We start from the raw sequence: 136,893 nt of genomic DNA on the forward strand, positions 1-136,893 counted from the left end.
CAAACGTCCATCAAACTTTATTGCTTTGAATAATTGCCGTAATCCGCACAAGCCCTTTTCAGCACAAGTGGGGGACGGCCGTAGTCTTTACACGACGCCATACTTCTTTCTCCTGCTAAATCCTGATTTAGCGTTGCCAAATCTCTCTTTAGTTTTTACTTTTTACACAACTCAAAATGGATTTCACAGCTTTGACTTTCACACGGCCAAGGCCAAAATCCAACGCCGACCCCTCCCCGGGGGGGTGTGTGGTTGGCGCTCGGTCAAATGGACAACCGCGATTTGCGCCTGCCCGTGTGGGCAAAAAGAATGCCACAATAATGTCTCTACCATACCAAATAAGATCAGATCTCAGTTGAATTAACACGTTAATTAGTAATTAGAGATTCTGTCCATGAAATTAAACAACGAAAAATGAGAAATAATTCACTATCAGATAGATTTTATTTAGCCGCAATATATAGTTTTTTACACTCCTGGAAAGACCTATTATTACTCATAAATAATACTACAAAATCTCAACCAGCTTCCTAGATAGTAAATCTCCACTCTGTTTCTAATGGCGATCCCCCCCCCCCCCCACACTATACTTTGAAATTATTTTGGAAACTAATAAATAGAATTAAGATTTTTTTTTGTTAAAAAAAAAAAAACACGGTCCGATGATCGCCTATGACAAAATTTGCCTCGAAAGATGGCAAGCCGGCGAAAACAGGAAAACCCAAAAAAAACTTGATACTGGAGTGGGCAAGCATCTGGTGATCATACTGCCAGAAGAGCATCTGCGCTAGCAAAATCGTTCATGTCTTGGAAATAATCATCCACATTCAGCTCCACTGAACCGAAATCCTGAAACGAATCATTAAACTCTCCGAATCCAGCGCTCGCTGCTGCCGTGTCAGCAAAGAGACCCGGCAGCACGTCATCATCGAATGACACGTCCAATCCCAGGTCAAACGTATCATTCGAAAAACTTGGGGGAACGGTGTCGTCAAAGGTTATCCGCTCCGGAGATTGGAAATTGAAGAAATTGTCTAAGAAAGGAACGTCCATGGGCATATATTCGTTCGAGTAATCCGGTATCATATGCCTCGTTTCACCCTGGCACTCCTCAGCTACTTCCGGGACCGGTTCTTGCCACGGCTCACCGTCCGTCTCCTCCTGAACCGTTTGCTCGTCCGTACAATCAGCAGGAACCGGGCCTTCCACACCTTCGGATCGGCATTCCGGTTCAGCTTCCTCGCTAGACTGACTGCTTCTGAACCTGAGAACAGAAGTAGGAGAAGACAGATTGTGGGACTCCTCGCCGGACTCGTAGCAGGAGGTGGACGCCACGTTGACTTGGGGCTTTTCCTTGGCCGGAGGAGTGATGAAGTTGGTTAAAGCGTCCGGACCACGGAGCTTAATGGCGGCGTTGTCGTAAACCATGGCAGCCTCCTCGGCAGTGTCGTAAGTGCCCAGCCAGAGCCTGGCACGTCTGGAGGGGTCTCTGATTTCCGCAGCCCATTTACCCCAAGGCCTCTGCCTTACGCCACGGAACTTCCGTACAGCACCTCGTGCGGCGGCGACTGGCGGCTCCTTGGCCTTCATCGGCCTCTGCTTAGCCTGGAGTGCCTCAGCAGTCTTCTTCTTGGGATGATGATGAGGAGCGAGGTCGTTGCTGCTGGCGCTGATAACATTATTGCTGTTTTGTTGGCAAACTGCAGCAGTTTCGATTTTGATTTCACTAATGTACCGCTTCACACGTTGCCTTCCGAAAAGCTCGTCTTCATCGCTGGAGGAGTCTGTAGCGTCCGGGTCGGTAACGGATATCCGAACCGTCCTGGGAACAATGGAGCTACGCCCAGAGGATTTTTTAGGCTTAAGGGCGAATTTTTTGGTAAGGCTTCGGTGCTCGGTGTATTTTACCGGACATAAAAAACCGCGATCCACCATTTTCTTTCTTTTTCTTTCTCTTTTCTCCCCTACCCCCCACACTTTCGAGTGTTGGATTCTTACCAGAGTAGTTGCAGTCGCTCTACTATTCGAATTGAAGACGACATAAAAGAGTAAGGGAAAGTCTATTGGGAGTGTAAAAAAGAAAAAGGCAGAGGAATAGAGAGCGTGAAGATAAAGGAAGATTGCTTTGAAGTGGCCAACACACATATATATCACTCTACAACTACAAGGAAGGATAAAGAGGAGAGGAACCGTCAAAGAGAAGAACCAAAAACAGATGAGAGAATCGAAGACATGTTGATGATGCCACCCCACCCCACCAAAAAAAAAAAAAAAAAAATCTGACAAAAAGAATGCCTACGTTAAAAGATGGGTTTTGAACACACCCAGAAAGCAGCAGCACACGAGAGCTAGCGAGATACTCCAGAGCTTTTGAGAAAGCGAATGAACCTAAGAAAGAAGGCTAAAAAGCCAAAGAGAGAAAGAAGAAGAGCAATTTCTGAGGCTTAAAAACTTGAACAGGGTACTTGAATATTTTTAGGCACCCAAACCAGTGCTATTCTTTCTATCTATTTCTGTCGTTGAGGGAAAAAGCAAACGTATACTCTCTCTCTCTCAATCTTTAGATTCTCCCGTCCTAAGAATCTCAGTTACTTTCTTCCTTGAAACTCTTTCCAAGAAAACAAACTCAGAAACTTTCAGCTGAGCAAAGCAAAGCAAAACAGCCAAACTCGAGTAGAAGGACGAGAAGCAGAGGAAGAAGAAGAAGAAGAAGAACAGTCCGGAGCGTTCACAAGAGATATAGGACAGAGAAATATGGAAGAGAGGCAGAGGTATGTTTCGGTTGGCTGCGATGGAGGCCAGAACACTGAAATCGCTGTTTTATAGGATCCCTCCAGCCGAAATTGGAAACCCCGAAATACGCAGGGCACACCCCTCTCCAAATCTTTTTCAATTACTACTACTATAGTAGTATTCTTCTCTTCCTTTCTGCCTTTTCCCACATTATTTTATGTGTTCTCATTAGGCAATAAAAAGTGACGCAATCTTTTTTTTTTCTTTTCTCTCTCTCTCTAAATAAAAATTTCTGGCTGTCAATTTAGGAAACTCTATATTAATCTTTAATGATTTAATCGGGCTAGTCGCCGGCCGTCGGCGATTGGTGGCCCAAAGATTCCGGCCACTGGCCACGGCTCGCGGCGTCATTTGGCGGTCTGCGATTTGGACACGTAATTCAAGTGGCCCCGTTGATCGACGTTGGCCCAATGAGTGAACATCAAGTGGTGCTGAATCAGCACATGATTTTTTTTTTTCCCTTCTCGAATTACGTGTGGCCGGTCACGTGAGGCCCAGGATGCTCGGCACACTTAAAATATGTCGGTCAAATTATAAAGCCAATTACAGCAACTCACTGCTTTGACCAATTGTACAGAGACTCGCTCAGCACTACTACGACTACTACCATACCAGTACTAGTAGTGCTGCCTTACTTCTTGATGATCAATCGGCTAATAATTTCGGTCCCTCCCTTTGATGCCCTAATTACCCCGATTCGACGCTTAATGGGCGTTCGGACCAAAGAGGTTGGTCAGGGTATTGTGGTAATTGCACATATCCGGCATTCCTTTTGGAAATCTCTTCTGTTTTCTTTCTATATATATATATTTTTTTTTTACCTTCTAAATTTTGCTGTACCAAAATATTATTAGCAGTACAGTATTTGTTTGTGAGATTTTAAAATTTACTTTTTTTACAGCTGCAAATAACGTGGCGGGCAACCTAGGATGTGCCGCCATTTATAATTCGGTAATGTACGGTTCTCTGGGGCTTACCTTTCTCTCGAATTCCTACTCTCGAGACAGGCAACACCACGCGACCTTATGCAATGTGTCTGGGACTCTCTCCAGGCCACTGACATGGTGAAACACACGCGAGAGGGACGGGAGTAATTAAAATTATCTTGTGGTGTTACGGCCAGACCCAGCTCTCATTTATCACAACTTGGCCACCCCTGCTCTGGTGAAATTGTTGCCCAACAACGATCTTTTTACCGCACGTATCGCACATGATTACTGTCGAGACACTTTGTGGTTGGTCCGATTCAGTGCGGTGATCCTCCTCTGATGTACCGGTGGACACTCATTTGTGAAGCGGAATCATTCAAGCTTCGTAAAATGGGGGAATTCACCAAGTCACACAGCTATGTTCGGAATTCTTCAAATTGGATAGAAGATTATTTGGGAAATTTTTTTTTTTTTACACCCTTTCTAATGTGATATATGTAACACAAAAAAAAAAAATTGATGTAATATACGTAAAATAAAAAAGTAAGTAAACAGATAAAAAATAATTAAAAAAACATGTTTATATATTGTTTTAGCACTTCTCAAAAAATTTCAGGCACTCATTCCCTTCTTTTGCATTAAATGAGTGACTGAGATTTTTGGATTAAAAGAGTGTACCTGTAATAATTATTGAAAATATGAAAACAAAGTTTGGATCTAAGTTCGAGTATTTGGAATCCTCAAATGCTACTTGCATAATTGCGGAAAAACAGTTGAAAAGGGTGAATATTTGAAATCCTAAAGTTTTGCCGGCCTTGATGAAATAGAGTTTTGTTTCTGAGCTTTTGCTTCCGGTCTTTTTGTCTCTGCTCTGCGTGCTCTCTCATTTTTCAAGAAAAAAAACGTTTTGCATCTCACTTTTAGGTTACGTTGTTGAAACTTCGGATGATTTTTTTTGTTCGCATCATTACGCAGTCAATAACTTGATCTACTAGTTCTTTAGCCATCATTGGCTTTGTCAAATTCCCCAATTAAAAGGATTAAACTGTTTAGAACTTACTTGCATTATGTTCATTTTATTGAATTAATAAAATGCATGTTGAAAATTTGTTGACGCGGGACTAAATCTCAGGGAAGATAGGAACATGTAGTCCATTGTCATTGATGATTCAGTATCCGAGTACTTCTTTTTTCTCCAAGATGGACAAAAATTCCTCAAGTCCATGAATCAATTCTTTCCTGTGGCTGGCAAAGATTGTTGTAATGCTCGCACAAAGAATGACGACATGGCGATTTTGTAGGTAGATATAATACTAGTTCCATTGGAAACTTGAACGTTAAGTTTCTTAGAAACATCAGAAATGATGGGTGTTTAACTCAGAATTCGTTCAAGTACGTGCAGTCGATGAGGTATATATAAATATATATATTTGATAAACCAAAAAAATTGTCCAGCAGCCCCCAGCCAGTTTGTAATCAACTATTTTGACCTTAATCAGAAGCACTTGGCCCTCTCACCCCACCCACCATTCCTCCCCTTTTTTCCGGAAGTGTATGTGTGCTTCATGTTGCTTTTCAGTTTTTTCACAGAAAGATCGATGCTAAGAAAAAAGGTTCAGCATCCACAAATATGAAGCGGAGCAAAGGAAAGAATTGTGGTTGGCCAGTCATGAGTACTTAGCACGTAATATCATTCTGATATATGAAAGCCCTCACATGCAAAAGAAAGAAAGAAAGAAAAGTTTCACAATTTTCGGAGTAAGGAATGCTCAGTGGTAGATATTTGTGTTATTGCAAGAGAAGAAAAAACAGACACGAATATGTTCACGTACCATTCGAGAAATGACAGACCTTATACATGCAGCATCTATCTATCTTCTTCGGATAAACGTAAAATGCTAATTACTAAACATCGATCGAATGGGAGGCTTAATTAGGAAGTCAATGTGTAGATCCCATGTCATGTTTTGAGAGAATTGTGTACGTACGTATTTGGATTTGCAAAGACAATCAATCAAAAAGGGGTGGACTGTGGAGGTCTCTTGGGGTTTGAAATTTGGCCCCCAAAGGAGCCAGGTGAACCACATCACATGACAATCGATAAACAAGGAAACGATACATCGAGTTCGACAATATGCGCGCCTTGGGTCTAAGTTGGAGTGACATGCGCAAGTAGCAGTAAAAACAAATAATTTTTTTTTTATCTTTCTACTGACGATCGACGTCCTTCTTGGCTTCTTTCTCGAACTTGGATTGGATGTTGTCTTTTGGTTGTAAGCATCCGCAAAAACTAGTTTTATGGAGCGGGAGGTCAATTAATGAACCAAATGCGCGCAGCATCAAGTCCAAGAAACTATTGCTAACGATATTAATTCTTTAATCTCCATCGTCATTCTGGCTCTTAATCATCATTTAGCTTAATGCTAGACGTTCTTGATTCAAGTGATAACCAGCGTAAATGTCTCCTACGGTCTTCAACACTGTGCAGTACAGTACTTACAGACAGGAGACATGAAGCACCTTCATTTGTATGTATGTTCTTCCTCTCCAGTACTGCAGGTTTATAGTCCTCCTGCATTTACTCAATCTCTGCTGTTGTTGGTCGACTATGGGTTTGATTAGATCGATAGATGTCCAACTCGTATAGGTCCACAAAAGAAGTTAAATCCAAAAGTTGTCAGGAAAGTAATCAATAAATTTGAGCGTAAATATACATCTACAGCACTAAGTATCTATAGAAGGGGCCATGATCGAGCCACTGGATTAAAAATGATCGGCGGGAAGAAGTCAGTCGGTGCATGGGACAGTGAACTCAACCATGCTAAAATAACGGAATGGCTCACCAATGAAGGAAGCCTCAATTCCTCCTGGTCATGGATCAATTGATCCCGAGACATAAATTCTCGAGAGAGAAATGCAGTGTAAAGAATTTTAAAAAGGAGGGCTTCCAGTAGTCACCAACCAAACCAAACCAAACCATACCCAGTCTGATGCTTTACCACTACCGTGGACGGTGGTGGCTTTGATTTCAGCAAAGGGACGACGACACAACAACAGACAATGATACTTTATTTAGCACGGATTTCCATGTTAAGTAAGTGATCCTTCAATGAGGATGGTAATGAATAAATGACCCCAATTAGTAGTAACAGTGTAAAAGAAAAAATTCTTTTAAAAAAAACGATAATATCCAATCAATTAAAAAAATATTAATGTAAGTTATTTGAGATATTTTTATTATAGCACTTTTTGTGATGTGATGTGATGTATGTGAGATAAAAAAGGTAATTGGGAAGATAAAAAGGTGTATTGGAAATTGTAATGATGATGTAAGCAAATATATTTGGCCAAATAACTCACTATCCAAACACCATGATTGCTTTCTCAAACAAACAAATGGTGCACATTTCACAAGCGTCTTTCAGAAGCAACAGATGTTGGTTTGCTTCCTCTCTTCCATGCTGTTTCAACATAAAAGCAACTCTCATTTGTGCTTCACGCCAAAAATAAAAAAAAAAAACATTGGTATTAATATAACATCCAAGTCAAGAGGAGGAAAAAAATAGAAAAAAGAAAGGAAACAATTATGACTCCAAACCAAAAAGAACCAAATAGTAATAATAATAATGTAGCGTTGGGTCAATTCTTTTAAAACTTTTAGTACTGCAATGTGGCTATTTTGAGAACCGGATGCAGTATCTTGTACGTACTAGTAATTATGGGGTTTCTATTTTCTTCTTCCGCTGATTTATTCATCTTCACTTGCAGATTTATTTCTGCAGTTTGAATAAACTAGCTTCTTTCATAAATATATATATATATATGATCGTATTAAATTTATCTCCTCACTCTTATAATTTTTACTTCCACATTAGTTAGGTAAATCTTTTTCTACATAGTCAAATAAATACTAATTTGCATCCAAATATTTATTTATTTTTTTCCTTTTTTTTTTTTTTTGCTTATTTGGGCTAAGAATGCCTTTTACTTAATTAAGGTACCTAAAATATATTTAGACACTAATTATATACGGTTATTCTGTTAATTAAATCAAACTGGGATTCACACTTATGTAAGAACTTTAATGGCATCACACGAGCTATGATTTTGAGAGTCACACACAAGTAGAAAATTTTGAAATGTAACATTCCAACTATTGACATTATAGTAAACCGTGTGAATATCTATAAAATAGGGAAGCGTTGGGTTGGATGGTAAGATCGAAGGTATTATAGGTAGGAGATCCTGAATTCAACATCTTCCCCTAAAAAAAAAGAAGAAAACAAAATCAAACTAGGGTTCACACTTATGTGTAAGGACTTTAATGGCATCCCACAGGTTATAATCTTGAGAGTCACACAGATGTAGCAAAGTTTGAATTTTTAACATTGATATTTTAGTAAACCGTGTGAATATCTATGAAATAGGGGAGAATTGCCTAAAATTTAGAAAGAAAAATAAAGATATCAAGTAAGTATTCTTTTTCTTTTTTTTCTTTTTTTTTTCTGAAGGAGCTATTGAGTGAGTAATTTTATCACATACAATTCTCAGTGCATGTGAGTCTCCTTTACGCAACAAACCAAAACGTTAACTCGAAGCAGGCTTGCTTAGTGCGAACATTCTCCAACTCGAACGAAATTTGATTACCAAATAGTTCCTTTTTTGGTTCTGTAACGTTTGCCAAGACATGTTTCTTTGGAACTACGTACGGTCAACTGCTATATATATATATATATATATATATATATATATATATATGACTGTAATTCCATATAGTTTTTAATTGTTCGGAAAATCTGAAGAATTTTAAAGTTTTTTTTTTCCCTTTTTGCATTGAGGGTTGCTAGAGAACAGGCAGAATCTGCACCTCTCCCGTTGGGAATTTTTTTTCTTTTCTTTTATGTTTCAGATCGAAATATATATATATGCTGACCCACTATATAATATATATCCTCAAAATCCAAGCTATAAAAAGCACAAAAAAAAAAAGAGAGTGGAGATTTGAGAATATTTACCACACAAAGAAAATTCATTGCAGAAGAGGAATAACCGGCAGCTTCATTTTTTTCTACACTCTCCAAGTTACAAATAACCAGCTTATCTAATTAACAACAAACGAGCTTAATTTGTTGGGTGTGAAACATTATAATGGGCGACTAAACAATAAAACCAGAGACTAATTTAAAAAATCACCAAAAAAAAAAAAAAAACTTGTCTCAAATAACATTATTGTTGGAAACATTTTATTTTAATGGAGCTTGGTTTGATATATGTAAGCAAGGGAAAAATGTTAGTAATTCTCATTTCGATATATTGTAACATTTACTTATTTAAAGAAATCTAAAACTGCTTAACGAATCTACTATAAACTTAAAGCAAATAAAAGAGGGAGTAGGATTAAAGCTGAGGAGCATATCATCGTCCGTGGACGTGAAGTGCTTTTGTCTGGGCACTAGACGACAGACCGGGCCGGCTTGATAGTTGATAGAGGCCGGTGAGTGGTGAGCCCCCCAGGCCCCAACTTGACCAATTACTTTTCCGAGTTACGCCTCACCGGCGTCGTTCACGCCTTCCGGCTATTTTCTACAATGCACGTGTTCTTTACGACGTGGAGGTGACGTGTTTCCTGGTGGCTTTATATACAAAGATTCTTTTGGTTTCCTTTTCTTTTTGCTGCTTCTTTTTATTTTTTTTTCCCTTTTGGAAAAGAAATGCATAAAATATTTGTATGATCTTTTTTTTTTTTTTTTGGCATGCTTCTTCCAAATGGATTAAATTAGTTGCCCATTATTAGCTCTGCCAAGATAGTGCAACTTTTCTCAAGTATTCTACATTATAAATTTTTTTATTTCAAAAAATATATTGTAAGTCCCAAAAAAAAGAAAAGAACATAAAAGAGACAATATATACAATTTGAAGAAAGTGTATACAATTTCTAAAAATTTCATATATATATATATATAAAGATCAAAAAATTTCTTCCCTTCCCGGCTGGCCGGCTATCAGCCAGAAAACACGCAAATTGGATTCGTAAAAGAAGATGCATGACTTTTGAGGGTTAGGCGGTGAGACGGAGGTTTTGATTTTCTTTGTATTGCTATTTCTTTTCTTTTCTTTTTTTTTCTCTGGAAAGCCTCGTGGATTCGGATTAACATTCTGAGGTGGCATGATTTCTGGGCAACTGACCACCCTTTTTCCTGTCTTTAGCTACAAAATGCACGTGGTGCGTAGCAGACAACGTTTAATGTCGAAGCAACTAAAAATGTTTGGTAACTATAAATAAAAAAAAAAAATTTTGTTTTTGGTTGGATGATTGGAAGGCAAAGTAGTTAGCTAATCTAATTTGTTCACCATTATCATTTCCCAACAATTTATTTTATTGTCGAATAGCTACTCAACTTTGTCATTTGTCGGTGGAGCACGTCATCCCACCTCTGACCTCACCGCGACCACCCCTTTTTAATTTCTTTATAGTAAAACCTCAGGGAGGGCTTTTCCATATTTTGAGACCAAAACTTTTGTTTGGCACTTGAGTTTTTTTGCTAAGTTTGTTTGTTACAAATTTTTTAAAAACTTTAACTACAGTAATCTCAAAAAATTTATCAAAGTTTTTAAATTATACACTTCAAAATATTCGAAAAAAAACACGCTTCAAATTTTTTTTAAAAAACTTCTACAGTAAGTTACGGTAAAGTTTTAAACAAACACTCAAAAAACTCACTTGTCAAACGGGGCGTTGAAGTTCGCCGCGTAATTTTGGATTGTGATTTTTTTGATAGAATGAATTCAACACTTTTTTAAAAAAAATTTATTTCCAAACACTTAGAAAGCTTCACGAAAGAAAGTACAACTAGACAAAAAAAAAAAAAGAAGGTACAACAGCGACACTTGCAAAAAAATATTTGTAATGATTAATGAACCTGAATTTCAGGGCCCCTGCAGGAGTTAGTTGCATGCTCAAATCTCATTTATATTTCTTTTTGGCATGTCCGCCCACTCATGGCCACGACCCTTTCCTGGGATTTTTCACAGTATCTTTTCCTATGCCTTTTTAATATCTTAATTAATTAACTTGGCGAAGCATTTTGTGTGGGTCAAATAAAATAATTTAAAAAAATAATTTTTTTTTTTTGAATTGTGGGTGGGTCACTTGGTCCCGCCCATGCCCTATCGACAGTCACTGCAGATAAGTGTGGGACATCGATGATCTACCCACTTCAATTAATTTAACAAATTGAATTGAATCCTTTCTTCTTCTTCTTCCTTTTTTTTTAAAAAAAAAAAAGAAAAAAATTGGGAACAAGAAGACCAGTGATCAATTGGTTTCGGGATTCCTAGGCGTTGTTCTTCTCTTCTTAATTTCTGAGCTTCTCCATAGATAGTTGCAATCATAAAGATACTAATAATTACGGGGAATTTCGAACCCAGGGGCACAGGATTTAGCAAAATTAAGGGCTCGAGGGACGTCTAGATTTTTTAAACCAGTATCACTAATCCAACTCAAATACGACACGCAGATTCTGTAGAGAACTAACTATTCCCACTCTTTTTTTTTTTGGGTTTGGTTTTTCCTGGAATGGTGGAAAGAAATGTTTCTATGTACCTAAATTAATGAGATGTACTAAATTTTAGTGGAACTCGGAAAGAATAGTATTGATACTAATAATTACGCCGGGGACAACCTAAGAAAAGAACAAAAAGGAGAAAGGGATCCATAGTTGTGGAACATATACTACTTATGTAAATTTTTTTTTTCTTTTTGTCAATCGTCACTCTTTATCTATATTCCATTGTATCATAATCTAACTAAGGGGAGGTCTAACTAGACTTACAGGGGATCGATTGAGACATAACCACCATCGGATCAGACGGGTGCACTACGCATCCATCTGAATTTTTTTAAGAATCACATAATGTGACAATTGGTGGGAGGCAAATTTTGACCCTTGTCGCTTGGTGGGGGCCATCAGCCTATAGTCTTCGTTAATTAGTAAATATTCATTATTATTCCTTTGATCATGTTTGCATTGGCTAAGTTGGTCAAGGAAACGAGCGAAAAGGCGCAGCAGCATGGGTCAACACAGGAATCTCAACTTCTGACGGAATTACCATGCAAGATGAATCAATCCTTTCTTTCTTCTTTTTTTTTTTTTTCAAATAATAGACGCAAATCGCTAATTAAGTTAACTGAACATTTGCATCAGAGGTAGCTTATTTCAATAACCCCACGGATTTAATGCACCAAATTGCGATGTTGTTGATCCTATGCAGGTACTTGGATAAAATGATTCTTTTTTTTTTTGTGGTAATTTTTGGGTCCGGTGAATTGGGCCAGTTTAAAATCCATCCTCTAGCTGGAGCTTTTGATTTCTGGACCCTCTTGGAATGGCGGTGGCGTAGGCTGATGGATTTTCGTAAGTTCATGGAACAGGCTTTCCTGAAAGCCTGGGGAAAAAAGGTTCAAGTTGGTCCTTGTTCTATGGTTCGAACAGATCTGTTCAAGAGGACTCTGGCCCGGAGTGGCTGGGGAATGCGGTTTGGATAGAAGGACTTTAGGCTCACAGGCCCACTTCTTTTACATATATCGCCCGTTAACATTATGGCAATGTCAAAAAATTTATTAAATTACGGCAATGCGCAAATGTCGAGTAATTATTCAACCAGAAAAAAAAAAGTCGAGTACTTAACTAAATTAGTAATCATTGACATTGTTGCCCATACACCATAAAAGGACCTCTACATATATTTGTAGTGCACTTAGCGATATGGCATCAAATTTGTGACTGAATTGGTTAGCACGAGTTATTTTCTTATAAAAGGTCGCGTGCTGTAAAGAAATTTTTATAAGCGATCTATGATTTTGAAAACATATGCCCTGATCCCATTGTAGTTACTGAAGCCGAGAACTCACTTATGCTTGATAGTTACCCCAAAAAAAAAAATCAAATTTGGACAACCTCATTGTTCACAAAAAGGTACAAATATTTTTCTGGTGTCAATTTTATTTGAGAAGTCGGATTTACAAAAAAAAAAAAAAATCTCGTTTCTATGCATCAGCAACGCTCTAATCAAAGAAGAATGAAGAAGATAGCAGAAATAAGTGATTCACAAATAAAGAAGGAACAACAAACAATACTGTAGAATTGATAATTCTAGAGCCAAGTGCTTCTGCTTGGAACTTGTCGCAAAAAATTAAATTGCAAGTGTTAGTTAACCTCGTGCATGTTTTTTGGGAACATTACACAATAGTCTAACTCTTGCCGTAATTTGTGGAAAATCTCGTATCAATAGTCTAATTTACGGCAAGTGAAACAGCTCGAATATACTGTTGGGCAGAGGGGAAGCCATAATTGTAGAGGGATTCTTTACATTTGGACATGCATATCAATAGTCTAACTTGAGCTCTTTCCATTCTTTTTCTTTTTTCTTGTGAAGGATTAAAATTAGAAAACAAAAAATGCAAACTTCTCGCTGGTTCTTCCTGTCAAAGTTTCAAACGGATGTTATTTTGGGAATGTATTACAAGACCATCCTATTTTTCGCTACCCTTAATTCCATTACCGGTGGAGCATTGCTATAGTGCCTCCTCTGCTGGCAAAACGATTCATGACCCAAGAATTGAACAGCCTGATTCTAAAGACTGTCGAGTTTTAATTGTTAGATTATTACTACTAGCTCATAGGCGCTCGTTTCGAAAGAATTCTTGCTGGCGGTGGCAATGAGCCACACGAGGAGGAATTCTTTCGTTTAATATTCTTTCATTTGATCTTCGCAACAAATATTCAAGTCATGGCGGAAGATCTCGAAATGCAGGGTAGCGATGCCGGCAACAACAAGGACTCTGAAGGGCCAAATGAAACGAGTACCAAGGGATCCTTCCATGGGGACCTGATTCTCGCAAAGAAATATCAGCCTTCGCTGCGTCGGCGAAAAGTAATTAATTTGTTTCAATTGTTGATCATCATAAAATCTGTTGGACTAGTGACAATCATCTTGTATTTTATGATCACAGAACGCAACGATGGGAGAGTCCTTCTAATTTCCATCGATCCCACAGTTGAATTTATGGTTACTAATTCAGACAAAATGCTGGTGTTTGACGTCTCAGGAATACACGTTGGTGCAAACATTGTTGTTAGCGTATCAATCTCTTGGAGTGGTCTACGGAGACATTGGCACTTCACCTCTCTACGTGTTGTCATCTGTTCGGCTCGACAAACCTACGGAAGAAGACATGATCGGAATCCTCAGTCTCGTCTTTTGGACCTTGACCATAATCCCGTTGATCAAATACGTCTTCATTGTCCTTCGGGCTGATGATCATGGCGAAGGTGGAACTTTTGCTCTGTATTCTTATCTGTGCAGGCATATAAACTTCCGAAGCAAACTGACCATCCAAAGCACAAGATTACAATCTGATGCAAACATGAGTTTTTACACCCAAGGGAGTGCAATACAGTCTAAGACCAAACAATTCATTGAAAACAGTCGCGCAGCACAGAATCTCCTCACGTTCGTTGTACTTTTGGGTACCTCGATGGTGATCGGTGATGGCGCCTTGACACCGGCCACCAGTGGTAAGCAATCGATCATAAACCCAACATTCGTAGTAATGAATGATAATACTCCAATCATTAACGGTTGAAATTCTCTTTCATTAACGGTATGTTTCTATGGCACTTAAAACATTCCTTCCACGATTAATAATCTTTCCGTACAGTTCTTTCGGCTCTTGCGGGAATTCAAACACTTTCCTCAAAGATAACAACAGGTACATTTTTGTTCATCTGCATATCATGGTATTTGATTAATAATGAAACTACCAAAATTATACAAATGAGTGATGTTTGGTCAGGGTATGTTGTGTTCATGGCGGTTGTGATACTGTTGGCTCTATTCCTTTTCCAGTCATGTGGGACGAGCAAAGTCGGGTTCTCATTCTCCCCGATCATGTTTTTGTGGTTTGCTGCGAATGTTTTCATTGGCATTTACAATATTGTCGCCTATAATCCTGCTGTCCTCCGTGGTTTATCACCTCACTACATTTTCAAGTTCTTTGGAAAACAAGGCAAATCTGGCTGGGAGGTTTTAGGCGCCGTTTTCTTGTGCACAACAGGAGGAGAAGCCATGTTTGCTGATTTGGGCCACTTTAATAAGAGAGCCATTCAGGTGTTTGCCATTACAAAGTTTAAATGCTCATTACTCTGCATCGAGCAGCCCATAACAAATGTTTGCAAGTTTAGTTAACCAATCACAATAATGCTTTTGCAGCTGGCTTTCTCCTTCTTTGTCTATCCATCTCTGGTGCTGTGTTATGCTGGTGAGGTAGCTTTCTTGTCTAAGCATCCCGATGCCTTGACCAACGCTTTCTACAGCTCCATTCCTAAGACAGTTTACTGGCCGATGTTCGTGTTAGCAACCTTGGCCGCAACAATTGCCAGCCAATCTATGATATCGGCCTCATTTTCTATTGTTAAGCAATCTTTGGCTTTAGGTTGCTTCCCCCGGGTTAACATAAAGCAGACATCCCCCAAACATGCGGGGCAAATTTACTCCCCAGAAATCAACTACATCCTGATGATCATTTGTATTGCTCTCGTCTTGAGATTCAAACAAGGGGTTGAGATAGGAAACGCATATGGTAATTAAACCGCCTTTTTCAACTATATGAAGTTCGACTCGAGTGAATAATTGTATATATGTTGGATATTAATCAATCTTGGCCTAATCAACTGCAGGTGTGGCTGTCATATGGGTGATGATAATAACTACATGTTTGGTGACGCTGGTGATGTTGGTCATTTGGGATACAAAGTTTCCTCTCATCCTTGCATTTTTCATTCCATTCATATTCATCGAGGGCGCATTCATGACTTCCTTGCTCAACAAAATCCCTCAAGGTGGATGGGTGCCATTTGCAATCTCCGGTTTCTTCCTGGTGATCATGCTGTCGTGGACTAGCGGGAGGAGCAAAAAGACCTCATTTGATGCAGAAAGGAAGCTGAGCCTAACGGAATTCACGAGCATGCTGTCGAGTAATGATCTCTATCGTCCCCCTGGTATTTGTCTCTTCTGCACCGACCTTGTCAATGGGATTCCGCCCATCGTTCGCCATTATATTCAGAGCACAAACTCTCTTCGTGAAATTACCGTGATCATCACAATAAGGACCCTACCAATCAAAACAGTCCTTGCAGAGGAGCGTCTTGACGTGGGAAGATTGGGAATAGATGGGGTATACAGGTGTTTGATTCAGTTCGGTTACAAGGATTTGCAGAGCTTGGAAGAAGATGACATTGTTGCTTCCATTGTGGCAAAACTCCGCGACACTGCTGAAACGGAGGAAGAGGCAGAAAAGCTTGGAAAAGCTTTGAAGAAAGGCGTGGTGTTCGTGGCTGGTCGGACTATTCTCAAATCGAAGGAGAGCAATGGATGGCTTTCTCATTTGGTGATAGATTACTTGTACAGATTCCTGCAGAAGAACTGCAGATCAGCACTCACTTCACTTAAAATCCCTCCTGGAAAGTTTTTACAAGTTGGGATGCACTATGAAATTTAAGGAAACCTGCGCCATCCTTCAGCTTCACTCTACGATTCTTTCTAATTAATCTTGTTCACTCAACGATTCTATCTAATTAATTTGATGATCGGCTTGGTTCGCTCTATGATTCTATCCAATTACTTTTGTTCGATGTCCTTCACGGCAGCACTAATAATTTAAGTTGCCAACTTTGTCTTCTGCAAAATTAAGCACAATCCTACGGTTCCAAGTCATTGAACTAGGGGTGGGCAAAATTACCTGCTAACCCGAAAATCTGTCATTTCCGATCCGATTCGATCCGAAAATTAGGATATTCGATTTTTATTATTTGATCGGGTCAAAAGAGGGTCGGGTACCCACTAAGATGCGGGACGGATTAGGGTCACATAATTAAAAACCCGTGAGTACTCGATCCGCCCCGCATATATATATTTTTTATTTTTATACACACACTATAAAATGATAAGTTAGAACTAAATAAGTAATTTTATTGAACAAATTGCATTACAAATATGAGAGACTATAGTTTATTTACAAGATTCATTTGTAGAGGCCATGATCGTATATTTTATAGAAAAAAGTTTAATTAATGTGGAACATATATATTAATAATTGTGCTACTTATTTCAAACTTTTATTGATTTTGAATTCTTTTAATTTTTTTCCTTTATCTTATATTCTCTTCACATGCTTGTTTCTTGGTGGAAACTTTTGTTTAGAAAAAAAAATTATTAAATCTTAGATGAATGTGTAAAATATAAAATTAAATTGGTATAAATCATTTTTTTAAAAAAAAAATTAAATGATAAATGGGACGGGACGGGTACCCGCTGATCCGACCCTATCTTAACGAGTATCCTATAATCGGATACCCGCTGATATGCGGGGCGGGTAAGGGTCAGAAAATAGCTGACTCGCAAGGTGCGGATCGGATCAGCCAAATGATGAATGGGAGGGGTACCCGACCCGTGCCTACCCGTACTTTGAACAATGAGTGAGAACGAGGAGAGATGGTAAAGCGTATTGAACGAGTATTAGATGGATACTCTCCTCTCCTGGCCTTATGTATCCATCACAAGCATAGTGCTTTTTTCTTTTTAAAAAGATTCATAGAGTACAGTAATGTAGGTTAGCGTAGCAAGTAGGACAGCAGGGTAGATCACTCTTTTTATGATCTCCTTCCTATTTCCATGTTTTTTAACATTTTGTAGCACCACAACTCCTGTGGACCGCCTCCTCACTTGGAGAATTTAATTATTTTTCTTGTCTCAGTCCGTAGGTGGAACCATGAATCTTAGCGTTAAAAATGACCCAAATAAATTATCTTTTTAGCACAAAGTAGTACTTACCGACAAAAGAGCGATTCTCAGCGGGCATGGTGGAGCATGCACTTCCATCTGTATCCGTCTAAACATCGATGCCCACCTCACTCACTTAATTGGTTTTGGATTACTAAAAAAATTGAGATGGACGTTAATGGGCATCCTCCAAGTAAAACCAATTGGTTTGACGTTTTTAAAGTGGATGATGACCCGCATAATCTGTCTAAATCCATTTAAAAAAGTAATAAGCAAACCCAGCACGTTTTGGTAGTACTGATGTTTCTTATATGCTGTGCTGCTATATTCCCAGAGTCCAAGACGTCGTTCAGCTCTTTCCACTCACCCGGCCGAAGGTTTCTTCTCAATCGGGCCGGGGTATTCCAATTGAGTCGTCAGAACTCATCCTAGGAGTGTCATTTTAAGCTGCCTGTTAGTTAAAGAAATTAACTTTGTGTTAGTTAAATAGATTTTAAATGAACAATTGAGTATACATCATTCATTCATTCATTTGGATCCAATCCACATATATATAACCGCTTATTATATGAATTTAAACGGATTGGATTATTTAATCTACGATCCATTTATATGAAACCAATAATTATTTTTTAATGTGGGATCTGTTGTGGAGGCAATGCTAGCTTTTAAATAGATTCCCGCACATCATTCTGTATTTTCATTCACAAGGTACCAAAGCCAACTTCGAAGTTCGATTGCAAATTCCGAAGCACTCACTATATATAGCCAATTAATTGTCAGGTTGGAGGCCGCTCTACAAAATAATACTACAAGCATGGAAGGCAAAGTCGCTAACAGCTCCGTGCTAGAAGACGATCTTGAAAATGGTGGCACTGGAGAGGACGCGGTCGGTTTTCGCCCACCTGGTGCTGGAAACATTATTGAACTATCATCTGCCGTGGACAGAACCCTGAGCTTTAGTCGAGTTTTCAAGTCTCCCCCGACGCCAAACGAGCCCAAGGTCTATATATACCATATATGCTTGGTCGATTGCCATTTCTCATCTTAGGTTGTTCAGTCACATGTATATGTTGCCTTTCTTCAGTCCATAGATTAAACACACGACCGGCATGGCGGCATGTACACTCAACTCTAAACTAAGTGTCAGGCTACGTACTTTTTAACATCTAAACACAATTTTTTTTAACTATCATATGATGTGATCAGGAATATCCAGCGGTGCAGACATTGTTGTTGGCTTACCAATCACTTGGAGTTGTGTATGGAGACCTTGCTACCTCTCCTGTCAACGTGTTTTCCGCTACAAACTTGACAAACGTTACTGCAGAAGATCTACTGGGGACCTTCAGCCTTATGTTTTGGAGTTTGACTATCATAGTTTGGATCAAATATGTTTTCATCGTCATTCATGCCGACGATCATGGTGAAGGTGGTACTTTCGCTTTATATTCCTATCTCCGTCGACATATAAATTTCCGGACCAAGCTTACAATTCGAAATACAAGGTGGAGCACTGATGAAAGCATGAGGTTTTCTAACCGCGCCAGTCCTCTACGTTCCAAGACCAAGGAATTCATAGAGAGAAGTATCAGAGCTCAGAATTTTATTACTGTAATTGTTTTGCTTGGAACTTGCATGGTCATTGGGGATGGAGCACTGACTCCAGCTACTTGTGGTAATTTCTGCCTCCGAACCATTCGAAGGAACAAATACATATCTTGGCAGTCAGCGTTTCAAAACAATCTCTTGCAAAACAAAATGTATTGTTGCTCCGTAAGAAATTCATAGCAGTATTTGAAATGCTCCTCGTGCGACTTTTGAACTAACAATAAACAGCATCTTGGGTCCAAAAAAATCAGGGTTTACAATTTGTTCGGGGTCTTTGCTTTTTGTTTCTTCTTTTTTTTTCAAGCTCTTTTTTCCCCTTTTTATGGGCAGTACTATCAGCGGTTCAAGGTGTCCAATCCCTCTCTCCAAAGATTACCCAAGGTACGTACTTCTTGATTGAAGTTTATCTTCTTGAGAGTAAAGCAGTCCCAGGATACTCATATTAACTGCAGAATTTTCCCTTTTTTAACTGCCGCAGACCATGTTGTGCTCACGTCCGTTGCTGTTTTGATACCACTCTTCCTCTTCCAACGCTGCGGAACAAGCAAAGTCAGCTTCACCTTCTCTCCAATCATGCTACTCTGGCTGGCTACCAATGCTTCCATCGGAATTTACAACATTTTCAAATATTATCCGTCCATTCTCAAGGCTGTGTCCCCTCACTCATGGTTCGAAGACTCGGCCGAGACCGAGACGACTCGGCCGAGTCGTCACCGTCTCGGCCTAGTCCGAGACGAGACCGCGACGAATCGAGACCGAGATACTCATCTCGCCGAGAAATCGGCCGAGACGTCACCGCGACGGATTGACTCGGCCGAGTCACTCCGAGTTATCCCGAGTCAAGACGAGAAATCAGCCGAGTTACACCGCAACGGATTGATTCGGCCATTTCTTTGGCTATTTTTTTATTATTTTTGTTTAGCATACTTTTTTTATATTATTAACAATTTTTAAAATATTAAATTCTTTAAAATTTGCGTCTCACCGAGACCGTGACCGATATGCCGAGACCGATGTGGAACGTTCCAAGCCGCGACCGCGACCGCAACCGCGACTTTGAACCATGCCCTCACTACATAGTGCTGTTCAGTTCAAGAAATGCCAAAACTTTATGGAATCTCCTTGGTGCTGTATTCTTGGGCATAACAGGTACTGTCCTAGAATTTTCTGGAAAAGTTTTAAGGATTTTCTACTTCCGAATTTAATGAATTTGAAAGCAAAAAACTCTGAAAAGGATCTGCCAGTAAAGCTTCACTTGAACTACAAAAGGTTCACTTGAATTTCATATATTGATTGGGACAGGAGCCGAGGCCATGTTTGCTGATCTGGGTCACTTCAACAAGCAAGCAATTCAGGTGAGGAATCACAGAACCATCCATGATTGCATTTCCATCGGAAGGAGAAAATACAAATAAGACGTGTTTACTCGTGAACCCAAAGAATATACATATGCATATTGCGTCACAGGCATATTTAGAGTTAATAAAAAGTTAGAACGCTGTACAAATTAATGCATGATCATACTATTATTTTTACTGTATACTTTTGTGATGAATGAATTTTTTGGTAAGTATTTATTCGTCTAATTTCTGGCAATCATAGTTATTTGGCTACTTGATGGCAAGGCAACTTAGCTCATTCGTTGTTTTGTGCAGTGGGCTTTCTCATTCGTTGTTTATCCAGCATTAATCATCACCTACGCTGGTGAAACGGCTTACCTAATCAAGTATCCAGAGAAAATCAATAACGCCTACTACAGTTGCCTTCCGCGCCCAGTATACTGGCCTATGTTTGTTATCTCCACACTAGCCGCCGTTGTTGCTAGCCAGTCCATGATATCTGCAAGCTTTTCTATCGTGAAGCAGTCACTGACCCTCGGCTGTTTTCCTCGAGTCAAAATGGTTCACACTTCTTCCAAGCATGAAGGGCAAGTTTACTCCCCAGAAGTTAACTACGCCCTAATGATTCTCTGTGTTGGTCTTGTCATTGGATTTAAAGGTGGCGTTGCACTAGCAAATGCCTACGGTAAGCCAACCTTCCCTTCCCTCAATTACTGTCGATGATGACCGTACTTACATATATATATATATATACACACACACAAATTAACTAGGGTAATTTAAAAAAAAAAATGAAGTTCTGTTGGCTTCTATCTATACACATTGCAGGTGTGGTTGTCATCTGGGTCATGCTCATAACAACTCTTTTGACCTCGTTAGTTATGCTCGTCATCTGGAACTCCAATATACTTCTAGTCCTAGGTTTTCTCGTACCATACGTAATAATTGAGGGCATCTTCATGACGTCCATGCTTAACAAAATTCCACAAGGAGGATGGGTGCCATTTGCTATCTCAGCTATCCTTGGGACTGTGATGCTGTCTTGGACGTATGGAAGGAGTAAGAAGAGCGTTTATGAAGAAGAAGGAAAGATGAGCATTGGTGAGTTAAACCAGAAGCTATCAAGCACTTGTATCTTTAGAACGCCAGGAATTTGCTTCTTTTTTACGGACCTTGTCGATGGTATTCCACCAATTATCCGGCATTATATTCAGCACACTAATTCAGTTCGTGAGATAATGGTGGTAGTTACCATTAGAACTCTTCCCATCAAAACTGTCCTACCAGAGGAACGTTTCGTTGTGGGAAAGTTGGGAGTTGAAGGAGTTTATAGGTGTTTGGTTCAGCTAGGATACAAGGACTCGCTAAATATGGAAGGTGGTGGTTGCACTCGAGAAATTGTGGCTAAGCTACGAGGAAATGAAGACACTACAGCCGAACAACGAAAACTTCATTCTGCCTCAGAAAATGAAACTGTTTTTGTCATGGGCAGGACAATTCTTGCTGCAAATGAGAACGATGGATGGCTTGCCCGTTTCACCATAGAGTATTTGTACAGTTTTCTTCAAAAGAACTGCAGGTCATCAGTTTCGGCACTTCAAGTGCCACCGGAAAAGACAATGCAGGTTGGAATGCTATATAGACTGTAAAGCAAATCTAGGAAGTCGCCTAGTTTCTTAGTATATGCATGCTAGTACAAAATGAAGCCCTTCAAGCTAATATGTACATGAGCAGAAGAATCTAGCCTACTTTCAAGCAAAGGAATCTAGCACACTTTTCTTGTAGCCCCTAAATTGAATATCGATTACACTTGCTAACTAGAGATTCCCAACTTCTATGTGACCATCTACAAACTTTTGCCATCGTCTAATTTCAAGCTCGCACCCCCACTGATTGAAGTAGATTGTAACACAAAATTTTCATAAATATAAATAAAAAAAAAATTAAGTTGACATACCATGTAAAAAGAAGGGCGATTGCTTGGTTACTTTCGCACATCAAGTTACAAGCATCTATAAGTATATACAAATGAGGTTACGAAAAAGAAGATTATAAGTGTGCTTGGATAGTAAATTATTTGAGATAATTTTTTGAAAAAATTATTATAGTACTTTTTGATATGATATATATAAGATTAAAAGGTGATTAAAATGTGTTTATATTATATTTTACACGCTCCATGAGGTGATGAGCCATCAAGTGATATATACCATTCTTGTTTTTAAAACCTTCTTGTGTTTCTTTTACAATAATCCGTCTCACCTCATGCGACCTTTCATGCAAGTGATACCATTCTCTAGGACAAAGTTAGAAAGAAAACAAAATCTATCCGAACAAATACGAATGGACAACTGGAAGATGAAGCCGAGAAAAATTTCTTGCCAATGACATCGTAAGAACATTCTTGACTAAGAAACCCTTGAGCAACATAGGAAGCATAAACTACGAAAGTTTCGTGTGATGTTTTCCTACTAATCTGGAATACAAGGTCTGATTTCTTTCAAATTACAAATAAGCTCACACCCTAAACTCAAAGCACAAAACGCACTAAACAATCACATATTAACACCATCCGAGATACTTGTATCAGCATTCACAAATATTACATCCATGTAAAAAATTAACTTCACAATGTCTCGTCTGGGAATGAACTGCCAAGGTCAGCTCGGCATGGTAAAAGAATCAGTCACCTTTACACTGAACAAACTGGTATAATTGCAAAGCAGATGCGCAGCAACCAAATCAACTAATTTGCACATATCTCGATGGAAAACAAAATTGCCATTCATTTCCTCCCAATTCTTGTTTTAACACCACCTGAAATTTGGAACCAAGTAAAAAAGGTTTTAGGATCACATCAATCTTATAAAAAAGAAACTACAGCTACAAACTACTGAAGTAACTCTGAATATTTAACCCACCTTCCACTTCTTCAAACTGAACTACCTTCACCAGGTCCGCAGCCGCATTGTACTCAAACCTGCCAGATCAAACTTCAGTTATCCAATGATATCAACAAAAAAGAGACTTTTATTATGCTGTCAGTTAGCTCAAACAAAGTAATGATAAATTATAACCAAGATAAAGAGAGGCTAAATTATTGTGCTAATGATTTATAGTATGTTATGCACCATGCTTAAACGTTAAAAGAAACACTTTTGACAGAATAAATCAAGAATCCCAGCTTACAAATAAAAAATATAAAATTTAAGCATATGAGTTACCTAGAATACCCAAAAGAAAATACCAGATCTTGTACCTCTTACTCGAAGCAGTAATTTCGACCACATATAAAACAGAGTATATACCGTCTCAGCAGTTCAAAAACATTACGAGGAGTTGTCAAAAGTGGAAGTTATTTCTCTAAGAGACAAGAAGCAGGATTGCAGCTTTACAGCATATGAAGATATGAAAGTTAGTAAGGATGTATAATTGTTCGCTAAAGGAGCTGAGTAAACCATTGCTGCAACCTTAAATGAATAGTAGTTGTGTGATCAACAACCACAAAGCAGAAAGAACATGAGAAACTGCGGCCAGAACATAGGCTGTCCATTACCTGTTAGAGTGAAGCACATCCAGTTCATAGTCAGATGCACTTTTGGTAGCTTCTACCAGGGCATTTACAATCTCTGCCTTTCGAGTACTAGCCATAAGTATATCATACTCTGTTGGGATAATTATAGCAAAAAAGTTATCACCCAGTTCACTCAAACTCAGCTTCTCAACAGCTGCTAGTGCAATCCGCCTTTTAAGTGCATCACAGTCTGGGTCTACTACATATATTGCAAAATCAGTAATCAAAAGTATACGATGCTTCATCTTCCCTGAACCAGTAAATTTCAAAACTTTATCTGCAAAGAGAACTTTACTGTCACCTGTGACATCAAAAGTCCGAGAAAACTTAGCGTTCTAGGAAGAACATTTCAGCTAACTGGTTAACACAAAACTGAGTACAAATAACCCCTGACGAGCAACAACAACTTTCAGCCTAACACACTACAAACCAGAGGTCCAAAGGAAACACTCAAAGAGCACATCAAGCAGGACCATCATATGTAGAGTACCAACATGAAAAAAAAAGATAGCTCAACACGGCTGTTAGAAAAACTCTAGAACACCATTTTCGAAGTAGGTTTGTTATAGTACTTGACAATTGTAACACAAATATCAAAAGAAGAAAGGCAAACAGTCACCACAATCAGAAAATCATACAAAAGACCACGAACATCTTGAATCAGAGCAACAAAATAGAATGGATTAAAAAGAAAAAAAAAACGCACTTGCACACTTGAGCGCACGAAAAAATAAATGCGCAAAACTCATGCGCCTGGTAAGAGTCACAAAAGGGAGTTCTCAATTCCTCCTTTTCAAAATTATATATTTCGCTTAGATCCATCTTAATATTACACAAATACACTCAACTAAATGATCAATGATGACATGTTGATATTTGCTACTAAAAAGAAAAAAGATAAGCAAAAAAACTGAGTACATTCAAAAAAAATCCAACTGAATTTGATTAGAGGGAGCAGAAGCAGTCCCTGGTTAATTGAAGAACAAATAGATACACAATAACACCATGGTTAACTAATGATGAATAACATCAAGATATCCAAGGCTTCAAATTTAAAGTTTTTTCGATACAATTTCCCTAAAGCACTATAAAACGACAATCGTCAAATTAGAATCGCGTCGAGATTAAAAGACTGCAAATTATTACCTTGTTTGCTGAGAATCTTCATGAGATATGATCGAGAACGCACGTTGACATAATCTTTACTGAAAAGGGTGTTATTTTGGATTCCTCCGTTTGAGTGGCCGTTGTCTCGGGTTTCAGGGGATGCGGTGTCTTCGTTGTCGTCATCGTAAATTGGCTGGTCTTTTTCCAGCCGCCGATTGGATTGGAACCGTGACATCCCGGGAAAGGTGGCAAGCCGGCGGCTTCGGACGGTGGGGGATGCCTCGCCGGTGGTTGTGGCTGCTGGATTTGTTTAGGCGTGGAAACGGGAGAGATTAGACATTTCGGAGCACGGGGCGGCCCCACTTCAGTTGGTGGGGTTCCAGCTGTTGTGATTGGGAAAATGTCTAAGTTTAATTACATAATGACTCCTTGAAATTTAATGATGATACCTTTCGACCCCTGTTATTTGGACAAGTTCACTTGGAGGAGTGTTTTTCTTAGATTCATTGAAAGTGCATCCTTTGCAAATGTTTCCCTCCAAACGTGAAGAAGGAAAAAAAATAGAAAGGAAAAAAATCCACAATTCCCCGTGACGGTATTTGACAATGAAACTCCTATTGGTAAGCATAATAGTGTAGTATTTGTCTTAAGTTCATCTTAGGCGTGGGGAGTAGACTTGGCAATTATGCCCAAAACCCAACAGTCCATCCACTAATTTGAGAGGTTGAGTTGGGTAAGTTAGGTATTTGGTTAATTTTGGGTTGGGTAATAAAAACCCACATATATTTTGGGTTGTTTGGATATTTGTGTTGGGCACTCATTACCCAACTTAAGTTAAAAAAACAAATAAACAAATTACAAGAGATGGGATATGGGATACAGAAACATTTCATTGTTCATGAAACAACATGAGACATGAACCAAAGCAGGGCCTCCATGTATGGATACTTAACAAAATTATATGAGCTACTTAGCTATAATACTTACTTGCATGCGTCGACGTTTTATTATTTTCCTATATTCAGAGCATTCCACTCCTTTTACTTCCATAATATTTTTCGCCACTTCTTCTTTTGTCATGCAATCAAATATAAGCCCATCTGGATTGTTATTTTTTGAAAATTTTATAAAAAAACATACTGTAATAATTTAATATATATATAATAACAAAATAATTAAAAAATGCATTCAATAAAACATTATAAATTTTTTGGGAAAAAATAACAATCCGAGAAAGTTTGCAGATACCATATCATATGTGTGCCTTTCCCACTTCTTGGATACCATATCATATGTGTGCCTTTCCCACTTCTTGTTATACTAGCACGCCAATATATCCCACTTCTTAAGTGTGCATTTGTATTTGTGAGTGTTTTAGTGTGTGAAAATATGTCTATTTATGTAAAAATGTGTTTATGTGTGTGAAAAAGTTGTTTTTATGTGAAAATATATTTAAGAAAGTTTATGTATCAAAATCTATTAATTAATATATTTGTTCATATTTGAGTCATGAGTTTGAGATGACCCAATATAACCCAACCCAAAATTAATCCAATCTAAAATTAGACGAGTTGGGGGTAACCCATTTAAATAAAAATCCAATCTAACCCTCCCAATTGCCAGGTACAGTCGGGAGCACAGATATGCCTTGACATTTTGAAGGAGCAGTGAACCATAGATGTGGCTTGTGGCTGCTTATAGATGGTTGTAACTTGATGTTCGAAAGTAACCAAGTAATTGCCTTCTTTTTTACATGGTATCTCAACTTATGATCTTCCTTTTCATATTCTATGTTTTGCTTGGGAGTGCTAGGAAAAATTAACCTCATTTGTACAATATTTGAGAGAGAGAGAGAGAGAGACGTGATCCAGCATCTTCATGCAAATAGCAGTCAAGAACAACGAAATACTAAGTAGTTGTCCAACCTCATTTTACATGGCAGGCATTCTTGGACGAGCAAAAGAAGATACAAGGACGTACTACCAAACAATGCGACTAAAACTCAATAGTTGAGCAATGGGAGAAAAATTAATTCCAGCATATTTACTCCTTTAATTGAAGTAAGAATGGTACACTATTGTTGACCAGAAGTCGAAGCTATATCCGCAGCAATCGGTGTGAGGGCGGCGGGAGTTGATTCTTCCGTCCTCGTTTCAGTAGATGGCGGATTTCCTGTATTGACTCTTCTCATATCCTCTACCATCTTCAGTACATCACTCATTTTTGGTCTCTGCTCCGGCATTCTTGCCACACATGTCATCCCTATTCGTAACATCTCCACCATCTCCTCCTCTATATTAGGAAACCTCAAAAGCTCTACATCAAAAACTTCAGCAGTCCACTCCTCGCGAACAACAGAATTAACCCATCTGACCAAGTGGATAACTTCATCGCCACCAGTAGCATGTATAGGGGATTTTCCTGTGAGAAGTTCAAGCAGCAACACCCCAAAGCTGAAGACGTCGGATGCTTGAGAGACTTTCCGGGAGTCTGTCACTTCCGGAGCACGGTACCCTGCAGTCCGCATGACTGGTGGGGCTATTGGAGTGATTAGTGTTGCCAAGCCAAGATCAGACACACAACCATATTGTTGGGAGTTGAGGAAAATGTTCGAAGCTTTTATGTTTCCGTGAACAAGTTTCCCACCGCATTCCGAGTGTATATGAGTAATACCTCTCGCTGCCCCAATTGCAATCCTAATACGGGATTCCCAATCCAAAGGAATCCGCTTCTCACCCATTTTTGCTGAAAAAATGCCAAAAACAACACAAATGTTATCAGACAAACAAGTAGTCTCCAGCATACCAATACGTCCTCCCATTGTTTCTGCAGACAAACACAACTCCAGAAAAAATAGATCTCAACTTTTTAGCATGAATCAGCAATAATTTATATATGAACCGGTGAGTAACTGAAATAAATCTATTCAGTCCTGACGGCAAAAGCAAATTTATATGAGATCATCATATACAGAAGCGTTCTTTACATTCTTAAAAGAAAAAGTAGCAGTTACTTATCTACTTCATTTCTGACAGAACGTAACCAATTTTCTAACCTTCAGTTATAATCGAAACTAGGTTACATTTGGATTCCTAAATCTGTAGCACATACAGGAGCATATTGACATCAACTACTATTAATGTCTGTAAGATAAACTCTTCAACTCTGGAACCGGTAAAGTAGTCAGCTCTATTATATCATACCCAATTCCAATACTCGTGATTAATTTCAATAGGGCATTCCTTTAAGATCAACTCAATGTTAAGGAAAAGCTGCTTAGAGTAAAATGCCTGACATGAAGTAATGTAGAGACCAACACAATTGTAATATTTAGGGGGAAAAGCATCTTAAAACAATTCGTTCTAATCAATATATACAAGCAGAAACACAAGAGTAGTGTTTGACATACCGTGCAGCAACGCAGACACGCTCCCTTGAGCGTAATAATCATACACCATGAGCTTCTCATCCTTGGAATAGTAATATGCCCTCAATTGAGCAACATTATCATGTCTTACGTTTCCAACAGCCTCCATCTGGAGCTCAAACTCTCGTTTCCCAACACTGACTTCCTTCAATCTCTTCACAGCAACTGTTGTTCCATCCTCCAATGCAGCTTTATAGGTGGTACCAAATGATCCCTTCCCAAGCACCTCAGCTGAAGCCCTCAACAAATCTTCAAGGTCAAAGGCAAGATTACAATTCTCGAAGAATACTAGCCTGCCATCTCCATCCTGACTTGCTGAGATGGTTTTCTTTTCTTTCTTAAGTGACACTTCTTTCTTTGGCTTCTTTGGTGTCTTAGGCTTCGCTTCCTTGTTAGAATAGCAAATAATCAGCAGAACAGCAATTAGCACAAACCCCAGAGAAGAACCTCCAATTATAATTCCCAGAACAGCAGGTTCGCTAATTCTAGAGGACTTCTTCTCTGGCTTCTCGTTGGGAGGAACAACTGGCGGTGATGAAACTTCAGGTGCAAGTTGATTACCAGAAAAAGCAGAATTAGGGAATCTAGTAAGGGAATGAGGCACATTTCCAGTGAGATTATTGTTGGAAAGATCCAGAAGCTGGAGACTCGGAACATTGAGATCAGGGATTTCACGCGAGAATGAATTGTTAGAAAGATTTAAAGCGGTCAGATGAGTCAAATTGGAAATGGAGGCCGGGATGCTACCGTTAAAAGCATTATCCGAGAGATTAATAACGGAAAGATTTTCCCAAACCGAAAAATTCTGGGGGAGTGGACCTTGAAACTTGTTGAACTGAAGATATAACGAGGTCAAGTTGCCAAGCTTGGAAAGATCGGAAGGAAAAGGCCCACTAAAACCATTTGATCTCAGACTCAAGATCTGAAGCGCCGATAAGCGGGCCAGAGTATTGGAAGGAACAGAGCCCCGAAAACCGAATCCGGGCAATCTAACGGCTATAATTCTCGACTTATCATGATTACATGTGACCCCAGTCCACAAATTGCAAGCAGAAGTCCTCACATCCCAATTCAAAGGCCGTGAATGGTACATGTTATTCGCGAAATCAAGGAGAGCTTGCTTATCTTCACTGGGCTCGCTTCTGGCCAGCGAAACCAGAGCCCCACTCAAGAAAATCGCCAAGAAAATGAACTTGATGCCCATCTTTCTTCCTTCCTCCCTCCTAAGCTCAAAATTGAAGGGCTCAAGCAAAGAATGTTTTACTCGTTCTCCATCACTGCATACAGGAATTCGAAAAGCAAAAGGTAGCAAAATCAGGGAATATTGCCCCGATTTTAAGTGTAGTACTTACTTTTTACAGACAATAAAAGAAAATCAGTTCTGCGAAAATAATTATCATAGCCGTTGCTTAATACCACTAATAAAACATGAAGAAAACACACTACTGACTACACACGCTATTAACATTAACGTATGGACACACGGGAGCATTTTGGTCAACTACTCAAAAATAACAGATAGTCGTACAATTACGTCTGATCAAGAAAAAAATTACAAAGAATATGTGAAACAGTCGGGTATAAAGAGGTTGTTGATTCTTCCTGTCCTTTTCTGACTTAACACGCAATCAACAAATTGACACTAATCAAACAAGACAAAAATGATAATCTCTAAGAAGAAAGGGATGAACTGACCAGAATTTTTGAGATTGCAGAGAGCAAAAATGAGGGAGAACCCCAGCTGCCCAGCAGCCCAGCGATGGGGACTGAAGAGAGAGGAAAAGATGGAACGTGAAGAGTAAATGCTCGCGGAAGCGAAAATGATTGGACGAGTGCAGAAACACACCCAAAAATGAGCAATGAATGACCCTGAAAGTGTGGTGACTTAGCTCAGTTGCTTAGGAAAGAAAGATGGGGGAAATTTTAAAAGTTAATTATTCGTGGGATGGGTTTTTAGTGGGAGGGGGCGAAAAGGGTGGAACTTGCATGTGCTGACAAAACCAAACAACGTGCGTTTCGAGAAGAAAGGAGCGCCCAAGTTACCGCTGCAACTGAGATCACGTACATATACAGCATCAAATTTAGATAGGTTTCTTTTTTTTTTTTTGAAAAAATCAAATTTAGATTTATCAAGTATTCTAAAGTAGCAGGAGTAATAAATACTATACACGGACAATTTCAATTTTGGTATTAAATGTTTAGAACACGAGCACGTTTAATTCTTAAAATTTGAACGAAAGTAAATATAATTTTAAATGTTTTAGTAATTTTTTAAAATATATAGTCTCATTGATTAATTTTTACCAATTATTGCTATCAGTTGGTCATGTGCTAGTAATTCATTTTTTTTAAAATATACTATAATTTTTAGTTTAAAAAAAAGACTAATTACTCACGTGATGATCACATTAGTATATATTCTTTAGCTCAGATTACAGAAATTCGCTTCACCAAAAAAAAAAATGAATTATAAATTGATTGCTCATGTGATCAAAATGTGAATAATTAGTTCTCTTTTATTACAGATTCTGGCTATTAATACTTTATCAATTTCTTTTAAAAAAATAGTTGACGGCCCGTACCTTGATTCGATATATAATTAGTAAAAATCAGTTATTAGGACTAAATATGCTTTAAAAAATTAAAACATTTAGAACTTGCTTTCGTTTAAACTTTAAAGATTAGAAGCAATTATACCCCCAAATATTTTAGATTCGAAATTGCAATTCTCTTTAGTGCATATGAGGAGAAGTTTACCAGCGTTGAAAATTGTGATAATATGGGATTGCGGCTGGATGGTGGTGGCTGGGTGCTGGGCGGTGGGGACGAAAGCTCGACCTTTTCAGCTGCGTTCTAAAAAGTAATCACATCACTAATTGATTGGGGGTTGGACTTTGGAGTGGTCAATGGAAGACAAACATGGGGAAGTAAACTTTATTAGGTAAACTATACATCTATGGTGGTTTTATATTATGATCTTCTGCCTAGTGCTGCTTCTCTGTAACTAATAAGGGTAAGGCAGAAAATGAAGAAGGATTTAGAGAGACGCAAGCGACGAGGGTCATTTGTTACACGCCAATTTCTGCGCGTGATGAAATGTCCTCTTTCTTTCTACTCTTTACCTAATTCCATAAAAGGGGTTTTGTTTTAGAATTAATCTTTTTTATGTTAACATTGTGTATTGAATGAATAATAATTATCTAAAATTTAAGTTTGAAATTTAATTTTTACACATATGTTACGAGCGATCAAATTATAATAGAGTATACACTATTAGTAAATAAGATTTACTTCTTTTTTATTAAAGAGTATTGTATATAGTAATCAATTAGGCCATAAAATATATTATTTCAACTTTTAGAGAGTAAGATAAGATGGTTATACTTGAATATAATGGATATAATTTTTTGAGCTCCTATTTTCCCTTACTTGTCCCAGCGTCGACTCCCTGTGTGGAGCAAATGATACAGTGTTACGTGCAACACATCATATGCGATTGAAGAAAGATTAAATTTTATATACATTATTAATGTATATTATTATGGTTGGATGGATGACACATGAATAAATTTTAAATTTTAATTTAAATTTTACACATGTATCATGTATATATAATGGTAATAATATATATAATGACAATGTATATAAAATTAATCCTTAAAGAAATGCGTCTCTTTAATTTATTTTATTTTTATTATCATTATTTTTTCGGTGGTGGAAGAATGGGGACAAAAAATGCTGATAAAGGAAACTCGGGAAGGGAAGCATCACTTGCACTAATCATCATAGAAGATCTTGGTACGACTAAGCCATGGTTAAAACTTAAAAGTAGCTAACCTTAGCCTTGATGGGGAATAGTGTCTTTTTTGGCCACACTCCATTATATGGACAATGCCAAACTGTAAAGTTCGACTTGGGACTCATTCTGCTGGCGTGGACAGTTTGACACTCACCGTCCGGCGTCCGGTGCATTAAATTAGAGCCTACCAAGGCGGAGCTGATCGGTACCCGACATAACGACCCTTTTCTCTCTCTCTCTCTCTCTCTAAATTTAACACAAGGACAATTATTGCTAGTTGCTGCCTAAAGTTTTAACTTTTAACACGCTGAATGAGAGTGCATACTTCTTGTTCAGGTTTGCTTTGTTTAGTGTATAAACTGGTTCAAATGGGCCTGTTTGGAACCTGAGTTTTTTAGGAGTTTGTCTAAAATTTTACTGTAGTATACTGTATAAGTTTTAAAAAAATTTGTATAGAATTTTTTGTAAGATGAAATTTTTTTTTGTAATATGAAAAATTTTGTAAAAGTTTTTAAGGAGAAAAACTTTTTTTTTTCTTTTTTTCTTTCTTTTTCTCTTTCTCTTTTCTTTTTTTTTTCTTTTTCTTTCTTTTCTTTTTCTTTTCTTTCCTTTCTTCTTCCTTCCCTCTCCCCCTTCCCCGTTACCAGCCCCCTCCCAGCAGCAACGCAACACCCCCTACCCCTCCCCCTCCCTCTACCGTCACCCTCCCTCTCCCCTTTCCCTTCCTTCCCCTGCCACTCCTCTTCACCCTCCCCCGCCACCCCCCTCTACCAGCCACCCCTTTTCCTCCCCTCTCCCCGCCACCCGCCACCCTTTTTCCTCTCCCGTCTCTTCTGCCCGTCACCCCTTCCCCTCCCCTCTCCCCCGCCGCCCCTCTTCTCCCTCTGCCCCGCCAACCCCCTCTGTCTGCCACCCCTTTTTCTCCTCCCCTCACCCATCCCCGTCACCCTCAGCAGCCCCATCGCCCTCCCTTAGCTGCGATCTGGTCGCGCGACCAGATCGCAGCCCCCCATCCCCTCCACTTTTGCGATCTGGTCACGGGACCAGATCTGGTCGCGGAAAGGGAGGGTTGCGGGGGAGGAAAAAAAAAAAAGAGGAAGGCAATCAAACTGGATAAAGGGGGAGGATGGCAGGGAGAGGGAGAAAGGCAACAAAAAAAGGAAATGGCGCCGGAGGTGGTGGTGGTCGGCGATGGAGGTGGTGGACGGGTTGGGATAGTGGAGGAAGAAGAAAGCCAAAGGGAAGGGAATTTTTTTTATGTGTGTTCTGTGTATTGGGTTGGGATGGTGGATGAATTTGTGTGTGTTTTGTGTATTTTGAAGTGTGTAGGTAAAAAACTTTGAGAAGTTTTTTGAGATTCCTGTAGCAAAAGTTGTTAAAAAACTTGTAGGTAAAAAACTTGCCCAAAAAACTAGCTTCCAAACAAGCCCAATGTTCGAATTCAACTCAATAATTTATATGAATATTTGAGTTTAAATTCGAGATCGACTCGTTAAAATAAATTAGCCGAATCCCAGTTCAAACTTTAGCTCGAACCTGAGTTTGAAAATGATTTAATAATATCTTTAAAAAATACATGATCTAGAATAAGTTTATTGTATTTTTTGCTTTAAAAAATAAATAATATTATTTTTATTTATAATTACTTTTTGAGAAATTTACAATATATGTTTAATAAAATTAAATGCATTTATCTATTCTTTATAATTATATATGTGTCTATGAACTATTCAAATAATTCGGGATCAAATTCGTGTTCGGTTCGATTATTAATCAAGTATAATATTGGTATTCGAGTTCGATTCGTTCATTATTTGATCAAGTTTTCTTCAAACTCGAACAACTTGGCACAAATATATTTGCAAACAATTCGATTTACTATTAAAAACTCTAAATGCTGCCAGTATATCATTCCCGGGAGAAGTTCGAATCCTCCCATTATTATGTAACTTGTACTGCACCAAAGTCCAGTCGCCGTTTTAAGTTTTCCTTGTTCTCCAACTTCCTCTTGTTAACTCAATTGTATTGTACCATGAAACTTACAACTTTAGTGTTGTACCATGAAACTTATATGACGTGTGGAAATCAAAATATTTTCGAACAATAATTATAGAGTAAATCATACGTGTACTGACAGTGTATATGCTATTACGGTTAGATACACGACATATGTATAAAATTTTACATTATGTGTCATCCATCCAATAGTAAAAGTGTATACACTGTTAGTGTATAGAAGATTAATTCATAATTATAAATTGGGTGGCATTGGTTCTTGTTTGCTTGAAGCGGGTTAGAAGTGGAGATTTGGGGGGAAAATATCTGTCTTTAATTTATTGACAAGCAAAAGCAAAGCTGCTTTAAAATCAAGCTTAACTTTAAAATTAACACATTTTAAATCAAAATAAACTAAATGCTACGGCTGTCAAATTTCATAACAGTCAAGATACAAATTAAATAATAAGCAGACCTGAAATCTATTTAATCTATTGCAAGATCCACAGCCATTTGGGCGGCTACTCCTAAAGTCTTGGTCCTTGGCTTAGCTTTGACTTTATGAGCGGCCAAAATTAGTTTGTATATTATCAATTCTTTGGATCATTACAATAGCAGTTTCCTTGGATTTTCTTTTGTTCCAAATTTTACAACTGGAGATTAAGAACATTGTCAATCACAAAAATTATACCATCGAAAGAAAATGCTTTTCACAGAAAAGGTAGCAGGTAGCAACGTACAAGTAACTGGTTTAATTCTCGTTTTGTTTTTCGAACGTCTCAATCACCGACAAATAGATAATTAATTTGTTAATATGATTCAGAAGTCAGATTGCACTGCTCAAAACAGCCGGAGGCTCGCTATCTCCCTTTTCCAGGTCTTCTATTATTAAAAATCAGGATAACTCGATTAATAATCAGAGTGGCGCAGCGGAAGCGTGGTGGGCCCATAACCCACAGGTCCCAGGATCGAAACCTGGCTCTGATATTAGAAGAGACAAGCTTCCCCTACCACCTTTTTTTATTCCATTCCGTATTACTGCGCCTTTTTCCCCATACTTTATTACTGCGTCTGGGCGAATAAAATAAGACCACCGCGAGATATCGTCTGCTATTTAAACCCATTCATAAAAAGAGAAGTTAAAATACCCAAAATACAAGAAGAAAAGCCCTAGTTACAGATTTCAAAATATCGCGATATACCAAAAAAGATCTCTAAACTCTGCAAAATCCGCTTTTCTCTCCACCGATAAGAGATTAGGACTCGATGAAATCTTCTCTCTCCACGTAAGTTCCATTCCCATATCTGCGTCTATCTCGCTATTTTCTCTTTCTTTATGTTTTCTTTTTCTTCTGGATCTTTATCTGAATAAAGCTCTACCTGGTTTAGAGAGAAAACGCAGAAAGCTTCCCATTTTGCAGAGAAATCTCGTGCTTTTATTATTCGAAGCTAAAAAGCGAACATGAGATGAGCATATTACTGGAAATTTTTGGCTTTTTTACGTTCTGTTAATGCGGAGGAGAAAGATGTGAAATAGAAAGCTGCTGTTTTTTGCGTTGCATCTTGATTGATAAGGAATCTTAATATGTAACAAAATAACTTGTTAGCTGAAATATTATGTGCTCAATTTGATTGGACGAAATTGCCGCAGATGAACAAGACGAATATCACTGTTCTAATTCGATACATTTTGTTGTCTTAAAATACTAATGATGTCTGTTCATGGACCAAAGCTGAGACTGCTGATGAAAAGTAAAATTCGTGGTACAACTGAAATTCGTAATACTATATGATGACGTGTGCAAAATCTAGCTCGATGTTGATAACCATGACACTTTTTTGTAAAATGCAATGCGTCCGTGAATTTTTTTCCTTGTGTAAAATGTAGTCTGTCAAAGTAGTAGGTGATGATCCATGACAGGCGTCTCTTGGCATTAGCTTATCCATGTCCAATGAGCTTCTCTACAAAGTTGAACTCATCTAATTTTTTTGATGATAACTTATGATTTGTGTCAATGTGACTTCGTATGTACACGCTACTCTGCTTTGCTTCAGTTAATACTGCATTTCTGTGCTGTTTGTGGCAATATTTTTGTCTCATGGTCGGAGATGCTTTGAATGCATTGTTGTCTCTCATAATACCTTCTTCAGCTGGATATGGTGGTTGTTATATGAATTTGTTTACCAACTTTGTCTGTATTTGTTTTTCCCGCTTGTCATATATCATTCAATTCATTGTTGCTTCTTTAGGTAAGGAGAGGTCAGAGCAAAGCATCTTCTGTATCAGTAAGCTGTCTCTTTTCCTAATTTAAAATTCTATCACATTTTTCATGAATATGATCTTCAAAGTTCATGCCTGCGTGTTAAGCATTTGATTGCCGAATCTTGATGGTGTCAGAATTTTTTTTTTTCTTTTTGCACGAATAGGGGATTGAAGATTGCTGCTTTACTTGCTAATTTTGTTGCCTGTCCACTCTGTAAGCTTTAATGGAGTTGTCACTCCATAATGGCCTAATATCTAAAATTCCTGATGATTTGTGTGTAGTACCGTGATTAATGCATGTGTGCACCTGCTTAGTAACATACATGGACCAAATTGTCAAATTTTCTTCTGTGGCAGTGGTTCGAGAAAAAGATGTTTGCTGGGAGTATGCCGAAAAGTTAGACGGAAACAAAGTGAGATGCAAGTTCTGCCTTAGAGTACTGAATGGTGGCATTAGTAGATTAAAGCATCATCTGTCTAGACTTCCCAGTAAAGGTGTAAATCCATGCGGCAAAGTGAGGGATGATGTTACTGACAGGGTCAGAGCTATTATAGCGGTAAAGGAAGAGGGAAAGGAAATTCCCCTTCCCAAGAAACAGAAGCTAGCAGAAGCGAAACCTCCTATCAGCACTTCCATGGGTAAAGGTTCAATCACTTTGGAAGCACCTCCTCCAGTGGTGAAAGTTTTTCCATCTGTGATGCCCATAGGTTCCTCCCCAGCTAGTGACGAAGAGAATGCAGAGAGAAGTATCGCCTTATTCTTTTTTGAAAATAAACTGGATTTTGGCGTGGCTCGTTCTTCATCTTATCAACAAATGATTGATGCAATAGGAAAGTGTGGCAGTGGGTTCATAGGGCCATCCTCTGATTCTCTTAAGACTATCTGGTTAGATGGGATCAAGTCTGAATTAAGCTTAGAATCTAAAGATATTGAGAAAGAATGGGCCATGACAGGTTGTACAGTAATCGCTGAAACATGGACAGATAACAAATCTAGAGCTTTGATTAATTTTTTAGTCTCTTCACCTTCTAAAACTTTTTTCCACAAATCAGTAGATGCATCGTCATATTACAAGAATATCAAGTGCCTTTCCGATTTATTTGACTCTGTAATTCAAGATTTTGGCCAAGACAATGTTGTGCAGATTATTGTGGATGATACTCTTAATTGCACTGGTTTGGTAAACCATATTCTTCAGAACTATGGGAGTATATTTGTTTCCCCTTGTGCTTGGCAATGTCTAAATTCAATCCTGGAGGAGTTCTCCAAAGTAGATTGGGTTAACAGATGTATCTTGCAGGCACAGGCTATCTCAAAGTTTATATATAACGCTTCGTCTGTTCTGGATCTTATGAAAAAGTACACCGGAGGACAGGGGATCATTAAGTCTGGCATCACAAAGCCTGTTTCTGACTTTCTCTCCTTGCAATCTATCCTGAAACAGAGGTCAAAACTGAAACATATGTTCAATAGCCCTGAATTTTCTGCAAATTCAGCTTTTGCAAATAAGTCTCAAAGCATAACCTGTGTTGGCATTCTTGATGATAATGATTTCTGGAGGGCAGTTGAGGAATGTGTTGCTGTTTCTGAACCCTTCTTGAAAGTCATGAGGGAAGTTTTTGGAGGGAAGCCTGCAGTGGGGTACATTTACGAATTGATGACTAAAGCAAAAGAGTCAATCAGAACTTACTACATTATGGATGAGATTAAATGCAGTACTTTTCTAGATATAGTTGACAAGAAGTGGCAGAACAACCTCCATTCACCTTTACATTCTGCTGCTGCTTTTTTGAATCCTAGCATCCAGTATAATCCAGAGGTCAAGTTTCTTGGCTCTATAAAAGAAGATTTTTTCAGAGTCTTGGAGAAATTACTCCCCACGCCAGAATTAAGACGAGATATTACCAATCAAATTCTTTTATTTACCAGGGCATCTGGGATGTTTGGTTGTAATCTCGCAAGGGAAGCAATTGATACTGTTACACCAGGTATCGTTGCTTTTATTTTCTTTGCAATTTTTTTCTCTTGCTTTTTTGGTACACTCGTATATCACAGCAGTTGAGTGGTTGTTTATCTCCCAGGGCATTCCATTGTTTTTATTGACAAAAACGTCTCAGCAGTGAAGCAAATGAATCTTTATTTATTAACATCCATAACATTGCAGATAATACAAAGTTAGAGATCTAATCTTTGAGTTCAACAGGGTAGATCATATCAGACATTTGAGATTCCCAAAACTACTTTGTGAAGAACTTATCTTGTTGGCATGTAGTACAAGTATAGGGTTTTATACTTGCAATCTCTATCAAAATAGGAGCAACTTGTGCTTAGGAATTTGGAGAGAGAGTTTCTAAGACTGGCCAAAGAAAAAAGTTGAAAAAATTAGAAAATAGTTGGCTTCTTACGGAATGATTTTACTGGTCAGGAGAAATTCATAAACATGTGCTAATTTCATAGGGCCTTTTGCATCCCAAGCATGTTGGTCACTTCAATTGATCATGAGAGCTCTTCAGGAGCTACTGAAAGCTCCTGTCTTGCTCAAAAGTAATGATGCGAAAAACACCATTTTTTCTTGAATGTTTTCACTTTACTGGCCAAATAGATACTTCTTGTACATTCCTGAACTGATATTTGTTGTTTTTATACTGATTTTGCCAAATAATAGAACTGTCTTGCAGGATGGAATATCTTTGCTCTCAAGGATCTCTTCCCCAAAAACTTTCTTCACTGCACCCCTTAACTATTGAACTACTTGAACAAGGCAGGCAGAGGAGGGGGGGGGGGGTTGTTGTTGGAGCCCATTTTGTAGGAGCCTTCTTCATATCTTTCTCCACTTAAATGATTAGTTCCAGCATTTAGATATATTCAAATTGAGCTTCGGTTATATGATGTAGAACCTGTCTTATCTTGAATCAATTATAAAACCAAAGTGGTAGCCCTGAAGCCAAATTTGAAACACAGAAGGCATTATACTAGTTTCAATTTCTGTTTCTATGTCACTTGTCAGTGCACTTCCAATTGGTGTATACTAAACTCATCTTTTCCCTTTCGGCAAATTACTGCACCTTTGTTTTTTTAACTGAAAGGTATTTTCAAACTTTAGACCTCTTCTGCAGACCATAACTATCTCTGAGTCTTAAAGAAACTGCAGGAAAAAGCTGAGGTCTAAATACTGAACCTGGGGAATAATGACGTGTTTGTGTGTACCACCATGTCACAAGTTTCTTCCAATTCAGCCATTGGAAGAAGCTTAGCTACTTTCCTCTTTTCACTTAAAAAGTGATCGCCTTGATATATATCTGATTAGAAATGTATGGCCAATGCACTGCAGGGATTTGGTGGGAACAGTATGGTGATGCTGCTCCCATGTTGCAACGGGTTGCCATACGAATACTTAGCCAGGTCTGTAGCATTTTTACTTTTGAGCGGAACTGGAGTACATTCAAGCAACTTCATTCGGAGAAGCGCAATAAAATTGATAAGGAAACATTGAATGACCTTGTATATATACATTACAATCTCAAGCTATCTAGATCTCTTGCATCAAGGCCTTTGGAAGCAGATCCCATTCAACTTGATGACATAGATATGACTTCTGAGTGGGTGGAGGAGTCTGAGAACCCTAGCCCCACTCAGTGGCTGGATAGGTTTGGTTCTGCATTGGATGGGAATGACTTGAACACGAGACAGTTTAGTGCTGCTATATTTGGTGGTGACCACATCTTTGGTTTGTGATCCTGCTTCTCAGGTGACTCTTGGTTAACAAAATCGTGTTGTTAAACCAGCAGTTGTTATTGTAGACTGATGTAGATGATCTATGCAATGTAGCTTCCCTATGCGCCATCTGGCGTCCTTGCATAGTGCACCGTTTTATTGGATATATTCTTAATTTTTATTGTCTTTTCGTGTTTGTTATGACTTATGATTCAATATTTGTACTATTGGCTTAACATAAATCAATTTAGTAAATATGCTATCAAAAAATAGAGATACATAATGAATATACGAGAATCTTCAGTATTCCTCCCATTTAGTTTCATCTTTGCTCGTGCAATGAAGCTATCACACATCTCGGATAATCAGATGCATACCAGCCTATCCTACCCTGTTGGAGTATGCATTCAACGTTTTGTCCTTTATTAGGTAACCATCGTTTGTTCAAGGTACTCTCCCACTCTTAAGAGAGAACGTACCCTTCTGTATTAAATTAAGGAGTTTAAAACCTTTCCCTCTAATCTTGAATCTTCTCTGATCATTTTGTTCAAAAGATTATGAGATATCTTCTTACGTATTTGACTTATCCAACGGCTTTGGCCTCCTTTAGATACTCTAATTTGAGCAAGTTTCGTACTTAAGCTGGGGAGTTGCTGCTAAGAATGCTGTGCTATATTTGTTCTTGATGACATGTGATGGCATGCAATATCCAAGCAACATCTGGATGGAGAACCTTTACACATCCAGGGTCTGGAGAATAGTGGAATTTGGCAATGAGGGGCCTATTACAAAATTTGTCTTCCGTGAGTGCAATTCAGAAACTTATAAATTATAATGCGAATTATACAGAGGCAAGTAATTCATTTTTTTGTTACTTTACAGTGAATTTTATAGTATATTCCAAACATCTCTCTTTTCACTTTCCTCAACAACCTAAATGTTTGACAACCCAACAAAGTATAGCACAACCACAACTAGGATGAACTGTTAAGAAAGTGTGCCAATGCCTTGTCTGTGTCATTGTCATACATGAGCAGAGCTTCTGCAACATTATTTGATGAGAATCCCATTTCTCGCAAGAGGGCATAGCCGTTGGCAAATTCCCTGACCTGAAACAAGTTGAATAACGTACTGTAAACTGCTCTGCAGATCACAAAAGCTGTTTCTTTATATTGAAGAAACAACAGAATCTTATTCAGCCATAGCTAATGTCGATGGGGTCACAGTTTATAAAAAAAAAAAATCATGCTAGCAGCAGATAAGGGAAATTAAACCTCAGGATCGGCCAGAAAATGTCGCCTCTCCAAAACACTAATAGTGACTCATTTCTCTAGAAAGTGAAGACTTAAGCGCTGGAAGGTAAAATTAGCATACATCCATCTATATGCAAGAAACCAAAGAATTAAAATGGTCGAGGAAAAGATACCTTGCTTGGATTGTCTCCATAATTTGCAACTGCTACATGCACAGCCTCCCTGCTTAGACCTGATGCAATATATTTGCTCACTACCGAGTCTGGTGTGGAGCCCTGCAATTGAAATTTTCCAAAAGAGCCTCATTCACCCAACAAAGAAGCAAAGGCCTTTGCATGGAAACATGGGAAGATAACCCACTGAGGGTTCAAGCGCATGTATAAACAGCTAGCAAATGCTAATATATACACTCAAGACGGGGAGGGAGTAAGGGAGGAGGGAGGGTGTAATAATAAGGGGCCGTGCCATGACTACCACAAAGAATGAAAGGTACAAGTACCAGCTCATCAAACAGTATTAACTCAAAAGAGAACATACCAGAGAAGATGTTGCCTCTGGCGTTTTAGATGGAAGATTTCCTAGCCCCAGCCTGCTCCAGTTTTGGCTTTCTTTCTCTGCTTCAGCCAAAACCTTCCTCTCAAATTCAAAATCAAAGAGGAAATTGCTTCGAGGAATGTCTCCAATTTGAGGGGATAAATGAGGCTAACAAAATACAAAATGATCAACAATACTACATATACACAGGGCAATTCAAGACGAAATGCAATAAGTGTCCTGAAAAGCCCAAAATAAATATGGGGTTCTAAAATTTAAAAGGATAAGGAAGATCATAAATTCCGAACCCATTGCAGACTTCTAAAAATTTAAGGACATATCTAAAGCTATAAATTGACAAAAAGGCTTTAACTGGTAGAACTAAGTTCATGGAAGCTCTGAGCCAGTAAAATACGCGAACACAAGGATTTTTTCAACCTTTTATTTTATTTTATTTTATTTTGACAGGGGGAAGTGCCAAACTAAAGGTTTTATCCATTTTCCAATCAGTAAAATCTTCCACAGCCAGTTAAAATAATGAAATTCTTCGAAGAGAAGATGCTGGATTCCATGGATATTATTATTATTATTATTATTATTATCATCAAAGGCACCATTAGAGGAAGCGAAGTCTATATCATCTCTAAACAAGAATTTCATGGATCACCCAGCAAGACCAATATCATTTTTCTTAACTTCGAAAATTATGCAGCAAAAGGAAGCTATCACGATCTAAGTCATTCCCACAATAAACACAAAGAAATTTAAAAAAAAAAAAAATAAGGAACCCTACAATATCAGCATATGAACATCATACCGGTGGTGAAATCCGATACTCAGGCTTCAAAGCAACCCTAATCCCAATTCCAGCTGCGGATTAACCGAATTCACAAGACAAAAGAAGGCAACAAATCAGAAATTCGGGAAACAAAAATCACGCAATGAGTCCGGAATGGGGTTGAGCGGCGAACTTACGAGCGGCAGATGGCGGAGACGGGGTGGGATGATGAAAAGAGGGGTTCCGACCAGGGACACCAGGAAGTTGGCCTACCTTAGGGTAGAGGGAGGGATTACCGTACGTCGGATGGGTGGAGGAGGGCCCGGTGGCGGGGCGGTGCATCGGAATTTGAGAATCGTAAGGCGGGGGGTTCTTTCTGTTCCTAAAATCGTAATCCATAACAATAATATTTTCCTATTTCTTCCACCAAACTTAACTACCGGCTAATTATTACTCCAGTATTCAGTATTTACCTCGTGCGATATTAGTACCTAGCAGTAGCAGCATCCTAGAACTACAACGTTGTTGTTTAAGAATCCGCCTGGAAAATTACAACATTTTTACGGGAGAAGTTCCTCTCTGTGATGAGACGACGCGCTGTCGGGTACAACGATGCGAATCCCGGCTCCTCTTCCTTTCCATTTAAGAAAGAAGGGAGTGGCAATTTGGTAAATCTACTCCCTCCGTGAACGAGTAGCGCATCGCTTGAATGGGTCGAAAGTCAAAGAACTTCGACAGCTATTTATTAAGAATAGAGAGGCTTTTAAGTAATTATTATATGATTCTGAATATTTCAGTCGCGAGATGCAAATTTAAAAGTTATTAACCTTCTTTCTTTGATTTAAATAATGTAACAGAAAAAGCCCTTTGTTTTTATTTATTTATTTTTTTTTTTTGGGTAAGAGGTGGCTGGTTTTGCTATGATGTCTTTGTGCTCAATCAGCAGCATTCCGGTTTTCCAAATGCTGGTACATACATGATAATTACGAAAAATGAATAAATAAACAATAATGTCATACTTATAATTTTACATAACTCTCAAACCAATTATATTCAGAGGGGGAAAAAAAAACTTTGAGACTCCCAAAGATTATGTCAACGTGAACCCCGAATGCAGGATGATCGGAAAAAAGGCATCATACTTCCCACCTTCATCTCACTGCTTAATCATTTTCCGATTAACCTTTTCTTTATCTGAATTCAGATACTGGCACTGCCCCAGCAGAATACCAACAGTCTTCAACTCGCACGATCCTAATATTCTATACCTAGCTACGGTAATGTTGCATGAAGACGTCGGTATCGAAGACAGTTTCCTTTCTTCTACAAGACCCTCTACCATGATGAACCACAAGAACTATATATTCCAGTTCCGACCTTCTATGCAGGTAGCTAACTGGCTGCCTCAAAATCCATCAAGTATGTCAGACCTTTTCATTATTATTCCTTTCTTTTTGTTTTTCCTTAAGATCCACATCATACTCCTGAGCATATGGCTCCTGCAAGAATCAAGCAGCATTCAAGTCTGGTCCCAGTAGCAAGAAAGACTAAAAATCACACTGTAGTTATCGATTTCAATATATTAGGGTACACACGCACAGACCTGTTGACCAAGATGAGCAGCAAAACTTCCTCTCATCTACATATTTGACATCAGAGCCAATAAACCAAGAACCAACAGTAACATCATCATGAGCATAGGCTCTAAGAATGGATCTACCAGCCAAAGAACTAGTATTTAGTATTTGGATATTGCTGTTCTGGATATCGACAACTTAGCGTAAGAGCTTACCTATTTATTGAGATAAACTTAGCCAAAGCCTTGGATACAACAAACATTTCACCTGATGCATGGCGAAAGTACCTGGTGGAAACAGAAGTAAAATGTTGTTTATATAGAAAATTAGCAAAAGTACATAAACTATTTCCACACCCATTACATGACTAGTAAGGCCACTTGTGCACATGTGCATAAACCAAGCACACTAACAACTCTCGAGTTTCACTGCTTGGTATAGAAAGTTGAAGAGGATTTGATTCTTCATATAAGCATTCCGTTTCAGCGAATATGAAGTCGGAGTTAACTAACAATCCTATTTGTCTGTGCATCGCTAACTCCCACACACCCAACTATTTTCTTCTGTATCCACATTCAAAACATTTCCGACCCAGAAAGGATGCATCATTCATGAAATTGAGCTCAAAGTTCAGTGAAAAACTTAAACAAATTTTATCGCTTCCTCAATACGAACAGACTAGTGAAGCTTTCATCTCCGTTACAGAAAGAAAAGGATATTGGCATCATAAATTTTGCAAAAGATCTCAGACTTCTATTTAATGTGCATATTCATTATGTCACTGTCAAAATTTATGGAGCAGAGAATTTCCCAAAATGAAAATGGACTTTCATCTCAATAGAGACAGGAAGTAGACAAGCTAGCAGAATATAATCACATTATAAAGGATGTTTAATAAATTCTCTAACCTAGCAAGTTCTGGAGAAGTGAAATGATATTATCAGCAGTAATTTAATTTTTTTGGCAATATTCAAGATAATAAATGATACAACTTACGTTTTTCCATCTCCAAATTTCCACCAATCTGGTTCATACCACCTGTGGCTCCTGCCAAAGTTCCAATCAAGACAAATCCATGACTACTGACTCATAGCACGGTTAAAAAAAAATAAATAAATAAATAAATCTGTAGCCACTCAGTTCCGAAACCATTTTTCACTAATCAAAATTTGTGGCCCACTCACTGTTCAGAAAATACTTCGCCTGACTTCATACACCCAACATATACACGAGGCTTGTCCACATATCCAGCGAGTGTATTTCCTAATGCATCTGCAGCACAAATGTAGGAAAAGCCTTTTATATTTGACAGCGACAATCCTGATCTGAAATTATTTCAGCCCCATTATAGAATTCAAAAGGTAAGGCATTCCTGAGTACGAACATAGCCTAATGGTTAGAATCACAGTATCTTGTCTCACAATGAGGGTGTGATCCACACTGTCCCATTCCCTTTTCAACTTCTGCCTTCCCACCACTACCTTTCTAAAAAAGTTGACAAAATGAAGAAAAGGGTGGAGAAAAGATGAATAAATAAAATTCAAAGGCCACATCAATGTTTAAGTAATGGAAGTTTAGCATCCCAACAAACTATGTATGCCGACATTTAAAGTAAGATCTACTGAACGTTAGAAAATTTTGCCTGCAGTTTTGTCTAATAATTACCTATATTCAAATAGACATCATCATTGATTTTTGCAAAGAAGTCAGCATCCCAATTTTCTGCAGCATAAGCAAAAAATGATTTTGTCTTGTTTGGCTGTTCTTCAAGTGCCTCAACATGGTTTTCCTGCCAAAAATAAAAGTAAAGATGTCATTATCCATTCACAATCTAACCAGTATCTAACATTTCCTCTCCCCCCCCCCCAAAAAAAAACAAAAAATAAATTTTTTTTTCATAAGTGATGCATGCGCAAGAAGCATCAACCAAATAGTATACTGACTGTTACGAAAAACCCAAAAAAAGGGACAACAAGATGTAAGCACAAGTAATTTCTGAAAAGAATCAATGAGTTGATGTAACATACAAGAATGAGAAAATCATTGGTCTCTTTATTTTCATTGTCAATGCTTCTGTCCAAGCTGTCTCCACGGTTAGAACTGCAAGATAATTCAAATCGCAGACTCACAGCCACCACTAGAATGACTTCCAAGAGAGAACAGTTGAAGAAAAAGAAATGAAAAATGGCAAAACAAAAGAAATGATACCTCCTCCCAATAACAAAACGTGCAATTATTCCCTTCTCATCCTCTATCTTTTTCAACACTTTGCCTGCAAAGAGGTATAACATGTAGGATTACACAAACAATTACAACTGAAAATCCACATAACAGAAAACTTATAAATGCGAACATTTAAGCAAATTATTATAAAAGCCTTACATGATAAAATGTCACATAAGCTATATCAGAAGAAAAAAAAATGGTAGTACTTTGTTTGGTTTAAATAATTACTGAAATTTTAGAACATTTATTATCTCAGACATGAGATTACAAAAGCATGCATGAAAATCCTTTTAGAAGGAATCCAGGATCAAGAGTATAAACACTGACATCTGACCATCAATGAAGTCAGCCCTTTGAGTCTATGAAGTTGACCTAAGAAATTATACAAAACTGACCACCAAAATAATTCCATGTTGGTAATATGATTTGTTAGTGGATTTTTCCAATAATGGATCCTGCAATGGAGTGACATGAAGATTAAGTGGATCCAGGAACACACATATATAATTAAGCTTTGGGTAATGAATCATGGCACTGATATCTTCCTTCTTGGACAGGTTGGAGCATCTTGACAAGACGACAGTCTTTTTCCTCTCCCAGAATGTGTGAGAGAAGGGGGAAAGGGGGAGGGGGGGCTGAATTCAGAGAGTGCATACTTAGCAGGTGCAAAATGAAGATGCTATAAACCAATAATCACGTCTATGCTTCTAATTTTCTGTATTCCAATCCTTTAACAGGGAGGCAACCTTCAGAGAATACAAAAGTAGAACCTCTTATCAGGGCTATAGCATTTTAGAGTCTGCCAAATAAATCATCTAGATCTTTTGTTCTTCCAAATCTTTTAACAGGTCCATCTGATACGTGAATTCATTTGGTCTACTCTAGAAATAGATGATTGACAAGACAAGACCATGAAGCCGCCGCACTGTTAATACCGACAGAACTAAACCCTACTTCCATCCACAAAAACCAAATGGGTACAAGAGCCTCAGAAACTAAAGCTACTAAAACTGCATAGATAAACGAAGATGGATCTGTAATAAATACCAGCTCCCATCCAAGCCTTGCGTATAGCATCTCTCTTGCTCTTGTGACTAAATCCTGTAAGTATTCCTATCACTACTAGAGGCCTTTTATTAGAAATACTATTTTTCTCTGGCAAGTGACTGGAAACGAATCCCTCCTGTCTAGCTGCCACCAGTTCCATCTCCAGTGCAGACAATTTCTTCTTTTGTTCCCTGAGCACAGGATATTTTCATTAGAATTGTAAGTAATAGTAGACATAGATGATGTCACAACAATCATCTTATTCACCTGCAAGCAATAATTTTTAGAGTATCGTCCACTGATATTGCTGAATGTCCCTAGACAGCAAAAGCAACTGTCAGTAGCAATTCACATTTGATCTCCACTTGCACATTTGAACCAACAAAAAATATTCTCATTTTGATTTTTACACCAGCGGATCGGCATTGTCATGACAGCTTACCGAAAAGGGTAGTTCCAACAATAAATGACAGGCCATACCATCCATTAAACAATTCGAGCAATTCATGGAGCAAATTTCATCATCAACAAAAGATTAAGTACCTGCCCAGTAATTCTATCAAGCTCCTTTGTCAAGAGAACCCTCTCTTCCGCATCCTGCCATAATCTGTATCCACGATTTAATGACAACAAATAAATAAATAAAAAGAAATCATGTACACTCTTTAAAGAAGGTGTTTTTGTGAACAAATATTTATACAACGTAACATCGAAATGCAGTTGCTCCGCGATCATCTCAGCTAAACAACAATTTCCTAGGATCCGCTACGATCCACTCATACTTGGTCATTTTTTGTTGCTCACAACTGACGCTAATATCCAAATTTGCCTCTGATTATTAACGACAAACACTAAAATACAGGGAAAAAAGACAAAAATTATATAATGTAACCGAAGAAAAATCACATTAATTCAGTGAAGAATTTGAATCGTGGTAAAATGAAACTCACCTGCCGGCAACGTAAAAGGAAGCTAAGGTGGCGAACATGGATAACATCATCGTTGAAGTCCGAGATCGAATCACTATTCCGGAATGCCGATTAGCATTTGAGACCTTAGTCTGCATTTTCTTCTTTTTTTTTTTTTTTACTTGTTTAACTATTTTTTTTTTCTTAGCGATTAATCAATCGAAGAGCGATCGGACTACAGCCAACTCAGCTCAATCTGAGTGAGTAGAATTACAGTTGACTCGTTGCTGATTTGCGGGAATCATCCAAAGAGGAAAGTAGACAGCTCGGTTTCGACGCTCCCAAGTAAAGATTTCCGTCGTGAGAGGGGATGGGAAAAATTTAAAATAGCAGGGACACCGATGGTGCAACATCTCAAGCACATGGTACCGCATTCACAGTCCATTGCGTTTTCACTCACATGGGAATAGTTGGGCTCACCTGGAGCCTGGACTGTTCTTGAATCCGCGGCCACTTAGCCCAATCCATGAATACCAGTGTCGGTGGATCCTCCTCTAATATTATGGGCTGTCTCGTTTTCTCTGACCAATAACCTATAACGTCGGGGACCGACTCCCTTTAAAAGTTGCCATTTAGAGAGAGAGAAAAATGTTCACTTTTTTTTTTTTTTTCTTTTTACTAGCAATTTTGTTTTGTTTTTTCCGATTGTTTTCATTCAAATTTTGCTCCTCCTCCAACTAAAAATTTACAATTGCCCGACTGAACTGATGCGGTTTGTTGACAGAAGGTGCTTGCTTGGCAGTTCACCTAATATGATGATATAATATAATAAACGCTCCACGAAACGTAATCACGTGATTCATCATCCAAGTATTGATCCCAAGTGCCTACGGTCGATCCATGGGTCACGTGTACGGTGTTTCCTGATTGAATATATATCATCATCATCATCATCATCATTCACCATCAAAGAGCAGGATTCCTTTGGCCATCTAATTGGGTAATTTGGTGGGAGGCCACATAAACTTGGAGCAAGAGAAAATGACAGAAACGATGATGGCGTTGATGAATGGACTGACAAGACATAAACCATATTCTCGTCGTTTTGCCTTTCCAAGGTGTCAACAAATATGCAGAATTAACTTTCTATATACTAATAATATAATTATATTTTTTTACACTGATAAAAAAAAAATTGCGTTTTGAGGTGGCTGGTTTTTGTGGCTGACATTTTGAGTCAATTTCCATTTTGCTTCTTTTGCTTTACTGAACCCCTCCAATCATTAGGATCTCCATCGTCTTTCTCATCACCCCATGGGTCATCTGCCGATGTTGATTATGATATCACATTATGTGTCTTCGTTTGACTTGTCTTATTTGATGTCTGGGATACCAACCAAACACAATCTGGCAACGCAAAGGCAAAAAATGAATCCAGCACTTGAGTCCTGACGTTTTAGAGTTTAAAATTATTGCATTTTAATTTTTTTTATTTTCTTTCTTGCTTCTTAACTCTCACTTTTCTTCTATTTAAAAAAGAGGAAAAAAAGATTCTGGCACCCATTAGAATATGTAGGACTCCCCACATTTGTATTACTCTGTCATCGGACGCAGAAAACTCCCTTGGCCTAAACCTTTTCAATTTCAATTCCATACGACCCCCCAAAAAAATAGAGCAGCCTGTGTTTCCCTAATAGAAATGTAATCGGATTATGCTATAATTTTGAACCTAATGTCCACTCGAAATTGTAGCAAGGCACAAACTCGGTTACATTCTTTAACATGGTGTATTTTAATATATTTTTTTGTTGCAAAATACATTATTTTAAAAAAAGTTTTTCTTAAAGAACTCTCTTATTTTTTAAAAAAAGAACTCTCTCTTTTTTCAAAAAAAAAAGCCTTAAAGAACTCCATTCACTGCATCTTGTCATGTGTATTATGCGCGTTAATACATAATACATGAGATGGTAATCTAATTAATATTTTTTAGCTGTCAAATGGTAATGTAATTTATAGGAATACCATAAATAAGAACTTTGGCGTTGTTTGTTTTACCATTTTTCTTCAAAAATTTTTACGTTTTCCGGGAACAATCGCTTTTTTATCTTACATATATCGAGTCGCTATCGTAATTTTTCTTTTACAAAACTCCTAAAAATAACAATACAAATAGGGTTTTTATTATCACTCGGTATCTCTAAGATATTTGAAAATAAAGAAAAATACCAACTAGTTGAATAAGTACTTTTCCAAAGAAAAAAAAAAGTACTCTCCAAGAGTATATGTGGACATCAAGATTTTCTTTTTCTTTTAATTTTTTGGGAAAATTACATCTAATCCACAAATAGTGAACAGAATATTACAATTGACAATTCAACAATAGCATAATTGTGGTGGTAGCATAATTGTGGTACCACCACAATTAAGTCTTTGGTAACACAATTGTGATGGGTTGTTGGGACCACCAAAACATTTTAAGTCTTCATGGGGTGGGAGGTCAAGTGTTCAACCCGTCGATTTTTTCTTCATTTACATTAAGTTAAAATATGTTATACAAATGTTATTGTTGCGATAAAAAGAAAAAAATTAAACCAACTCGCCAATTGTGGGAGGTAGTAACAATAGTCCTTGAGTAGTAACAACAGATAAACTCTCCGAGTCCTTAGATTTCAAACTTGACCCCTACTAGATTTGGCTGGCCCGAGAGTGATATTTCTTGTACCTTTGAAACTTTGAAAGTAGCTTTCACTTTTTAATGCATAAAGCAGTACAAATGATTTTTTTTTTTTCGAGACACGATAGACCTACACTTACTTTATATTAAGGAGAGGGGGACCTGAAAAGACTCAAAGAGAACTCGAAAGGGACTGAACTATCACCGTCTCAGATGCTGACAATATTTTCAGAAAAATCTAAATTTTATAACGTAGGTAAGAATATTTGATCGTTTAACTTACATCCAAATAAAACTTTAAAACTTTTTTTTATGGTGGCCAGAAGTTGGTTTAGTACAAATGATTGTGTGGTGGTGGTAATGTTTACTTTTCTTTTGGCTTTTAGAATCAAATTGATTTTATTGGCCACCAGTCAACAACGTTTGAGTCATAAGTTAAAAAAAAAAAAAAAAACGAGAGATCTTGGGCCTCCGCAACTCCATAATTCATATAAAAAAAAATTAAATCACTGTTCTAGGGTCAGATTCGTATAAGGATTTAAAAGATCGTTACTTTAATTTAACCGTCTCTATCCCAAAAAATATCCTTAATAGAAGATAAAACCTCTCTTAGCTTTTTAAATTTTAATCGCACAAGCCACCAAATCTTCTCAACGCTCTTCCTTTTTCCGTGGGACAATGGTTGGGGTCACTGACACCTGTAACTTTTGAAAAAGTTACCGACGACTGTTCTCCAAATTTCCTCAATATTCACTAATCACAGAACGCGCCAGTATAACAAAACAAACCACGTTACGCGAACCTTGCCTGGCCTCCCTTCGACTGCCCCCCACCTTGCATGGTCTCCCCACTTTTAATTCAACCTCTGCCTTCATCTTTTGTCCACTTTGATGCTTTGTCATCAATCTTGCAATCTCTCTCTCTCTCTCTCTCTCTCTCTCTTCACATATTCCCTTCATCCTCTAGCCCCTATTAGCCACTGATGGAATTAAACTAATCTGGACTACCGACTTTTCTTTTGAAGTGTTCAATTTTTTCATGTTTCTTTATTGGCTGCAAAATTTCCTGTTGTCTCCATCGAAGAAAGGAGAAAGAATGCCAAAAAGAAAACGCCAAACGTGAATAAGCTAGTCGTCGTCTCCACGGCAGGGATCCCATGGGATTTGGACAGACTATGGCGGAGATCAGATGATTTGTGTCGGCGACTTAAGGAATCAAAATTGCATTTTTTAATATTTTAAGAATTATTAGGAGAATTAACAGGACAAGCTGGTTGACTATCTTTCCTGAAAGGCATGCATGTGTGGTCTAGAATTGTCCGTAACTCCAAAATGAGTTATGGACTGTAATAATAGTTGTATTTTCCTTTTTCATATTTTGTATCATTACTGAACATAATTTTAAAAGATTAAATTTTATATATATTGTCAGTATCAGTACATATATTATCATAATTGAATAGATTTATAATTGAATAGATGATAAATGAGTAAATTTTAAATTTTAAATTATATATATGTTATATATCTAATAATGATAGTATATTTACCAACAATGCATATATAATTAATTTATTGTAAAACATTGTAGCGATGATAAATTTTACATAAAAATATATTTTTTTGAGAACAAACTCAAGTCTCAAACCCGCATGGTATTCTCAAGAGGTAGTGGCTGGCACTCACTCTGGCTAGTCCGTACGAGCGCCACCATCTCTGACTTATGACTGATCCAAGTCCGGTTGCTCCTCGCGTCCCTATCGTTTGTGTGGCTGCTGGTTAGTGCACCAAGACGTGACTACTCAGATTGACAAAAAAATTGGGTTAATCCGGTCTACGATCCCATCTGTGGACCGAGTGGCTCGGCAATTGCCGCATCAGCTGACCGGTAAAATTCCTAACAAACAACCAATTTCATCGTAACCAATCTTCTATTTCACCTTTGTATCACTTTTTGCTTCGCCTTTTATTATATCACTGTTTTTCCTTCGTAAATATTATATTATATATATTTTTTATTTTCTTAAGATCAAAAAATTATTAATTGAGTAATATATAAAATTTAACAAACTCAAAAAATAAAAATGCATAAAAATGAGATTTTTTAATGAATTTTTTGCAGTATTTTTAAATTTTTATTATATATTACTTTTTTGAGGTTATTTTATTTATTTTTTAATCAATTAATAGTTCTTAAATTTTAAAAAATAAAATAGAAATATAATATAATATTTATAAATAAAAAATAATAATATAATAAAAAGTGAAACAGATAACGGTATAGAAAGTGAAACGGAAGATTGTGAATTTCATCCGTCCCAAGCGTGCGAAACACTTGGAGAAATTCTTTCTAGGCAGAAAAACTCCCACCTTCAATCAAGAAACTCCCACTTAACAAAGCAGTGCAATTCTGATAGTGATATCATACATCAAAAGTGATGGATACCCGGACATGGGTTCGTGACTTGCTAATGGGGTGTCGATTTGCCCCGGGTATAAGGGAAGGAAAGGAATTGGTGAATTTTTTGGGGAGAATGTCAGGAAACGGTGTTGACATAAAGGTGGCGGAGGAGTTGAGTCAAAATTTCTGGAGCCGCGCTGGGGTAGTCAGAGGTTGTGGACTGTTTGAGGGTGAGGATGAAAAACGTTGACGTGACAAGTTTTGTACCATTCGGTCTACAGGTGGGCCAGTAGACCGAGTCTACACAAGTTTTTGCCATGTTGCTGTTGTCAAGTGCTAAAAAGGAGTACTCCGGATCCACTAGTTGCTAAACTAGAAGTCTGGAGCACGGGTCATCTGTTCCCAGTTCCAACCAATGTCGGCCATCAAGAACCCACGACGCCGGACTCGAGTTTGCAGTTTCCGTCGTCTTTTCTGGCGTGCGTTTGTTCATTTCAAACAGACGAGCATATTGATCTTACGTTTTGTTCCCTCAGTTTTTTAAAACGTCCTACAACCCTTTTAAACGAAGGAGAATGTGCCCTGATGCCTGATGTTCTTCTTGCCAGCCACTGTAGTACATGGACGTAACATTAAGGGTTTTAAATCCAAGAGAGCCGACAATTATACCGTGTCAACCACGTCACGGGCGTCTAAATTTGTGGGCTTCCTACTTACGATCGAGTTAAACAATTAATGGCCGGAGCATGTTATTCAGCTAATTATTCAGAATATCGTTGAAAAAAAAAAAAAATCGGACGTTTATGAATCTGACAAGGGTGTACTGTAAATTTATGGCCGTCGGTCAGGCGAATCTTTTTTTTTTTTTTACTCTGACATCGCTGTCAGTCCGGCAGCGGAAATTTTTTTTTTGTATAAAGTTGCCGGCTCTGCATCAAGCTGGCTGTCCGGCTGACAAGGCCCGGCAGCTCGCAGAATTCTGCAAAATAGGTTAAGACAAAAGCGACTTCACATAATTTGTCCGGACCATCGCCCAACCATTCATTTACAAAATACCAAAATTTTAATTGCTCCAAATGAGAAGAATGGAGAAAATGGAGGCGTCAGTCCCAGCACAGGTCTCCGTCTTAAATCGAATCGACATATACATATTTATGTTTCCATCACTTGATAATCAAACAAATTATTTTTTGTTTTTATTCTACATAAAATCGATTTTTTCTTAATTTTTTTTCTTTATGGAAGGTTAGGTCCATTTAGCTTCCCTTGGTGGACCTTTTCTTGTTTGTTTTATAATTCATTGACGCGCATTTGTTTATTTCTTTAATAACCAATTTTCAGCATGCATCTCCTGTGGATATTACTACTCGGAAGGATTTTTGCCAAATTTTGTCCAAAATCATATTTGGTTCCTTAAGTTTTATCACAATATCAATCGTACAAAAACTCAATGCACGTGAGAAAGGGTTTTCCATTGTAAATAAATTTTCCCCTCCCTTTGATTACCATTACTAAACACATTTATTCAATTTGCATCTAAATTTATTAAATAGGGAATAAAATCAAAAAAGGCTTTTTTTCACCTTAATCATTCTCCTTCATAAAGCTGCGCTTAAAGAAGGGTAATCTTCTACACGTAAATCATAACTCAATATTCAAATAAACTTTTCTTTTGTTGCCATCCTACATAAGATCATTTTTTTCTTAATTTTTTATTATAGAAAGTTATGTCCATTTTGGCTATATTGGTGGACCTTTTCTTGTTTGATTTATAAGTCATTAATGATATATTTATTTGTTTCCTTAATAATAACTAATTTTCAATATACATGTATATATTGTATTTTTGGTAGGATTTTTTTTTTGGTCTTTGTTAGTATTGGTACAATAATGCCTGAATAGTACTTGTTTCCTTTTTTTTCATATTTGCATTTCCAAATTTAATTGAATAAAAACAACCTAAGTTTGGAAATAATGAGACATAATAAATGGATGTCTTTTAAACCAAGCTGCCCGACATCATATCCATAGTAGTGTATATTCTGTTTGGAAATTTTTTTTTTTTTTTAAAATTGGACTGGCTGCCGGGCTGACAAGGCCCAGCAGCCGGCATTTTGCAGACTTTTGTCGGCTGCCAGGCCAGCGACTTTTAAAAAAAAAAAAAAAAATTTCCACTGACACAGCCCGGCAGCGGTGTCAAAGTTAAAAAAAAAAAAAAGGATTCGCCTTTTTTGTTGCCGGGTTGACACAGCCCGGCAGCCATAGATTTGCAGCGACCCCCTGTCAGACCTATAAACGTCCGACTTTTTTTTTTCTCAACGATATTCTGAGTAATTAGCCATGTTATTCAGGGTCAAATTGATAAGTATTTTTTTTTTTTATATAAATCTCAAAAAATAGTAATTTAAATGTAATCATCTTTTTATTTCACGTAAATGAAATTGCAACAGTATATTTTTGTATAAAAATTTCAAAAAATAGCAATTCAAACGCAACCTAATAAGATGTTCTCAATGGATCACTTATGAGTTATCATTCATCAAAATAGTCGCAGAATTTTTTTACAAAACTTTAAAAAATAGTAATCCAAACATAACCTAATAATACGTTCTCAATGGATCACTTACGAGCTATCAATATGAGCATGTTAAAGTCAAATAAATAAGGTTCGCTGGCATAGCATGAAGGTCCGTGTAATATTAGAAAGTATACTGAGCGGAGGGAGAGGTGTACAGTCTACGTAACTGATTATTCCATGAAATTACAGTTCTTTGATTTTATTTTTTATTTTTTGGTTACGGTCTCATAGTATTTGAAAAAGTGGAGGTTTTAAAAAAGTGAAATCATGAAAATCTTTTTTTTTTTTTTTTTAAAAATCATGAAAATCTTTAAATGCAGGAAGACAATAGATGTTAAGTATATACATTTCCGGGTATTGATCGAATTGCGCAGTTCTACATACAGGTGCTGTTGACATAGTTGAATCTATATATTATTGGGATAAGGTCAAAATATTTTTTGCCAAGTTGCCTAATGCACAGTCCAACATTCTTGCTAAAAAGGTTGAGTTCATGCAACCCAAAACATTGGGACTCCGTGTAAAAAAAAAAAAACTCCATTTTTGAATCAGCAATTAAATTAGGTAGTGGAAGTAAAGTTGTAAAAAATCTCCACGTTTGTTGGAAAAAATAAGGCAGTGGAAGTAAAGTTGTAATACGGCTCTGTTGTCCGTCTAACTTGCTATAAAACGGAAGATACGTGGAACTGAAAGGAGATGGCGAAAGATGGGCTGTATGGGAAAAAGGAAACGACAAATGTTGTGAGACGTGAGCCATGACGCCCTTCTGCCTCCCTCTCTTCCATAATATTAATAGGAGGGCTCTCGTAAGTAACACACGGTTACTAGAATTAAGGAAAGCTGCAGCGGCCGGCATTACCCCTTTCCGGCAAGAAAACGAGCCCACAACCATTATTACTGCACCCATATAAACATACCACGTTAATTAACCGCCAGCATCTCAAACTCTACTGTTCGTCACCAGAGTCTTCGTGCTGACAGACAACAGTCTAAACCTTAAAGAAACACAAAAAGATTCCTAAAATAATTTGGTCGGCGATATCTTCGGGTCTTGCAGGTTGTTTTGGTAGACTGTTCTTCTTTATAAAATCAATACTAACAGCATCTCTGCCGTACTAAGTGTAATTTCTACTTATGTCCTTTGAAGTGTGTCTTCTCCTTGCTAAATATAGCCTTTCTAAAGTGCATTGGGATCTCAGTGTCGTTTTTTTTTTTGGTCAAAAATAATCTGCACCTGCATTGCATGTGCCCATGTTGAGACGGCGGGGCGATAATGTGAGAAACGGGAAGAAGCGGAGAAATACGAGTAGGATTTGGATTCTATTTTCGACACATGCTTAAATAAATAAACACAAAGAAAACCGACGCACACCCCTCTGCCTCTCTTGGGAACCTGTTTCCTTTTTCATGGTTTTTTTTTTTAATTTCGAGTTGATCCAACAAATTGTACTATGCCCGAGCTATTTTATTTGTGTTAGTATTGGTTTATGATCCCCATCGTCATTTCTTTGTGTATAGGAAAGACGAAGCCCTGGAGGGTTGGTAATAGTACTCTGTTATTTGCAATCTGGAGGATTTGAGAGTTTTGAGGGCGAACGCCTTTGCCAATCCAAGGTATGTTGTCGTTGTCATGCTTGCATTTTTGCTTGTTAGTACCAATTATTTAGCAAGATTGAGATGGGTACGAGTACAATGAGATGGATGCCAACCAATAGACCATGCAGTTTTTGATCAAACGAACTCTGCCTGCAGTGACTAATTTGTCCCATTTTCTTGTCTTCAAGCAGTCCAAAGAATTTTTTGCTGATCATGTTTTTTGATGTGTTGCATAATTTATCTTGCAAGTGCATGGTCTATTGGTTGGCTCTATCTCCACATTCTTTAAGCAATAAGCTGTGCTTCTCTTGATCCTTCCACTTCCTTGATGAATTCAGAAGGATCAGAACCTCTTCTTTTTTTTTTTTCCGGTGCGTCGCCTGTTTGAATGGTGTGGTAATCATTTTCTCCTGTTTATCAAACTTCAGAATCAACAGGGCAAAGACGGTTTAAGGACGAGATGGTGGATCTTTGGAGTATGTTTTGCGGGGCATCTGATTGTACTGACAGCAGTAGGAAGTTTTGCGGTGCTAATTTAGTCTCTGCAGCACTCTCCTCCTCGTGTATTAATCATGCCTTGATCACTTCCTTCGATGTTTTGCTCCTAATTGTGTTCCTAGCCATTTTTTTCTCCAGACCCTCGTCAAAATTCCCATGGACGCATGCGCAAACTCGTCGTATTTCAGGATTGCAGTTGATATCTGCCACTTTCAATGGTCTTCTTGGACTTTCATATTTGTGTGCGGGGATTTGGGTGTTGGTAAGAGAGTTACGGAAAACCCACAGTGCATTGCCTCTCCATTGGTGGTTGCTGCTAACTTTCCATGGGTTGACGTGCTTATTAGTGGGTTTAACTGTGAGCCTTAGGGGAAAGGTTTTTTCACAAGCACCTTTGAGGCTGTTGTCCATTCTTGTATTCTTGTTTTCGGGAATTGCATGTGGATTCTCTCTTGTGACTGCCATTCTCGATAAAGAGGTGTCAGTTAGGATGGGGTTATACATATTGTCTTTGATAGGAGCATGTTTACTGTTGTTGTGCACCTACAAAGGTTACAAATATGAGGATAGCACTGAAAATGATCTTAGTGCCCCCTTAAATGGCGTGGCCAGTGGAAAAGGCAAACTTGATTCTGTTGGCAGTGTCACTCCATTTGAGAAAGCTGGATTTATCAGTAAAATGTCATTTTGGTGGTTGAATCCATTGATGAAAAGGGGAAAGGAGAAGACTCTGGAGGATGAAGACATACCCAACTTGCGTGAGGAAGATCGAGCACAGTCCTGTTACTTGCTGTTTGTGGATATATATAACAAACGGAAACAAGTTGAGCCACTAGCCCAACCATCAGTGTTGAAGACAATCTTGATATGCCACTGGAGGGAGATCTTCATATCAGGGTTTTTCGCATTTCTGAAAATAGTGACCGTCTCTGCTGGTCCTCTTCTACTAAAAGCCTTCATTCAGGTTGCAGAAGGAAAAGAGAGTTTTGAATATGAAGGTTATGTCTTGGCTGTTTTGCTTTTTATCTCAAAGAACTTGGAATCTTTGTCCCAAAGACAGTGGTATTTCAGGAGCAGAGTAGTAGGTGTGAAAGTAAGGTCCTTGTTAACGGCAGCCACTTATAAGAAGCAACTAAGACTATCCAATACTGCCAAGTTGATGCACTCAAGCGGTGAGATAATGAACTATGTTACAGTGGATGCCTACCGGATTGGAGAATTTCCTTTCTGGTTTCATCAGACCTGGACAACGAGTCTCCAGCTCATCTTTGCACTTTTAATTCTCTACAGTGCTGTCGGGCTTGCTACAATTGCATCGTTGGTGGTAATAGTTCTTACCGTTCTTTGTAATACTCCCCTTGCAAAATTACAGCACAAATTCCAATCTAAGCTTATGGTGGCACAAGATGACAGGCTAAAGGCTATTTCAGAGGCACTTGTCAGTATGAAGGTTTTGAAATTATATGCCTGGGAAAGCCATTTCAAGAAGGTTATTGAGAATCTAAGGCAGGTTGAAGAAAAATGGTTGTCAGCTGTTCAGCTGCGTAAAGCATATAATAGCTTTCTTTTTTGGTCATCCCCTGTACTTGTCTCTGCTACAACATTTGGGGCTTGCTATTTCCTTGGTATTCCACTATATGCAAGCAACGTTTTCACATTTGTAGCAACATTACGACTGGTTCAGGACCCTATTAGATCTATTCCTGATGTTATTGGAGTAGTCATTCAAGCTAAGGTTTCTTTTAAGAGGATTGTGAAGTTTCTTGAGGCACCTGAATTGGATGTAGCAAATGTGAGGCAGAAATGCCTTGGAGAAAACACAAGTCGAAACATTATTATAAGATCTGCTTGCCTCTCGTGGGAAGAGAATTCATTGAAACCCTCTCTTAGAAACATTAATCTCGAGGTTAGACGTGGTGAGAAGGTTGCTATATGTGGGGAGGTGGGCTCGGGTAAGTCAACACTTCTAGCTGCAATTCTTGGAGAGGTTCCAGTTACCTGTGGAACTGTAAGTTAATTTCTTGTTCCTTTGACGTACTTCTATTGAACTGATTTTGTCTATGCCTATGAAACTCCCTAACAATTTTTGTCATATATGGGATTCTTGTAGAAGGCTTAAACATGACCTGATCATCTCTTATATGATAAATTTATCTTCATTCTACAGGTTCGAGTGCATGGAACTATTGCCTATGTTTCCCAATCAGCATGGATTCAGACTGGAAGTATTCGAGACAATATTTTATTTGGGTCTCCAATGGATTACCAGAGATACCAACAAACATTAGAAAAATGTTCATTGGTAAAGGATTTTGAGTTGCTTCCGCATGGTGATCTCACTGAAATTGGTGAAAGGGGAGTTAATCTCAGCGGTGGACAGAAGCAACGGATTCAACTTGCACGGGCTTTATATCAGAATGCTGACATATATCTATTGGATGATCCCTTCAGTGCTGTTGATGCACACACTGCCACGAGCTTATTCAATGTTAGTACTTTCTCATCTTCTTATTTTCTGGTAGTCTGGAATCTGTGAGGGGGCATTGATTGCACGACCTCATAATTCTGAGGCTTGCTTTACATCGATTGACCTCCTCCTATTGTGGAGCATGCTTAGTAACACTCTTTTGTGATGATGTACAAACTCACACCATTCTTGGCAGGATTATGTCATGGGAGCTCTGACTGGGAAGACTGTCTTACTTGTAACCCATCAAGTTGATTTTCTTCCTGCATTTGATTGTGTTCTGGTGAGTTTACCCCTGGGAAATTTTTACGCTGTAACTGTTTGTTGTTTTCATTTGATTTGTACCTTTAGGCATTTTTTCTGGTAACCTGATTCCACTTCCTGTGATAAAGCCTGAGAAATATGTCTTTTTAGATGACTTTTCAGTTAAATTTAGGATTAAGCCACTGCCCCCCCCCAAAACAACACAACAAAGGGAAAACCTCTTTCTACTAGATGCTATGATGTCTGAAAATCTTTGTTTTGCATTATGATTTTCTTCTGCTTTCATAGGTCAATTGATTACTTGTTTTCAAATTGATCACGTTTTCCTAGCAATAAAAAGTTGTTTAGCGTTGGAGGTGTTGCATATAGCCATCTATATTACTAAAAATTTGGATATCAAGATATTCACGCAGTGAGTGCTCAATTAACTTTAGCCATTAGTGGAAAGCAAAACAGCTGGTTTCGTTACCCTGAATATTACTCCCAAGGAAACTGCCACACTAAATCTACTTGACAACAATATACTTACTTCTACCTTGTTTGACAGTTTATGTCAGATGGCGAGATTCTCAATGCAGCTCCCTATCATCAGTTACTAGCCTTTAGTAAAGAATTTCAGAGTTTGGTTGATGCACACAAAGAGACTGCAGGTTCTGAGAGGATTTCCGAAGTTACTTCCTCCCCGAGTCCTAAAGCTCCTAACAAAGAAATCCGCAAGACATACAGTGAGAAAGGTTCTAAAGCATCTGCAGGTGATCAGTTGATCAAGCAAGAAGAGAGAGAAGTCGGGGACACTGGCTTTAGGCCTTACATTCAGTATTTAAATCAGAACAAAGGCTTCTTGTTCTTTTCTGTGGCTGCTTTCTCTCATCTTACTTTCGTGATTGGTCAGATATCACAGAACTCTTGGATGGCTGCAAATGTTGACAATCCTGAAGTTAGCACGCTGAAACTGATTGTAGTCTACTTGGTGATTGGGTTTTCGTCAACATTTCTTCTGCTCAGTAGATCTCTGAGCACAGTTGTTTTGGGTCTGCAATCTTCAAAATCATTATTTCTTCAGCTATTGAATTCTCTTTTCCGCGCGCCCATGGCATTTTATGACTCAACGCCTTTGGGAAGGATATTAAGCCGGGTAAGGATAGTAAGAGTTTCACGTATGCCAAGTTCAGTACACATCTACAGGCTTGGAACTAAAAGTAACCCCCATTGATTTTTACTTGAGCAGGTCTCGGTTGATCTGAGCATTGTTGATCTCGATGTTCCATTCAACTTGATTTTTTCTGTTGGATCAACTATAAATTTTTACTCTAGTCTTGTGGTGCTAACTGTAGTCACCTGGCAAATTTTGGTTGTCTCGATACCACTGGTCTATTTGGCTATTCGATTACAGGTAACATGCTGGCCGGCTTGTTTCATAGAAACTTTTGCTTATCAATTTAATGACAAGAAAAGATTATAGAAACTTTTGCTGTACTAATACCATCGTGGGTTTTCCTTTCAACAGAGATATTACTTTGCCTCTGCTAAAGAGTTGATGCGTATTAACGGCACAACCAAGTCTTTTGTTGCAAATCATCTTGCTGAATCTTTGGCAGGGTGCATGACAATCAGAGCTTTCGAACAAGAAGAGCGTTTCTTTGTTAAGAACCTAGAACTTGTTGACACAAATGCCAGCCCTTTCTTCCACAATTTTGCAGCTAATGAGTGGTTGATTCAACGATTGGAGACAGTCAGTGCCACAGTTCTTGCCTCCTCAGCTCTCTGCATGGTTTTACTTCCTCCTGGAACTTTTAGCTCCGGTCCGTGGTGCTCTAGTAATTGATGCTAGCAAAAATATAGATTCTTATTATCCAGGCATTTGTCCACCATACTGCTAAAGTTTGAGAATGAAAATTTTCTCTTCTAATCATTGTCCCCTGTCATTGCAGGATTTATCGGAATGGCTTTGTCCTATGGTCTTTCATTAAATATGTCCCTTGTGTTTTCCATCCAAAACCAGTGTACTCTGGCAAATTATATAATTTCTGTGGAGAGGCTTTACCAATACATGCACATACCAAGTGAAGCTCCTGAAGTCATAGAATGTAATCGACCGCCAACCAATTGGCCAATAGTGGGTAAAGTAGAGATTCAAGATTTGCAGGTACATCTATTTGACTACTTTTATATTGTATTCGATCTTTGTTTCAACCCGCTGACACCAGTTCAATTACAGATCAAGTATCGTTCTGATGGCCCGCTTGTTCTTCGTGGGATCAGCTGTACATTCGAAGGAGGGCATAAAATTGGTATTGTTGGGCGAACTGGTAGTGGGAAGACTACTCTGATTGGTGCGCTCTTTCGTCTGGTGGAGCCAGTTGGTGGAAGAATCTTAGTAGATGGAATCGACATCTGTGCAATTGGACTCCATGACTTGAGGTCACGTTTTGGGATTATGCCACAGGATCCTACTCTTTTCAATGGAAGTGTGAGATACAACTTAGATCCTTTGGGGCAACACACTGATCCGGAAATATGGGAGGTACTTAAAATCTTGGCATATCAAAGCATGAATTTGGCATTTGCAGCTTATGTTTGGTTAAATGTCCAGCATTCCTATTGCCAGTGGCTATTGCATTTGAGAAAATTGCATTTTTTCCTTTTTCAACTTTCAAAACAGCGTTGCTTTAACCGCTTGATAAGAACTTTTTTTCTGTTTGGAGAAGGTTCTTGAGAAGTGTCAACTCAAAGACGCTATTCGGGAGAAAGAAGAAGGCCTCGACTCCTTGGGTAAGCTGGTCCAGTTCTAGCGTAGTGATGAATGATGAGCAGCTGCAGCTGCTGGTAAGATTTACTAACCTATCTCTTTTAATTTCAGTTGTGGAAGACGGATCAAACTGGAGCATGGGGCAGAGGCAATTGTTCTGTCTTGGCCGTGCTCTGCTGAGAAGAAGCAAGATATTGGTTCTTGATGAAGCAACTGCATCAATAGACAATGCTACTGACTTGATTTTACAGAAAACTATCAGGGCAGAATTTGCTGATTGCACGGTGATTACGGTGGCTCACAGAATACCAACAGTGATGGACTGCACTAAGGTTTTGGCTATTAGTGAGGGTGAGCTTCATGTCTTGAGCATTTGTTTATGCTGAACTGGTCTTTTTTGACCATAATCATTATGCTAAAAATTTGTCTGACAAATATGATAGGGAAACTTGTGGAGTATGATGAACCAATGGAGTTGATGAAAAGAGAAGGTTCACTGTTTGGCAAGCTCGTGAAGGAATATTGGTCTCATTATCGCTCTGCAGAATTACAGTGAAGTTAAACCGCAGAGCCATTTTGTGATCCTCTCCCCCTTTAGTGCACAGGCAGCTACAGGACAACTGCTCAAATAGCTGACGGAAAGCCGGGATGCTCCCGCATCGGTTTGGCACTTTGTTTTCTAGTTCACCGTGGTGGCATATATACACAAAATGGAAGTGTGGCTTCCATAGTCAAATGAAGGTGGAATCTCACTAGTAATGCACGGAATTGTGTCATAGTAGTACAATCAGCAAATGAAGAAGATTCTTGGCCATTTTGACGACGCCCCTTTGGATTGCTAATAATCATAGGGGACTTAAATTGCTTTGAGGTTGCAAAAATATAGAGCTTCTTGATAAATGAGACGTTGCTGTCATAGTTGTCAAAATCGCGATGTTGCTGTATTATGAGGGATAACAGAAGAAACCCAGGCTAGAAAAATTGATCTCCAGGAATGACGCTGGCTGTAGATCCGAAATGCAGCTAAATTTTTTTAAATAATATTTTGCTTGTATTTTTTAATATATTTTTTTATATTTTCAATCACATTTTTATTTTACATATATCACATCATAAAAAGTGTTACAATAATTGTTTCAAACAATACTCTATCCAAACACACTTTATATTTGTGAAACAAAAGCTATTTTGTATACATCAAAAGTTCCTGAATCTAATCTCGTACCAAGGGCAACATTGCTGTACCAAACTCCCAAATTTAAGGAATATTCTAAAATCTGTTCCGAGCTCCTCACTACGAGTCTGTTTACGCTTTTACATGCACTTATTTTTCTATTCAAGGAAAAATATTTTTAAAAAAAAAAACCCCCGAAGGGTTGTACAAAACACAGGAAAATTATTTGACCACACCTAGTGTAAAAAAAATAAAAAAAATCAAATTATTGCATCATCAATCCTGAGAAAAAATTCTTCAACTACTGGTCAATCTGGATCCTCTAACCCTCTGAATGTGGTGGTACAGACAGTAAAACTGGATCTGCATTTTCTCATCCTTATGGCCCTCCAAGTATGGCATTCTCAATATCCTCTCTACATAGTGCATAACTGAATCTCCTTTCAACATCTTTTTCTAAATTTCCTGGTCCACTCTTTAGGTACCTGCACTTTTACAGAAGAATCAGCGTCTGCACTTTTTTTTTGGGTTGTTTTGGTTTGGCGGGGTTGGGGGGGGGGGGGGGCGTTGGAAAACTGAACAAAGAAAGCGGAGGCAGTTTATACATTTAAGTGAGACAAGATATGTTGTAATGAACTTCCAGATTAAAATTCAACTCGAAAGTGAAATTCCGAGTAAAGAACTCAAATTATATGATGATTTCCTAAAATCTACCAAGATATATATAATCAACCCGATTTACTTCTGTTTAAAATGTAAATGCAGCTATAATTTGCTCTCGTCTTGCCTGCTGTTGATTCGGCTGATTCCAAATCTAACACCACAAGACTAGTTTGGACACGGGAACATTCACATATTTCTCGATTCTACAACTAGAACCCGATTAAACAACTAATATAAAGGATCCAATCCTTATTAATTCCTAACCAAAAAAATACAATATTCAATGTGTCCAACGTAATTTACTTTACTGCAGTCAAATAACAAGAACAAATATATAGAGTCTCAAGAGGGATTACAGAAACCAGAACATTAACATAGCTACCTATCAAGTTTGTTACATTTCTTAAAAGTTGCAGATGAAAAATGCAATGTTGATAGGCTTTAAGCTCAAGCAAATGCACTTGCACATGGAAATGGGAATATTTTACTTTACAAACTTCCTTTCAAAAATAGATATCTTGTTTTCATCAAGGATACCAGCCCTGTGTTGACTACACTTAATAAGCCAATATATTTGAAGAGAATGAACACCTTTAGGCCTTTCTTCAGTTTCCAGTTCTTCACATATTAATGTATATGATGAGCCTTTCTAGACCAAAGTATGTTAATTATACTCAAACCAGGGTTACGCCTTCTGAAAACTCTTAAAACATTTTGCATACAAATTCGGTCACTTATGAAAACTCAAACTGAAATACAGAGAAACAAAAGCCTAGTACACATCTAGTCATCAACGGCAGCAATAAACCGAAACAAACCCCTTTCTCTTACATCTGTTTTTGCATACATAGAGGAAAAGGGTAGCAAGCTTCAAACCTTGCTCCTTGCACTAAAGGGTAAGGGATGTCACCATGGGAGCATTTCGCGGTGGTGGCAACCCAAACTTCTTTCACCGTAGTGAATGACAAGCAGAGTATAATTTCTTAAGTAATACTAGTACCATATTCTTATCACAAAGTTAACTGAAAAGCTTAAGTGAATCTTGCAATCAAGCAACCATCACAATCCCAACTTTCTTCCTCAATAATGACGGGCATCACACTTGTCATTCAATACAGGCATAAACACCGAGTTCCTCCCGACCATCATTTATGACAATCAACTATAACAAATTAAGAAGAGATTCAGCTTGTAATTATTGAACAGCATGGAAAGAAAATATTCATAGAAAACAATCACTAATACAATGCCTAGGAATAAAGGGGTTCTGCAGAAAATTGCTAGCTATTTTCTGACTCTACTACAATCAGGTGAAAGCAATCGCACGAAAAAGTAATGCTTAGTCAAAAAAGGGGGTTGGCAGAAATGGACCTAATGTAGAGGTCCGTGACATCAAGGGAGAGCTGGGCATGCCAATCAGGATTCTCCACAAACCAAACAGCTCTATCCTCTTTGCTCTGATGAAACCCTAAGCTCCTCAACCATGCCTCCACGCAAGGCAAGCTATGAGAGTACAAGGGCTTTTTCTTATCCGGCAGTCTCTGTAACCACTCGTCCACTTGTGTTCCACCAGAGGATACCTCTTCTTCTTCTTCTTCAGATGACTTGGAACAAACTAGGGTTCGTCTCCTCGACGGCGAGGAAGAAGACAAGGGTGGTCGACGACATGGTATTGGTGGGAACTTATTAAATAGTACAGGATGCCCCAATGAAAACGAAAACGTCGTATATGTTGCGAAAGAGGACGACGACGGGGTTGGAGAAATTAAGCAAACCCCATAATCTCTGCTTATTAGCCTAGAGCTACAAACCAAAGACATTTGCCCAAGTGTATATGCGGACCGGAGGAGCTCTCAACGCCGTCGTTTGTGTTGATACAGAACGAGAGGAGAAGACGACTAGACAAGTACCAGCAAAAGTTCCAGCTGCAGAAAAAATGAAAATCGCGGAAGAAGCAGATAGGGTGCTCAACGACGTCGTGTGATAGATGAAAATCGCCACTGGTGGATGTCACGTGGTTTTCGATCATGATCACGTGATATGATTAAAATGTTGCAGCTGCGGCCGGCGGCGCATTTTAGCAGCTCTTGCGGCTTCCTTTTTAAATCTGATTTTGAAAAGCGAATCTGACCGCCGTTTCAGTTTTCCCGCCAAAACCAGTGAGCCATCTTCTTCTTCTTCTTCTACTACCGCTTTGGATTTGATTGAATGCTCCATTTTCAACCCAGGTATACGTGTACGCGTAGGTGAGCCTCCTACAGCTTCCTCGCCACCAAAAATTCACTCCAGTCCCCGGAATCACAATGGAGGCAGGTGCCTAACTGTCATTCCACGGCGTTTACAACACATATATTCCGGTATCAGGCCGACATTCCCCTCGGCCAACAGGAGAAGACACAGATACATAGAGGGTAAATTATCACGCTTCCCGTGGCCACGATGACGGAGCCCTTAGATTTCTCAAAGACAGAACGCATCGTATTGCTCATAGATCTTCACCCACTCTTCTGTCTTGAAAACCCTAACCCCTACCTCACCGCCACTGTTGCATCCGTCACACGCCTCCTCAATTTTCCGCCTCTCTTCAAATCTCTCTTCGCCTACAAGCTCTTTTTCTCTTCTCTTTCCCCGCTTCGGTCTGCCTCTGCCGTCCACCGCTTGCTTCCCAACTCTTCCCTAACTTCTCTCTCCTTCAATGACCCCTCCCACACCCTAGCTTCTCTCTCGACTGCCCTCAATTCTCTCTCGCTGTCACCAATTTCGACCGAATTATCAAATGCCAGACCTCTCGCTTCCCATACAGCTGCCTCATTGCTTCAGTTGGTACATGATTACGCGTGGGAGTCTGAACTGGAAACTGTTGTAGGAAAAGGTAATCAGCATTTTCCTCTAGTTCGATCGAATTTGGTTCTTTTGTTTTCCTCTGTTTGTTGCTCAATTTCCAGCTTATCTGATTATTTGGATGTGGATGTGGGTGTGGGTTCTCGAGTTTTGTGTGAATTGGATGAATTCTCTGTTAATTTTTGCCATCTGTTTGGTGCTGTGCATGATGCATTTGCTGGGAGGGATATTCATTTGAGTTGGATTAATGTCAAGTATGAATCACAAGGTAATTACAATGAAGTCAAAGAAAATATATTTGGAAAAGAATTAGGATTATTTGATGAAGGGATCAGAAATTTGGGTTGGGGATTTTGTTCAACTGACTCAATTATTCTGGGATCTGCTATTCTTCCTTTTAGATTGATATACCCGAAAATTGGTGTTTCATTGAACTTTGCCAATTCAAGTTGATCATGTAAACGTAGTGATGTGCAATTATATCTTGAGATCTTCGATGTCAATGGTAAACCTTTGGAATGCAACTGTTGTCATCTTGAACTGCTGAATTTGAAGACCTTATCTGGGAAAAAATCTGATGATAGCTGGGGTTCCTTGGAGTTAAGAGACTCACAAAGCGAAAAGCTTGATAGTCGTGAAGCTTTTTGGCATCGCTTTGGTGATGGAATGATAAAGCTGAGCTTTAAGGCTGTGCAGAAGTATAATGAGGAAGAGAAGATTGAAGGGTGTTTATCTGACTGCATCCTGGTGAAAGAGTCGTCAAGAGAATCTAAGAAACAGAAAAGGAATTCGACTGATGATTTTTTTGCTGATAGGGTCCTTGACATACTATCTAGAGAAATAAATGAGGCCTGCAGTTGTAATACAATGCCCATCTGGCAGATTCTTCTGAGTTTCTTGTCTGGTGAAGGTTATTTGGCCCTGGTCTCCCTTTCAAACAAAAATGGAGATACAATTCTTGGTGTTCTCAAGCCTTTCACTGCACATTCGGCTCTTCTCTCAGTAGTAGATAGTGATTTTCTTGGGGATCATTGCTGCAGTGTATCAAATTTGGGCAGGGGGCGGTGTGAGACTTACAATTCTTATACTGATATAAGCAACTCAAATGGGTTTATTGGTTCTCAAATTGAGACTTCAACTTCTGGGGATTGTGATCCTTTTGGAGGTGGAAAGATGAAAAAACACAAAAAGCATTTGCACCAGGACCTCACATGGAGCTCCTTTTGCAAGGCAGCCTCTGAATGTTCTGATTTTGACTTGGCAGCAATTTACTTTTCTAGAAAGTTTGATAAACCGAAGAAGCTTAAGTTCTTGAAATGCTGGTTAAAGCAGATTGGGAACCATAGCCAAAACTACGTAAAATCTTTTCATGTATCCAACTCCACAGAGGAATCAACCCCATCACTTAGCGTTTCATCTGAACAATCTGGAAAGCAGGAGGAAGCTGTGATATCTTCATGTCCAGAGACCTCAGAAGCCTTCTTTGGTAGTCTTAAAAAGAGAATCCAACAAGGACTTGAATCAGGAATGCACTTGCAGACATTGGCTGAACGACTTGTAAAGTCATCCATTTATTGGTTACTTAGAAGTTACAAAACATGCGAAAATGCAGAAGGTCAAAATCCAATACAATTAGATGGTTCTTGTCAATCACTTGGTGCAAAACTGATTGACTTATTATTAACAGACCCCAAGGAAATGAATGATATGAGAAATTGCAGCAATCCATCCTCCAATTCTTGTGATCCAAATCCTGCTTCAGATTTAACAGTTAGAAAGTATCCTTTTCAACACTTCACTGAATTAATATATTCTACAAATCTGTGCTTTTGTTACAAGTTCTTTGAAATTGTGAAAGCTAGCTCTCATTATACATGTCATTTCCTTTACTCGCACTAGATATGAATTGCAGGTTTTACTGCGGATGGAGATTTTTCGGTCAGATATTTCAGTGAATAAGGAGCAGCCATTAAAGCAGAAGCTTTTGAAGCAGATTTGCTCCCTTTTAGACATCATTCAGTATCTCATCGATGGAGGCATCCATGGTAATGTTAGCCTGTATGAATATGTTGAGCGTACCATCAAAATGAGGTAATAACTCAATAAAGGACTCAAAGCTAGTAACATCAAATATGGTAGCTCATCTGGAAAGCAATTGATTTAAAATTGGAAAATGTGAATAGGGAGATCCGAAAATTCATAAGAAGGGTATAAGTTTTAGGAAATTTGTAGATGAGGTGTGGGTAACCGAGCACAATTTATAAGAAAATTAATATTGCAGGCAAAATCATGAAATTACCCTTATGTGCAAATACTAGCACTGGATGGGCACATATTTCATATGTGCACATTTGAGTATACATATGTGTGCATGTATTGATTTTGACATGTGCACATTCTGATATATGTACACATTCGCCAAAGTGCAAAATTTTAGTCATTAAGGTGGACATTGTTAAGATTTTTTCCCCACATTGTTAAGAATTAACAAAGGGTGATTCAGTCAACTAGAAATAAATTTATTTGAACAGTAACTCATATCCCGATCACAAATAAACGAAAATTTTCACCCAACGTATGAATTGTAAATCTTCTTATTCCCATCTTTCAAATTTTCCCTTAGTCTTATGTTCTACTGAGCCTAGCAGAGTATTACTTTCACTTCATTATCTCAGTTGCATCTAATTAAGTATCCGTCTTTTGCCTCCCTTTAGTAAATTAGCAGTAAATCTAAAAGCTATATCAACTCGATGATCATGGACTTCATGCCTTGTGCTGAGAGCATTGTATTCTACCTGCACATTGTTGTTTCCAGCTTCATTAGCCATGCTATTATCCTTAAAGCAAGATATCTATATAATTTCGGAGCTGATTTTCCTTGTTTAGCAACATATGATGTTCAAGAGACAACTATTGAAGACCATTTATGTGGTTTTACTAGATGCAGGCTGGCACATGTGCCTCTGCTTATATTGTTCAAGCATGAATCTGGTTATATCTTTTTGGATCTAAAATGAGTATATCTTCTCGCACAGTAGAACTCCTCTCTTTTGCCCCTTCACTGCCATATTTACGTGTCAGAGATTAACGTGTTGAGAAGCAGCAATTTTGCAAGCTAATACATGATGCCTGTACTTTTCAGATATTGTAACGTACTCGACGATATTGTGAAGGATCTCTACACTCAAATGGATTTGTTGCCCTTCGGTGACGAGGATGAGACCCAAGCTCTTCTCTTCAACAGTGAGGATAGTGGTCAATCTTGGAGGGATAACAAAGACACGTATGAGAAGGCTGAAAGTCACAACGTATATCAATCAATCTCGGTAGAGGAGGAGACGTACCAGCAACAGGAGAATGTTGATGAGAGTCCTGAAGGAATTAGAAAAGATGAACAAGCACGCAAGTTAAGTGAAGCTCGTGAGAGGAGAGAGAGGGCAAGAAGATTTGTGTCTTTTACAAGTTGGATGCCTGATCTTCAAAGAGTTTGGGCACCAAAGCCACTCAAGGCAATGAATGGAAGGTCTGATTCTATGAATAAGGACTCCAAGAGGAAGGATAAAGAAAGAGCTAGTCATAGTGTTGTCTGTGAGACCCCAATGACAGAAGCGAAACGTCTGTGCTCTAGGAATACAAGTGAAGGAGATGACGAATGCAAAGATCCTGAGAACTACTCTTCTTCTGTATCCAAGGCTTTATTCCAAGATGATTGATGACTGGCATTGCTTTAGCTGCCGCAGCAAGGCCCCTGCATGGCAAATGAGGGAAGGATTTGTGTTTGAACTTTTACTTGTTTTTTTTTTTTTTTATGGTAAGAAGGAGGCTACCGCGTAATCATCGCTGTGTTTACACTTTGTACCATCTTAAAAATAGCTCAAATCGAAGTTCAGCAGAAGAAAATAAAAGATGGAGAAGCAAAGACTCGCCAAACATCCCTCTGAACTGTGGTTCTTTCTGTAGATTTAGGTTGTCTCTTAAAGATTTTAACATATTATTGTACCATTAATTATATGTCTGGGTGCTCTTCTTGGCATCATGTGACGTGTTTTCACCCGTGGAAGAGAAAGGAATGGGTGACGACTTAACGTCCTTAGGGATGTTGACATGCGATAACATTCTGTATCGTCCTGTGCTATTATCAGGTTCTCATTCAAAGTCTGTGGCCATTCATTCTAATAAAGCTTAATTACATATTAGTCCCTGCAATTAAAGATTGATTTCAGTTCACCAATCATACTCACGAAATAGACGAAATATCTCTTGAATTTCAATTCCTGAAGTGATTAATTCCGCATTAAAAACTAAGGACAAATTTATTGAAGTGATTAATCCCACATTAAAATCTAAGGACAAGTTTGCCCTTATAATCGCAGGGAGCCAACATCCCCATTTTTAAGTGGTTGCTACTTGCTAGGGTTTAATTGTATATATAAAAGAAGGGATAATTGCAGAAACCTCCCCTGAGATTTCTGATATTTGCACTGACCTCCCCTATCAATTTTGAAATTGCATTAACCTCCCCTAGAAAAAGTTGGAACTAATTTAAAAGGTAAAAGTGTGTAAAATTACTAGAGTACCCCTATTGGATTTGACTTTACCAGATGAAAGGTTTGAGTACTTTCATCAAAACCAACGTTTAATTTGTTAAACAAATTAAACTAATCAAACTATTTCTGCATAGTTAAATTAATTAACTAATTAACTAATTATCTAATTAACTAATTTCTATTTTATCTAATTAACTAATTAATTAATTATCTAATTAACTAATTAACTAATCAAACTATTTCTTCATAGTTAAACTAATAACTAATTATCTAATTGTTAATAGTTATTAACTAATCAAACTATTTCTGCATAGTTAAACTAATTAACTATTAACTAATTATCTAATTAACTATTAAATAATTAACTAATTAACTAATTTCTATTTATCTAATTAACTAATTAAATAATTATCTAATTAACTAAAGCTGTTGTCTGTCCGAAACTAACAAACTATTTGCATGTTAAACTAATTAACTAATTAACTGCTTAACTAATTAACTAACTAATTATCTAATTAATTAATTAACTAATTTTTGTTTATCTAATTAACTAATTGTCTAATTATCTAATTAACTAAAGCTGTTGTCTATCCGAAACTAATAAACTATTTGCATGTTAAACTAATTAACTAATTAACTGCTTAACTAATTAACTATTTTATATCAATTAGTTAGTTAATTAGTTTAACATGCAAATAGTTTGTTAGTTTCAGACAGACAACAGCTTTAGTTAATTAGATAATTAGTAAATTAGTAAATTAGATAAATAGAAATTAGTTAATTAATTAATTAGTTAATAGTTAATAGTTAATTAGATATAGTTTATAGTTAATTAGCTTAACTATTAACTAATTAGATAATTAGTTAAGCAATTGTCAAGCAAATAATAATTGTCAAGTAAGATGAGGGCAAAATTGGAAGAAATGTTTTATCTCACTTCTACAAATAATTTTTTAATGGGACATCAAGCTGTCAGAGAGGTTTCTGCAACGAATTGTTACTGTTCAGGGGAGGTGAATGCAATTTCTAAACCTAGAGGGGAGGTCAATGCAAATATCAGAAATCTCAAGGGAGGTTTCTGCAATTATCCCATAAAAGAAATAACTTGTCGTTCCTTCCTTCTCAACCTAAAAACATTTCGCTCAACTCCTCTAAAAAATTAAGCTGCTACAAAACTAATCCAATAAAAAATAAAGGAAAAATCGTTTAAAACGTCCTCACATTTCGTCAAATGAATATTTTCATCTTTTACTCCTAAAATATTAATTTTATGACCCTTACAAATTCAAATTTGCAAATTTTGGTCTCAACTTAATTTTTTAATCATTTTTTAATTTGAAATCTCCACGTGACCTATATGCAATAATTTTTATACACAAAAGGTCAGATTCCACTTTTTTAGGTGAAAAATGAATATAATTCGAGTTAAATATTACTTTTTAGGAATAATAGTAAATATGGATCAGACTATTTGTTTAACTACAACTGGAATCTAACCTTTTGTCCCCATAAAAATGACCATGCGTCAGTTATGTGATAAATTCGGGATAAAAAGTTGTCGAAAATCTAAATTGGAATCAAAATTTACCTACTTGATTTTGTAAATGGTGTAAAATTATCATTTTAAAAGTGAAGAACTAAAAGATTCATTTAAAGTATGTAAATGAACGATTTTCCAGTAAAAAATTACATCTGAAACATTTAAAACCCAAGATAGAGCAAGAAAGGCGAATAAGTAATATTTCTATGGTTAGGAAATAAGATATCAGATAACACCTCTAAACATAGATGATACAGGTTAGTCCCATTAACAATAGCCATTTTAGATTGAACCACAATCTAAGAGGCAGAGAAAATGACTTTCTTTTATTTTTTTATCGGTATTTTTTGTTCGTTTTACATTTACGTCTCTTTACTTACTTTTTGCACATAACAATATATCTCCAATGAGAGGGTAAACTTGGTATATTAATTTATCTATTGGCATCAAAACGCTAAAATCGTCAAAGGCTAAACAATTTTAATGATGTAATTATCTTTTAATAAATGAAAAAACGAACAGAATTTATTAATTTACGCTCAATAAGAATTGCACTTGTTCTATTTCGTCAACACGGGAGGGAGGGAGGGGGGGGGGGAGTTGAACTGAAACCAATCTGTGATTATAGAGGGCAAGATGTATTAAAACCTTCTAATAATGCAATTTAACAAAGTTTTCTATCGGCTTATGGACTAAATTATTTTCTTTAATTTTTTGAATGTTTATGTAAGCCAGCATTTGTTCGCTGTCTAAAAAGTTAACATTATTAATCTGGTATTTTTTTATTTTTTCAAGAAAGCTTCCTTGTCCCGAATTACTTTATCTGCTGTTAATTACTGGAGTATTAATTTACTATTCCTTTGCTTTACCTTTAATCCTAGTTTCAACCATCAAATTGCATTCGATAGTATTTGCCCTTTTTACAGCACAATATTCATCCCTGGACCCTGGCAATTGCAAATAGATGGCCGTAATCGAACTTCTTCCTAGGAGGAAGTAATTTGCATCCATGCACCGATGCACGCTTTAATTCATGAAATCCATTGGAATTCCCCTTCATGTTTCCCGCCAGTTTTCAACTGCCTGTCAAAAAGCACTACCCCTGCCCACTGCCACGGTCCCTTCGGAGGCCGCTTCTTACAGTCAAGTCTTAGACAAATGGCCAGATATCAGAACCTTGAAAAAAATCCACTGCAGGATCATCTTACATCTGAACCTCAGCTCCTGCATTTCCTTTGGCATCAAGTTGATGCGGGCCTATGCTGCTCGTGGCCAAACCAGTATTACCCGCCAGATATTCGATAGAATTCCCGAGAGAAATGTCGTGATTTTTAATGTTATGATTAGAAGCTACGTCAACAACCATCTTTATCATGATGCTCTCTTCATGTTTAAGAGCATGAATTCGAGTAACACGAACCCTGATTATTATACATTCCCCTGCATTCTAAAAGCTTGCTCTGCCTCCATGGATCTGCGGGTTGGCTTGCAAGTTCATACCCAAGTTTTGAAGATGAATCTTGATGGAAATTTATATGTCGGGAATGGTTTAATAGCCATGTATGGGAAATGTGGGAGTTTGACGGGTGCTCGTTCTGTCCTAGACGAGATGCCCAGGAGGGATGTTGTCTCTTGGAACTCAATGGTCGTTGGGTATGCACAAAATGGAGGGTTTAATGATGCTTTGGAAGTTTGTAGGGAAATGCAAACGTTTGGTCTGAACCCTGATGCTGGCACCCTGGCAAGCCTGCTGCCTGCCGTTACTAATACGTCTTCCGAGAATGTTGCGTTTGTCGAGGATATGTTCATGAAGGTTAGAAGAGATGAGTTGGTTCCGTGGAATGTGATGATAGCAATATATGTGAATAATTCTATGCCTAACAAGGCGGTCGAACTTTATATGGAGATGGAAGAGAGCGGGATAGAACCAGATGCTATAACTATTTCTAGTATTCTCCCAGCTTGTGGGGATCTTTCAGCCATAATGATGGGACAGCGAATTCATAAATATGTCGAGAGGAAGCGAATTTGGCCTAATTTGTCTGTTGAGAATGCCTTAATTGATATGTATGCCAAGTGTGGATGTTTACAAGAGGCTAAGGAAGTGTTTGATAAGATGCATTTGAGGGATGTTGTGTCATGGACCTCGGTTATCTCTGCTTATGGTAAGAGTGGGAAAGGTGCCAAAGTTGTTGCACTGTTCTCAGAAATGCAGGAGTCAATTACCCCCGATGCTATAGCATTTGTCTCAATTCTCTCAGCTTGCAGCCATGCTGGTTTGTTGGAGGAAGGTCGACATTTCTATGAGTTAATGACAAAAGAATACAAGATAGTACCTAGGTTAGAACATTTCGCATGCATGGTTGATTTGCTAGGACGTGCAGGACGAGTACGCGAGGCTTATGACTTTATCAAGCAGATGCCGTTGGAGCCAAATGAGACAGTTTGGGGAGCTTTTCTGAGTGCTTGTCACGTTCACAAGGACATGGATACTGCCCTTGAAGCTGCAGATCATCTTTTCCAATTAGCTCCAAAGGTATCTGGTTATTATGTTCTCTTATCGAACATATACGCAAAGTCTGGGAGATGGAAGGAAGTGGCATCCATTAGGTCAATCATGAAGTGTAGAGGAATAAAGAAACTGCCTGGTATCAGCAATGTTGAGCTGAATAATCAGGTGCACACTTTCCTTGCTGGTGACCAGTCACATCCCCAATCAACGGAGATCTACGAGGAGTTGGATGCATTAATTGGAAAGATGAAGGATGCAGGTTATGTCCCAGAAACAGAGGATGCCCTTCATGACGTTGAGGATGAAGATAAGGAAAATCATCTGGTAGTTCACAGTGAGAAGTTGGCTATTGTGTTTGCCATGATAAACACCAAACCAGGGACCCTGATTAGGATTACTAAGAATCTACGGGTCTGCAGGGACTGCCACATTGCTGCCAAGCTCATCTCCAAGATTACTGAACGCCAAATCATTATACGGGATGCAAACCGCTTTCATCACTTTGAGAATGGATTTTGCTCATGCGGTGATTATTGGTGAATCCACATAGGTCAGCAATACAGAATGGTATTCTTATCGTAACATTTTTGCTCTGATGTTTCTGTTCGGTCATTCGTACGAGGGATTGATCAAAGGTTTTCGAACCAAAATTTCTATTCTGTTGGCGACCTCAGAACCGACGGCGTACTGTTACATGCCTTGAGTTAATGTTGGTGGTGCGTGCAGAATCAGGGTCCTCTTTGAGCTATGGCCGAGCTTACATCTATATATGAGGGGCGTGCAGCCATGTTGAGACTGGAAGACGTAAAGAATGATGCAGCCATATCTCCAAATTTGTGGAAGGTACTTCTTTTTCCTTAAGGAGATCGTTACATCTAAGCAAATTCGTTGTGATATCAGCCCCCTTCAGCTTAAATAATAAAAGTTTCTCAAAATTCTAAGTTATTTGAACTTCTTTTCTTGCAGCAGTCATGATCCTTGTCCACCTCTGAAGTTAAGCGCTGGTTTGTTAATTAAAATTGTTACAAATATGTCAAATGAGTGTTAACACTTGAGATCAGATATCAGCAATTGACTGGTGGTGCCTGCAAATGAGAAGATTTGTCGACGACTGCAGTTATTATATATTTTTTGTGTAGAAAGCTTAAAAGTACCACATTTGCTGCACGGACTCTTAAAATTAGTAGTAGTGAATTTTTGACGATACTAATCTGAAAGGGTTTTTCAAATCCTGTTTGGTAATTAGAACAAGGATGTGCGAGTTTTTATGTGAGAATTGGTGTGGCAAATTGGATTGGATTGAGTTTGTACGTGTGTGTGTATTTTTGTTTCTCTTCAATTGAAGTGAACCGTGTTATGTTTTCACGTCATGTAAATCGTGGAAAGGTCAAATGCAACCCTAGTTTTAACGGAATCAAAATCTCTAACAACTTAGACCCAACTGTAAACAAGAGAAGAATATTTTTTTTATTAAAAAAAAAAAAAAAAAAGGAGTGAGCAGCAGGGCAATGGCTAGTTTTCCATTCTCTCTCTGACACAACATGCTCAAACTTGTCAACAATTCCATCTCAGTAATAAAAAATGAACGGAAGTTTCCTTCCGCCTCCCTACGTCATTAAAGCCACAGTAAATTCCAAACAATTTTGCACAGCGAATTGGAGATGAAAATATGGTCACAAAATCAAATCTCATAATAATTCACCAAATTCTTGGGGTTCTTTCCTGGAACTCTTCATTTATGGGTCATCCGATGGCTAACAGACTTCCCGGTTGTTCATTGAAAGGGCTGTGTACTCACAGACTTGCCGTAGTCAAGACTCAACATGGACTGATTGGATTTAAGGCAATCAAGACAAAACAAGCGAGACAGAGACGGATGGATCACGAACTCGAGTCTTCAACATGGACCCAGGTTGGGAGAAGGTTTACCATATCATATATGTGGCACTTGCGACTTCGTTCGTTCCTATAGATGATTATTAGGTTGTGTTTGGATTGCATTTTTTAGAATTTTTTTTTTAAAAAAATTATTGTTGCGATTTAATATATGTCAGAAAAAAAAAATAGAATAATATGATCACGGAAAACGATGTAATTTTTCGACAAAAAATGACTGTTCAAACGAGGCCTTAGATTATCGAGTCAAGTCTAGGCGCGCGTGAACAAAACATTTCTAGAGGTCTAATCTTCCTCGTAGTCTTCCATTTCATCTTTTCTTCTTCTTCCATCGTCCAAACTAGGCACGTCCTTGCTTGCATAACACATGTTGCATTCTCGCGTCTCCACGGCACATGGATGTCGGAAATTAGTTACAAGCAGGAACGTTACGTACTTTTCAAGCATGTCATTGTCCAACACTTCACACTCAGTCAATCGCTGTTGAATATTCTAAAGCAACGAATTTGGACCAGTTCAGTTGTGGCAAGGCAATCGTATGCTCGCTCTTTCAACGTCCTGTCGTCGGTACCAGAACCGCGATGATTTACAGTCAAAACACGCATGTTTGCATTTTTCTCATCATGACATCACCTGTCTGGGCTTGCATTGCATGAGCACGGCCTTAAACCTATATAAGTGGATGGATCTTTAGGGCAACACAATCGACCAAGAGACGCATTCTCAAAACCTAGTAGATAGATAGATACAAACACAGTAACTGAAAACATGGCGGGTTTAACATGGTTATTATTGCCAGTCTTGTCATCCTCACTGTTGATGGTATCCTTGTTCCAGTCCGCACAAGCTGCAGGAATTGCCGTCTACTGGGGTCAACACGGCGATGAAGGAAGCTTGGCCGACACATGCGCCAGTGGAAACTACCAGTTTGTGAACCTGGCATTTCTGACGACCTTCGGCGGTGGAAAAACACCAGTGTTGAACTTAGCCGGCCACTGCGACCCCCCCTCGGGCACTTGCGCCTCCTTGAGTGCTGAAATTAAAGGTTGCCAGAACCGAAACATCAAAGTGCTGCTTTCCCTCGGAGGTCAGATTGGAAACTACGGCCTTACTTCTGCCGACGATGCAGGGCAAGTCGCCAATTACCTCTGGAACACCTTCTTGGGCGGTCAATCAGGTTCCCGCCCGCTGGGAGATGCTGTTTTAGACGGTATAGACTTTGATATCGAAACCGGGACAGGCCTGTATTGGGACGATCTGGCCAGGGCGCTCTCCCGATTCAGCTCGCAGAAAAAGGTCTACTTATCCGCCGCTCCGCAATGCCCATTCCCTGATGGTCATCTAAGCACGGCTATCGGCACTGGCCTTTTCGATTACGTCTGGATACAATTTTACAACAACGGGCAGTGTCAGTATGGGGCTAATGCTGATAACCTGATAGCGAGATGGAATCAGTGGACTTCAGTTCCGTCCAATCAGATCTTCCTAGGCGTACCAGCATCCGCAGATGCTGCCGGCAGTGGTGGGTATATTCCACCTAATGTCCTCACTTCTCAGGTTCTACCATCCATCAAGTCGTCGTCTCCCAAGTACGCCGGGGTCATGATCTGGAACAAATATTTTGACCGCGGATATAGTTCAGCTATCAAGGGCAGCGTCTGAATTAGTCGCCCTTATCTTATGTCCATCCAGATTGATTCCAGAATAACACGTCTCAGAGGAGACAGTCTTCTCTTCAGGAGTAGCTATAGGATATATGCACTTCCGTCCAAATAATATCCATTGTACTTGTACCTCATCATCATCTAGAAATAAATAAATGTTTTTCGGGATCATATATATGTCAGGCCACTAATAAATAATAGTATACATGCGAACAGGGAACAAGTGAAAGTAAACTGCTACAGCTAAATTTCTAGTAATTTATTTGTCCGCCGGACTGGCTGTTGTGAGATTGTGATTAAACTGAACAACCTTAATTTAACTTCCTTCCTGCCTCCTCCTGGTTGAGAAATAACAGGCCCATCCATATTGCGGCAATCAGTGCCGCCATATTAGCTCCATCCATAAATCTACTTTCTGATGATCCTGTTATAAACTCACTACTACTATAATCAAGAGCTTTTTTTTTTTTTTTTTTTTGGGTCCACATAATTTTTTTGCCGTAACCAATCACTCACCTAAAACCATAATGTTACTACCAACAATAATTATCTGTACTTATGTCATTGTTCCGATTTAAATTTATAAATTCAAGTAACTAACAAAAAATCATTTGATTTTTGCTCCCTTTTTCTTATTGAAAAAACTTCTATAACAACTCTTCATAGTATAAATTTGCTTGTCAGCAGTATGATTTACGAGAATTTATCCCCACCCTTTTTTTTTTAGATTTTTCATTTTGTCATGATATTAACTACTTTTGTTTCATTATTCTTATTAGTTGTTGGTTTTATTTTATCATTTTATTTTCTCTTAGTTTGTTAACTTGCTAATTTTTCAGTATTACTAATTTATGACAAGTTTTAGTCTCTTTTCCTACCTTTCCAAAACGAAATTTTAAATTTACACACAAAAAAATGTTAGGGGTTCAAAATTTTTGAATTAAGATTTTATGTTAACTTTTATAGTGCTTAATTCAAATTTTTATATTCTTATTGTTCAATTATTAAATAGTATGTAAGTCTGCGACATAGAGTATGGATAGAAAAAAAATTAGTAATTAGGCTTATTGAACATTATAAGTAAATATTTAAAACTAATGATAGGTGCAAATGGTGGTGTAAATTGATAACTTAATTTGCAACAGTGAATTTAAAAGAGTTTACAAAAAGTTAAAATAAATAGATTATAAATGGGTAATTGAGTTACTCAATTCATTTATTGACTTACCCATTTATACCTATATAATTAAATGAATATAAATAGATTGACTCATTTATACTCATTATCCATTTTAACTAATCCAAACCCGTCAAAGTCATCCATTTTGACACCTCGGATTTATACTAACGAAAATAATGGAAAGATTGGGATTATAATATGTTGATACTCGGCACGTCCTTTCTTTTCTCTTGTCTCATGGGACCCTTTTTATGGATACTACAATCAAAGTCCACAGTTTGGGGTGAGATGTACAGGGGGACATTGGGCTGAGAATTCTAATTGGGATGGTCATTGCAAGTAATATTTAGTATTTAGTACCAGTAGAAAAAAAATAATAAATTGTTAGGCTCTCCCTGGTTGGATTTTCAAACTCTTTCTTTGCTCTTCCTTCTTTTACGTTTTTACAATTAAGTCTCTCTTAAATTGAAAAAAAAAATTATTTGTTTGCAAATGCTTCATCCCACTAAAATGACGTTGTACCAATCCATTTTCCATTTGCAATAGGTTCAGCATTATTTTATTCGTTGCAGTATGTGTTGGTTTCTAATTTTTCCTTTTTTAGTTATTTTATTAATTCCTTTTTTATAATAATTGAGACTCAAAATTTGAGTAAACGCCGCCTGGCCAACTCTAATTGACGACAAGATTGATGTGATGACTAGGGGTGCAACCGAGCCGAACTCGAGTCGAGCTTTGGCTAATCGAGCCGAGCTCGAGTTAATTTTGTGAAGCTCGAACTCGAGTTTAAAAAATAAAAAAAAATATTTATTATTATTTTATTTTTAAAAAATAAAAAAAATTTAAAAAAAATGAGTAAAACAATAATTTTTTTAACAAATAATAAAATATTAGGAATATATATGTAATTTTACTATTAAAATAAAAAATAAAAAATATATATATAATTGAGCTCGCGAGCCAACGAACTTAATGTTTTTGAGCTCGAGATCGACTTAATTAGCTCGAACTCGTATTCGAGCCGCTCGCGGTTTGATTCGCGAAACACCCCTAGTGATGACAAAGGTATGTTTTTCAATTTCGCAGTAGTGTAATGAAATGAACATGGAAGGGAACTCTTCCTTGCCTTTTTAATTGAACATCCAATAACTGATTACCACACCAATGAAAACTCTCTCTCTCTCTCTCTCTTGCCTAAGTAGATAATTAATATCAAATGAGTAGTTATGCCTTGTCTAGATTGCAAAATCTCTTAGAAATATCCTCTCGACACATTTTTTAATTTTTTTTGAGTTAATTTTCTATATACTTATAATGTATACACTATCACACATATGCAAATTTTGCAGATCAAATTTAAATTCAGATTATGTGTCATGCATTCAATGGTGAAAGTGTATACATTATTCGTATATAGAAGATTAATCCTTATTTTTTTACTTCAATCCTTTTTTTTCTTTAAAAACTTCAAAAACTCGACATCTAGACGGACTCCAAGTCTTTACAATCTGGGGCATTCATAAACCCCTACGGTCATCTAAAGCAAAAGAATCCTTCTGCATCATGGCTGCTTTCTTTGTAAGGCAACTTACGGACTTATTGCCTTCCCTCAGAGATGTGCATTAATAGCGGTGGCTCGGGACAAAGCCCAACAAGATCCTACAATCAGACGCAATGGAAAAGAATTCGTGAGATTTAGTGTCCAGTTTGGCAATCAAATCAATAACAAACTGAGCATCAAGTTCAATTTCCACGAGAGATATTCGGTGTGAAACAGCAAATTTGAGACCATTCCTTCAAGGCGAATGTTAGTGGCCGTCCAACCCAAGTTTCTACAAAAAGCCACCGACCAGAGTGAGAGAATTCACATACCAGTCAACTCCATCAAAAAGTTGCGGTATGATTTAGTCTTCAGCCGAGAAGCAAACACAAATAGAAAAAGATAAGATGAGGATCTTACGAGTGTGTGCAACGAATATTACGACCAGTTTACATATGCTCTTCCTTTCTTTCAGAAACTAGTAGTAGTATTTTGCTCGTCACTTAACATAGTTTATTTTTTAAAACTTTATTGTAATTTTATGCAAGCACAAATAATTTAAATTTAAAAAAATTAACAACAATATTATATGTTCATTCATATTTAATTTTTAAAAATTGATGTAATCTAAATGTTTAATTATTATACTAATTTTTAAAAAACTTCTTTACATACTTTTACTATAATATACTAGCATTCATCGAATACTTAATTAAGCACAAAACAAAAAATCCCCCGAGTGTTTTTACATCAACAAATATTCAGTTTTCAGCAATATTGTAACTGTTAAAATTTTTTATATGCTAAGTTAATTTGTAAGGAGAAAATAATTATAAATATTTATCAAAAAATATGATATTGTTAGAGGAGACAAAAGCCATAAACACAAATAATTCAAATATCTAAAAAGATAAATCTATTAAAAATAGATAAACTATAAAAAAACTAATTATAAAAGAGTTCAACAATAAAATCCAAGAATTTAAATAACTCATTAATTTTCCTCAATTAAGCATATTATCGAGGAGAGAAAATATTGGTCTTAAAATAACAACTTCCATGTATGTGTATATATATTTTTCGTTGGGGCTCTACCGCACACATTATGGTCATCCTCTTTCCAATATTCTAGATGAAATATGAAAAATCTCTATTTATCTTTCATCCATTTCATCTCTCCTTAAATAGGAGTAGTAATAATCTTTAATAGTACAAAAAATGAAAGATTTTATTTCGAGCACTTTGTTGACCTGCCAAAACCGGCAAAAGAATCCTAAGGCCCAATTTGATAAATCAATTCAGCACTTTTAATAAATTCAAATCTTAATATGTTTAGTTACGTTTGATAACAAAAATAAAATATTTGAATTAATTAAGTATACTAAATTTTCTAGACCAAATTTAGTCAAAAAATAAGTGATAAGCTATTCACTTATCACTTAATTTGATATACACTCAAATGTATCGAAATTAGTATTTAACTATTCAATAACTTGACGAATTCATATTTCAATTTTCAGTTATCAAACTTCAATTTTATCAAATGCGCCCTAAGCATTGTTTGGAAGGCTTAATGGGAAAAGGAAAGATAAATGGATAGAAATATTCTTTTTTTATTGTGGATTAGATAGGAGTTCCTTATAGATTACGAGTAAGTTATATTTTGCAACATATTTAACTTTTTTTTCCCTTTTTTTATGGGATCGAAAGAGCCTTCAAGTATTGTCTTTAATAAATGTTCTTAACACCTTTTTCCCTTTTTAGATTCAAGCAAAGTTCTATATCTTATGAAGAAGGACGGATAAAGAGGGGTTTTGATGATTAAATCAAAGATTTCGTCATTCGCTCACCAATGTTTCTTCTAATTGAGATACGAATTTGGTACAAAAGAGAAGCTTTCGAGGGAAAATTTTTATCTCTGGAGCAAAGACAAATCGAGATAGAATGACACATCAGTGTAAAGGTTGCATTAGATAAATGAGGTTGATTTAAGATGAATGATACGCGAGTTCAAACTAGTTTTGAAATGAATGTATTAAAAATATTGAAGAAGAATAAAAAAAAAAAGAACTTTTTCTTGAGCCATAAAGTAAAAGAAATAATTTCTTTCTAAACAAGTCAACAGTTTTTCTCTATTGCTCTTTTTACATTGACGTAACGCCTTTTATGCTAAGTTTGGGAAGAGACTTTATCTGTCATTCCTATTTAGGTTCAAATTAAATCTAGGGATAATTTCAGAAACCTCCCCCGAGGTTTTTGACATTTACACTTACCTCCCCTGTGGTTTGAACAATTACACTGACCTCCCCTGAGGTTACTAATCCTTTACAAATTCAGTCCAAATGATTAAAATATTATTTTAGAGAGTGAAATTAGAATTTTGTACCTGATTTGTCCTTTGTGCCACATGTCCAATGAATGGCAAAGTATTACAAATTAATTAACAATTAATAAACTTTAACGAGCGTAGTTTATAGGCAAATACGTATTGTCTATTTAAAGTACCAGCTCTTTACATGAATTTTATTTTCAAACATTTATTTTATCACAAATATTTATTCTCAAATACAGATTTGTATTTACTCTCAAATATTTAATTTTTGTTAAATACAAAACCTACCAGTTTTTCTTCCGTAGAAATGTTAATATAACATTTTTTCAATTTCAGTTACAAATATTTATGTATTTAACATAAATTAAATGATTCAGAATAAAATACTCATAAAGAGCTAATACTTTACTCATGTAATGGATGAAAGCCATAAAAAATTAACATTTTCTAGGCCATTTCTTTTTTTAAAAAAAAATTAATTTATATTAAATAGATAACCTATCGATTTTCTTTTTACAAGAATATTATTGTAACACCTTTTAATTTTTAATTACAAATATTGATATATTTATTGTAAATTAAATATTTAAAAATAAAATACCTGTAAAGAGCCGGTATTTTAAATAAGTTATGCGTATTTGCCTATAAACTACACTCCTTACTTAAATCAATAAACTACACTCCTTAACTTAAATCAATAAACTATACTCCTTACTTTAAATAGTGTAGTTTATAGGCAAATACGTATATCCTATTTAAAGTATCGGCTCTTTACAGATATTTTATTTTCAAATATTTAATTTATGATAAATATATTAACATTTGTAATTAAAAATTAAAAAGTGTTAAAGTAATATTCTTGCAAAAAAAATCTGTAGGTTATCTATTTAATATAAATTAAATATTTTTAAAAAAATAAATGGCCTCATAAACTATTAATTTTTTATGACTTTCATCCATTACATGAGTAAAGTATTGGCTCTTTATAGATATTTTATCCTGAATCATTTAATTTATGTTAAATACATAAATATTTATAACTAAAATTGAAAAAGTGTTATATTAATATTTCTACGGAAGAAAAACTGGTAGGTTTTGTATTTAACAAAAATTAAATATTTGAGAGTAAATACAAATCTGTATTTGAGAATAAATATTTGTGATAAAATAAATGTTTGAAAATAAAATTCATGTAAAGAGCTGGTACTTTAAATAGACAATACGTATTTGCCTATAAACTACGCTCGTTAAAGTTTATTAATTGTTAATTAATTTGTAATACTTTGCCATTCATTGGACATGTGGCACAAAGGACAAATCAGGTACAAAATTCTAATTTCACTCTCTAAAATAATATTTTAATCATTTGGACTGAATTTCTAAAGGATTAGTAACCTCAGGGGAGGTCAGTGTAATTGTTCAAACCACAGGGGAGGTAAGCGTAAATGTCAGAAACTTCAGGGGAGGTTTCTGAAATTATCCCTTAAATCTAAGCAGAGTCTATCATGCACAATGCATAAAAACGGTAAACAAAATGAACTGTAAAATAATGCCACGTAATTTCGTCAATGCGTTTATCCTCAATAATGGGAAAACGTGTCACTCACTTGCTCAAAAAGTGGACAGTTAGAAAACCATCCTCATCAATAATCAATTGTTACAAATCCCAATTGACACATCAGTCTTCCTTGTCGGCATCATATATCGTAGACATATTTTCAGATTTCAGAGTACGTCGCCTTGCCCAAATTTATCTTCTTGATACCATATATATGGTACTACGAAAAAAAACTTGAACTCCCACGTAGTTGACTAATGCGACGAAGTTGAGTCCATTACTCCCGTCCCAAACGCGGCGTTCGGTTGCCTCGTGTGCGCTCGGAGCAATAACTATCTGCCACTTGTCGGGTGCATTTGTCTTCTGTTCTTTATCTCTTTGTTGGGGGCGTTATTGTACCCAGGCCTAATTATGGGTCAGATACATGATTGCCTCCAATCAAGTGGTGGCCTTCTAGAATGATTTTTTTTTTTTTGGCCTTTTTGTTTTTGGTGTAACATAAACTAATTAATACTCCATATCGTCGATTTTAGCCCATCGTCGTAATTTGGAGAACCTAATTCTACAAATTGGCAATGGAAAAAGTAATCTAGAGCCTTAGTGAAATGATAAAGGCGCAACTGAAACAGCTATGATCCAAAGCGCCTTCAGTGTCTTTACGCTTCAACCCGTTATTTTCCAAAGCTGCGAATGAACCACGCCTTCCAATTTTAAGGCAGTCGAATAAGATAACGACAAATTAAACTCGGCCGCCGGACTCTGCAAAGTGACCCCTTTTTGTGCCTCCAAACTGGGCCCAGGAGTAAGGCCGAAACAGGTGGGCCGCGTACGGGGGCAACACTGACGGTTGCGAGCTGCTGCCTACGTAGAGCCTTACGTCATTGATGACGTCGTCAAATCCGGTATCGTTCTTTCGGTACAAAAACTGACCGAGGGAAGATCTGATCCCGACGATTCCGTCTAACTTGTTTGCTTGGAATGGCAGTAATCACATTGATTCACGTTCCTATTGCCCGTCGTTGAACGCGGCCCAGCGATCACCGCACTCAACTAATCACTGAATAATACTAGTAGACCAATGCCTGTTATAAAAGTAAAGTTTGAAAATTGAAAGTTAAATAAATTATAATTCTCATACTTTTGAGTGCATATCAGATTCATTGATAGCTAAATAGCACTTAGAATGAGTATAATAAATGAGTAAATCTTTCCTACACTGACGGTGTATACACTATCATCATTGGATTCATGACATGTGTGCAAAAATTAAATTTTAAATTTAAATTTTGTCTAGTTGTCATTCATCCAACGCTGATAGTGTATACACTGTCAGTGTAGAAAATATTAATTATTAATTAAAATTGAAATCTAAAAACTAAAATATGAAATTTGAAATTTGAATATGTTAAGTTATTAAATTGTCAAGTTTTAAATATAACATATTTGAGTGTATATCGCCTTAAATAATAAGTAAGTAATTTATCACTTATTTTTTAAAGTAAATTTTGTCTAGAAAATTTAATGTCACTTAATTAATTCAAATATTTAATTTTTATTTATCAAACGCGCTTAAACATATTAAGATCTGAATCCATTAAATTTAAGTATTAAATTGGGTTATTAAATAGAGCCTTGGTTTTAGAAGTAAGTTTTGTCTAGAAAATTAAATATCACTAAATTAACGGATGATTTTTTTTTTTCATCAAACTTTTATGAACATATTAAGGTCTGAATCCATTGAATCATCAAATAAGGCCTTAAATTTAATAGATTCACATCTTAACATATTCAGGCACTTTTGATAACAAAAAATATAACATATGTTAATTAAATGGTACTATATTTATTTGGTAAAACTCGCTCTAAAAAAAATGTTAAGTTATTCATTTATCACTTAATATTATATATATTGACATTTATTTGATTTAGTACTTAATAATTCAGTAATTTAATGAGTTCAAATTTCAGATTTTATATTTCATATTTTAAATTTCAAATGTATCAAACGCATCTTAACAAATACCAGTCCTATTCATTTACTTCACTCTTTTCTTGCTAGCAGGAAAGAGATAAATCTTATATACACTGATAGTTTATATATTATCACGGTTTGATGCATGACGCATGTGCAAAATTTGAACTTAAAATCCAAGATCGCTAAATTTTGAATATGATCCTATTCATTTACTTGCAATATGCCGAATTTGACAAATCTCCGTGTTGAGGGAAAAAAATTCTAATTTTATTACCTAATATTATCTTAGTTTTAATCATTTTTCCATTCAAAAAATGAGTTGATCAAGTGCTTATTCAATATGTCAAAAAAAGAAGTGCACGCTTAAATAACTAGCAAGAATACCTTATTTTTATGTTACTATGATAGATTAATGTATTTGCAGTTAGTAAAATATTCTTTTATTTTTGAGGCATATGATATGTAAATGAGTTTTTTAAGATGCAAATTGGAAACTTTGCATGTTAATTCCCATTATTATGAGATTTGATATCACAATAATGAAACGTCAAATCAATGTTTGCATGAAAGATACAGCAAGTAAATACATTGACATGTCTCGCAACCACAAAAGTTAACAGTAATATGGCTTTGTATGTCCACGATGAGGAGCTTCATCATCTCCTGGCGCGAAGAAGTTACTTATCGCGTAGCTACCTTCAAGTTTAAATTAAGACTAATTATTATACATCAAAACCTAACATTATATACTGTAAGAAAAGTTCGTAATATTTCCGTAATCGAAGTAGTATCTATAAATCAGGGGTGAGAAAATCTAAAAGATAAAAATAAAAACATAAGATAATAATGAACTTAAAAGAATTGATAGTTGAGAGTGATATGTAATTAACAGAATTACAATGTTGTAATTATCAAAATTACAATTAAACAGTCTATCGTCTTCATATTTTTTTTTCCATAACACATATTTCTATTTGAACTATTTTTAGTCCATAAACTATTTTTTTTTAAGTCTAAGTAGTCTCTAAACCATTTTTTATGGGCCAATTTAGTCCCTCGGTTTTTTTTTCTTAAGCCGAAATGGTCTGTCACCTATGTTCACGTGGATAGTTTTAGTATTTGGCGGATCCACCAAATTTATCAACATTTGGCACTGACAACCAAGAGCATAATAGGAAATTCAACCACACTCCTTTATTAAAATAATAAAAAACTGATAATTGCTAAAAAAAAAAATGGACAACACAATTGAATCGTATGCAAAGCCAAAAAAAGGAAGAAGCTATTTTCAGCTTTATTTCTCGAAGGAGTAATCATAATAATAGCACATTTTTTCCCAAATTTTAACATATTCTTATTGTGTTATTTTCCCTTTTCCCCATTTAAATAATAGCACAATTTACATATTCTTATTGAGTTAGATCCGTGTAAAATCTTAGGCATTGGCTCTTTTTTTTTTTCCCTCCATAAGAAACTCTCTATATACGCTTTTTTGGCTCTCTATATGATTCAAGTTTGTTTTCAATTTTTTTGACAAATATCCATTTTTATATCGTTTTAAAAAAGGTAATGATTGTCTAGTTATTTTATTGAATCATAATTTCAGTCCATAAAGTGGGCGGAAACATATGGAAGTGCAACTAAATTGATTGAAATAATTTAAAATTAACTCTCAGATCTTTCTCTTCTTCATGTCAAACAAACATTCAATATTTCCATACTTACTTCAAACAAAATGGCTGAAAATTGCTTTCCTGCACTTAACTGAGTGTGTTTGGATTGTTAAATTATCTCAAATAATATTTCATTATATCATAAATACATTTTCAAATCCATCTTTTTATATTCACAACTATTTTTTTTACCTCACATACATCACATCACAAAAAAATATTACAGTAATTATTCTAAATAATATTTTATCCAAACACTCCTATCTTGCATTGGTATCGTTTCCTTTCCCTTTCCTTCCTTTCCTTCAATCCAATCCAAACGGTACCTTAACGTGTGCCAGTGTTGGAATCCATTAAATTTTCTTACACATTTCCCCTTCCCTCCTTTTCTCCACACACTCCACAACCCCTCCTCCCCCCCTTCTCTCCGTCTGTGTCTTTATCTTCGTAGGATTTGCTGGCACCGCAAAACCCTAGTTATTTCATCAAAGCTGTGTCGGCTTATTCGATGCAATCCTGCACCGCCAAACCCCCAATCAATCTTAAGGTAATTCTGAACTTCGGATTTTCATTAAACTGTATGCTTTTAATTGAAATATAATCTTAAATTTGCCAGTTGCTAGCAGAAATCAACTTGAGGGAGGTTTTAATTACTTTGGGTGCTCTGCAAGAGCTTTTCAGTCGCGAAACTGGGTGCAATAAATTGGGAAAAAAAACAGCTGTTTTGGTTGACGCATAATAGCTATTTTAGTATCCGTCGTCTTGATTATTATCATTTATGATTCATCTAATTATTTGGCGGATGCCTAGTACGCGTTTGCTTAATTGAATTTTCCTGGTAATCTGTGGAAAATTATTTGGCTTTTTGTTCGCTACCACCTGAACATAAGTTTTCTTGCTAAAACTTTTTTTTTATTGGAAAGTTTTCTTACTTTTACGCCCTTTCCTGGTGTTGCTTGTCCTTTTCCATTTCTTGATATGGGCTCGGATTTTATGCATGATTCCTCATTTGTGGGTTTTTGTACACTAATATTGCGTGCAGAAGGCATCTTTTCTTATTTAGGCCCTGTTTTAGTCTCCCTGGCTTCATGCTTAGTTCTAGATTACTATTATTAAAATAATGTTTGCAAAATTGTGATTATCAGAAGTATGTTTACCTTATACCAATGCATTTGTCTTTTTTTATGTAACTTTTCAGAGTGTTAAAAGTAACGAGTTTGTGTAAGATGTTTCAATATGGAAGTGCTTAAATGTTCGTTTGTGATTTTTATTTTTTTATTTTTTTGGTGGACCTGAAGTTATTGTACTTTCTTTACTTTGGTACACTAACCGTGTAAATTGGGTGTGTCTTTTTGGAACAGGATGATTTGTGATCAAGAAACAAAAGCGTTTCTCAACCTATAGTTTTACAGAGGTTTTGATTAGGTCAAGTTTTATTTGAATTTTTGCAATGGATCGCCGGGACACATCAGGTTTTGTCAGCGGTGGACTATGGTCATTTCGGCAGTTTTAAAGTGACCATTTTTCTTTTCCAATTTTTTTCAGCTATTCTTTTCCATTTGTTTTAGACCCTTATAAGTCTGTAAATCCATTGCTTTGTAAATTTAAGTTGGTTTGGGCTATCTAACCGTGTGTTCATACTACATGGACAAGGCCCCTGTACATTGTAGTGCTAATTTAGCCGAAGTGTCAACTGATCTGAACAAATTTGTTAATGTTCAATCAAGTGACTTTGCAAGACCTGTATTAGGGTTGGATTCCTATGGTGTTGCAAACTCTTATTTTTCCAGGGGAAGCAAGAGAAAATGGGGAATGGTTGATGGATCTTCTTTGTTTCTTGGTTTGGGCCACTCGTCAAGTTCTTGCACTACAATGTCACCTGGGAGAGAAATGGAAGAGGATTCTTCTATTCATCTTGGTCTAAGTATTGATCTTCAGCTCGGAAATCATAGGGCAAATTATGCAAATCAGCTTCCCTATATCACTGCAAAAGCATATGAAGCGAGGAGGCCTGAAGTAGATCTGGAGTTGAGTTTGTCAACTGGACCTGCTGAATCAGATGTTACTACCATTACACAAGGATCCAGTCCTCATAAGAATAAAATAGAACCTCCAGCTTCGGTGGCTACAGTTCAACTTGTGGATGAAGGATCAACATCATCTCGATGGAAATGCGGGCCACTTGTGCCTCCTGTGCAGAGTTTGGGGACCTTTGCTCTGGGTGACCAACTCAACAGCTGTAATAATCCAACTCCGCTCACAACAAACATCTCATCTGCCTCACTGGCAACTCCTAGAAACTCAGTTTCCTGTGCTTCTGGGGCAATTCCTCAGCCACAGCGACGCATCAATGTGAAAACTTGTAGGTTTGAAGGTTGCGTAAGAGGAGCAAGAGGTGCTTCTGGCCTTTGTATTGCCCATGGGGGTGGCAGGAGGTGTCAGAGAGCTGGATGTCAGAAGGGTGCTGAAGGCAGGACTGTATTCTGTAAGGCCCATGGCGGAGGTCGGCGCTGCCAACATCTTGGATGTACTAAGAGTGCTGAGGGGCGTACTGACTTTTGCATTGGTCATGGTGGTGGTAGACGCTGCAATCATGGTGGCTGCACTCGTGCTGCAAGAGGTAAATCCGGTTTATGCATTCGTCATGGGGGTGGCAAAAGGTGCAAAATGGAAAATTGTACCAAGAGTGCTGAGGGGATTTCTGGCCTCTGCATCTCCCACGGTGGTGGCCGTCGTTGCCAGTATCCTACCTGTGCAAAAGGTGCTCAGGGCAGCACAGTGTTCTGTAAAGCACATGGTGGCGGGAAAAGGTGTACCTATTTGGGATGCACAAAAGGTGCAGAAGGGAGTACACCTTTATGTAAAGGACATGGTGGGGGTAAGAGGTGTACATTTGAAGGGTGTACCAAGAGTGTGCATGGGGGTACATTATTTTGTGTAAGTCATGGTGGGGGCAAGAGGTGTTCCATGGCTGGTTGCACAAAGAGTGCACGGGGACGCACAAACTTCTGTGTTCGTCATGGTGGTGGAAAAAGGTGTAAACATGAAGGATGTACTAAGAGTGCCCAAGGAAGCACCGACTTCTGCAAGGCACATGGGGGAGGCAAACGATGCTCCTGGGAACAAGTGGGATCTGAGTTTGGTGGTCAAGCTACTGTTCCGTGTGATAAGTTTGCTCGGGGAAAATCTGGCCTTTGTGCTGCCCACACTGCCCAGGTGCAAGAAAAACTTGTTCATGGTGATGGTGTTTTGATGGTTCCCATACTTGAAAACCGGCTTTTCAGCAAAATGGAAAGGATGAAAGGGGTATTTGCGGTTTCCAGTGGCACAGATTCTACAAATAGGGGAGCAATTTCAGTTGGCATGAGTAGTCATGGACATAAAGACGCATGCTGCCGGATGCCACCACAAGATAATTTAGATGAATTTTCTCTTCCGGAGAGTAGGGTACACGGAGGAAGCCTAATGGCCATGCTCAGAGGTGGCACATCCTTTCAAACTGGCAACAGTACTGTGCATGGTGATGAAGTGGGGAGGCGAAAAACTTATCCAATATCTGACAGCTGAGTGAAAGCAAAATTTAGCTTCCGTTATGTTCAGTATTTGCTTGAGGAAATGTTTTGTGTCATTCTTCTGCATGTCGACCTGTTACTGTGGAAGTAGATCATAATTATGTAGTACATGATGATCTTTTGAGTGGTTGTTTGTAACATGGGTAAAGTCCTTATGACCTAAGCTCAGTCGTCCGGTAGTGGGGGGTTTACAGGGTTAAGTTTATAGTACACTTTTCAAGCATGGTGGCAGTTTTAGCTTCTAGGTGTATCCTGTAAATACTCATTGTTAAACAGTAATATTGTGAATATTGTTTATATTTACTTAGTTGCATTTACTGCATGTGTGTGTCTGCTGTTTGCTCGACTTTAAAATAGCTTGTTTCCTTGTCTGGATGTTTGAGCTATGGAACTTTTTGGCCATAGCATGTTCGGGTAAAGAGAATGACCTGCTTTAGAGTGAAAAGGGGGAGGATACAAAATTGAATAGGAGAAGATAGCAGCATGTACGTACTGTGGCGCATTTCGACAAAGATGTTCTATAGCTTTCATAATTATAAGGGCATTTTCCCCTTAAACGAGCTGAATATGGTTGAATTGAAAACCATGTCAACCAAGTTATGAGTAGACGAACCTGGAAATTATATTCTTGGAATTAGATATACAATGCTATTTAAACTTATTTAACTCTATACTAATTCTGGATTTAAATTCTGGATCTGACACTTGGGGATGGGAAGGGTTGGCAGGAGGGATAGGAAGATTTGAAAAAAAAAAAAAAAACCTATACTAATTCTGATGGCTGGGCAACAACAAATCATCGAATTCCATTGTTTAGAATCAACATCAAATTCCTGATGTAGCTGGCTATTGGTAGATGTTTTATCAGGAGCAGTTGCAGGTACAACTTGAGAAGCTGGATTTGATTGCAGAAGGGGAAACATTTTTCAAACAAATTCATCTAAAAGAATGAATCTAAACAATTTTAAGTCTCCGAAAGGTTTACTGAATTTGTGTTTCTATATGCTTTGTTTTTGTTTTGATGACTTTCATCGTTTGACAATTAACTTGATTGAATTACAGGGTTATCCAAACCCTTTCAAAGTTCTGTATTGAATTACAGGGTAAAGTCGAAGGGTAAGATACGAAACAGAAATTAAAACAAGGAGGAGGCCGGAAATGGAAGTTACAAAGTTGGTTTAAATCACGCATTCAATTTTTTATCCTTTATCTGTTATTATTTCTATACAAAACCGGATTTTTGTCCTCCTGAGTATTTTGTGATGTTTGATGTGAGGGAAGATTTCCAAGATGTTACCAATACATTCAACCGTGATTGAATAAGAAAGATCAGAAGCTTACATGGATGGATCAGAATACCCAAACACAGCATAGTTGGCTGCACCAATATTCACAGTTGCCAGTAATTTGCAATTTGTCAAAGTCAAATCAACATAGTTGGTTCTTCCTCTTGAACTGTGTGAGCACAGGGTATATGTTGTCGAAGGCTTTATAAGTGTCATCCCTCACCTTTGCTCCCGTGAGGATGATCTTCCCGGACGCAAAGATGAGAAGCGCCACATTGGGATGCTTCATCCTGTATATCAAGCCAGGAAACACTTCTGGATCATAGGTTACAAAGGCCGCATGGGCACAAGCCAAATGTTCAAGTCTGATAGGAAATTTCATATCAGTAGATCCAACAATGTTCTGGATCTTGAAATCTTTAAACTGGACTCCTTTGACCCCACACTTTTCAATGATCTTCGTGTATCTCCTGGCTGCAAGCTTAGACTGTGCTTCACTCTTGGCCCCGGTGCAGACAATCTTTCCGGTGGCAAAAATCAATGCCGTGGTTTTGGGCTCCCTAATCCTCATGATAACAGCTGCAAAGCGTCTTGGATTGTACTCTGCATTACGAGCATGCATGGCAATGGCTTTTAGGTCCAACATGCAGTTCAAGTTGACTGTTGAAACTATGTTTTGTATGGTCGGTTTAGGAATCGTCCCAGATGAGTTCTCAATGAATCCAAAATCAGCCATTCTTGATTGCCCAGTGTTCATATCACACGCAGAAAAGAAGAGAGGAGAGAGGAAAAAGAAGGGCGGCGCCGTGCATATATACATAGAGCCCAGAATCCTGAAAGCCAAGCCGTCCTACACTCCTACTGGGAATGGCGGGGAACGAACAAGAAGTCTCGTGTGTATGGCTTTGATCGAGACACTTAAAAGAGACAGGACTGTAACGAAATCGACATGCGATAATAGCTTCCCGAGTCACAAAGGGCGCATGACTACTGGTTCTGGTTCCAGGGGATACATTTGATATTTTATTGTACATCTCCTCTCTTCTAAGTGAAGCGAGGTACGAAGCTATTCGTTCTCTAGAACAATTTATAGAATTCCAGTTTGGAAAAGTTTTTTTGTTTTTTTTGATTATTTTGGAAGTGCACTGCCAACCCCCGAGGGGAGGGGACCCAAATCCATGCTATGATTGGGTCAGAAGAACTCTCAAAATTATACTACTAGAACTAGTGTACTACTAATCTTGTGAAGAACCTACTCCTTTTAAGCCTAACTTTCGTATTCTATAAAGCTTAAAAATCTCCTTTTTATGAGTCACGCAGCAGCAGAGCAAATAAATATTAAAGAAGAAAAACAAGAAAAAATCCTGGCCATGGCTTTGCTTTACCAAGACGTCGTGCTAAGGGAGCCAGATTATATCTTGAGGGAGCCTTACCTCGACATTCAGATTAGGGGTTTTCTACTTTCCCTATTTCACCATCCTATTCTGCTCCGCCAATAGCTTCTTCTGGCTCCAACCTTTGTTGTCATTCTGGCTTGCTAATGCGTACAAGTCGCCATGACAGCGGGGGAGATCGACTTCAGTAACTACCCTGCCATGATGCTCCAAGTTCCGACTGCTGCTGTTCCCAGCTTCAGTAGAATGGAGAACTCGAACTCCACCGCCGGGCACTACGATTGTAAGGATGATAATTGGCTCTGTTAAAAATGCAAGAGAAAATGTTTTTGACTCCTCAGCATCAGTACTCGGATAAGAGTCCATTATGCGGCCTGAAGTGATCGAATCCATTAAAGATCTTAGGGACTGAATCCATTTGCTCCAGTCTCACATGTACGTCTTCCAGTTGGCTGAAGAACACGGTAAGTAATTTTTCAGCACATAGCCCCTCAAGCATCGCATCACTTTGAATACTGTTTCACAGATTTAATCCGTTGAGATACATTTTATGTTCGTCCGTGAGATAATCCTAGTCGCAACAAAATCCTTCATAGGAAATGCAAGTTAATGTAGTATTACATTGGCTTCACATATGCTAAATGCTGTGATTCACGAAATCTCCCGAGTTTTAAGAAGCGATTGTCAAACTCTCTGTCTCCCCGCTAGCCCCTCGCTCCCTCCCTCCCTCCCTCCCAAGAAAAGACTAAGTTGGGAGAGGGGGCTTCAAAACAATCACTCACTACCATAAACGCTAGTAGAAATTAACTAAGTAAACTCGGAAAAAAAATATTTCATGGATTAAAAAGTTCATAGCATCCATCTTAAATCTATAAATCCATTACAAGCTTGAAGAAACTTGCTAACAACAGATTACAAGCAACCATTTGGGGGTTCTTTATAGAGGAATCGGCAAGGACTGGTAAAAGGAACCGGAAAAATACAAGGAGCAGGAGAAGAGAAAAATATAAGTAACAAATAAAAGGAGTCTAATGCACATTTAGAACAAAGTTACGGCGCCAGCAGATGATGACTGGTACATCGCAATCTTCCCTAAGTGAAGTCATGCTTCTTGTACGAGTCATCCCATGATATCTCCTTTATCCAATCTAAACTTTCCTGACCTGAATGTTATGAGTGGAATGCAACCGCCAGATTGGTTGCGTACCACTCTGTACAAGAGCTACTTGTTCTCCTGCCTTCACCATTCCTTGTTTCTGTAAATTGACAGTGGATAGGGTGTAAATACACAAGATCATCTCCATGCATGCACATACACACGCGGGCACCCAGCACACACACACACACACAAATGAAGGACATTTTAACTATATGGAAACCCACAATAACATTCTACGGTTATTATATGGCTTAGGACTATTGATTGTTTCAAACCAATAAGCAAATGGAAGTTCAGATAAAGTCAAGATGAGTGGTCTGTAGAAACATAATATTGGAAGACATGGGGAATTAGGTTACACATTAACAAAAACCAATGAAAGATAAGTCTCACCTGCAACAAAGTCAATGCATTAGAGAAGGTCGTCTCAGCTTCATCCATGAACTCCATGTAAATGGGACAAACACCTTGGTACAAAGCCAACCTCTGTTGTACTCTCTTCCTGTACTCCAATTGCATGATTTGGTAAATCAACTCAACAAATGCTTTTTGAACCATATGAGCTTAACTCATTTATAAAGCTTGCACATTTGTTAATGAATACAAGTGGAAGAACATAGAAGTTGAAGCCTGCCTACAAATGTCGACAGTTGAGCATCAACCATGTTCTCTCACCCACTTAGCTCATAAAGTTCTATTCTACAAGTTTCATATCGAAAAAATGAGACTTACTCATTCGTAAACGCAAATATGGTGCCAGAAGGCCGGTAATGGCTTAGAAGGATAGCCATGAAACCAGTCCTGGTAAAGACAACGATTGAGGTTCCGAGGGTGTTGGACATCATTGTTGCATGGAATGCAAACATTTCACTCATGTGTTTCTGTTCAGAGTGGGTGTTTGAAAAAAACAATCAAATTGAGCCCAAATTAAAGCTTGATAAACTTATCAAGAGTGGCAAGCTCATGAGCATGGAAGTAGACTAACTTATGTATACAAAGTCAAACTAACCTTGAAAGCTTGACCCAGATTATGCGGTCTTTCTCCACCAACCATTGTTGCTTCAGTGCGCAATGAAACAGTGTGCATGACCTTTACTGCTTTCAAAGGAAACCTTTCATGGAAGTAAAATCATATAGGGTTTCAGGCAATGAAAGATTGCTATATAAACAGCCTAATAGGGTAAAATCAAAATATTTAGTCTCAATTGATCTGGATGCAAAACTTGTATCAGCAAACTTAAAAAGGTTCACTGCTCTGCAGTAAACCCCTTGACTACATTTTACCTTGCGTGACATTCAATTTTTGTGTTAAAGCAAATTTAGTTTTCTTACTTTCCATGAGCTGTTTCTCCAGAGAGCATAACTGCATCGGCACCCTCTCTAACAGCAATGGCAATATCTGATACCTCAGCTCGGGTAGGTGTCGGGTGAACAATCATGCTTTCAAGCATATTTGTTGCCACGATAACAGCTTTCCCCATACTACGGCATATCCTGATTATTTCTTCCTGTAATGAAAAGCTTTCAGAAGCTTACCGACAAATATGTTAAAAGCTAGTAGTCTTGGAAACTTATAATTACCTGCAACAGGGGAACCTCCTCAATTGGCAACTCAGCACCGAGATCTCCTCTTGCAACCATTGCCTGAGATAAGATAAGCAGGTCTGGTAATAAAGACAATGTCCGCTTTCAATGTAAGAGACAGGAAAAAAAAAAGAGGAAAAAAAGAGAATGGGGAAGCAATGCCACCTACATGCCAAGACAAGGCACAGGGTGCAAGAGTTAAATAATACATTAGGAAAAACTCATAGTAAACTCCACATTCAACAAAACAAACCCCATCCTTGGCAAACAGGGTAGGGTTCCTTTCATTTACATGACATAGCTTCATGACATGACTCTTTTTGTAAATCTAGCAGTTGTATCCCCCAAAAAGGGCAAAAAAAATCTAGCGGTAGATATACAAGACGACTATGACTATAGTCAAACATAATGACAAGGCATAATTATTTACTACATGTGAGTGCCCAAACCCAAGACCAATTTCTGCTTGCTCAAGAGCTAATATCATATTTGTTGAATCAAAAAAGGGCAAAAAACAGAGCAGAGACTTGGGTAATTACCCCATCAGATGCAGTAATAATTGAGTGCAAGTTTGGTATAGAGTCAGCACTTTCAATCTTTACAATCACGTGAATATCTGCACCAGAGCCTGGAGAGCCCAAAAGAAGATTATCAAGTATACAAATGAATGTGGAACATATTAATTACAACTTATCTTTACCAATTCTTTATCTATTTTTCTAGCACTACTCAAAGATAATATACGTAGTGTTACTTTGGAGATAATTCTTCAATTCATGGACCACTGCAGCATCCTTGACAAAGGAGACAGCATAGAAATCTACTTTATTGTCTACTCCAAACTTGATGTCATCCCAGTCCTTTTCTGCAGCAAATTACAGGACCAGATTACTTTCTTTGCAAAAGAATAACTTTCAACTCTTCTAGCAGAGATTATAATCCTGCACATCGCATATGCGGCAGCACAGACCCCCAGAAAAGTGTCAAGAAAATGATTACTGGGTCTTACCAGTAATTGATGGAAGTGTAGCACTTTTTCCCCGAACGTTTAGATGCCGCCTGGATTTAAGCTCTCCACCATCAACAACTTCACATTTCACTGAATCTTCTGTCTTGGATGTTGCCAGCAGTGACATCATGCCCCCTATAAATAAAGATTATTAACAAGCTGCAATTGAATCCTCCAAGATTTATGGACAGAAGTTAATACACACGATGTGTATCATTCTGTTTAAGCTTTTTGCACATAGTTCAGCGCAGTAACTGCTGCAAATAATGCACATCCCTAAGGATTTCAGGACAGTAATTGCAAGATCACTCGCATTCAATAAGATCTTTCTTAAAACCAACAGTTTGCATACCTAGAAGCATAATACAATGTAAATTGAAAACAAAGCTTCACTATTTCACATTCATTTCTTCCTTTCGGGTATGAGGCCAAAACTATTTCATTATTCTTTTGGTATTGTGGATTTCATTATTCTTTACATTCATCACTTTTTTTAGTAAATAATTCTTTGCTTCAACTTAATGACTACGTTCTTTACGGAGAGCAAAAAATTGACGAAAATAAAACATTTCTATTTACCACTTTGGACTTTTCACACTTATCTCGCTAATTGAAATTTGTGGTGAAAGATTGAAAAATTTTACATGATAGCCAGCAGAGTGAGGTCTGCGTGTGTATAGCTTTATTTACATTCTATCAATAGTAAAACAAGTTAAAGTAGAAAAAGAAAAGCTGGCATACCATCAACAAGAAGCATGTCCCCTACTTCAACGTCATTGACAAAATCGTCGTAGTTAACACTAACACAATCAGCAGTTCCCACCCCTCTCTTGATTGTAAAGGTGAACTCCTGTCCAGGTTGTAACATGATTGGCTGGGGCAAATCACCACTCCTAACCTCTGGACCCTGCCACATGTTAATCCAATTGAGCACAGGGATATCTGTAGGTGGTCAAATACATATGTCTTTTACTTCTAAACTTATAGGACCAGTTTCTTGTTCTTCTGACATTGAAAAAGTATAAGCACAAATTTCACGGTTAATAACAACAAATTATACACATATAATGGGAAAAAGATGCATGCCTGTATGCAGACATGGACTTGACAAGGATATACTTGCCTTAGTATCAAGCATAATGGCAATGACGTTGTCCTTTGCTTGGGCATTGTATTCTTTAACCAAGTCAATTACTTTTTGATGAGATGCATGGTCTCCGTGGGACATGTTCAGACGAGCAACATTCATCCCAGCCTCAGCCAACTTCCATATCATTTCCCTAGTGTTGGTGGAGGGACCAATTGTGCAAACAATTTTTGTCTTGCGTCTTACTATAGGCTTAGACCACATGCCAAGTGATGTGTCACCAAATTGCTGAATCTCATGCAAGGGTTGAATATGCTCTTCTGTCTGATAGCAACAACATATTTAAACCACAAAAAATAAAAAAACGTAAGAGAAATGGTATTTAAAGTAATGATATATTTGTAATCATCACAAAAATGCAGTCAGAGGCCTAAACAGTCTATGACTTCCTCCCCAAAATCCCCAGCCCCCTGAAAAAGAAAGACAAAAATTTCCTTTCCTTTTTGATGCTTTGCATTGGCTCTAGTATCCAACCTTGTTGTTTTTAATATTTACAAATTATTGCACCTAAAGATTCCAACGGATATACATCGTGTCTCATAAAAGGATAAATCAAGGAATTTCCTCCGACAGAATTCAGGAGCACATAAGAAGTTGATAGAGCTTTTTTGGCAGAAGAAACCAGTAGATGGACAATGGTCGCTGAATGCAATTAAAATCCCTCAGAAGGCGATGCCGCAAAACTGGCAGTGTAAATTAGGTTAACCAAGAGAAAACACTAGGAAGGAAAGCATTAAAAATTGGGTTTTTTTAGTCAAGTAATTTTCTGCAGATCACGAAATTATTCTCCCACCTGACAAATGCGGTTGATATATACTAGTACTATATGTCAGGAAATACCTTTCAAATTTAAGGTACCGCCACTTGGGAATTGGAATCCAAACTTTAATTATTGGCATAATATAAAACAGGAGAAAAGCAAACGAAATTCAAGCACGTTAGCATGGACATTGCCAGCCAGGAACTCGAGGGGGGTAGAAAAGGATTACAGATTGAAGCCAAGTAAGAAATAGAAAGTAGTCAGTGAGTTTGTATGAGACCTTGTGGGAGTCTTCGGAAGTGAAGGGAAGGACTTGAGAGTCGAGGCCTGCAGATCTTCTGGCAATGACGGGGATAGCAATAGTGCGGGCGGCTGGGCGGCTGTCCCTTTGAACACGGGGCAGCAGTTTCGCAGGAAAGGCAGAGGGGGGCTTGAGCTTCTCCACTTGGGTTTGCAGAGATCCAGAGGTAGGGTTGGCCAACGAACTCTGAATTGGCTGGGTCGCCACCACATGAGCCATTCTACTGTTTCGATCGCTGTTCAGTGAACCAAAAAACAAACGAGTGTTCGAGAGAAAGAATGATGAGATTACAAGGACGAATAGAAGGCGTTGGAAGGAAAATGGTTATAGTCCGTCCAGCGATGTAAGTATAAAGCGTTGGGGAGATCGCCCTTGTATTTGGCGGAAGTTTAGAGGAGGAGGACGCAAGTACGTGAGAGATGAAAATGAGAGAAACGGAGACAAGAAAGAATGAATGAAAGAAAGAGTCTATGGAAGCTAGCAGGCTGGCGGCTTCGTTTGTATCGAAATTGCAGTATGAAGTACTACCCTATATATGTATATGTGTATATATATATATATATATAGGTGGCGGATGGTGAGAAATAAGAGTACTACTAGTCTTACTATACGTACAAATTGTCGTATTTTGTTGGAGTAACTTCAACGTCTTCTTCTTCGAAGAGTGCAGCTACGTTGTTTTGCCTGGCACCGCAAACGAATCGAGTTGATATTTGGTCAAATCAAAATTCGACCTCGAGGTCACATCGAGACACGTTGAATTCATTCGAGTTTGTTAAAAAAAAAAAATATTATTATTATTATTTTTTTAAATAAATAAAATAGTGATTTTTTTTGAAAAATAATAAAATGTTAAATATATATATTCAAACAAAAAAATTATATATATAGCAAATTATTCTGATAGTCATTAAACTTTTCGAATAATCGAGTTTTGACTACTCAACAATTAATAATATATTTGTACCTACCAAACTATCAAAAATATAAATTTTGAATAATTCTGTTTTATTTCACTATTAATTTTGCCAATCTAACTATTAATCTTATGTCTCGTAAGTCATGCAAACCCTTAAATCTGGCAAAGTTAACGGTTAAATTAGATGGAATGGTCTAAAATTTATACTTTTAATAATTCAGTGGGTAAAAATATATTATTAATAATTGAATAGCCAAATCTTGATCATTTAAAAAGTTTAGTGACTATTTAGGTAATTTATTCATATATATGTATGTGTGTGTGTATGAATATATAATTGATCCAATTCGCGAGTTAACAAGTTAAATTTCTCTATATTTGAGTTCGAATTGAGCTTGATATCGATCAAACTTGAGTCGAACTTAATCGAGCTGGTTCGCCGGTGTTTGCAAGCAGCTTGCTTGATTTTTTTGCAGACCTTTCATCTCAATTTTTTTTTGAAATGTTTTGGCAGACTGTGAGGCTGAGGCCCAAATCTACTGTCTTCACCAGCATTTTTTGTCCACCCATCCAAGAAGAGACTTGTCACTAAGCTGACTCAGTGTACTGGTAGTGACCGCGGGGTGCAGTTGAAGGTGTAAGATGGGATGTTTTGAAGTTGGACCGTTTGACGAAGGAAACAAATATTGGTGTCTTCATGGACCCAAAAACCGATAGCCCAACCCAGCAACAACCCAAATGCCATGGAGGTTGCAAGATCGCGTAATTCACGACCCCCGGCCCCCGCCCCCAAAACAAAAAAAAGAAACAAAAAGCGCGGGAAAATGCGAAAGACGATTAGTTTTTGCCGCCACAAACCCCAAATGCTGAACTTAAAAAAAAACAAACGGGGGTTCTCCAGTCGAGATCCAACTACCAATCTCTCGGGTCGGCCCTTGAATTGGCCTCGATTTGTCACCTCCTCCTTTGAGAACCCCTTCATTTCTGAAACCTCAACATATCCTCAACTAAGGAGGATCATGGAAGGACTATCAATTATTTGTGCTGGTATAGGAATCCTCGAAGAAGACGACCACGGCAATCGAATCGGCTACTCCAAGAGCCAGTATTGCCTAGGTATTTCTCATTATTTTTAATAATAGTTACTTATAGTAAGCAAATACTGTAACAGAATGTAATTTTCTTTATTACTTACTATCCGGCGTTAATTTTCATCTCATGGTGCAATTTATGGGTAGATAATTTGAAGGATTTGTTGAGGTTTATGAGGCGAGATGATCCACAGACGCGAGAGGTTTTTAAACAAGTTTGTAAATGGAATACCGTGGGGAAAGATTTGATACCTATTATCGAGTATTGCCAAGATGACCGTAATTTAGTGTTAAATGCAGGTAACATTTTTTTTAAACATTAGTGTTCAATGGTTAATATATATGTTTGTCTTTGGAACTTGTTTAGGGGTTGTTGGATTATTTTTTCAGTGAAGGTTCTTGTGTTTCTCACGATGCCAATTGACCCAACATCCGATGATATACCACAGCAAATAGAGTATCTTTGGGGCGTAAAATCTTCTGTAACCTTTAGTCAGATTGTTCCCGTGATACTGTCTCTTTTGGAGAAGCCGTTGGAGAATTTGGAAAGGTGAATGATTTTTTTTTTCCGCTGCTGTCTTCTACTGGACGTCATATTTTATTCTGTATTGTTCCAGGGGTTGGGTGATTAATTCAAGATTTGATTTTAGAACAAGAACTTTTTGCAGTAGTCAAATAGGAATATATTGTCAGCTCTTGTAAAGGTGGCTTTGTATGTCGCTCTGCTGGCAAAGGTGTTTATTTGTAGTTAACATGTTTTAGCACGAGATTAAGATACATTGGCTTGTTAGAACTCCTTGTGCAAGGGGCATTCTTGTTTAAGTTGCATGTTATTAGGAAACTCAGTAAGAAGCATATAAATTAGGCTTTGACATCTCCACCTGGAGCTTCTGATATTGTCAGCTTGCCATTAACAATAACCTAACTGAAAGGGTGTGAAATTAATTTCCCTATTGGCAAGATTATCCTATTCTTCTGTAGAGTCAACTGGAACATGACTATAGAAGACATGAATGTCTGGGACACTTGTTCATTTTTTTTTTCAATTAAAAACTGATATCACTAGTCTCATAGATTAATATTAGCAACTTTATATTTAATTTATATTTGAATAGAAGTTCAAAATAATAGCGTTAGTGTCGTAGGTTGATACAACCAACTTTATTATTATTATTATTAATACTTTGGCTTCATTAGGCAAATTATGGTGGAATTCCTACAAATTGAACTTGTAGTTTTATTCTTTTCTGCACAAATCCTGGTCCACCTCTCTTCTGCTTCCCTATTCTGTCAGCAAGAATTTTTCTATCTTGATTGTCTGGCATTGAACAAATTTCTAACTATGTGGTATATGAGCATAACTTCATAATTTGGCGATGGACTCTGAATATTGGAAATATGCTGGTTTTCCTGCAAATGCAGAATGGGTAAAGTGTCTCAAGCACATTTGACTCAATGGTAGTTTGACTTGGATGGCTTTCTTTTCTTTCCTATTTCACATCATTTTTGTTTTTCATACTTCTCAGTTGCTGTATGTTCATGCAATTCTCATGAAATGATTCAGCTCTTTTGCTTTTTGATGTTTGATATTTGCCTTTATCTCAATCCATTTACTAATTCCCTGTTAACCAGTGAAATGTTCATGGAAGATGACTGGAAGTTGGTTCAGCTGGTGCTTACGCTATTTAGGAACCTTCTAGCTATTCAAGAAATATCAACCCAGCAAAAAGCGGGTGGATCAGCCACACAATTTCTATCTCTCAGAGACAGGTTCTTAGAGTTGTTATTTCAAGAAAACATGATGGAAATAATACTAGTACTATCACAGCATGTTGGTGGTTCTTGTGGCTACTTGCGTCAAGACAACTTGCTTTTACTGGAAACTTTTTATTACATATTTATGGGTCAAGAGCCAGAGTTGATTGCTAAAGCCTATTTAGAAAACTCAAAGGTTTGTTTATCTTCATTGCCTCCAGTAATAGGCCTTGTATCTTTATGTTTCATGCTTTGTGTAGCAGTGTAATGTCTGAAAGTTACCATAAAAATAGAACAGTGGTCAAAACTTATATAGAAATTGGAAATTCAAATGATTTTGTTATGGTAGGCTGAGCACTTCATTTTCAATCTTTTCTGAATTCACTTCAAAGAAGAAAGTAATATGTTGGAAGCATTTTTTTTTAAAAGCTACCATTGCAGAAACTTAACCTTTTATTTTGAGTTGCTGAGCATCTTGAAGTCAAGCATCAGACAAAAGGATAGCAGTTATTCTGAAACCAGTAAACACTGACAATTATAGGGCAACTAAATTCAAACTCATCAAATTTGGCTTATGGCAATGAGACAGCTGTAATTTTCACCAAAAGCAAACACAATCAAAAGTGCTTTTGTAAGTTTTTAACAATTTGCTCTTTTACCAGTTTTTTTGCTTCATTTTCCCAGAAGGGCCTCAGACAAAATGGCTTTGTTTCCCTGAAGCTTTCTCTCTAATTTGACAAAGGGTACATTAGGACAATTATGGATATATCTATACCAAATGGAAACCTTTTTTTCCCCTTTTATGGACAACACATATCTGATGATACATAACCCTCTACAGCTTGTTATCCAGTGGGCCTGACCTTGACTAGTTAAAACTAATTGGTAAACTTGATCACCTGGAAATGATATTAGTTGCATGGTTGTGTTGCTATTGATTTTACACTTAATTCTTTTTCAATCATGTTTATGCTTTGTTTCCCCAGTGTCTGTGCTATATACACATATATGCTAACATACACAACTTTGTCTATTCATATGATTTTGATTCCTAGGAGGATGAAAATGTTGAATCCTCACTCAAGGGTCTTAGCTGCATCATGCAAGCTGAAAAAGAGAAAAGGAAGCTGAATAAGCTGCATAACTTGGGTTGTTATTCACAGTTTAGCGGAACATTTACTCGCCTCACCATGGTATGAGGTTTACTCTGCCATTTGATCCTTTTGGGTTATGCACTCCGTTAGTAACTGAACAAGTTGTTTGCAACAGGATGGTTCTAAAACGTTATTTAAGGGAAATCCCTGTTCTGCTTCTCATGATGCTTTACTGAAAGCTCACAAAAATCATCGCGGTCCATCTAAAAGAACAGTATGGGACCATGGAAAACTTCCATCAACAAAAACCAAAATTTTGCAGTTGCTTCATGATTTTATTGACCAATTTCTATCAGGGGGATATAATGGTACGCAAGCTTAATGGAGTTTTGGATCTGTTTGAATCCTCCTTGTTATGCAATTCTGCAATAGTTCTCACCATCGGAAAATTCTCGCCAGTTTTGATGCAGTCAATTCGTGAAGATATTGATAAAGAATGTCATGCAATTCAAAACAACGATGTTGTCACTTTCTTTCAGGTTGCTTGGTTTGTTACTTCGTTCCAATATCACAAGTTCCTGAATTCAAAGGTAAAATATATTTGGGGAACTGAAAATTTTGTCTTAGTGTCCATTATATAAGTGATTTTGGTATGTACTAAAAATAAAATATTTTCCTTGCCATATATTTATTATATAGATGGTTGAAGTACAAAGAGAATTTTTTTTTGGCAGCACATTGGTTTTGTATTTGGTTGCTAGAATCTTCCTTGTTAATTTTTGCTGCTTTGTGGTTGGCTGAATTGCAAATGTATTGGCAAGTTTCTGTTATCAATAAATTGAGTATTGAAATTTTGAGCATGTTGATATCATTCCATTGTTTTATTTAAAGGTAATTTTGTTGTCTCATATTTAGAGTTGTAGAACTCTTTATGCAATTTCTTTTAAATGTTTGAATGCTTTAGTCTGATTAAAGAGCATATCACATGAACAAAACTGAATGGTGTCATCTGTCTGCATTTGCCTTGTCTGTTAGTAGACTTAATATCAGGTCAATTTTTATACTTAATGGCCAGATACTGATGGACTTTATTGCTTCAAGGGAAATAATTTTAGCAGTTTTGTTATGTTGGGTATGCACATTTCTTGGGCTATGTAGTGCTTTACCTGAATTTTATTTACAGTTAAACTTGTGTTGTAGATTATACAGATTTGAAAGATATTACTTTTTGAAAGATTATACAGATTTGAAAGATATTAATTTTTGATAGATGCATAATGCCACTCTTGGTTAGATTAGCATTAACGCCTTAAAATGATTTATCTTGGTAAGATAGTAAATTTGGTTTCATGCTTCAAGTCCTTGACTTCTTATTTAGAAAATCTTGAGAGGGGATTCAAGATGAATTAGTAAACTCTAAAAAATATCAAAAGAGTCTTCAGTTGCTGCATATCTCTAGCTTCATTTTCTTTGCTAACTATTGGTTAGTGTTTTATATAATTCTTGTGTCCTTTTGGTTTTTATGCCTCGACAGCCTTGTGTTCAAGTTGACGGCAAATCATCCATTGATCAGAATGCTGATAAAACTCTATTTGGGGGTACTATGTGTGGACCAATTGCTGAATCATTAAACGAGTCCATGTTTCTAGTTCTCATTTCTAAGTGGCGCTTTGCATTTGATGGCTTGAAGGAGACAAATGACTACAAAATGCTTTCTGCAGCTGGATCTCTATTAAAAATTATGGTGACTCGTCCTTTGCTTAATTTTTTACTGTTTTAGTAGCTTACAGTCTGTGGAAATGGATATGTTATGCTTTGTCCAGTACTTTGTTCCTTCATATGCCTGCAGATGTAGTGCATTCATGTTAAATTACCTTAAGCCCTGGACAATTTTGGGACATCATCTTGCACATGTATTTGAATTTTCTAATTTGTTTATCAACTCTTTTGCATGATCCATGGCTTGAATTTTGCTTTCTAACAGATCAGTTTTGATTTTGGACAGATCCGTATACTGGATTTGGTGCTCAAGCAGTCCCTGGAAGATTCAACAGAACCTAAAACAGCACGCATCCTTCTTTACAAGTTGTTCTATAACCAAACTGAAGAAGGAATGACTCAGTTTCTCCTCAACATGATCAAATTGTTTGATACACACAAACAAGCTAAAAGGTTTTCTTTTTCAAAGTCTATGAAGTCACATAAACTTTTTGACTTGAATCTGTCATTCCAAATTGAGTGTTATCATGGAATGTCTTGAATAGAAAGACAGATCTCCTAGATTTTGTTTACTTATCCCATTTAGGATTACCTATGCAACATAGACTACAATAAGGACAAAACTTGATGAGGAAATTTCTGTTGTTGACAAGAAACATCTGTGAGATCAGTTATATGCACATTGTATTAGATAACATATTAGTTTGGGCTGCATTTACATCTGTGCTTACCTTTTTCTTGAGATGGTAGGAGAAAGCGAGTGGTGGGCGATTTAAAGTTCAGGCCTTTCTTCTCCTTTATATATGCATATACTGGAAGTACCAGTACATTAACATGTAGAAAGCTCTATTCTTAGTATAAAGGTGGAATTCAAGTACAAAGACCATAGCAATGCCTTATCACTGTTCTTCCTGAATCTTCAAAGATGATTTATTTTTAAGCTTAATTTACCTAGAACAACATAATTGGGAATTGTCTTGTTTATGTCATTAAGGTATCACTAAGGTATTTTTCCTTGGAAGTCATTGCTTGGCTTATATGGCATTAATTTTTGAGAAATCTGTAGTTATGAATGCATTTTGGTATTCAAATAGTCAAATGGAATAAAAAGCTGAAATTACTAAGTCTAATTTGCTCATTAGGTAGTCTACAGAGAAAAAGTTATTATCTTCTATGGTTGAAAAATTTTAAAGCCGTGCCTTATTTTCTTTACTTGGCAAGTTCACAGAGTGCCAAGTTGCTATTTAAATGGTTTTCTTTTTCAGCTTTTGTTAATGTTCCATTTTGTTGCTAATAATCCAACTTCTTTGTTCTTTCCAGTGATTTTGCCGATTTGGTGGAAACTTTATATGTAATTATACGGCTCCTGGAAAACCTCCAAACACGCGGCACATTGAGGGTATGTTATGGTGTACATATAATCTTGGCTGGTTCTCCTAGCTAGGACTGATGTCAAATTTCTTTTTCAAAGGGAATAGTTCAGAATTTTTCAACAGAAATTTATTTCTTGTAAACAGCTGAGCTGCTGTTTGATCTTCTGGAGGTTAATTTGCTGTTTCACTGTGCTTTCTACCTGTCACTGTAATATAACCATTTAGATTTCTAGGGCTGACGATATGATTAGTTCGATGATGTCCATGTATTCTGGTCAACCAAAATCTTAAGGACATATTTTTCATCATAAACTGATGATCAACTTAATCTTATCATGCAAAATTTATGTTGATGTTCAACTTAGTGTTGCATGTTAAATTTAAGTAGCATTTTTACTTTTATGTTTCAGATTAAGTCTTTCTGAAGTTGCTTGCCTAGAATGACATTTCACATTCCAAAGAAGCTGAAAGTTATCTGAAAATATGAAAATATTCTGTGATGGACGCTGAAATTTTACTTGTATTACAATTAAGACTTTCAAAATTTTAATGATAAAAAAATGCCATTGAGCATGCAATTCTCTGTTACAAGGAACTTCATTTCTAGAGTCAAGGAGAATATGCGGATTCTGTTCTCAGACAGAGAGCTTGAATACATAGAAGAGATGGGTGTGTTTGGATTGAAATGTTTTGAAATAAAATGATTTGCTTCACAAATTTCAATCACCTTTTTATCTTCCAATCACTTTTTTTATCTCACATACATCAAATCTCAAAAAGTGCTATAGTAATTATTTCAAATAAATCATCCAAATAAATTCTTATCCAAACAAACCCACTAGTATTTTCCATTTAACTTTAAAATAGGCTGTTTCTAAATGGTTTATGCAATAATCAGCTTCTTATTAACTTTGACTTGACTTATTTTTTCTGGAATTTGTTTCATGCCAAAGGTCTCAAAAAGATCCAGAAAAAGGAAAGTGAAAAAGGATCTATTTAATGAATCAGTTGGAAAGGATGTTACTGCTCAGAATGAAGTTATTGGCCCCAGTTATGAACAATCTGAAGCTGTTGGCATTTTAGGAAAGGAAAAGGCAGTGGTTCATGATTCTGTAGGGACTACAAATGAAGATCTTAGTCAGGTTAGTCCGCATACAGAATTTGGAGCAGAGATAGTAAATTCTAAAAGCAAGCCAGAGGTGGAACAAAATGTTTGTCACGAGACTTATCAAGGAATAGATGATTCTTCTGGTGATGAGCAGCCAGTAACAGATGAAGTTGATTTTAACATATCCACTGTAGTCTCTGCTCTCAGTAACCAGACCATCATAAAAAATTTGTGTTGGTTGCTGAAATTCTATAAAAGCAATTCCCTTGGTACCAATCACTACATAATAAGCTTATTACGCAGAGTTTGTGAAGATCTGGAACTCTCTCCAATGCTATACCAGGTATCAACGAAAGATTTTGTTCTTGAATGTTGAAATGCATTTTTGTTTATCAATTTGAGACTAAGAGTGAAAATTAAGGCAATTTCATGATATTGTTTCTCTGAACATTGTTACAGTTATCATTGCTCACTACATTCTACGATATTCTGGAAGAGCAGAAGTCAAGGCCATGCAAAGAACATGAGAATATTGTTCTTTTTTTGACAAATTTAGTTAGGAGAATGCTGAGAAAAATGAAGACCCGCCCACTTCTTTTTGTTGAAGTTCTCTTTTGGAAAACACGAGGAGAATGCCACCTTATTAATGCTGAATGCATGCTGAAAGTGGTTGGCAATTTGAGAAAAGAAATTAGAAAAGGTGGATTGAATGAAGAAACTGGCTTGCCTTACGGGCAAGGATGGGTTCGGAGAAGTATAGCTGATGCACTTGGTGATGATGAGGCTGATATTATGACCTTTCATGAGGAGGTTGACGAGAAGTGAGTCATTTTTCTTGTTCACATTATGCAGCTAGTGTATTCTTATCTTTTTTTTAAATAGTGCATTCTTATCTGTTGATTCATCTTCCTCATTTCTAATTCCTTCACCATAAGAGGTATTATTTTCTTCTAAAAAATTTTAGTGCATATTTAAGAGGAATTTAAATTATTTTTCCAAATACTCTTAAGTTATACTGGGTACCTTTTAACTGCATGGACTGGCTGTATATGGAATGCGATTGCATTCGAATTTAAGTGGTGTACAGAATTCAAATTTGCATGGAATTATGAAATTTCTTGTGAAGCTAACATGAACTACAGGGACAGAAGCAAAAGAAGGTTTGCTGATGGGAAAGAAAGTATTGTTTCATTTTCAAACGATGAGGCTAGCGAGAAAGAACATGATAGCAGGTATTGATTCCACTGAGACTCTCTTTTTGTCCTTTTGATTGTTATGATCCTGTATAATTTCTAATTGTGCATTGGCTTAGGGATGGTCATTCTTTTGAGAAAGTGTCCAAAGGCTTGCAGAGAAGAAGAAAACCTCTCGTTCTTAATGATGAACTGGAAGGGAAATTTAGGGATCTTTATGAGAAGTAAGTTCACCAATGCCTATTTTTACACATACCAGAAAGTTTATTTTGGAAACATTCAAAACTGACTAATTTATTTATGCTGTATAATGTCAATTAGAAGTAGCTGATTACTCATCAGTTATTTTCTCTGGTAGGTCAAACTTACTGTTGCTCTCTGTATGTGCAATTTATTGTGAAAGACTACTAATCCTATGGCATTAATATCTGAAATATGGTCATGATAACATGAAGTCGTTACTTCCCTTTGGATTCTACTTTCTCGTTTGTTTATCTAACAAGGCTTTCTTTCTGTTTGATCTAAAACTGTTTATTTTCATCAATACTTTTCAGATATAAAAATCATGAAAATTGCTATCATCTGATTGCAAATGCCCTTGATGAATATGGGGCAAGAATCTCACCAATTCAAGTTCCTCGGACTCTTAAGAAACTAGGTTTACAACTCTTAAGAAAGAGAAGGATGTCAGTAGCCAGTTCTGCTGATGAACTTAGAGATGGTGAAATTACTCATCTGAGTGGGGATGGCAGTTCTTCATTGAGAAAACCACTGTGAGTCATTCTCCAACTTTGCGAAATTTCTGTTCACTCTTCCAGCTTTCAGCAGCTTGTGGACTGGAAGACTTGCCTTTTAGATAACTTGATATGAGATTATCTGCAAAATGTATACAAATAGGAAGATCATAATTAGGACGGGCTTTTTCTGGGCCACATGTTTAGTTGAATTTCTATTTACAAATAGGAAGAACATATGAATGCTTGAAAAATAAAAACATGTCTTCATCTTTCTCAGGCACACTAGAAAAAGAGTGCGTGCACTTAGTGAAGATCAGGAACAGAGGATCAAAGAGTTGTATGAGCAGTAAGTTGTTTTCATGTCTACACTTACAAGATGTGAAATGGTGGATTCTACAGAAGAGTTGTTCTTCTCATGGGGGTGGAGCGCAGTGGGGTGGTTGGTTGATGCATTCTAACAATGTGAGATTCTAAAGTTAACATGAACTTTCTTTGGGGTTTGAAGGTTTAAAGATCATAAGAGATGCAACTACATGATTGCCAGTGCTTTGGATACTGAGGGGTCAGTTTCCACCGCACAAGTTTCGCGCAAACTAAAGCAGCTTGGCCTTTTTGTCCCCAGAAAGAAGAAGTCAGACACAAATTTCCATTTGAGGGATGACGATTCCAGTGAACTTTCTGCAGGCAGTGCAGATGATTCTGACAATGCAACATTAATGTCGTTGAAAAGGAGGTAACTTCTAATTTCTTTTACTGATGCCAATAGAACAATAAAACTTGGCTTCAATAACTGATTTCTGCTTGTCAAATATATGTTTTATGGTAAACTCAGTGGACATATATAATGGCCTTCATTGATATACTTACATCACTATTATCCTGCTGTATTTTACAGGCCAATTGCGTCCCTGAATTATTATTCATGCTATATATATTCTTGATGTATCAGCTATATTATTTGCTTATTTTAGTTCTGCAAGTGTCTTCGTGGAGGGTTTTGACTTTTTGGTCTCAAGAACCATATGCATAGCTATTTTTCTTTACAGAATACCATGTTTCAGCCATTTGTCCACCTAAGCATAAAAGCTACCATGCTTGCTTTCTTTGTCCGATGCTCTTTTGCCTCCGATCCTTTAGTTTCAAACATATGTAGTACCACAATGAATATGTGCCTCCTGAACTTTTGAATTTTGTGTAACCAGTTAGAAAAGAATTTAAGAATCTTCTAGTGCAAATAGTGATGGTAACATTTGATAATTTGTCATTTCAAACTAGTTTTTACTGAGTTTATACAGTTGACAATTCAAAGACCAGTTAGGAAATAGTCAAAGTGCTAAATACTTTCTTGATGCGTAGATATGGCGGACAACTCCTGTTATGTTGTTCATCATGCTCCTGATTACCATCTTGGAGGCAAAGGAAGGAGTCATTTATCATCTATGTTAGTGTTGTAACCAAACCTGTTGTCATTTATTTACTTTTCCATTTTAAGAAAATAACATAGATATATTCTCACTGACCAATTAAATCACGAAGATTTTCATAATAACTGCATGATGAGCAAAATGAGGGACAGTTGAACCTTACTGATTATCTGCAAGGCAGGTTTTGTTTATGTTTTCACCCTAGTGCATTAGATGTGGCCAATCTTTTTATTCACTTGCTGCTTATAGGAGCAAAAGTGAAACTAAATATGCATCAAGACAGAACCAGGAGTCTGCAAGACAGCCATCACTGGATAATTCTGATGATGAAATGTTGCGGTCTTTTCTGCCGTACGTTCTCTCTGAGTTTCTCTCTTCCATTGACGTTTTGTTTACTTCATTCATTTAGATAAGATATTGAAAATGATTATAATTTCCTTCCCTTTCTCTTGTGTATCTAAATAGATGCTCATAATTTCCATCAATTCGTAGTAGCCATACAAAGTAAGATGACATTGTACAGAGCAATGATTTATAAACTTATATAATCTCTAATAAATGAGCTAATTTAGTAATGTCTTTGATTGTGAATTATTTTATGCATCTCAGCACAGATGCTAACCCCTTTTTTAATTTTTCTTCTGTTACTCCAGCAAAAGCCAGCAGACCAAAATTGAAATTACAGAAAGGCAGAACCAGGAGAATGGAGGAAAGTTGGACATTTCTGGTCATGATGAATTACTAAGGTACTCTCTCTGTCTCTCTGTTTCGATACTAGGTATTCATATTAATCAAATAAGTTACCTTCATTTTATTTGTCTTACCTTTCTGACAAGATATGTTGGGTGTTGATATGAGGTTTGAAGAGTGTATTCTTGAAGTTAGTTAGTCATTTGGGGGCTCCATGGCGGCCTCAAAAGGTTTCACATTTACTTTTGACTAATACCATCATTCTCATGCTTGGAGTTGAGTCACGTATAATACCAGGTTACGCTATATTGGAGTTGGGAGGAACATGACCTTAGAAATGGGCTGGCTTTCAAATTATAGCATAGATTGGTTGTTTCTTTAAAATTGGTGCAATTTGTATCTTTTTGGGCTTAGATGAAGTCCGAGATTCAAAATTAACAACGTGAACTAAAGTCCGCGATTGAAATTTAACTATAACTTGGAACACCCATCCACCTTGTCAGGGATGCAACAGAAAAATTAGCTGAAGTGAGAACCTTAGACATGGGTTCTGGCACATCAGAACATGCCGGCTTTGCTGAAACTGAAGGCCTCTGGGGGGTGAACCAATCCGTGAGCGCACTCACTAACGAGGCAAATAACAGGCAGCCTCAGAAGTTGCACGATGAATTGGCTGATTTTGAGGGTGAAGTCTCACCTGTTGAGTCCCAGAAATCCATTGTTTCAAGGAGGCACTTGAGGATGATCATGGATCTTGATGATGATGAATAACTGAAGAGAGAGAGACTGAAGGATTGCCACGTGTTGCACTTTGGATGGCTATATAATTCACATGTAGTTTTGCGTTTGAATTATCTGTCTTATAAATTTGGGGGGCTGTGTAAATTCCTGGCCGGCTTACAGGCGTGGGCCGAGGATCTACTTTCCACCCGCTTGTTCCTTCGCTAAACATGCTTCAGAAATCCAACCAGAAATTGTTTTGTATGCCTGTCTCGGTTTTTCTTAAGGAGTTGGTCTGACTGCTAAATCAGTCAATCGGGCTTAATTCTATTCCAATTGAACCATTGAAGTTCGATTGAGCATTTAATAACCCTATTTTTTTTTTTTTGGAGAAATATCCATGCCTGTCTTTAATCATATCCGCAATTCTAATAGAATTTGCATTTAAAAAGAAGAGGCGGATTGAGGCTGCATAAAAATTATGAAATCTTCTCGCATCCCCTTCATCAGTTCATGCTTCTTCCCGACAAAAGAGTCGAAGTAACATCCCCCACTTAAAAACTGAAAAGACCCAAAAGAGGTATCCACTCTTATCACTCTTGTGAGATAGGAAAGGAGAAATCTATCCCATTGGAACCTTCGAATTACAGATGACTTAAACGCATGCCTGTCCGACTGACAAGGATACGAAGATGACAGGCGTTGTTGTGCATTCATCAAGTCCCAAACCACCCAACTCTCTCACAAAGACAGAAGCTTTCTTGCTAGCGATCTAATTAGACAGCTCATGTTGTTTGGAACCATTAGCCAAAAGTAAAGTCACTTTCCCTACATTCAAAAGAATCTAGAATATGAACGAGCAATTGCCTGCTCGAGCGTATTATAGCTGAAACAGATGGGAACTTACACCTATTAATATTGCCAGGGAACAGATGGTTGAAACCATAAGACAACAGAATCAAGATATGGATGTGACTCGCACCGAGTTATCAGCTGATCCAGTTAAAAAGATGGGCAACGTCGGATGCCAATCTACCGTTGTTACACATGCACTGTGAGGAAGAGTTCTCATCCCAGTTGTACAATCTCGAACCTGATAACACGAAACAGTAAAAAGTGTGCGTAATTGCCCGAAAAGTTAAGGTACCATGAAATTTAATATCCAACAACCAATCACCAAATCAAAACTAAAATCAGCCGATATTCCATCATTGGAACGTTGAGTTTAACATGCAATGACTAGAAGTTTATGAAGTAGCAACAGCTTAATGCATGGACATTACCTGATATATGGGTGCTCTTACTGAATTAGAAGTCAGCAGAAGTCTTTTCCCATTAGCATCTAAAGCCATTTCATGTCTACAGTGCAATGAGTTCTCAAAGTTGCAGAACCTACAGCACAAAAGCTCCCATCAACATGTTCATTTCCATTTGTCTAAAATTTTGCCAGTATGTCATCATCATAATAAGCAAAATTAAGATGACAATTGTGAATCTACAAATGGGGGAAACCTGAAGTAACGGGAATGAGCGAAAGACATAAAGAAACAACGAAAGTCATTCCAGGGATGCACAGGTAAAGGGTTCATAATACCATGGTGACTTCGTTCAACCTTAATTGGGAAGAATTGCAAAGCATCCAAAAATATTAAAATCACGTGGTCAAGCAATTGAAATACCTGCTGCAATTTCTTGACCAAAGAATTTTGCCTTGATTGTGCAAACTCCATTCAAATATCTGGCAATGAACTACTAAATTAAATTCTTATTCATAAAAAAAACTGCCATGATGTAATGAAATATCACGAAAGATGAAGGAAAATGCCAGAATAAATTTTAGCAAATGGACAAGAAGTTTTGATGTGATACAGCACTACTTGCATATGTATGAAGCTAACAATGAAAGGGGAGCTGATACACTGAACTCTTACCTTTCCATCTGCACCTAAGCTGAAAATGCTTGTCTCATCAGGCCCAAAATGAACAGAGCTAATTGCAGAGTCATGAGCTGGCCACCCAGTAATTTGCAGGCCAGCAGACATATCTATACCAGTCAAGGTGAAATACCTACTAGAATTTTTAAATCACACCACCATAAAATTTGAAAAATTATGTCAAACGCATTTAACTACATTACTCATTATCAAAAGAACATCTTAATTATTTTCTTCATCTTTTCAACATTTTCTCTAAAATTTGCTGTAGTATAATCTAGCATTAATTTATTCTTGGTCTTATGTAAAGACAGGGCTATTATAGACATTTGATACCCTCTTTCACTTCTATTTCCAATATGTTGCTGACAGGGTGGGATATGCAAACACATAAAACACACCCTCAAGGATGTTTTGGGAGGTTGGGGAATTCATTTTCCTCATGACTGAAGGATACCAAACATATGAATCATTCCATCAGTTGCTGCAGCTGCTAAAAGCTTCCCGTTGTGATTGAAACATACTGAAGTAATTGCTGGAGGATCTTTACCTAAAGGAAGGACTGTCTTCAATAAAATTGAGAAGAGGTAAGGCCTCAGGACAGTCATCCAAATTTAACATGATAAAGCATAAGAAGGCTCTAGCATCAGGAAACCAACAAAGCATGTATACGAACACATACCATAGCCTTCCATGACCGCATGTTCCATACAGTCAAGGATGCAAAACCCAATTTATCAATATAATTTGTTCCATGCCTACAAAAGTGCTTTTAGTTTTTATCATTCATGATCAGACAAAACATAACGAAATCTTCCCATGCAATCTTTATGATTCCATGCACTTGGGAAAAACCATCATAAGAAGAGCAAAAAACAATGGGGATCATAGACCATGATGGGTATCAAGTATAACAAAGACTTACCCTCTGGATGCTGCAGCAGAGACGAATATTGGCTCCACCGGGCTGCATTTAATATCCAAGACACTGCAATAAAAAACCAATATCATGGAAATCATCCACAGACATGAAACTCATTTTTTATCTTGCTTGAGTAAGATAGATGAACACCTTGGGAATTCTCTATTGGAGTTAAGATCACAAACAACACGCTTAGCATCAACATTCCATGCTTTAATGCATCCATCAGCAGTCCCAATAAGAAGCTTTCACCAAGATCAACAATATAAACATTTGCACTTAGATCCACTCAGGTAGCAATCAAACATCTATTCATCAAAAAGTGAAAAGAAAAACACATAGACAAAGACACATATTGTGATTGGTTATACTGCCAGCTCGTACATACCAAGCGATCAGATTTACAATCCCACTCAAGTGACAGGACCTCAGCACCACAATAGATGGTTGCATTCCTCGATGCAGGCGCTGATGAATCATACGTCCAAATCCTTCATTTAAGATTACAGAAGTCGTCATAAAACAAATAACTATAAACAAAAGGATACTTTTAAGCTAAAATGAATCCAGGAGTTTAGCTTGGTTGCATACCTGACTGTGCCATCTACAGAAGCACTTGCAATATTGTCTCCAGATGCAGAAAAACGACAACGGCTGATTGGACTCGTGTGGCCCAAAAATCTCTCCTGCCAATTAACAGTTTCAGAAGCATGATGTTACAAAGTGATAAAGATTATTAAAGATGATTTTTAAGACTTGAAACAGAGTGATCAAAAGCTTTTACCAAAAAAAAAGGCAAAAGCACTGCAAGAGGAATTTTAATGAGATTACCTGAAATTCAACTTTCACTTCTGGAAAATCTTCATCTCGATGCATTTCACCATCAGTTTCTGCAATAAAATGACCAAAAAAAATTACAAAACACCCGAACAATCATGGCACTTTAGGCAAACTTGATTTAAAACCAAATCATTAAGCACAGACTCACAACCCACTGCTTTAAAAGCCAATTTAGAGCAGACCTTCAACTATGAAATTGTAAAAAGTGGCGCTTGTAGTAACTGATGCCTAATCAACTATTCAACTAAACTTGGTATGCGAATTTGAAAAAAAATTTTCATAGGTAACCATTCAGCAATAAAAGAAGTAACTTTTTGAGTTTTTACCAAGATGTAACAATTGAACAAGAGTATTGTCTGTGATCCAAGAAGCCAGTTTGTGATTTCGAGTTATACTGCCACCTTACTATTTATGTGGAAATGATGGACAAGATGTCCACATCAATGAGTACAGGGGTATCCATCTTTTGTGTTGTTGTACACTATTCATTTCCTTTGTGCCAAAAGATCAAATTTTACCTAATTTCGCACTTATATAAAGTAGTGTTAATGCCACACCTAACACGTATGCAATATAACAAATTGTTAAAATATTTGTAAAAAGTAATTCCTAAAAACTAAGTGGTACATTTTTGCCAATTTTAAATTTTGAATTAAAAAATAATATGGATTTTATTTCTAATTTTGTGTTTTTCCTCTAGATGTGCACTTAAGATTAGTTTTCATAACCATTGGTAGTTAGTTCCTCAAAAGTTAGTTTCACAAAGAAAGTAAAAAGAGAAAATACACTACATACCAAATTAAACAGTTTTCTCCCTCTACATTCTATATAGATATATAGGTTCTGTATCACCAATAAATTACCTTGTGCTGCTATCAAATCATGGCTTCTTTCACTCCCACTAAGATGACTATCTACCCTAGAAGTTGAATGAAAATCCTCAGCAGGCATATCACCACTTTGATCCTGAATGCTGTTGATTTTACCAAGATCAGATGTCGATTTTACCCTTCGTGAAATGCTATTTTCTTCTGCATTAGCAGCTGCAAACTTTGATGAGCTGTTTGTTGCCAGGATTCCTACTTCTGCTTGTAATAAAGCATTGCTGACATAAAAACAAGGAAGTTACTATCATTGTACACTGCAAAGCATCAACATTAATCACACTCACCTCCTTGACTGACTTAATTGGGCCTCCTTTTCCTCCAACAAGGCCTGGAGTTCTGACAGTTTAAGATTTAGTTGTTTAATGTCCTTCTTGAGGTGGTTCACAGTGATCCTTTCAGAACTGATCTTCAATAGAGCTGGGATTCGTGAATCGTCAAGGAGAAGATTGGTACAATCCAATCCAAATGGGTGTAACAAGACTTAATCTTTAGCAATGATAACTGTAATAGATGCATCAGACAGACTGTTGTCTTTCAACTAATTGCATCCAACTTGTCAAGTATAGAAAGCTTCACTGAAACAGACTTATATCCATTCTTGAACATAAATGATCATGCTAAATTCAACAAATTCGAAGAAGAAATAAGTAAAGCAGACGTTAAGATATTACCAGTAAGACTTATGAATCTATAGAACCATAATCAATGAAAAAGTTTTAATACATTTGCAGGAAAAAATTGGAAAGATGAAGGACATAAATGAAAGAGATATTCTGTACTGAAGGATATGAGTACCATTAAACATCTTGCTCAAGAAATTTCTAACAGACAGATGCAGTGCATTGTACCACTCCTTTGTGAAGTACATGCGAAACTGTGGTTCCAAATGTGGGTTCTTGAGATATGGAATGGCTGCAGGAATTCATATGGCAGATGTAAATCAGGAAAAAAAAACATGATTGTACTTGGTGACAACCAAGAGTCAAGATAGATAGATAGATAGACAGAGAGAAAGAGCGAGAGAAGACCCACCAAACCATGAGGCCCACTCTTGGTCGTTTTGGAGCAAGTTAGTCCCATGGGCATCAAAGAATTCCACGACTTTGTCCTTCCTTCTTGATTGTATTGCATATACTATATAATAACGTAGAATAGAGACATGCAACTTCAACAGTGCTTCAATATGTGCTGTTTCAGATGAAGAAAAGCACTGCTTGAAAAAACTCAACAGATCAACCAAACTTTCAGCCTGAAACTTGGGAATATACATGGAGAAAACCAAGTCCAACATCTTTTCGACTTGAAACCCTTTACCAACATCAGTGGCTAACTCTTTCTCGAAAGATTGGAGAGTAGTAGTGAATCCTCTGAACACAAGGAACTCTCTAACAAGCTCCTCCGCATACAGCATATTTTCCATCTTGCCCTGTTATCATCTCTCAGAAAGGCAAGCCTCTCAGTACTTCAAAGCCAAGGACCAGCATAATTTAATTCTGTGCAAAATGTACTCCAAGTTAGAATATGTGAGAAAAATTCTAGCCTCTAATTGACCACAAAAAAATCCAGGTTTGGTATCGTAAATCAAGCTCTAAGGGTAACACAGCATGGAAAACAAATACTTGGGTATGAAAATAGAAGAGCATTTGAGTGGGTGTTAATGAATTTAACACATACACTGTGCTTTTTCTCAAGTAAGAAACTTAGACAACACTAAACACTGCATAGTTTTTTGACAGAAGAAACCTAAAATGCTCCAAATTTGAAATCATGAATTCACAAAAAAAAAAAAAAAAAAATGAACCCAACTTGTTAGTGATACTGAATATGAAAATAAATAGGCTGCATTGATAAACATAGTCTACCGAGCTTAGTTGTCTCAGCTTTTAGTTTATGTTAATCAAATAAAGTAAACGTCATGTTAAAGGAATTATATAAAAGTGGCAGTAGTGTGCACTTCTCTAGAATAGCTAGTAAGGATTTGGTTCGGTTGGACTTTCCTAAATTATTCAGTAGAATTTTTGCAACAATTCCTCACCTCCTCCTTAGTCTTAGCTCCTTGTATATTCTCCTCAGAAACTATAAGAATTTGATCCGGTTGGACAAATCTCTCTCTCTCTCACGGGGGCATTGTGCAAGTTGATGCACAACAATTATTCAAATCCCACTAAAATAATTTTAGAGATTCTTAATCGTTTAGCACTAACTGGTCAGTACTCTTAATAAGAATTCCATGGAAAGCTAATACAGCCAAATATAGAAAATCAACAGAAATTAGTAGCATAGTAGTTGAATCAACTCGATTTGCAAAGTCAATACACAAGTAATGGATACAGCCTTAGAGCTTAGCTTATAATTTCCGAAATCAAGAACGAATGAAAATTAAATTCAAATAGAAAAAATCAGCTCCTAGAAATTGAACGGGCACTAATTTCGGGAGAGTAGAACTACTATACTCACCAAATGGAGACAAATATTTGAGTCTTACTACGGCCTTGTTTATCTCTAGCCGTTCTCAGCCCTCTCGTCCGGCGTTCCGACCGATGGTGTTCTAAATTTTCCGACAGCTCCTACAAATCTCGTTGATGCGGAGGAGGACTTGATTGATTTCTGACTTCCCCCCCTGTAGGCCGGAAACGAACAGTAATAGATACGTAAGGAGATGACTGAACCCGGGCAACGCTGTCGTTTCTTCGTATGTCCGGGTCCCCACCTCGTAATTGGCATAATAAAAACGATTTTTTATTATGACTAGTGGAAAATAGCACGCCTTATGGTGTGTAAATTTTTTTTTTTAAAAAAAATATTTTTATTAAAATCAATGGAATTATTAGAAGTCCTTTTTTCGTTGCAAACAAGAAAGAAAATAAAAGATATTGTGATTTATTTGCAAACAGAAAAAAAAAAAAGAAGAAGATATCCTTAGTAAATATTTACTTTTGTGATGGTAAAATTGAAAAAAAATTAAATATGAGAAAAAAAATTCTATACCAACCCCATGCCTCATGCTTTATACTATCTAAAACTAAAATGATATTTGTACAGTTAGTTACTTTAGAGTATATGATACATTCAAACTGAAATTTACTCTTCATCATTGCAGCTTCTTCAACCAATCATTACTTCGGGAAAAGATAAAAACTGTTCTACATATATAAAAGTGTAGTGGTAATACTACTAGTATTATTTACTGCATCTAATTACTCGATGGAAATTGGAATTCTAAATCTGAATCACCTTGAGAACATTAACACCCCATGTACAATGAGCAAAAACAGTGCTTGATTGATATGCATGGAAGTGCCTGCCTACATTTTTACATGATGTACCTGATCCCATCCTAATCGATTCTTTTCCTGATTTTAATTGTCATCTAGGTGATCATCTAGGTGACATGGTGGAATAACTGCATGTAGCGCGAGACGATGGATGAGAGGTAATGGTGAAGGAGCTGAACTGGTTAAACTCTCTTTTCATGGCCTTGTACACATGATCCAACCCTTCTTCAATCAACTCTAGGACGGTCTGTGGCATTGGCGGCGTATTAATGTCGACTGTTCCTTCCAGCATCTTCACCACTTCACCCATGAAGGGTCTCGTGGAAACCTCATCTTGGATGCACCAGAATGCCGTTTTCAGAGCTCTTATCAGCTCTCCTTCTTCCACTCTTCCTTCCATTCGTCTATCTGCAACTTTCATTACTGATCCGCTTGTCAATTCCTGGAAATACATCAGTGAGTGCTATTTGTTGTATCATTTTGCTTCTCAATAAACAAAAGGAAGAACTGAAGTCAGAAGAAATGCTTGCAAACCATCCATGAAAACTCTTCAGGTATACTCATTTACCTTGAAAGCCCACCCGGGGAAAAAGAAATCCTCTGCATCAAAAGTCATATCAAGATTTCTCCGCCCCCCAATGATCTCCAGAAGAAGCATCCCATAACTGTAAACATCGGCCCTTACGGTTATGGGCCTATTGCTGACCCATTCAGGGGCTAGATAGCCTCTGGTTCCTCTGATCATGGTGACCACCTGTGAGTGCTCTCTCCCCATCATTTTTGCTAGTCCAAAATCAGACACTTTCGGACAAAAATTTTCATCCAACAGGATATTTTCCGGCTTGATGTCACAATGAATTATCCTATCCCGGCATTGCTCGTGAAAGTAGGCAATTCCCTGGGCGGTGCCGAGAGCTATATGAAAGCGCGTTGACCAATCGAGTAGCCTGTCTTGGCAATTGTTGGAGGGAAATATCCATTTGTCCAACGACCCATTTTTCATGAATTCATAAACCAAGAGCCTGTCAATGATCAAGTTTTGCAGGAGAGTTTGAGAAAATAGCGATTTTTGGAGTTGAAGGTGCTATGGGAAATTATGAATTTGAATCTCTTCTGCTGGAAAAATCTTTACCTTTGCAACGCCTCCGAGCAGTATCCGCAGAGACGAACCAAGTTCATGTGATGCATGGAACTTATGGTATTCACCTCTGTAACGAATTCTTTCTCCCCATGTGGCAGAATCCTGTCAAGCTTCTTGACTGCAATCAGCGTTCCATCACTTAGGGTTCCCTTGTATACGCTGCCAAATCCACCTGTCAAATTTGGCTACGTTAGACTCAATATAACCTTTTTTTTTTATTTCACAAATTTGTCTAATATTTTGCTTTCCCGAATAGTTTAAAGTTGCTCAGTATTTACCTGTTCCAATCAAGGTGGAAAAGTTATTGGTGCTGTACTGCAATTCCTTGTAGCTGAATTTAATTGGAGCTCCAGAGAAAATAAAAGAGTTGTCAAGGGCTCTCTTTAAGGCTCTCTTTCTATGAACACTGATGTATAGCAAGCAAACGAGCAGCACAATCAGGACCATCATGCTAAGGACAATTGGAAGCACCAGAATCTTCTTCTTTGATATCTCAGACCCATCTGAAGATGAATCTTTTGTGCTTTCAGATGAGCCATTCGACTGAACCTTCACGAACAAGGTCGAGCCTGGATCCTCAAAGCCACCAAACTCCAGGCTCCTCAGAACCCAACAGTAAGGTTTTTCCTCATTGAGCCCGTAAACAGAAGCAACACAGTCACAATCAGATAGACAAGCATCACCACACTTTGATACAGTCCCTATATCACTATAATTTGCTATAACTGATGAACCATAGAAATAGTAATTAGTTTGTTGAAGTGTTGAAATCTTAAACTGGGATGTAAGATTCTCATGATGACGGCCGCATTTCCCAGTCAGAGATGAATTTGCCCAGCAGTATCCGTCATTGCCAGCATTGGAACCTGGCAAGCATGTGCAGGATGCATTCGTCTTACTCCTGTCTAAATTACATATCCCATTCCCGCAAATACCAGCAATATCACATGGATTAGAGACGGCAGCCCATTCTGAGACCCATTGCCGTGAGCCATTAACATCATTGTCCCATCGATAAAGCCGTAAATTGCCATTCATCTCAAGCGTCAATCGCCTAAGAACAGATGGCCTGTCTGTCTGGTTTGTGGCCAAGGATAAGCCTCCATTATCACCATCATTCTTGTGGACATAGACGGCTCCATCAGAGGACGAATCATACATGATTCCAAAACTTCCTGCTTCATCCAAAATTGCAAGTACATTGCCGGTCACATTGGATATGTCAGGTCCTGACCAGTAGGAGTAATTGGCATAAAGTTCAGGCATAAAACCATACTCAGGCAAGTTATATGTCAAAGCGAGGTTTAGTGAAGTGGGCTGCTGTAACATTTTCAGTGTATAAAAACCACCATATGCAGGTGATATTGAAGATGTTAATTCGAGAGAGACTGATAAGGGTTGGCCTGGTAGAAGTGTATCAGAAGGGTGTGAAAAACTTTGCCAAACAACAGTTAGGTTCCTGCTGTATAGAATGAAATTGCCGTTTTCTGACATGGATGCTGCTTCCACACCTGCATTGGACGTATTTGAAGTCCAAACTGTGGTGTGTTTATCAATAAGCAGAAGACTTCCGGTGGTGTCAAACTCCAAGATTGCATCTTTGCTGACTGGAGAGTTTCTATTCAGATGATCATTGAGAGAAAGTGAAAGGGTTGGCCAAAGATATACACACACACACACACACACACCTGCAAATAGCTTGAAGTAAAGACTGAAGACTACTGATGGAGCAATATGCTGAGTCTTTCTTCTAATTGTAGAACCAAAAAGATCCAATCTCGTGATTTCTTTTTCTTGCATCACAACTAAGCAGGGTTTTAATGTGGAATTACAGGGAGAATTAAGGGATTATTTTCTCACACTAGATCAAGAATGATACATTCACAAAACGCTCAAGCACTGGCAGGGTGTCAATCTGTTGATTTTCTTTTCATTTTTTTTTTCTCAAAAAAGGATAAATGAGATGGACTATTCTATATTAGCAATTCAACTAAAGTTGGTATGTCCAACCAACCATGTAATTTAAGTTGGTAAAAACAGTAACATGAACAGGAAATATATGCACCAGACTCGACAGAAATACTAATATCTTGTGTGAGCAACAAAATATTTGGCTAGTATGCTCTCAAATCTACAGCATGCATGAAATGATACAAGTAACAACTCCATGCAATTTCAAGTTGTGCTTGTGCAAGCAGAAGCCGAAGCAATGGAATTCAGCTATAAGGTGAACTCACATGTAAGCGGACCAAACTAGTACTCGATCTCCAGGAAGTTTTGCAAACCAAATGCCCAAACGAAACTGATCATTACGCGAGTCTGCAGCGGCAAACCCGAAAGCAAATGTTCCATTGTCGGAATTCCACGTTTGGTTTTCAGAGGCTAGCAATCTGGAACCCAGGCTAATTCTCCCACCCATGCATCCATCAATGTCAGCTAAAATTAGCAAACATAAGAAGGTCCAAAGGGTGATCATTAAAGAATGGAAAGCCATGGTAATTGAGCTCTCTCAAGCTGAAAGACGCCGAGAAGAATTTTAAACCCCCAAAAAAAAGTTTTAGAAACGTCCCCCGAATTGGCTTGGTGTCTTATTTATCAAGGAAAACTACTTCTTGCGGATTGAATTAGAGAGAATGGAGGGAGAAATAACATAGCTTAGTGTTGAAAAAACAAAAAAAAGGGCAAGAAAATGGTTATGATTTAACACGTGTACAGTGGTGGTTGAGCTACAATGTTGAAAAAAAACAAAATCCAGGAAATGGTCGGCTTGGGAAATTATTGGATTTTGCAGGTACGTGTATATCTCTTTGTGGCCTTCAAACTTTAAAGACGCCCTTTGACTATATACACTCCAAAATGCACAATGTGATTTCTTTTTTTTCTCTTTTTCACACTCGCCATTAACATCTGAAACTTCCTACTCGCCAGTTATTTCGTTTTCCATTCCTAACCATTCGTATTGACAATGGTGAAGAAAAAAAAAATGCTTCAGAACAATTATTTTCTTTAATTTTTTGGATGTCTTGATCTAAAACTACAAAAATACCTTACTGTATATAAGACGAAGGGGTTCCAACTGCCAAAGTTCGCGAATACAAAATTTCAAACTAGAACATCAAAACTGATTCAATCTACGAGCATGAATTTCTCCAAGTGTTTGTTTTAGTAATATAGCAAGGAGGAGGAGGAGGAGGAGGAGGAGAACCTAAGCAGAAATAGAAAGCAGGGAGAACTTCATTGTGAAAAACAACGTCGAATTGAAACTTATCAGTTGGCATCCTCAAATTTTGTCAACGTAAAACTAACCCTTCTGACTTTGTGCGTGCATGGTCAAAGTGGGGTATTCTGGCAATTACCCTTCCTATCCTGCATCTGTATTGTATTGATACGTAATGCACCATGATTGTGATATGATTTAAAGAAAACAGATATGCGTCCCACCTATTATTGTCGGGCCTCCATTATTCAGGGCCATGACTTTTTATTCTTCTTATTTCTTTTTTCTTGTGAATCAGGCAAAAAGTAGGTTAAATTTCTCAGTTTTGATTGACAAACACAAGGGCATAACCCCCCAAAAAAAAAGAAAAGAAACACACACACACACACAAGGGCATAAGAACAAGATTAGAGAAAACAAAAAATATTATTTTTTTCCCCATAATTTCCCTAAAGGTAAAAGACTACGAGCTTAGATTTTGTGAAACCAATCACCTCATACAATTAGGTCGTGTTTTTCCTCTTAGAATAAAGTTTGATTCTTAATGTCATAGGCTCTTTTTTTTTTGGGTCGAAATAATGGGATTGTATTGATTGGACAAAACGATAAGATCGTATTGATTGGACAAAAGACTAGGATTGTATTAATGTCATAGTCTCCACTTTGCTTTTTTTTTTTTTTTTTTGGTTCTCCCTCCTTACTAGAAACCTACAATACAATGTGTTTCATCAATAGATCAAGCTTTTTTTCTAATCAAATATAACTCCTTTTTTCAAAGGTCATTTTGTTGTGTTAATCTTTGGTCATGTGATAGGTAAAAAGAAAACAAATATTTTTTAAAGACAATTTTTAAGAATACATGATTTTTAATTAGAATGTTGCTTTTAATTGAAAATAACTATGCACAACACAAACTTACACATCAAATAATTTAAAACATGATACGTACGTCTTTCAATGTCAAAGCTACATTAACCATAACAAACCATGCATTTTCTTCTTACCTAATTATGAAAGCAGGTACTCATAAATTTGAAATATTTAACTTGGATAATACTTGTGCCATGTACATAAGATTGCCGAATGCCAATTTATTAACTACTTTTTTGGGGAATGGATTTTTGGTAATTGACCTCCATAAGTAGAGCAACCCGGCTAATGGGCCATAGATTTGTTGTCCAACAAGACACGCAGAGACAAGAGGTTAATTGGCAAAATATATTGCTACAAATTTTATTTTTGAGAGGACTCAGCTAGAAACATATAAATATTTAAGGTTCCATTTGATCAACCCGGTAGAACAAAGGGCCAAATCGTCAATTTCGGCTTCAGCGCGTGGTGTGTAAATTTTTTTTTTCCAAAAAAAAAAAAGGAGTAAAAAGGAGAAAAAGAATGGAATGAAAAAGCTCAAAATGGCCAGGTGACTTGCTTCCACTTTCCAGAACCGAATATTCAATTGAATCGCAAAGTTTAGGCATTGTTAGTCTGGCTCTAATTCAGCAAGTGCAACGAGCAGCAGCGTCGAACGTCTGATGCATCGCAACCCAAACAGAGCCTTAATACCTTAGCTTCCGGATTCTAGGTTCTAACCAAACCGCTGGTCCATGTCAGCCTCTCTCCTCGCGTACCATCCTTCCTCCGTTAACAGAATCCCCAATTCAACACTTGTTAGGGCTAGGGTTAGGGTTGGGGTTGTCAAGGTCCGAAAACAGGTTTTCACTTTCAATCCAATCTCATCATTCGTTGATTCTCTCGCCGGCAGGTCTCCTTCCAACAATGTATGATTTATCTAATTTCTCATCCTCTGGTTTTCAACACATGCATTCAATAGGGGGTTATTTCCATCAGTATTGGCATTTTTATTCGAATATTTGGTCTGGAATTGATGAAGAGCTGTTTCAAGGGAGGCGGAAAAAAAGAGAGAAAAAGAAATGTGGAAGTCAATCTCGGAATCGAATGATCATTTTATAATTAATTGAAAATTTGGGTACTCGAAATAAATTAAAATGACCACTGATACATTTTATGCGATTGTTAGCCTTTTCTTTCAAATTGAATGTCTTGATCTGAACATGATCTGGCATGAATTCTACAGTTGTTGATATTGCGGATGCTGTAAACTGGAAATGTATATGAAAATAATCAATATCCTCTTGTGGATGGTGTTTCAAATTCTTTTTCTGTTCATCAGTATTCTCTGAATGAGTCTTTCGGGAAATGAGACAACACAAAAGTAGCTCAAATTTTTAGAGGCTCACACCTGGCCGGCCCTGAGCCTTGCACATAGGAGCTAGCCTTTAAGAAAATTGCCTCGCGTGGTACTACTAGAGGTGCATAGCCTCGTTCACCTTTTGACAACTACTATTAAGGTGAACAAGACTTGTACTGTAACCGGCTGGACTAATTTTGGGTTGGATAGCAATGGTTCTTTTCTTTCTTTCCCTTTATAGCTCCTACCTTGTTAGCTTTAATTCTACATTGCATGATCATTGACCGTTTTCCGGGCATGCAAATGATACTTTGTGTTGAAGTCGTCGTCTCATTTTCAGCAATTTTGGCGTGAATGTTGGAAAGAAAGTTTTTAAGTTTGTTTTTCCTCTATTGATGTTTCAGAAACTAAAGGTAAGATCCTGATATCTAATGCTTCTTTCTTGTCTTTCCTTGTTTTCAGAGGTGGAGAATTTTTTGCCTTAGGCATGAAGGCTCCCCTTCAGAGTTTTTCAAGCCTGAGGCTGGAGAGAATAACTTCTCCCAGGAAGTTCCCGCTTTCGATCAACCAAATAACGTGAATGGGATTTCAGATTTAAGGAAGGTTGGCATCATCAACCAAGTATAAGGCACTTTCTTTGACCTGTTTCTTCACAGTACTTTTGTTTGATTGTCGGATATTACTTCATCTTTTGAAACTGAGCTCTTCTTTATTCAGTTTAGTTGAGTATTATGTCCTTAGATAGTTACGTCACAGCACCTTTTACGCTGGTTTTTTTAAAGCAAAGACAAAAACCTACAATGCAGGTATGATTATGTACCTCAGCTTGCAGTAGCCTTGAGTGTTTGAAAACATAATAGTATGAGGGCTCAACAGGACGTCTGATGAAATTAACAAAACTTTTAGTTGTTTATGAACATAGTTTGCTGCTATGTAGATATGAAGTAATTTTTTTAATTTTTGATAGATCTTTTCTCAAAAAACCAGTTAACTGTTGCAGATAACATTGCATCCATTTCTAGACACAGATTATATTCATCAGAAGATTATTGCTGGGTACCTTTGAGTACTTACCTTAAAATTACCATTCACTTATTGAATTCTTGTGTATTCATGAAACAGATATAGTGCCTTGTACAAATGTTTACTATTCAAACAACTGCTCTGTTTTATTTGATGCAGCGATAAAAACAGTTTAGCTAATGGTAGGTATTGTGCACTTACTTAAAAGATCCCTGTTCCCAGCTCCTAAGCAAGAATAAGAAAAATTTAGCTGACAGTTAAAGAATGTTCTTCATTTGGATTTGCAGATCTTTTAGGGTTAAACCTCAGCAGTTCTAGTTGCTTTAGGAGCATTTTGTTGTCATCTTTCAGTCCAGATACATTTAGCGGACCTTTGATCTGGATTCCAAACTTAACGTTCATTTGACCTGTGGCTAGCTGCTTCCGTTTTTTACTTGAGCATGATATTTATTTCTGACCAATGATGCTTTGGTACTATGTTCACTTTCGCTTGGACTTTGATGTAATAGATATGTTAATTTGCAATCTCTTAAAATAAATCACTGAAGTAGCAAACTTAATTTGATTGAGTTTGAAACCTTTCACGAGCAAAAAGTTTTTGTGCTTCATTGGGTTATTCCGCTGCATTTATTTACATCTTCCATGCTGGTTGTACTTAATGATGGTTATCAGGAGACTTCCATAATTTTTTGGTTGGTGTTTGATATTTATGATAATTTTAGGCTCTTATTGCAGGCCAGAGATGCATTTTTTAGGGCAGAGCCTTGGGTAGTGCCGTGGACAGCTAAGACTGTTATACAGGTATAGTTTCTTTTATAAAACAACAGAATTGTTTATTCAAACTCTTTGACATCAAAATAATTTACTACTCTCTAGTATTGTGATGAAAAGTTGGTTACTTTTTCTTTCATTTGCTTGTAGACATGATTTCCCATGAAAATGTCAAGAGTATAACTGCGTTAATTAAATAAAATTTTGCTTGAACCTGACTGGGATGTAGACTGCAAAGTATCTTTTTTAATCTGCCATAGAAAATTTGTCACCCTGTCATTTTCTTTTCCAAGTCCTCATTAGATAGCTATATAAGTAAAGAACCACTAGAGAATGTGAGAAATACCTTGCAATAGATGTACTTACATTGGTCAAGTAATTATACCAACCACTTGTACTGCAATCCTAATGCCTTTATTCTTTGTAGAAGGGGCATGTTTTCAGTGAGCATTCGGTTATAAGATTAACATGAAACTTTCTGTCATTGAATGAAAAATTTTGTAAAATTTCTCAATTAGGGAGTAAGAATCTGTTTTTTTGCAGGTTATGCTCCTGTGGGTTTCTTCATTCTGGTTGGTAGGATCCTGGATTGTTCCTTTCCTGGCATATGCTTTGGGTTTCAGAAAGGAGTCATTGACGTACAGAGGGCAGGCCTTATACAGCCTTTTGACAGATGTTGCTGAAGGCCTTACTGGCATTGCAATCCTCCATCGCTGCCTTGCAAGGTTCCACCCACTTTCATCCGACTGGTTCAGGTTTAGTTTCCGAGGAAAGTGGCAAATTGATGTTGGCTTGGGCTGTCTTATGTTTCCCCTTGTTAATCAGCTGTCACAGGTCAACTTAAATTTATTTCCGTTGCTTCCCTCTTCACCTGTCACAGTCTCAAATGTTGAGCAATCTATTGTTGCAAGGGATCCAATAGCAATGACCCTGTATGCGATAGTTGTTGCAGTTTGTGCCCCCATATGGGAGGAGGTTGTCTTCCGGGGATTTCTGCTCCCTTCCTTAACTAAGTACATGCCTGTATGGTCCTCAATTTTGGTGAGTTCAGTAGCTTTTGCCTTGGCACATTTCAATGTGCAGAGAATGCTTCCACTTATATTCCTGGGAATAGTAATGGGTGTCGTTTTTGCACGAACAAGAAACTTGTTTGCATCGATCCTCTTGCATAGCCTTTGGAATGCCTTTGTATTTCTAGATCTTTTAAAGTAAAATTTCGGTTTATATGTATATACCTACTTTCAAAAATTCACGATATTCAAAAGTTGTCCATGTCTTGTTCTTCTTTGGACGTATCTATGGCAGATGAACTTTTCTTTGTTACTCAATGCAACTGAGCGTAAATTCTCTCCGCATTATGTCCGACTATGCTCTTCTTTTGCTGACGGTTATGCTGCATAAACATGTAATGATACTGATTCCAGCTCGATTGAATTAGGGTAAGATTTTCTTTTGTTATTTTGAATTTGTAAAAAGGTTTACTAAAGGTGCTTTGTAACCAGATGTAACAAAATAAATGAATAACAGATCAACGCCATCAATGTAGTCTTAGGCCACTCTGATGAATGATCTAGTGATAGACATAAGAAAATTAAGGAGATAATTGCTAGGATGCATGTCCATGAAACTAATATCTTTTAATTGTTAGCATGGCCTACCACCTTATGATGTTCATCTGAAAATTTCAATCATCATGTATTCCATGTCTCTTGCTTGTTGCTTATCTAGTCCAATGTTGCAGCAGGCAGAAAGCTTTCTTTGCTCCTCCCCCCCTCCTCTTTTTCCTCGGGGGAAAAAAGAAAGATATCCGTAGTTCTGTTGGGTGAGGATTTCAGCTTTCATTGAAATATTTCTGCAACATCAGGGTCAAAATTCTTGTCAATGACAATATTGGAAGCTTCGCCTCCGTGATTGCGTCATGGTCATGGGACTTCATTTCTTCATTTATTGATTAATTTTAATCCTTCTACCATTATTTCTTTTTTTGAGATACTGTTTGCTCATGACTCATTAGTTAGCTCTGGCATGATTGAAGACATTCTGTGGACTTTAACGATTTTTAAACATATCCGTGTACCTTTGGAATACCCTCTTGTCTTTGAAGGGGACAGCAGAGGGACCATTCGGTTTCGGGCCGCTTTCCAGTTCTGGTTTTTGTCCCCTCTGAGCTTTTCTGATGGCTCTATCTTTCTCCGACACCTGCGGGGACCTGTGTCTGGTATTTTTGTCTCTCTTCATTGTATGCAGATAATAATAATAGTACAATTATGAACGAAAATGATATGTGGCTTTCTGTGGCATAGCAACTTGGGAACTGATAAAGCGCTGCTGCTCATGTTATTGGTGGATGTAAATCCACGAATCCCCAGGAAAATTTTGAAACAGGTTTTTCTGATTTTAGATGTACATAATTTGATGCAAGTGATGTGAGTTTGGGCGCAGATTAGACGTCATTTGTGTTGTCACATAACTGTACAATTCATGCTTTCCAAGTTCTTTTACTAGTGCATGTTTTGTTGAAGTCTCTCCCTCGAAATGGTCTCTTCTGATTTGACGAGGCAAAGCCCATTGTCGAGTTTTTATTCTTTTAGTTAGTACTTGAAGCGACGTTCAGAATTTGATAATCTCATTGCAACTTTGCAATATTCAATTTTCATTCCACTCCATTCTGTCCTTGATTCCCGTCTTGCGCTCTTCAAAAATAGTACTCCCTCCGTCCCACTTTGATAGTCCTGTATTTCTTTTTCATCTGTCCCAAATTGTAGTCCACTTTCCAATTGAAGAATGTAGTTATATTTTAATTTTCCTAAAATACCCTTATTCAATGTAAGTAGTTGTTACAATAAACTTATTCCATTTAATGAGAGTTGATTCTTTTTTTACCATCAATTCAAGTTTCCATAAAGTTGTACCATATTTAATGTGAGGGTATTTTAGAAAAATAGCAATCTAAATTTACTTTTCCAACAAAATTAACTACTTTTTCTTAAACTGTGTGAAAAAAGAAACAGGACTATCAAAGTGGGACGGAGGGAGTAGTGTCTTTGTTTTCTTTGGCTTATTCATTCCCTACATAAATACAACGTAACGAGGGTTAATAGATATCCCAATTTTGAGTTCAATCAGTTGCACAATTGCTGATTGGAGATACGCGAATTCATGAGATAATTCCCACAATTTAGAGTTTGTAAAATCAAACTAGTTTTTGAAGTTTAACATACCACATCGAACCTCGTCTTCTCCCCCCCTTTGACATGATGCTAGGCACTTCTTTTTTTCTGAGAGGACAGTAATAATTACCTACTTACTTACCGCTGATGACTCGAACCTCTAGGTTCCAGGTGAAGCTCTCTATATTCTTTATTTTCTTTTAGAAGCCTTTTTTTTCCCCCGACCTTTGGCATGATGACTGAAGCTCGCCGTTCCCGCCAAAACTATCCACATTTCTATACCGTGCATGCCGTGTTTTGGAATTTGGCATCTAATATGCTTGCAGATATGAGTTTCCTTCAAATCCATAGTTTAAAAAACCTTCTAGAAATTGAGTTTCTTGCTTCTTGAAAAGTGTGCATATGGATAAATGGAGACTATGAAAAGGGAGCG

The 136,893-nt window shown here is 37.4% G+C and overlaps 20 protein-coding genes across 34 annotated transcripts; 10 read left to right on the forward strand and 10 right to left on the reverse strand.

The window, feature by feature from the left end:
• Window positions 1-413: 413 nt before the first annotated feature.
• LOC113729965 (ethylene-responsive transcription factor CRF4-like) lies at window positions 414-2,889 on the reverse strand. Its single transcript, XM_027254338.2, has one exon. It carries the CDS (start codon window positions 2,143-2,145, stop codon window positions 763-765), a length of 1,383 nt encoding a protein of 460 aa, XP_027110139.1. The 5' UTR covers window positions 2,146-2,889; the 3' UTR covers window positions 414-762.
• Window positions 2,890-13,511: 10,622 nt separating this feature from the next.
• Window positions 13,512-16,308, forward strand: LOC113733397 (potassium transporter 26). The gene is made up of 6 exons (XM_027259768.1): window positions 13,512-13,655; window positions 13,831-14,299; window positions 14,443-14,493; window positions 14,578-14,891; window positions 14,994-15,363; window positions 15,461-16,308. The coding sequence occupies exons 1-6, from the start codon at window positions 13,512-13,514 to the stop codon at window positions 16,279-16,281; spliced, it is 2,169 nt and encodes a 722-aa protein (XP_027115569.1). The 3' UTR covers window positions 16,282-16,308.
• A 1,724-nt stretch (window positions 16,309-18,032) lies between these two features.
• Window positions 18,033-22,296, forward strand: LOC113731240 (potassium transporter 26-like). Its single transcript, XM_027256389.2, has 8 exons — window positions 18,033-18,564; window positions 18,771-19,239; window positions 19,503-19,553; window positions 19,651-19,828; window positions 20,239-20,321; window positions 20,475-20,527; window positions 20,828-21,197; window positions 21,341-22,296. The coding sequence occupies exons 1-8, from the start codon at window positions 18,379-18,381 to the stop codon at window positions 22,159-22,161; spliced, it is 2,211 nt and encodes a 736-aa protein (XP_027112190.2). The 5' UTR covers window positions 18,033-18,378; the 3' UTR covers window positions 22,162-22,296.
• Window positions 22,297-22,871: 575 nt separating this feature from the next.
• LOC113729966 (uncharacterized) lies at window positions 22,872-25,574 on the reverse strand. 2 transcript variants are annotated; one of them, XM_027254340.2, is made up of 4 exons: window positions 25,233-25,574; window positions 24,069-24,282; window positions 23,434-23,492; window positions 22,872-23,329 (listed from the first exon to the last, which is right to left on the reverse strand). In XM_027254340.2, the coding sequence occupies exons 1-4, from the start codon at window positions 25,426-25,428 to the stop codon at window positions 23,298-23,300; spliced, it is 501 nt and encodes a 166-aa protein (XP_027110141.1). In that variant the 5' UTR covers window positions 25,429-25,574; the 3' UTR covers window positions 22,872-23,297. The 2 variants fall into 2 exon arrangements, with proteins under 2 accessions (XP_027110141.1, XP_027110140.1); XM_027254339.1 differs by having other exon boundaries at window positions 24,069-24,387; window positions 25,233-25,573.
• Window positions 25,575-27,050: 1,476 nt separating this feature from the next.
• On the reverse strand, window positions 27,051-30,510 carry LOC113729967 (probable inactive receptor kinase At4g23740). Its single transcript, XM_072078040.1, has 3 exons — window positions 30,316-30,510; window positions 28,603-29,897; window positions 27,051-27,938 (listed from the first exon to the last, which is right to left on the reverse strand). The coding sequence occupies exons 2-3, from the start codon at window positions 29,822-29,824 to the stop codon at window positions 27,268-27,270; spliced, it is 1,893 nt and encodes a 630-aa protein (XP_071934141.1). The 5' UTR covers window positions 29,825-29,897; window positions 30,316-30,510; the 3' UTR covers window positions 27,051-27,267.
• A 5,031-nt stretch (window positions 30,511-35,541) lies between these two features.
• LOC113729968 (uncharacterized) lies at window positions 35,542-40,588 on the forward strand. Of its 4 annotated transcripts, XM_027254346.2 has the most exons (4): window positions 35,542-35,700; window positions 36,665-36,700; window positions 37,035-38,666; window positions 40,010-40,588. In XM_027254346.2, coding segments are annotated over exons 2-4 (2,037 nt in total). In that variant the 5' UTR covers window positions 35,542-35,700; window positions 36,665-36,699; the 3' UTR covers window positions 40,414-40,588. The 4 variants fall into 4 exon arrangements, with proteins under 4 accessions (XP_027110147.1, XP_027110143.1, XP_071934142.1 ...); XM_027254342.2 differs by lacking the exon at window positions 35,542-35,700 and having other exon boundaries at window positions 35,707-36,700; XM_072078041.1 differs by lacking the exons at window positions 35,542-35,700; window positions 40,010-40,588 and adding an exon at window positions 39,344-39,734 and having other exon boundaries at window positions 35,707-36,700.
• A 608-nt stretch (window positions 40,589-41,196) lies between these two features.
• On the reverse strand, window positions 41,197-43,663 carry LOC113729969 (uncharacterized). Of its 2 annotated transcripts, XM_027254348.2 has the most exons (6): window positions 43,431-43,648; window positions 43,155-43,339; window positions 42,997-43,049; window positions 42,183-42,347; window positions 41,819-41,920; window positions 41,197-41,501 (listed from the first exon to the last, which is right to left on the reverse strand). In XM_027254348.2, the coding sequence occupies exons 2-6, from the start codon at window positions 43,297-43,299 to the stop codon at window positions 41,367-41,369; spliced, it is 600 nt and encodes a 199-aa protein (XP_027110149.2). In that variant the 5' UTR covers window positions 43,300-43,339; window positions 43,431-43,648; the 3' UTR covers window positions 41,197-41,366. The 2 variants fall into 2 exon arrangements, with proteins under 2 accessions (XP_027110149.2, XP_027110148.2); XM_027254347.2 differs by having other exon boundaries at window positions 43,155-43,663.
• LOC113729970 (hydroxyproline O-galactosyltransferase HPGT1) lies at window positions 43,367-49,204 on the reverse strand. Of its 3 annotated transcripts, XM_072078043.1 has the most exons (13): window positions 48,758-49,204; window positions 48,508-48,658; window positions 48,351-48,414; window positions 48,075-48,124; window positions 47,808-47,998; window positions 46,743-46,806; window positions 46,562-46,634; window positions 46,200-46,323; window positions 45,719-45,806; window positions 45,531-45,581; window positions 44,750-44,821; window positions 44,561-44,673; window positions 43,367-44,456 (listed from the first exon to the last, which is right to left on the reverse strand). In XM_072078043.1, the coding sequence occupies exons 2-13, from the start codon at window positions 48,540-48,542 to the stop codon at window positions 44,434-44,436; spliced, it is 948 nt and encodes a 315-aa protein (XP_071934144.1). In that variant the 5' UTR covers window positions 48,543-48,658; window positions 48,758-49,204; the 3' UTR covers window positions 43,367-44,433. The 3 variants fall into 3 exon arrangements, with proteins under 3 accessions (XP_071934144.1, XP_071934145.1, XP_027110152.1); XM_072078044.1 differs by lacking the exon at window positions 48,508-48,658 and having other exon boundaries at window positions 44,561-44,596; window positions 48,758-49,186; XM_027254351.2 differs by lacking the exon at window positions 48,508-48,658 and having other exon boundaries at window positions 48,758-49,182.
• A 7,861-nt stretch (window positions 49,205-57,065) lies between these two features.
• On the forward strand, window positions 57,066-64,869 carry LOC113729971 (ABC transporter C family member 10-like). 3 transcript variants are annotated; one of them, XM_027254355.2, is made up of 13 exons: window positions 57,066-57,424; window positions 57,886-57,981; window positions 58,392-60,469; window positions 60,629-60,949; window positions 61,125-61,211; window positions 61,740-62,327; window positions 62,421-62,585; window positions 62,700-62,994; window positions 63,124-63,338; window positions 63,411-63,716; window positions 63,901-63,964; window positions 64,053-64,292; window positions 64,385-64,869. In XM_027254355.2, exons 3-13 carry the CDS (start codon window positions 58,424-58,426, stop codon window positions 64,495-64,497), a joined length of 4,440 nt encoding a protein of 1,479 aa, XP_027110156.2. In that variant the 5' UTR covers window positions 57,066-57,424; window positions 57,886-57,981; window positions 58,392-58,423; the 3' UTR covers window positions 64,498-64,869. The 3 variants fall into 3 exon arrangements, with proteins under 3 accessions (XP_027110156.2, XP_027110157.2, XP_071934146.1); XM_027254356.2 differs by lacking the exon at window positions 57,066-57,424 and adding an exon at window positions 57,551-57,673; XM_072078045.1 differs by lacking the exon at window positions 57,066-57,424 and adding an exon at window positions 57,671-57,777.
• Window positions 64,870-65,072: 203 nt separating this feature from the next.
• LOC113729972 (uncharacterized) lies at window positions 65,073-67,746 on the reverse strand. Its single transcript, XM_027254357.2, has 2 exons — window positions 67,150-67,746; window positions 65,073-65,600 (listed from the first exon to the last, which is right to left on the reverse strand). Exons 1-2 carry the CDS (start codon window positions 67,596-67,598, stop codon window positions 65,495-65,497), a joined length of 555 nt encoding a protein of 184 aa, XP_027110158.1. The 5' UTR covers window positions 67,599-67,746; the 3' UTR covers window positions 65,073-65,494.
• Window positions 67,747-67,797: 51 nt separating this feature from the next.
• On the forward strand, window positions 67,798-72,655 carry LOC113733398 (uncharacterized). Its single transcript, XM_027259770.2, has 3 exons — window positions 67,798-70,397; window positions 70,519-70,710; window positions 71,762-72,655. The coding sequence occupies exons 1-3, from the start codon at window positions 69,286-69,288 to the stop codon at window positions 72,330-72,332; spliced, it is 1,875 nt and encodes a 624-aa protein (XP_027115571.2). The 5' UTR covers window positions 67,798-69,285; the 3' UTR covers window positions 72,333-72,655.
• A 2,870-nt stretch (window positions 72,656-75,525) lies between these two features.
• Window positions 75,526-78,557, forward strand: LOC113729973 (putative pentatricopeptide repeat-containing protein At3g49142). Of its 2 annotated transcripts, none has more exons than XM_027254360.2 (2): window positions 75,526-78,061; window positions 78,185-78,557. In XM_027254360.2, exon 1 carries the CDS (start codon window positions 75,740-75,742, stop codon window positions 77,756-77,758), a length of 2,019 nt encoding a protein of 672 aa, XP_027110161.1. In that variant the 5' UTR covers window positions 75,526-75,739; the 3' UTR covers window positions 77,759-78,061; window positions 78,185-78,557. The 2 variants fall into 2 exon arrangements, with proteins under 2 accessions (XP_027110161.1, XP_027110160.1); XM_027254359.2 differs by having other exon boundaries at window positions 78,188-78,557.
• Window positions 78,558-79,641: 1,084 nt separating this feature from the next.
• Window positions 79,642-80,949, forward strand: LOC113729974 (acidic endochitinase SE2-like). The gene has a single exon (XM_027254361.2). It carries the CDS (start codon window positions 79,883-79,885, stop codon window positions 80,774-80,776), a length of 894 nt encoding a protein of 297 aa, XP_027110162.1. The 5' UTR covers window positions 79,642-79,882; the 3' UTR covers window positions 80,777-80,949.
• A 10,411-nt stretch (window positions 80,950-91,360) lies between these two features.
• Window positions 91,361-94,930, forward strand: LOC113729975 (uncharacterized). Its single transcript, XM_027254362.2, has 2 exons — window positions 91,361-91,583; window positions 92,398-94,930. Exon 2 carries the CDS (start codon window positions 92,681-92,683, stop codon window positions 94,601-94,603), a length of 1,923 nt encoding a protein of 640 aa, XP_027110163.2. The 5' UTR covers window positions 91,361-91,583; window positions 92,398-92,680; the 3' UTR covers window positions 94,604-94,930.
• A 1,034-nt stretch (window positions 94,931-95,964) lies between these two features.
• Window positions 95,965-97,790, reverse strand: LOC140036492 (TATA-box-binding protein-like). The gene has a single exon (XM_072078046.1). It carries the CDS (start codon window positions 96,712-96,714, stop codon window positions 96,037-96,039), a length of 678 nt encoding a protein of 225 aa, XP_071934147.1. The 5' UTR covers window positions 96,715-97,790; the 3' UTR covers window positions 95,965-96,036.
• A 310-nt stretch (window positions 97,791-98,100) lies between these two features.
• LOC140036493 (plastidial pyruvate kinase 2-like) lies at window positions 98,101-103,688 on the reverse strand. The gene is made up of 12 exons (XM_072078047.1): window positions 103,228-103,688; window positions 102,164-102,451; window positions 101,782-101,947; window positions 101,041-101,175; window positions 100,786-100,896; window positions 100,571-100,659; window positions 100,029-100,091; window positions 99,780-99,955; window positions 99,457-99,559; window positions 99,180-99,328; window positions 98,841-98,949; window positions 98,101-98,544 (listed from the first exon to the last, which is right to left on the reverse strand). The coding sequence occupies exons 1-12, from the start codon at window positions 103,465-103,467 to the stop codon at window positions 98,437-98,439; spliced, it is 1,737 nt and encodes a 578-aa protein (XP_071934148.1). The 5' UTR covers window positions 103,468-103,688; the 3' UTR covers window positions 98,101-98,436.
• A 1,311-nt stretch (window positions 103,689-104,999) lies between these two features.
• LOC113729977 (uncharacterized) lies at window positions 105,000-117,441 on the forward strand. Of its 2 annotated transcripts, XM_072078048.1 has the most exons (20): window positions 105,004-105,283; window positions 105,406-105,558; window positions 105,649-105,808; window positions 106,891-107,209; window positions 108,069-108,206; window positions 108,283-108,475; window positions 108,567-108,697; window positions 109,642-109,851; window positions 110,113-110,279; window positions 111,147-111,225; window positions 112,153-112,650; window positions 112,767-113,128; window positions 113,456-113,539; window positions 113,620-113,724; window positions 114,055-114,273; window positions 114,515-114,583; window positions 114,743-114,970; window positions 115,911-116,012; window positions 116,315-116,407; window positions 116,855-117,441. In XM_072078048.1, the coding sequence occupies exons 1-20, from the start codon at window positions 105,031-105,033 to the stop codon at window positions 117,120-117,122; spliced, it is 3,831 nt and encodes a 1,276-aa protein (XP_071934149.1). In that variant the 5' UTR covers window positions 105,004-105,030; the 3' UTR covers window positions 117,123-117,441. The 2 variants fall into 2 exon arrangements, with proteins under 2 accessions (XP_071934150.1, XP_071934149.1); XM_072078049.1 differs by lacking the exons at window positions 115,911-116,012; window positions 116,315-116,407; window positions 116,855-117,441 and adding an exon at window positions 115,133-115,588 and having other exon boundaries at window positions 105,000-105,283.
• A 109-nt stretch (window positions 117,442-117,550) lies between these two features.
• LOC113729978 (uncharacterized) lies at window positions 117,551-124,389 on the reverse strand. The gene is made up of 16 exons (XM_027254368.2): window positions 124,112-124,389; window positions 122,687-123,147; window positions 122,444-122,566; window positions 121,939-122,080; window positions 121,631-121,872; window positions 120,759-120,817; window positions 120,519-120,613; window positions 120,316-120,418; window positions 120,078-120,172; window positions 119,931-119,993; window positions 119,688-119,763; window positions 119,463-119,571; window positions 119,003-119,115; window positions 118,751-118,809; window positions 118,355-118,463; window positions 117,551-118,164 (listed from the first exon to the last, which is right to left on the reverse strand). Exons 2-16 carry the CDS (start codon window positions 123,072-123,074, stop codon window positions 118,030-118,032), a joined length of 1,911 nt encoding a protein of 636 aa, XP_027110169.1. The 5' UTR covers window positions 123,075-123,147; window positions 124,112-124,389; the 3' UTR covers window positions 117,551-118,029.
• A 585-nt stretch (window positions 124,390-124,974) lies between these two features.
• On the reverse strand, window positions 124,975-127,678 carry LOC113730155 (G-type lectin S-receptor-like serine/threonine-protein kinase At5g24080). The gene is made up of 4 exons (XM_027254658.2): window positions 126,349-127,678; window positions 126,062-126,242; window positions 125,498-125,951; window positions 124,975-125,371 (listed from the first exon to the last, which is right to left on the reverse strand). The coding sequence occupies exons 1-4, from the start codon at window positions 127,562-127,564 to the stop codon at window positions 125,033-125,035; spliced, it is 2,190 nt and encodes a 729-aa protein (XP_027110459.2). The 5' UTR covers window positions 127,565-127,678; the 3' UTR covers window positions 124,975-125,032.
• Window positions 127,679-130,711: 3,033 nt separating this feature from the next.
• On the forward strand, window positions 130,712-135,434 carry LOC113729979 (uncharacterized). Of its 4 annotated transcripts, none has more exons than XM_027254374.2 (5): window positions 130,712-131,065; window positions 131,959-132,117; window positions 133,255-133,320; window positions 133,834-134,331; window positions 135,032-135,434. In XM_027254374.2, exons 1-5 carry the CDS (start codon window positions 130,892-130,894, stop codon window positions 135,101-135,103), a joined length of 969 nt encoding a protein of 322 aa, XP_027110175.1. In that variant the 5' UTR covers window positions 130,712-130,891; the 3' UTR covers window positions 135,104-135,434. The 4 variants fall into 4 exon arrangements, with proteins under 4 accessions (XP_027110175.1, XP_027110176.1, XP_027110172.1 ...); XM_027254375.2 differs by having other exon boundaries at window positions 135,035-135,434; XM_027254371.2 differs by lacking the exon at window positions 135,032-135,434 and having other exon boundaries at window positions 130,713-131,065; window positions 133,834-134,618.
• Window positions 135,435-136,893: the final 1,459 nt, after the last annotated feature.

Source organism: Coffea arabica, chromosome 2e (genome assembly GCF_036785885.1).
Source record: "Coffea arabica cultivar ET-39 chromosome 2e, Coffea Arabica ET-39 HiFi, whole genome shotgun sequence".
In the NCBI taxonomy this organism is placed as follows: domain Eukaryota; kingdom Viridiplantae; phylum Streptophyta; class Magnoliopsida; order Gentianales; family Rubiaceae; genus Coffea; species Coffea arabica.

Bases quoted from the DNA above. Each gene is read 5' to 3' on its own strand.
- LOC113729974 (XM_027254361.2), top strand. From the start codon at position 79,883: ATGGCGGGTTTAACATGGTTATTATTGCCAGTCTTGTCATCCTCACTG.
- LOC113733397 (XM_027259768.1), top strand. From the start codon at position 13,512: ATGGCGGAAGATCTCGAAATGCAGGGTAGCGATGCCGGCAACAACAAG. The intron at 14,300-14,442 runs GTAAGCAATCGA...CTTTCCGTACAG, and splicing joins CTTGACACCGGCCACCAGTG to TTCTTTCGGCTCTTGCGGGA. The intron at 14,494-14,577 runs GTACATTTTTGT...ATGTTTGGTCAG, and splicing joins TTCCTCAAAGATAACAACAG to GGTATGTTGTGTTCATGGCG.
- LOC113729970 (XM_027254351.2), bottom strand. From the start codon at position 48,873: ATGCAGACTAAGGTCTCAAATGCTAATCGGCATTCCGGAATAGTGATT. The intron at 45,582-45,718 runs GTGAGTGGGCCA...GAACTTTGGCAG, and splicing joins GGCGAAGTATTTTCTGAACA to GAGCCACAGGTGGTATGAAC. The intron at 44,822-45,530 runs GTAAGTTGTATC...TGTTTCCACCAG, and splicing joins AAATTTGGAGATGGAAAAAC to GTACTTTCGCCATGCATCAG.
- LOC113729967 (XM_072078040.1), bottom strand. From the start codon at position 29,824: ATGGGCATCAAGTTCATTTTCTTGGCGATTTTCTTGAGTGGGGCTCTG. The intron at 27,939-28,602 runs GTATGTCAAACA...GCATTTTTTCAG, and splicing joins CGTGTCTGCGTTGCTGCACG to CAAAAATGGGTGAGAAGCGG.
- LOC113729978 (XM_027254368.2), bottom strand. From the start codon at position 123,074: ATGGAAAATATGCTGTATGCGGAGGAGCTTGTTAGAGAGTTCCTTGTG. The intron at 122,567-122,686 runs GTGGGTCTTCTC...GAATTCCTGCAG, and splicing joins AGAGTGGGCCTCATGGTTTG to CCATTCCATATCTCAAGAAC. The intron at 118,464-118,750 runs GTATTTCAATTG...TTTGTGCTGTAG, and splicing joins TGGTCAAGAAATTGCAGCAG to GTTCTGCAACTTTGAGAACT.
- LOC113733398 (XM_027259770.2), top strand. From the start codon at position 69,286: ATGATAAAGCTGAGCTTTAAGGCTGTGCAGAAGTATAATGAGGAAGAG. The intron at 70,398-70,518 runs GTATCCTTTTCA...TACTCGCACTAG, and splicing joins TCAGATTTAACAGTTAGAAA to ATATGAATTGCAGGTTTTAC. The intron at 70,711-71,761 runs GTAATAACTCAA...TGTACTTTTCAG, and splicing joins GAGCGTACCATCAAAATGAG to ATATTGTAACGTACTCGACG.
- LOC140036493 (XM_072078047.1), bottom strand. From the start codon at position 103,467: ATGGCTCATGTGGTGGCGACCCAGCCAATTCAGAGTTCGTTGGCCAAC. The intron at 101,948-102,163 runs GCAAGTATATCC...AACATGTGGCAG, and splicing joins CCATTATGCTTGATACTAAG to GGTCCAGAGGTTAGGAGTGG. The intron at 99,956-100,028 runs GTAATTATAAGT...TTTTCATTACAG, and splicing joins AGGAGGTTCCCCTGTTGCAG to GAAGAAATAATCAGGATATG.
- LOC113729972 (XM_027254357.2), bottom strand. From the start codon at position 67,598: ATGTCTTTGGTTTGTAGCTCTAGGCTAATAAGCAGAGATTATGGGGTT. The intron at 65,601-67,149 runs GTCCATTTCTGC...GTAAAAGTGCAG, and splicing joins GTCACGGACCTCTACATTAG to GTACCTAAAGAGTGGACCAG.
- LOC113729965 (XM_027254338.2), bottom strand. From the start codon at position 2,145: ATGTGTGTTGGCCACTTCAAAGCAATCTTCCTTTATCTTCACGCTCTC.
- LOC113729973 (XM_027254360.2), top strand. From the start codon at position 75,740: ATGAAATCCATTGGAATTCCCCTTCATGTTTCCCGCCAGTTTTCAACT.
- LOC113729968 (XM_027254342.2), top strand. From the start codon at position 36,442: ATGTACACGCTACTCTGCTTTGCTTCAGTTAATACTGCATTTCTGTGC. The intron at 36,701-37,034 runs GTAAGCTGTCTC...CTTCTGTGGCAG, and splicing joins GCAAAGCATCTTCTGTATCA to TGGTTCGAGAAAAAGATGTT. The intron at 38,667-40,009 runs GTATCGTTGCTT...AATGCACTGCAG, and splicing joins AATTGATACTGTTACACCAG to GGATTTGGTGGGAACAGTAT.
- LOC113729975 (XM_027254362.2), top strand. From the start codon at position 92,681: ATGGACAAGGCCCCTGTACATTGTAGTGCTAATTTAGCCGAAGTGTCA.
- LOC113730155 (XM_027254658.2), bottom strand. From the start codon at position 127,564: ATGTCAGAAAACGGCAATTTCATTCTATACAGCAGGAACCTAACTGTT. The intron at 126,243-126,348 runs GTAAATACTGAG...CAAATTTGACAG, and splicing joins TTCCACCTTGATTGGAACAG to GTGGATTTGGCAGCGTATAC. The intron at 125,372-125,497 runs GTAAATGAGTAT...ATGTATTTCCAG, and splicing joins TCCCCGGGTGGGCTTTCAAG to GAATTGACAAGCGGATCAGT.
- LOC113729971 (XM_027254355.2), top strand. From the start codon at position 58,424: ATGGTGGATCTTTGGAGTATGTTTTGCGGGGCATCTGATTGTACTGAC. The intron at 61,212-61,739 runs GTGAGTTTACCC...CTTGTTTGACAG, and splicing joins CTGCATTTGATTGTGTTCTG to TTTATGTCAGATGGCGAGAT. The intron at 62,995-63,123 runs GTCCGTGGTGCT...CTGTCATTGCAG, and splicing joins TCCTGGAACTTTTAGCTCCG to GATTTATCGGAATGGCTTTG.
- LOC113729966 (XM_027254339.1), bottom strand. From the start codon at position 25,428: ATGTCACGGTTCCAATCCAATCGGCGGCTGGAAAAAGACCAGCCAATT. The intron at 23,493-24,068 runs GTAATGGACAGC...TTGATCTGGCAG, and splicing joins GATGTGCTTCACTCTAACAG to GTTTGAGTACAATGCGGCTG. The intron at 23,330-23,433 runs GTGGGTTAAATA...TCCAAATTTCAG, and splicing joins TCAGTTTGAAGAAGTGGAAG to GTGGTGTTAAAACAAGAATT.
- LOC113729969 (XM_027254347.2), bottom strand. From the start codon at position 43,356: ATGGATTACGATTTTAGGAACAGAAAGAACCCCCCGCCTTACGATTCT. The intron at 43,050-43,154 runs GTAAGTTCGCCG...GTTAATCCGCAG, and splicing joins GTCTCCGCCATCTGCCGCTC to CTGGAATTGGGATTAGGGTT. The intron at 41,921-42,182 runs GTATGTTCTCTT...TTTCAATTGCAG, and splicing joins CAGAGGCAACATCTTCTCTG to GGCTCCACACCAGACTCGGT.
- LOC113729977 (XM_072078048.1), top strand. From the start codon at position 105,031: ATGCTGAACTTAAAAAAAAACAAACGGGGGTTCTCCAGTCGAGATCCA. The intron at 111,226-112,152 runs GTATGTTATGGT...TTCATGCCAAAG, and splicing joins AAACACGCGGCACATTGAGG to GTCTCAAAAAGATCCAGAAA. The intron at 113,725-114,054 runs GTAAGTTCACCA...AATACTTTTCAG, and splicing joins TTTAGGGATCTTTATGAGAA to ATATAAAAATCATGAAAATT.
- LOC113729979 (XM_027254371.2), top strand. From the start codon at position 130,892: ATGTCAGCCTCTCTCCTCGCGTACCATCCTTCCTCCGTTAACAGAATC. The intron at 132,118-133,254 runs GTATAAGGCACT...CTCTTATTGCAG, and splicing joins AGGTTGGCATCATCAACCAA to GCCAGAGATGCATTTTTTAG. The intron at 133,321-133,833 runs GTATAGTTTCTT...GTTTTTTTGCAG, and splicing joins CAGCTAAGACTGTTATACAG to GTTATGCTCCTGTGGGTTTC.
- LOC113731240 (XM_027256389.2), top strand. From the start codon at position 18,379: ATGGAAGGCAAAGTCGCTAACAGCTCCGTGCTAGAAGACGATCTTGAA. The intron at 19,240-19,502 runs GTAATTTCTGCC...TTTTATGGGCAG, and splicing joins ACTGACTCCAGCTACTTGTG to TACTATCAGCGGTTCAAGGT. The intron at 20,528-20,827 runs GTGAGGAATCAC...TGTTTTGTGCAG, and splicing joins TCAACAAGCAAGCAATTCAG to TGGGCTTTCTCATTCGTTGT.
- LOC140036492 (XM_072078046.1), bottom strand. From the start codon at position 96,714: ATGTATATATGCACGGCGCCGCCCTTCTTTTTCCTCTCTCCTCTCTTC.